Genomic DNA, 118,165 nt, shown 5'->3' with positions numbered 1-118,165 from the left:
CACAGTCCAAGCTCCCTTTGATGTGGAGCGCGAAGTTTGAAGCCGGGATTTTCGCTGGTATTGTAGTTATCATATGTGGGCACACTTTACAGCGTGGCTTGCAGCATGGACTACAACCTGCAGGTACGCGGACGCCTATTTTAGAAGAGGTTATCCAATCAAGAATGTTTTTTGAACGTCGGTACACTACTCGCCGTGCCTCTGGAAAAATTGTTGCAAGCCTTTCACTTTGGTCCAGAATATTTTAATGCCGTAGAACGGAGGAAACATTCAGAATTGACACTGAGTGCATCAACATAAGGTTTGTTGCAGGAGTAGTCGCCGTTAGCATTGACTTAACGAGAAAACCTTCACTTTTCAAGTTACTGGGTCATTTTATTGCGTCATCAATAATTTTCTTAGGGTATTGGCGGTGCACGAGTGTACACTTTAGTTTTGCGCCGTTACCATCGAACGCCTATACGCCTAAAAGAGGGTGTGCCTGGCTGCGGTTTTACAACGACGAACGTCGCTGCTTTGGAAATGGAGATATTGGCGCATGTCCATTGTCTTTTTGTAAAGGTTGGTTGACAGATTATTTCCGGTTATTGACTCTGTAACATCAAGGAAGTCAATCTCTGAAGTTGAGTAGCCATATGAAAACTAAATCCTCCGCTGTATCCTATTCGAGGCAGCAATAAAGCTAAGAAGTGTCTATTCACCATGGGGCCACGCCAGAAACACGTAGTCAATGAAACGCGTACAGTATAGAGGTTTTAGGGTGCAGTTTTCAAGAACTTAACTTTCCAGTATGCCCATAAAGATATTGGCATATTCGGCTCAATCTGTGTTCCCAATCTAGTACCACTGACCTGTACATAATGGCTACCATTAAATTTGATATTATTTATATCCAGTATGAGTCTTAATACGGTGCTAAGAATGAGAACGCTAATGGGCTTGTCAATTGCAGCTTGTCCATAGGAAAAGGACAAAGCCCGAATGGTGTCTGAATGCGGAATATTTGTATAAAGGGACATGACATCCAGCGTCACAAGCAGTGAATCGTAGGGAATGTGTAGTTCTGTCTTTTCGCTTAAGAAATGGTTAGTGTCATCTATATAAAAGGGAAAGGTTGGGAAAACTAGTTTGGTTAGATGGTATCATCATCATCATCATGATCATCATCAAGCCTCCTTACGCCCACTGCAGGGCAAAGGCCTCTCCCATACATCTCCAACAACCCCGGTCATGTACTAATTGTGGCCATGTCGTCCCTGCAAACTTTTTAATTTCATCCGCCGACCTAACGTTCTGCCGCTCCCTGCTACGCTTCCCTTCCCTTGGAATCCAGTCCGTAACTTTTAATGACCATCGGTTATCTTCCCTCCTCATTACATGTCCTGCCCATGCCCATTTCTTTTTCTTGATTTCAACTAATATGTCATTAACTCGCGTTTGTTCCCGCACCCAATCTGCTCTTTTCTTTATCCCTTAACGTTACCCCCATCATTGTTCTTTCCATACCTCATTGCGTCGTCCTCAAATTAAGTAGAACCCTTTTCGTAAGTCTCCAGGTTTCTGCCCCGTACGTGAGCACTGGTAAGACACAGCTATTAAACACTTTTCTCTTGAGGGATAATGGCAACCTGCTGTTCATGATCTGAGAATGCCTGCCAAACGCACCCCAGCCCCTTTTTATTCTGATTATTTCCGTCTCCTGATCCCGATCCGCACGCACTACCTGCCCTAAGTAGAAGTATTCCCTTACCACTTCCAGTGCCTCGCTACCTACTGTAAATTGCTGTTCTCTTCCGAGACTGTTAAACATTACTTTAGTTTTCTGCAGATTAATTTTAGACCCACTCTTCTGCTTTGCCTCTTCAGGTCAGTGAGCATGCATTGCAATTGGTCCCCTGAGTTACTAAGCAAGGCAATATCATCAGCGAATCGCAGGTTACTAAGGTATTCTCCATTACCTTTTATACCCGATTCTTCCCATTCCAGATCTCTGAATACCTCCTGTAAACACGCTGTGAATAGCATTGGAGATATCGCATCTCCCTGCCAGACGCCTTCCTTTATTGGGATTTTGTTGCTTTCTTTATGGAGGACTATGGTGGCTGTCGAGCCGCTATAGATATCTTTCAGTACTTTTACATACGGCTCGTCTACACCCTAATTATGTAATGCCTCCATGACTGCCGAGGTTTCGACAGAATCAAACGCTTTCTCGTAATCAATGAAAGCTATATATAAGGATTGGTTATATTCCGCACATTTCTCTATCACCTGATTGATAATGTGAATATGGTCTATTGCTGAGTAGCCTTTACCGAATCCTGCCTGGTCCTTTGCTTGACAGAAGTCTGAGGTGTTCCTGATTCTAGTTGCGATTACCTTAGTGAATAGTTTGTAGCCAGCTGACAGTAAGCTAATCGGTCTATAATTTTTCAAGTCTTTGGCGTCCCCTTTCTTATGGATTATGATTATGTTAGCGTTCTTCCAAGATTCTAGTACGCTCGAGGTCATGAGGCATTGTGTATACAGGGTGGCCAGTTTCTCTAGAACAATCTGCCCACCATCCTTCAACAAATGTGCTGTTACCTGGTGCTCCCCAGCTGCCTTCCCCCTTTGCACAGCTCCCAAGGCTTTCTTTACTTCTTCCGGCGTTACCTGTGGGATTTCGAATTCCTCTAGGCTATTCTCTCTTCCATTATCGTAGTGGGTGCCACTGGTACTGTATAAATCTCTAAGAATTTCTCAGCCACTTGAACTATATCATCCAGATTAGTAATGATATTGCCGGCTTGTCTCTTAACGCATAAATCTGATTCTTGCCAATTCCTAGTTTCTTCTTCACTGCTTTTAGGCTTCCTCTGTTCCTGAGAGCATGTTCAATTCTATCCCTATTATACTTCCTTATGTCAGCTGTCTTACGCTTGTTGATTAACTTTGAAAGTTCTGGCACTTCTATTCTAGCTGTAGGGTTAGAGGCTTTTATACATTGGCGTTTCTTGATCATATATTTCGTCTGCTGCGATAGCTTACTGGTATCCTGTCTAACAGAGTTACCACCGACTTCTTTTGCGCACTCTTTAATGATGCCCACAAGATTGTCGTTCATTGCTTCAACACTAAGCTTCTCTTCCTGAGTTAAAGCCGAATACCTGTTCTGTAGCTTGATCTGGAATTCCTCTATTATCTCTCTTACCGCTAACTCATTGATCGGCTTCTCATGTATCAGTTTCTTCCGTACCCTCCTCAGGTCTAGGCTAATTCGAGTTCTTACCATCCTATGGTCACTGCAGCGCACCTTGCTGAGCACGTCCACATCTTGTATGATGCCAGGGTTAGCGCAGAGTATGAAGTCTATTTCATTTCTAGTCTCGCCGTTCGGGCTCCTCCACGTGCACTTTCGGCTTTCCAGCGTGCGGAAGAAGGTATTCATTATCCACATAATATTCTGTTCCGCAAACTCTACTAATAACTCTCCCCTGCTATTCCTAGTGCCTATGCCATATTCCCCCACTGCCTTGTCTCCAGCCTGCTTCTTGCCTACCTTGGCATTGAATTAGATGGTCTACCTACTTAGAAAGATTCTCGGTCACATTCTGTACCCATGAAACGATCGCACGTCCTTGATTCTCTGGCTTATGAATTTTCGGTAACAGATAAAAGTGACCTGCTACTGGACTGAGTAGCATTAGAGACCGGAACGTGTTTTCGTCGACCCATTTTTGTTGATACAGCTCCGACAGCGTTTCTTTAACCTGACCTTGTAGTCACTGGTTAGATCATTGGGAAGAACTTGATAAAATACACTGTTAGATAGTGGTGTATTCGCTTCGATGACATAGTCTTGGCGGTTCATTGCTCTGGTCGCTCCTCCGTTATCTGCAGGTCTGATAACAACGTCTTGGGGTGAGCTAAACTGATTCAAGGCGCTGGCTTCATTTCGACATTATATATATATATATATATATATATATATATATATATATATATATATAATGGAAGCGCGCTTACGGGTGCAGGAATGGTGCAGAGGAGACTATGAGGAGAAACAGAAGACACATCTCAGAGAGAAGGGTGCGCAGTTTTGTTTCTTGATTATAATGACGCAGTCAGCGAGCCATCAGATTTCATGCTAACTAGCCTTAATCACGGAGCTTCGGAAGTGTATTCCTACTCCACCGCCAGGACTTCTGAAATCACCGCGATTGCACGAATTACTGCCCACTGCCCTGGCCATGGATTCCCAAACAGACGCTACTGCTCGGCTTGCGTACGTCGTCCATGGCTTCTCAGGCGGATTCCCAAGCCGATGAGTGCTACACTAGTCACAATCACCATCTCAGGAGCGCGCCACAGCCCTGGGGTATGGCATCCAGGCCTCCACGGCGGGCAACGCTGGTTGGTGGTAATGCTGGGGACATTACTTAAGCCATCTCGGACCTGGCACAACTGCTTCAGTATATGGTCAACTGTTTACTTCTCAACCGTCGGTTACCCGACTATCACAACGCGGAGAGAACGGTTCCTGATTGCCACAAATTTCCATACAATGCTATCTTCTGGATACAAACCGTTGACTTCTTAAGGAAGCCTTATGGTTGGTACGAGGAGGCCAAAGGAATGGTTGCCGCACGGAAGCTTCGGGATGCTGCCAAATCCTGGCATCTGCACGAAGCTACACCTACTGTTCGTGTGCCGAATGGAAAACAGCTCTCACAAGCTCCTTTGGCAGTTTTCTTGCCACCTATGACGATCGCTTCACACGCGTGCAATCTCGACATGTAGTTCCATAGGAAGACGTAGCAACGTCAGTTTACAACCCACTGGCACTCCTAGACGAATTCCACCTTACATAGCGCTCTTCAGCTGCTAGGCAACGCGTCGTGTAAAGACTGCTGGATTCAGCTCACGCTCCCATCTTGGCATCCCACGCTGTAAAATCAAAATATTGTGCTCTTGTCTTAAAAACGCAAGTCGCTGTCTGACTGCCACTGTGTCGGCAAGTGGTTCAGCGCAAGCACACCAACGAGGGCTCGCCAGCTCGTGTGGCGACAGTCACCGTCGCAGCTACATCGACGGCATCTATTCAACGGGAGGCAAGATCCTGCCAGTAGGCGCGTTACATTCAACAACACTTTGAGGTGCTGGTAGCAGGTTCGCCCCTGCGGCGCCTGTATCCGAGAACGCCCCTGCTGTCGTCACTTTGGGCAACGGCTATATGGTACATAACGATGTCGTGATGACATTTCACTTGTGTATATCCAACTCAGCCATACTGACTTCATCGCCACCTGAATAGTCTGAAGAGTGAGAACTTTTAACTGCCACCTCACTGAAGATATCGACATTTCTTCCCAAGCGAAGTAACAGGATTCCGTTGATCGCCAAATGTCACAAAACAGCGGCACCTGGAACTTATCATCTAAAGGGACGTGTCCAAGGCTCAACCAGCAGACACGGACTTGCTGTTATTTTGAAGACATTGAAGAAGCACGCAGGCAGTTGTAATTTGTTTAAGAAGGTCACCTTTTGTTCTGCTGGCACTGGAGCAAGCACAAACAAGAGGAAAGTGATCTCGTAGTTCCTCGCTCTTGGGGTGGCCGCGTTTTGAACAGCACCGACGCGGCTGAGGATGGGGGACACATCAATGTGCGAGCCACGCTCCGAAAGATACAGCAGTGATTTTGGTGACCGAAAATTCAAAGTGTCATGCGTTACTACGTCGCCCATTACCCGCCGTGGTTGCTCAGTGGCTATGGTGTTAGGGTGCTGAGCACGAGGTCGCGGGATCGAATCCCGGCCACGGCGGCCGCATTTCGATGGGGGTGAAATGCGAAAACACCCGTGTACTTAGATTTAGGTGCACGTTAAAGAACCCTAGGTGGTCGAAATTTCCGGAGCCCTCCACTACGGCGTGCCTCATAATCAGAAAGTGGTTTTGGCACGTAAAACCCCATAATTAAATTCACGTCGCCCATTGCGACATGTGTGGGCTGCGCAAGCCATTAAACAGGACAGAGCCAATACTGTGTGCAGCATTATAGTGAGAGCAATTAGAACTTCCATCAGACAACCTAAGCCACGTTTCGGATTGCAAGGTACGCTCTCGTCGCTTCAGGAACGCTGAAACATGGAAGAAAAAGAGAGGTCATGCAAGCAAGATAACCGTCACTTTCGACCTCTGAGGGTGTGCAAAGGAGCAGAATTAGACTGGCTCAATATCCTGAGCGAAAGCTTCGTGTTAGTTCCAGAGTGCTTTCGCCGTAACCGGTTGCCTCGTGGAGAACACGTGGTGGGTCGGCCCGCCACATACATTAAGCCTAGGTGACACGAGAATTAGCAGTTTCGCCGGGCACTTGTTGCGCATCAAAACAAGGGTGCATCTCGCAGAGTAACAATGTTGCGCTTTCTCCTAATGTAGTCGTAGTGTGTCCCAGTCTAAGAAAGAAGCGCGCTTGCGGTTGTAGGAACAGGGAAGGGGAAACAACGAGGTAGAAGGACAACTATTCGAGGTAAGGGTGCGCTGTCACATTTCTTCACTGCAATATATATATATATATATATATATATATATATATATATATATATATATATATATATATATATATATATATATATATATATATATATATATATATATATATATATATATATATATATATACACCAGGTGACCGGCTTTCCACACTTCACAAACACCGTTTTTTTCATTTTGACACTCCTGATGCGAAGGCATTAAAGAAGCGCTTCAGTGAGGGAGCAAGACTTTATTTGAAAACAACGTATTGACGGGTGAGAGACGGGTGAAACGTATTCTGGTTAGGCAGCCACAAGCCCCTGGGCCCGGGCGGCTTCTTCGGCTTTCTTGATGAACTTGCCCTGCACGCCAGGGTCGAAGCTGAGCAACACGGCCTCCCACTGCTCAGTATTACTTGCTTCATTATTCGTGAGTTCTGCATGTGTCACTATTGTTGAAGCATTTCAAGAATATTGACAGACGCAGAACTTCGCACATTCACTGCTATTACCTGAAGTTGTTCTGATCGAGAAAATGTATATTTTTCTGCAAGAAATATCTTGTGTTTATGTAGTTGAAAAAAATAATGTGGCTGTATATTTTTCGGGCTATATATGGCATGTAAAGTCAGGCATATGTTCAAAGCATAAAGTGCTACCTCTACTGTCATGCTAAAGAACAAGACGAGTTCTACAGTTTCATGACATAGGTAACTGGAATACTGTTGTGCTTTCCACACCACGAAGAGGCGAGTACTTTCGAACAGCAACAGCGCATGTTCACAAGCAACATGAAGCTGCTTCTTTTGTCCCCAGTGCACAAAAGATATCACAGAGAGCTGTTCAGCGTGGGGGGTTGAATGCCTCTTCACAGCTGCTGCCCTTCCTCCACCTTGGCAGAGCCAGCCGATGCCCGACAAGAATCCAGGTGGACGTGTGCCCCTGGCGGCAGCCTTACCTCTCTCCTTCTGCACTGTGGATGTGTCTGCACTGCAGTTGGTCAGTGTGCAGAGGGTCAGACAGACGGCATTTTACATTTAAGGGACAGGCTATTTCTCACATTCCGCCTAACGAATACATCTTTGAGGTCATACGTAGAACTCATTCAAACTAAGTGAATGTGCATCTTTAGAAAATGATAAAAAGACGACCTCATGTGCGCATATTCTGGATTACTGGTGAATTGTAAGCATAGTGCTTTTTTCTCGAGAAGGTGCAATTAATAATTTTAGTTGTCTCTAGCTAAACCTAGAAATTGCAAACGTTGCTTGGAAATGAGGTTTTCGAGCATTTGTTTAGAATATTTTTTGGCAATACGATACCTCAACCAAACATCTCGAAAGTCGCACACTCAAAGTCATAATGTCTTCGTCGCTTTCCGATATTTCCGCGACATAAAAACAAGCTGACGTGTCGAGTTGAACGAGGACACAAGGGGAATAGTGTGTAAAGCATGAAATTAGTAAGAAAACGAAGGTTCAGTGCATGTTCATATAGGTGCTAAATATGAGCGAAGCGTTCAAGCTTTATCACTAATTACAAATAATATGCCCTCCATTCTCAGAAAATCTCAACACAGTGTGGCATAGTCTTCTCTCTGAACACAGAAACATAACTTCTCTTTAAGGCTTTCTAGCGCTTCCTGCATAATTAAAAACAACGCTATGATTATTTGCACACGACACCCGTTTTACGGCCACCATACGTAAGTCTCCTTATTTTCCCAGAATGTAATTTTCGTGGCAGGTATAGTTCGTCATTGACATCAGGCTAAAATGTTCACCTCTCGTAAAACGCACTTATAATACTCTGAAGCACTTGCATTCGTTTTTACAGCAAAAGTTACAATCAAGGTACGCACATATGCATGCACGCATATGTATGCATGCAAATTGCTCGTGGCATGCCTCCTCTTTCTGCTCAATATGAACAAGCTAGGCGACTCACTTATTTCACGGAGGACACAGCGGATGCTTCGTATAACGTATGAAAAGAGGGCGAAAACAATAGTTGAGAAATTATTAACAAAGCTCAGAAACTATCCATAGATCTTCCCTAACATCACCTTTAGCATGGCCCCTACTTCGACCAAATCCGAACTCGATGACCCGTACTGTTCTGTTGGGACACTGAAGAATAGCGGTTAACAGCAATAGAATTAAGGAAATCAAGCCGCCCTGTGAATGATAAGTTACCAGTAAAAATATTCTACTCTTCTTCGCCCATCGGTCCCGATCATACAGTACTCGGGTATTCTATTTTTCAAACAATAAGGGGGCATCAAGACACATTTATTTTCAGTACATGTTTATATAGGAATTGCCTTCCACAGATTGCTCTCGCTCTTAATTACATCACTGTTTTTAAAAGAGCCGCTACGAACCTGGTTTGCAACTAACTACAGAACTGCTGCATTACGTTTGTTCTGGTATTTCTCTGTCATGAGAAATAGCTGCCCGCTTTCGCCTTGCTATAGTTTCTGATATGTTATAAATAACTGTTTTGGTGTTTGCACAAGTGCTTGTGTAACACCTTCTGAAAACCCTCCTGCATTGGCCCTAACTTGGGCCTGCAGTATTTTGTAAATAAGAAAATATCATATAGCTGTTTGCCGGTGAGCCGTAAACACGTGCTCTGGAGTTTTTTTGCTTATGCGATACTATGAACTGTATGTTGAGCATTGCAAATTTTATTGGCATAGAAAGGGGACTGCGATTTCACGGAAACCAAAAAATTACTTTTTCTATGTGCCCATGGGCTCTTTGCACTGTTTCACAGCAACGAGTAAATCGTATTGCCATTCCCTTTTTCGTTTTTCTTGCAAATAATGAATCTACTGCTATACTACGCGACAGAACCTAGGAATTGAAGCTTGGGAAATGCTTAGGGAAGCACCAAAAAGCTTCCACAAAATGTCATGGAAAGTACGTTTGACCAACACGACTGTTGAGGACAATGCTGGCGCGAAAGCTATATGCAATCTATTGTTTGGAGCGAGTCTATTGTACTCCTCCTGAGACGTAGACGGTAGTCCGCTTGCGTCAATTCAGCGCTCGTTTTTTCTTGCCACGAAGACTAGTTGCCAGAGAATGTGCACTCACTTTTCTTCTCGACGCGTGTGGCTGAGGGCTGCGTAATGCAAGCACTGTTGCTTTTGGAATGCGTCACTTTGGCTTTCCGTGAGTATTCGGTTGTCACTTTTTTGTTATGGGTAGACGCCTACAGCCTTATTAATGATTAAACAAACTATTCAGACGAGCATACGTTTTCTCCGCACGATGCATGCCCGATGATGTTTAGGAGAGAGGAGAGAGCGCAGAAAGTGCGGTCCAGCTCATTTCGGAATAGCAAAAAAATATACATTGGTAGTCTGAAAGACGCATTCACTCATGACATAAGCTTGTAACTTAAGTTGCCGAAGAAAAAAAGCATTTATTTTCACAAACAGGAGACAGTGCACTGATAAGCTCGGGAAGGCAACTTCCGGTGACGCCATTACGTGTACTCGAAACTTTCATATCCGAAATTCATATTACGAAGCAATCTTACTTTTCACAGGACATCCTTTACATGGGGGCGCTGTTACATCAGGCAAGCAGGCTATTGTAATAATAATCGTTTACCAGAGCCCGCGTGCTCACTTCAGGGATCAGTTGCAAGCCATTTGGCAGAACATTGCTAAGAATGTGGTTAGATTGCTGGGTGATTGCTGGGTTTTAATGGCGCAAGGGCATCTTTGGCCAAAGAGCGCCAATTCAGGAATGTGGTTAGAATAGAATATGTTTTTATTCAACATCAAAGTGTACATCATAGATACATTCAATCCGCGTAAGCCGTGTGGCTTGTGTGCGTAACTAGGCAGCGTTAAGAGAGGAGTTCACTGATCCAGCGAAATAAAACAGCGCTTGTATGCCTATACACTGAATCCACTTATACAATGAATAAAAAAGAAATGCATATAAATTGAATAATACGTGCAAAGAAGAGTAGGTGAATGCTGAGAACAATAGCAAGATTTAGCTCGGCTGACAATAAGTGTTTGTGTCTAGATATCTGCAGATTGCATCGAAGTTCTCAAGAACGTTTCCCTGTTACACGGTGGTCCATGGGCAGGTATAGTACGTAGCTTAATAAAATAAGAGGGAACATAAAGAGGGCGAATTCTGCCATAGCTTGTAAAAAATCCTGGAAAGAACGTAAAGTTATATTTCTATGGACATTATAAATTTTAAACGCGATATACATGTACTTTCTTTTAACAACATCGAGAATATATTGCTCGTCCACATCACGCGTGCTCAAAGAGCTCATAGTCACGTAATTTTCAACGTGGAATTGTTTGTCGTAAGATAAATGTGCTGCAATTTTATGAAGGATAGTGTTCAAGGTTGTTAATTTGTAGCGAGAATTTATTAGCTGTCCACCCATATCGCATAACCGATTCACCGACACCATTGTAAACCATGCATTTTACAGACACATATCACCTGCAGATCGCAATGCATATAGTTAGACACAGACAGGCCTTAGACGCTTCGATGTATAGTCAATGTGTGCACCCCAAAAAAAGCATCATCCAGATAAAAATCGAGGTATTTTACACTTGAGGATGGCCTTAGCATTGGCACGAACAAACATGGCAAGCACTATCGTCCAGAAAAAGAGTTCCAGATGCCATAATTGTCTTATATGGTCTGTGAAAGCGTAAAAAGTTTGGTATAAATTGATTTATATATATTCTGTTCCAGGCAAAGCAATCTAAAAGGCAATCAGTGTCTTGTTGTAGTAGGTGGATCCCTTAATTAAAGCTTCTACACGGTAATGCAACGGCGGTATCATCAGCATAAAGGAATGCATTCGATATGAAAAGGAGCCTGGCTATATGGGTGCAGGTTACATAATAATGGCGCCAATATTAACCTATTTACCTTTGGCGCATTCCGTAAATAATATGTATTGATTCGCTGTACTCATTGCTGATTCTTATACAATTTACACTGTCAGGAAAATATTTGTCAAACATGTTATGTAAAGGCATCTAACTCTACCACTTTCAAGTTTGTAAAATAATATCTTGTGATCAATTGTGTAAAATGATTTCTTTAGGTTGACAGAGAGGGTAAGTACTGAGTTATTCTTATCAATTTACCTGCATATCAGATTATCAAGTGTTTCCTTCTACTTATGGATGCGCGCCATAAATTGTAAACTGCACTTTCCTACCATGCTACAGAGAGCCCGCGACATAAGCGCAGTATTTCACGCACAACAACACGGTGATTCATGCGTAAGGTGTTCATGTATGTCTACTTTGCAGTGGAGTTAGGCTACCAATGGAGTCCATGATAGCCTGTCGACAGCTGGGACTTGTGATGAATTGTGGTTTTTATTATATGAACACTACAGGCGCATTTCTGTGGTCGGCGTGCGAGTGAAAGCGAGCGAGCGTGCGCCGGCGAACGCGGCTCAATCTCGCGTGCGCGAGCGAGGAAGGCGCGGTAGAAACGCGCCCTGTTCTATCCCGCGCGAGGCACGGGCGATAAGGCGAGGGATGGGTAGGAGCATGGAGGAAGGAAACTGAGGAGAGGCCCTACCCCCTCCGCACGCTAGGAGAAAAGCGTGGAGGAAATGACGTAGTAGGTTCTATTCTTTTTTGCTGATTTTTTATTTCTTTGGCGTAATAGCAACGCCTTTCGGGCCACAATGGTGGCTTTGTAATTCTTCAGTGCGTTCACACGTGTTACTCCGTAGGTTTCGTACCGTGGCAAAGGCGCCGTGCGCGCAGGTCTTGCGTTGGTCTCCGTGTTTTGTTGCACTGCGTTATTTGGACCGTGCTCTACCGGATGATGCTGTGGCCAGGTGAGACAGGAGGAACTAAAGTTCGTGAAATGAACGCGCATGCAACGCTGTACACAATGTACCACGCCACGGCAATGGCTGTGGACAACGGAATATCCGCGGGAAATTTTACCCTCTCTGGCGGAATCACGCTAACGTGCTAACGATTGTGTAGTATTGCTGCGGAGCGCGCGGGTCCGGGCAGCACGGTTACGCGCAGCGCGGCGTGGTTTCGGGAGAAATGTAAACAAGAGAGGAGAGCTGGCCCGATAGGCGGAGCAACGCCACGAGCAACGCCAACTTCCGGCTTCACTTTAGCTTCACAAAGAGTGACGTCAGGGCCTCTCCTGAGTTTCCTTCCTCCGCGGGTAGGAGACTGGGCGTTTCTCTCCGGCGGCTGTAAAGCCCCTTAATAATTTCAAAGTAGCGACACTCTTCTCCTCGCGGCACTTTCTTCCTCGATTCTCCTCGCCCGCCGGCTGCGCACGGCGCGCTTTTTCTCCTGGGCTCCTGTGGACGGGACGCAGCATTCTACGGAGGTGTGTTATTTTGGGCTAGTTGCGCGCCCCAGTGGTGTTGAATTTTTTTAGAAATGCTGATAACAGCCGTATGAATGGGCTATACTGATGCAAAAGGAGCTTTGAGTCGAGTTCTATACTCCAGACAATTTTTCTGAGACGTGAAGAGATGCTTTACTTTGTGCGTCTCATCTAGCTTGTGGCACATTCCTTTGTGTGTGGCTTATGAAGCGAGAGCATTAGATCTCTGTTTCAAGGTCGCGTTGTGAGCTACAGAAAATGTCCCGTGACCGAACTCGATGAAGGTGAATTAAGGCGCATTAAGAGTTATCGTGGACTAAGGTGAATGAGGGTGGATTAGGATAGAATAAAGTCCATGAAGGTGGATTATGGTGCATTAAGGATCATTATTGTGTATTAGGATGGAGGAAGTAGGATTAAGGAGCATTAAGGAGGATTACAGTGGATTAAGTTCGATGAAAGAGGAATTTGGATTATGGTGAATTAAAATGGATTAAGTTACGTTAAAGAGGATTAATACCGATTAAAATGGTTGAAAGATTAGTTGGGGTATGGTTTATTACAGTAGACTTTACTACCTTAATCCTCCTTCATCAAACTTAATCCGCCGTCATCATCACCATCATCAGCCTGGTTACGCCCACTGCAGGGCATAGGCCTCTCCCATACTTCTCCAACAAACCCGGTGAATCCACACTCCTCCTTAATCCTTGTTCATGCATCTTATTCATCCTTAATGCACTCTGATCGATCCTAATCGGTCTTAATACTCCTCCATCAAGGCTAATTACCTTAATCCACCCTAATCCTAATCCACCTTAATGCTCCTTCATCCGCCTTAATCATTATTCATGTGCACGTTATTCATGTGCATTCCTGCTTAATACACCCTAATCCACCTCCATAAACCATAATCAACCTTGATCAAGCATAACCTATCCTAATTGGCCTTAATTCTCCTTTATCAACGCAATTGTTTGCCTTAATCTTCCCTAATCGACCTTAATCCTCCTGCACCCTCCTTAATCCTTCCTAATCCTTGTTCATACACATTATTCATCATTCATGCGCAGGTTATCCTTCTTAATACACTCCAATGCACCTTAATTCAATCACTAATGAATCATTACTTAATTTGGCTAATCATTCTCTTATACAGGAGTGGACATGCTTTGATTTGGGTCGCCTCTAGCCTTCGTTAGCTCGCGTGATATTTTCTGTTCACAACGCCACCTTGAAGCATGGAGATCTAAAGGCGTTCGCCTTAAAACTTAAAAAAAACGCAATGTGGACTTGCTGGCGCTCATCACCTGGAATACCACAGGTATAATTGCCACTAATTGTTTCAGGGCTTGCATTTATTGTATCTGACTGACGCCAGGTAGACGTTGGCTAGAAATAATAGCTCCACTACAAGCCGATATAATAATTTTCAGTAAAACAAGCAGCGGATCCTAACAATCGCAAGCTCTATTTCGCACATAATTGTCCAGAGTGGAAAGCAGAATCTACAGTGCTGCGTTTCTGACTGAATAACACAGCTGACAACGTGCCAGGCGATGAAGCCGCCGGAGAATATTAAGCATACTGAGGACAACCGCATTTTTACGCAATGTACAAACTGCCGCAAAAGACACGCTGGTGAGCAGGCCGGAAGAATAAAAGAAATGCAGCATTACGGGATGCTTTGCTACGAGCAATAACAAAGACTCCTCCGCTCGCAAAAAAACGCTGTTCTTTGTCGGAACAAAGTTCTTTCGGCCAATGTTATGCAGCCACTGCTTCCTGCGCAAGCCGTCACGCTTTTCTTGTCGTATCATAAAAACGGCATAACCATCTTGAGGCTTCTCGCCGCAGTTATATGCGCAACAGCACGGGATAGCGCTAGCACATTGAGCATGAAACACAGCGTACAACGTTCGCTACGCCGAGCTAATGCGCCGAGCCAGCCGGGCTGAGCAAAAAATGGTGCGAACGAAAAAAGCAAAAGACAAGCAAAACGCAGGATCCGTGCGTTTCCAAGGGTCATGGCAGGGAGACCAATCATCGTGCACAAAAACGGGGGCAGAACTGGTTGCCGCGAGGAGGACGCGCAAGGGGCGAGGAGGTCGCGCGGCGGCGGCACAGTTCAAATAGTGGCGGCACTTTCAAATTATGAAGGAATTTTAGGCGGCTGCTGCTTAAGGCGCGGCCGTGCGGGCGACGTATCTTAAATGCGATCTGCGACGTGGCCAAAGTGCGCGCCCGCGCGGGCCACATCTTCAAAGCGATCTGCGATGTTTGCAGAGAGCGCGTAGAGCCGATAGCTTCGTATGTGCTGTGCTTTCGACGTTTCGTCCGCGTTGAAGGGAGAGATGCCCGAAGGTGAAATCGTTCGTTGCTGCTGCCGCAATTCCACACTCGGCGTTTCCGAGGCCATCGAGCGAGATGTTTTCATGTTTACCTGTGTGCGCGTGACAACGTGCTTCTTAATTTAGCTCGTAAGCGAATGTTTACAAGTTTATACGGCCGATAAAGCTACTATCCTTAGTAGTATATCTACCTACTAATTCGCTATCGCAATCGATGCATCACCTTGCGGGTGAAGCTGCGACTCTTTTTTATTGCGAAAGCAATACTGCTCGCACTTTCGGCCCATTGGTGGCCGTGGCGCCTCCTTACGCAGCTGCGCGTCACGTGAGCGTGTGACGTCACGCCAGACCGAGAGACGAGGCCCCAGATCGCGGCATCGATGGTGGAGGGGAAGCCTTCCGCGCCGCTACTGCGGCGCTACCGAGAGAAGGCGCTCGCTGGTGTGACGTCACGCCAGACCGAGGGATGGGGCCCCAGCTCGCGGCATCGATGGTGGAGGCCATAGAGTTACTATACTGACTCTAGAGGACAAGCTACCCATAGGGCCCATGCATTGAAATCGGGAACCGTAAGAGCGCCGCCATGTTGCTACGCGCCGAGGTTGCCAGCTCCTGAGACGCTTGCTAGACTTGGTGACAGTAGTCAGTTTTAATCCGGCAACCGTAGCAGCGTAGCAGCATGGCGCCTCGCTAGTAGTGTCGTGATGTGTGCGTGCAGCCGTGTGTTTGGGCTTTATAAGTTGGTTCTTTATTCTATGTTGCGGGACGGTGTGGGTGTGGTCCATGTTGGCCGTACAGGTGGCAGATATGCAACCGAGGGATGATCCTGTTGAAGTTTCCGGTGGTATGCGGTTTTCAGCGGTCATGCCTGTTGCAGGAGTGTCACGTACTCGACGAGGTTACGAGCTCGAAGCTGTGGTCAGGTTCTTCGTTAGCGTTCCGTAATTCTCTTCGCACGGGCGCGGTATGTTGCAAAAGCCGCTTTCGCGATCTATCGTAGCGACGATAGATCGGGTTTCTTTATTATTACAAGTACTGATCCAGCTGTAGGGCACATGTAGCCGACAAACGGAAGTCTCAGGAGAGCACCTGAGATTATAATAAAGCAGGCGGCACAGGAACTCCAGGGCACCCAAGGGACAGTGGGGGGATCAAAGCTCGAAGCAGAACGGTACGTAGGTTGGGGCCGCCGAGGCAGGTGTGTGCCAGGGAGTGTTCGCACGGACAGCTCCCCTGGCACGCGCAGCAGTGCCTCGCAAGGTCGAGATGCTTTAAAGGCACCTGCGCCCATGATCTTTCTTTTGCCTCGGTGCAGTTAGCACGATTAATGAGAATAATATGGAGGGCATCCGGTGCAGTCGCGAATGCGTCATGGCAAATGTAGCTCGCGTCGCCTGGCGTGTGTAGTAATATCAGAGTTGGTTGTATGAACTTCATCATATTAATGCGCTTTGTTACGGTACCTTAACGGAATGGGTCTAGAGGACGGTGTTGGTACATTTTTCTCGTACCGCCCTAATCCTGTTATACCCCCCACTACAAACACACACACATACCCCCCCCCCCTTTTTTTTTATGTATACATACAATTCCTTGCCATGATGGATCATAGCCTCCTTTATTTTTGAAAAATAGAGGAGGCTATGGACGGATTGACCAGTTCAAGTTGTCAACTTGTCAGTAACTGTCATAGGAATGACTGTAATAAACACAATTCCACGATCGGATTGTTTACTTTCATTTTTTGTTGTAACACTGAGGACTACATAGAACTTTATTTTGTATATGTGAGAGAAGTATGTGGATATCACGAGCTTAAGCCAATGTGCGATACACAGACAAAACAACTGCTACAACATGAACTGAATTGAGGGCCACACAACACATCGTAATTAAAGGTGCAAAATATAGGGGGAAGCTTCAAAATACGCTCTGTAGCACTGCAAAGTATAACATATATTGTATGTGTACAATAAATGTTCAAAAAAACAATGCATCAATGTCCCATTTGCCTTCAAGTTTATTATCAAGTTCAAGTTTACTGAAGTTTATTATGAGCATATGTACAACAGGAATCTACTAACACACCCGCAGTTAAGGTGGCTGTTCGAGGTGTGCTGGCTACCTCAGTGTAAGAAAAAGAAATTGGGCGAATGTCGACACCAGTGCCACTGCTTCTTGCCTCTGACCTGCACGTGCCTCCGCGGCATCTTTGTGCACAAGTGTGCTGGCGTGGCGAACGTAGGAGTCATCCGAGAGAAAGAGTATTGTTTACATGGAGAAGTGGCTGTTCACATTGCCTGTCGCTTTCCCTCAAATGTTTCCTTGGCGACTAGGGTGACACACCCGCAGTCAAGGTGGCTGTTCGAGGTGTGCTGGCTGTCTAAACGAAAGAAAAAGAAAGAAATTAGATGAATGTCGATACCAGTGCTATTGCTTCTTGCCTCTTACCTGCATTTGCCTCCACGGCCTCTTGGCTTGTGGAGTCTGTATGAGGGGGCTGCTGTGGCTAGGCGAAGGCATTGTCGAAGGAAAAAGAAACGGCCATTCAAATGGGGAATTATAGAAATAAATGCAGTTCTTATGTCTGTTTCTTGCACTGTTCTTGCCTAAAAGTTTTCAAAGACAGTGTCCAGAATACACCAGCACTTTGACTGCTTTTGCTGTTTACCTGCAAGTGTTGCTGTGAGATCCTTAGTATGGCTGCGTGCAGCATTGTAACACTTAGTGGAGGCATTTGAAGTGGTAGCCAAAATTATAAAGAATCATCCTTGTCTGCATGAATGCTTTAAATTTCTAGATGCAGTGGTAACTGTTACTATTGGTGCAAGGCCCCCCACATCTAAGCGACAAGTGCCATAGCTCGAAACTGAATTTTTCCTTTAGTGTTTCACAAGGTGTCTGATATGTCCACATTAGACGTGATCCGTTTCTTATTATTTATCCCAGTGTGGAGAGAGCATCATTAAATAGTATTTTTTTTATTTTTGCATGGCTTGCTTTTTGGTTTGTTTCTGAATTTATCAAACAGCAGTCTCATGATGCTAAAGTGACTCATGATATGGTCGACAGTCATCAGCTTTAGTTTTTCAGAAAAACAACGCATTTCATGACCCATTGTGTGCTATCCCATTATTCGCATAATTTCTCAGAGTATTCTACCTATACTGACTTGCTTGATTTCCACTAAAGAATCTTGCATCTTCAAATACCATTCTTTCCTTAAAATCATTCGACACTTCTCATAATTTCTGTACCTTGGGCTTCTGATACTCTGCATTCACCATTTTTGCTTGTTTCTGACTAGAAATGTCTTCTTTAATTTCGAGCTTAAATTTTACCTTTGGAACACACGGAAGGGCTTGCCATTGCATATCTGCATAAAAGGGAAACATGTTTCTTGCGAAATCCAATTGAAGATTGATGAATGCAGCTTGCAGTGTGATATGACTGAATGATCCATAAAAGTAACTCATCTCACTTGGTAAATTAAAGCACTTATTAGTGTGATGTACAAGATACGTTACACTAACGTGGTGGGTTCTCTTGCTTATACAGCAAAAGAATCGGTGCGCGAGAAAAAAATTATTTTTGCATACCCCTTGTACACACTGATTTAAGGAAAATGAGCTGGAGCTGTCCACATAATCTACTTATTTTACCTGCGACTATGGTCAACAAAAATGTGTCCCAGCTGCTTAGTGGTATTTGAGATTATGTCAGTATTGCATATGTGCCTGTTGTCTAAAATAACTGAATTTTGAAAATGCTCGCAGGGATCTGATGTGCATATCTGCAGTTTATGGATACATGTAAAAGACTCAGCATCAAGTGCAAGTGAACGGACCTACAGGCCCGAAGTCGATCATGCAAATAGATTCGCTGCACAAATTTGTGACCAAAAAAGATATTCCACATGAAATGGCATGCAAGGAAGTGTTGAAAATATTACACAGTTAATAAAACGCCTACGCTATTAATATGTGGGTTGATACACTCGTTATGCAAAACGGAGGTAAGGCGTGCAGACAGGACACAAGAATAGAGTATTTACAAGCAAACATGCAACACGAGCGCCGCCCACTTCTCTACTCTTGTGTCCTGTCTGCACGCCTCACCTCTGTTTTGCATAATGATTCCTTACCAACTAGCTCAGCTTTCTGTCGTTCTAAGTCTCGATGCACTCGATTTCGTCCGCATTAGGCACTCGCCTCTTGATTACTTCGTGGCACAGAAATACTCTGCATCAGGCTGTTTTTCTGCTGTGGCCTTTGTAGAAGCATGATTGTTCAAAGTGCAACAATTAAACAGTTTCTTTGAGTTGCTTGTGGCTTCGCCAGTACAATTCCGGTGCGCTGGTCCGCCTGTCCAGCAATTTCCTACTGAAGGGAAACCTGCAAATAAAAACGCCGCTCCGCATGTAGAAAAATGCTCTACTGTGACGCTTCTCAAACGATTGTGATGCCCCACAAGAGCTGCCTACTCGCGTGATATTCTCAACAACGAGATACATTCGTTTACTTACATGTGAAGGTATATGCCTGGGCACTTCGGGGCTTCGGTGGCGCAGAAGGCACGAGTGTGCCATAGCGTCCGATGTCGACGCGCGATCGCATGTCAAACCTAAACTGTTCGAAATTACTACGCGTCCAAAAAAAACAGATTCGAAACCGAAATTCGCGTCATCCTTTATTAAATGAATGCGTAGTTCGTGATTTACATAAGTCACGGACTTAGTGATCACTTTCTGTAAACTTAATATTAACCCACCACCTTCATAAAACCTCAGGTATGCGTTTTTAGATCACAAAGCATACGGTGACCTGTACTTGTTTTCAGCGCTTTCAACAGTAATTGCGCTGGCCACATTGACCAGTAGCAACAGGGCGGCGCCCTAGAGGTTCCCACTTTTCCGGCCCAGCTTTTCCTCTAGAGTTGTTCTACTAACTCTATGGTGGAGGCGAAGCCTTGCGCGCCGCTACGGCGGCGCTACCGAGAGAAGGCGCTCGCTGGTGTGACGTCATGCTAGGAGGATAAATGGAGCTACAGCTCGGCTCCTCGCAGTGGTCGGCGCGCTGCCTTGCGCTATGTTGGATGATGTATAGCCATAAGTTTAACAAAGGGCAACCATGTCCACACCATCAGCCGAACTAAGGCGCCGCCAAGGGTATTGCTTTCGCAATCTTCCAGGCTTAACCAAGCTAAGCCTTCAGCCAATTTTTGTTTTCAGCACACGTTGTTTACTATGCATTGTAGTTAATATACAATAAAGACTGGTGCTTTGTTTGTTCTCTGCTCTGTTAGATTACCAACCAACCTAGTGAAGCATGCTGCTTCACTTTAGTGGCTCATTCGTCTGTAGATGAAGGTTGCCTATTTTGTTCCTACAACGGCTTCCATGCACACGCGTACTTCCAAGGGCACGCTGCTTTGCGTAATGTCTGCTACCTAATAGCGGCATATCGAATGTTTTAATGTGTACCTCGAAACTTAGTTACCACAGATAACATATAATTACGGCGTCGTAGTTACTATAAAATAAAAATTTGACACTCAAGAACTTCCAGCATTCTTATGAGATGAATACATGTTTTGCGTCTCAAGACTTATTTTAGAGCGAGCAGCTTTCTTGACTCATTCAACCGTTTTCGTGGTCGGCCGCCGTAGTTTCTCTGTCTATGCAAAGGGCACATTGATGGGCACGTTGCTTGTCGAACTCCAAGAAGGATGTGCGCTTGTTCCAGAGCTTTGTGGCTTTCGAACGTTTAAATTTCTGGTCATCGGTTCTTCGCGTTTCATTGCCGCCTGCGATAAAGTTAGCGTTAAGGCTTTGTAGCTGAAGTCCACTGCACGTCTCTTGTCGGAATGTGCACTTTCGTCGTGCTGGCTCACCTCAACTCGGCTTACACCGACTTCCACAGTCCACAGAATCTACATGATTAAAGGGGAAGGGCCTAAGGTGTATCTGGCCTCCATACATTAGGCTAGATAAAAAGAAGGCGCTGCTCCACAGCTGCTGTTATGCCGTGGTCATCTTGCTGTCCTGATTCCGTTGTAGTGATGCCTCCCAAGTCACACTGTCATTCGTTGCCACGCTTTCATCAGCTCCATCATCATCATTCGATAATTATTACACTTATAGCGCCATGCCACTCATGCAGTCGTTGTCACGCTGTCATCTCGTCTACCAAAGTGCTGTCGGCGGTAATTTTTGCCAATATAAACAAACACGGATTGCAGCGTCAGAAATGTATTTATACAGTGTTGCTAGGGCATCTGTTTCATTTATATCGGCCACATAACCTGCTCGCTTACCGTAACAACCATCTTTTATAGCTTATATTAGTTATACAGTTAAAACTATACAGTTGTAGCAGTTATACTCTGCGCTTACGGTGTTACGCAATTGTGCACCAATGCGAGATCATTTATTTACCATTAGTCGACTCAAAACAACAGTTCTCTACAGCTTCGCTGAAGTGTTGTTTTTCTACTTCTGGCCATTTCTGTAGAATCTCCAGTGTACTTATCAGTCGTCGCGCCTTGTTCGGGGCCGACAGAAGAGGCCCATCCAAGGGCGAAACCGGTAGCGTCAGTGACGGCCGCCTCCAGAAAACGGATCGGGCTGCAGACTGACGGCGACAGCAAAGGCACCATATCTACTCACCCAGCAGCGACCACCCTTGCAATGACGATGACTTCGAACTTGCGCGGAGCCGGAAGGCGAAGCGAACGAAAATCAGGACCTATTCTTCCTTGAGTGCACGATTTGTTGTGCCGACGTCGAATACTGATGCCAACACCACGCTCCTTACAATGACTTTGATACCCAACGGTAGCATGAAACGGCTTAATAGGCAATCTGTGTCGATTCAGCTGGAGACCATGGTGCCAAATGAAATCACAGACATTAGAGGGAACACCCGCAAAAATGTAGGGGCGGTAAATGTTCTGCATGCGGGTGCACTTAGCGCGCCCTGCGAAAAGTTACAGATCTTTATGGCATGCACGTGTGCCCTTACATCCCGCTGGGCTCTGATGGTGGACTGTTCTCATAGAGCCCCTCGGTGGAAGCAGAAGAGACTGGACTGGGCGCCATGAGGCATATAAGCTCGACGATGCATTAACCTGATAAAAATGATTAACCTGATAAAAATCATTAACCTGACAAAAATGATTAGCCTGATAAAAAATGCATTAACCTGATAAAAAATGCATTAACCTGATAAAAAATGCATTAACCTGATAAAAAATGCATTAACCTGATAAAAAATGCATTAACCTGATAAACAAATGGCAATTCTTTGTGGGCCTTCTGTTCCTACGTAGTAGACTTTGCAGAACAGAATAATATGCGGATAATGAATACCTTCTTCCGCAAGCGGGATGGCCGAAAGTGGACGTGGAGGAGCCCCAGTGGCGAGACTAGAAATGAAATAGAATTTATGCTCTGCGCTAACCCTGGCATCATACAAGATGTTGACGTGCTCGGCAAGGTGCGCTGTAGTGACATAGGAGAGTAAGAACTCGAATTCACCGAGACTTGAGGAGGGAACGTAAGAAACTGGTACATAAGAAGCCAATCAATGAGTTAGTGGTAAGAGGGAAACGAGGAATTCAGGATCAAGTTGCAGAACAGGTATTCGGCTTTAGCTCAGGAAGAGAACCTTAGTGTTGAAGCAATGGACGACAATCTTGTGGGCATGATTAAAGAGTGTGCAATAGAATTGGGTGGTAACTCCGTTAGGCAGGATACCAGTAAGCTATCGCAGGAGACGAAAGATCTGATCAAGAAACGCCAGTGTATGAAAGCCTGTAACCTTACAGCTAGAATAGAACTGGCAGAACTTTCGAAGTTAATCAACAAGCTTAAGACAGCTGACATAAGGGAGTACAACATGGATAGTATTAAAAATGCCCTCAGGAACGGAGTAAGCCTAAAAGCAGTGAAGAAGAAACTAAGAATTGGCAAGAATCAGATGTATCCGTTAAGAGACAAAGCCGGCAATATCATGACTAATATGGGTGAGATAGTTCAAGTGGCTGAGGAGTTCTATAGAGATTTATACAGTACCAGTGGCACCCACGACGATAATGGAAGAGAGAATAGTCTAGAGAAATTTGAAATCCCACAAGTGACGCCGGAAGAAGTAAAGAAAGCATTGGGATCTATGCAAAGGGGGAAGGCAGCTGGGGAGGATCAAGTAAGAGCAGATTTGTTGGAATGGTGGGCAGATTGCTCTAGAAAAACTGGCCACCCTGTATACGCAATGCCTCATGACCTCGAGCTTACCGGAATCGTGGAAGAACGCTAACATAATCCTAATCCATAAGAAAGGGGATGCCAAAGACCCGAAAAATTATAGACCGATCAGCTTACTGTCCATTGCCTACAAACTGTTTGCTAAGGTAATCGCAAATAGAATCAGGAACACCTTAGAGTTCTGTCAAGTAAAGGACCAAACAGGATTCCGTAAAGGCTACTCAACAATAGACCATATTCGTACAATCAATCAGGTGACAGAGAAATGTGCGGAATATAACCAACCCTTATATATAGCTTTCATTGATTACGAGAAAGCGTTTGATTCAGTCGAAACCTCAGCAGTCATGGAGTCATGGAGCCGTATGCAAAAATATTGAAAGATATCTATAGCGGCTCCACAGCCACCGTAGTCCTCCATAAAGAAAGCAACGAAATTCCAATAAATAAAGGCGTCAGGCAGGGAGATACGGTCCATTCACAGCGTGTTTACAGGAGGTATTCAGAGACCTGGATTGGGAAGGATTCAGGATAAGAGTTAATGGAGAATACCTTAGTAACTTGCGATTCGCTGATGATATTACCTTGCTTAGTAACTCAGGGGACCACTTGCAATGCATGCTCACTGACATGGAGAGGCAAAGCAGAAGGGTAAGTCTAAAGATTTATCTGCAGAAAACTAAGGTAACGTTTAACAGTCTCGGAAGAGAACAGCAGTTTACGATAGGTAGCGAGGCACTGGAAATGGTAAGGGAATACATCTACTTAGAGCAGGTAGTGACCGCGGATCTGGATCATGAGACTGAAATAATCAGAAGTATAAGAATGGGCTGTGGTGCGTTTGGCAGGCATTCGCACATCATGAACAGCAGGTTGCCATTATCCCTCACGATAAAAGTGTATAACAGCTGTGTCTTACCAGTACTCACGTCCGGGGCAGAAACCTGGAGGCTTACGAAAAGGGTTCTACCTAAATTGAGGACGACGCAACGAGCTACGGAAAGAAGAATGGTGGGTGTAACGTTAAGGGATAAGAAAAGAGCAGATTGGGTGAGAAAACAAACGCGAGTTAATGACATCTTAGTTGAAATCAAGAAAAAGAAATGGGCATGGGCAGGACATGTAATGAGGAGGGAAGATAAGCAACGGCCATTAAGAGTTACGGACTGGATTCCAAGGGAAGGGACGCGTAGCAGGGGACGGCAGAAATTTAGGTGGGTGGATGAGATTAAGAAGCTTGCAGGGGCGACATGGCCACAATTATGAGTTGACCGAGGTAGTTAGAGAAGTATGGAAGAGGCCTTTGTCCTGCAGTGGGCGTAACCAGGCTGATGTTCATGATGATGATGATCATGATGATGATGATGGTGATGTTCCTACGAGCTCGCGACCTCGGACATGATACCTGATCACAACTGTATACGTCTACCAAGCTCCTTCTCGACGCCATGGTACCGGCCGCCAAACAACGACGTCCCAAAAAAAAACGGAACCTCTCCGGTCGCCACACTCGATGTTCTCGATTTCTGGCCCTCGGTCGGTGTACTCTGCTTCGTCCTCATCGAGGCGCCATTTCGCCGTCACCGAGTCACATCTCAAACGGCTGAGTACGGCTGCGTCGTGAGTGCGCTTAACCCGACCACTGCAGCTTTGGTCCGCGACATTTTACTACCTCCTCCGCCCAATGATCAGTTCGACACCCGTAAGAGAGAGTTACTACGGCGCACCACGGACTCTATGTCACGACGGATTCAACAACTCCTCTCATCGGAGGAACTTGGTGACAGAAAACAGACTGAGCTGCTTCGCCGCATGACTGAACTCCTTGGAATCAGTCCATCATCAGCAGGCTCGAAAATCCTTTAGGAGCCCTTTTTACAGTGTCTACCAAATCAGGTACGCATGAATTTATGTGCCTCCCCCACTACGGCTTCTGGGGAGGTCTTAGCGACGATGGCAGATCAGATTATGGATTCTTTACATCCTGTGGTATCCGTTGTTGACCATTGTAATACAATGGTTGCGATAAGACCCCACTTAGAGCAGCACTTTGACGAATTCGACAGTTCAAGCGTGCACCTTGCTGCGCAAGGAACTAACTAACCAGTAGGCTGCCTTTCGCTTTCGTGCGAATAACCATCAGCAGCGCCATCGCTTGCATGACCCATACGTGCCACGCCCTCCGTCTCCCTTAATTTGTTGCTATCACGGGAAATATGGCGCTGGCGCACATCAGTGCAGTGCGCCTTGCAACTTTATGGGAAACAGTCGGGCCAGTCACTGATGATGGCTAGTGCTACTGGCCCAATATCAAGCCGTCTTTTCTACTTCACCGACCGCGTTAGGAAAGTTCACTGTCTTGTAGACACTGGTGCAGAAATTTGTGCAATTCCCCCTACTTTTCAAGAGTTCTCGTTGCCATGAATGGTTCTAACATAAAAACGTATGGCCACAAATCTGTCACTCTTGACCTTCGTATGCGACGCCCTTTTCGATGGCCTATTCACCGTCGCCGGCGTCCACGAGCCGATCATCGGCGCTAACTTTCTGTGCAAGTTTGACCTTCTCGTCGACCTTCACCACTTCCGCCTTCTTGACTCCTCAACAAACCTGTTCGTACAAGGTATCACTACGTCTGCACCACCTTTGCGTCTCGTACAAGCACACACCTAGGTGCGGAAGCCGTCGTCCACCAACCTGCCGGAATTTCCAGCGCTGTTCGAACCACCCTGGCCAGATCGTCCAATAATGCACCTCGTCACGCAGAGCAAGGTCACTAAAGGACCACCACTATGTGCTTGACCTCGCCGCTTTGCACCAGACCATCTGAAAATTGCAAAGCAAGAATTTGAACACATGCTCGAGTTAGGCTTCATTCGTCCTTCCGCTTGCTCTTGGCCATCTGCTACACACATGGTGCCCAAGAAGACGGGTGATCGGTGGCCGTGTGGCGATTACCGCGCCCTAAACAAAGTGACGATTCCTGATAGGTAACCTATACCGCACACCCACGATTTCACCACATCGCTTCATGGTCGCTGCATATTTAGCAAAGTGGATCTAGTAAAGCCTACCACCAGATTCTTGTCGAGCCTTGCGATATTCCTAAAACCATAATTATTATTCCTTTTTACATGTATTAATACATGCGCATGCCATTCCGCCTACGTAATGCAACTAAAACATTTCAGCGATTCGTCGATCAAGTACTCCATGGCCTGACTTGTTGCTTCATCTATTTACCACTAATAATCAATGAGACATATGGAAACCGAATACAGCTCTATACCGATTTTTCGATCTCATCTACCAGCTCTTCAGATGCTGTTGTCATTATGGCTACAAAAATTACAATGAAATTCAAACTGTCACATATGACATCAAAGGCGGCAGAGCTTGCAGCCCCGCGTGCTGCCGTCCAATACCTTCTGCAAGAGACACCTCTGAAATGATTCATCTTTTGCGGCTCGAAGGCAGCACTTCAGAGTGTGCACTTTCCCCTATATCACAGGAATCGTGAGCCGCTGACATATAAAATAAGAGAAGACCACCATCAAGCTAACGCTCTAGGGCAGGCAATTATATTTCAGTGGCTACCTGGTCATATCGGCGTTGCTGGTAATGAACTCGCCGACGAAACCGCCCAGTCTGTCTATCTGGAAGCCCGACCACTTCCAGTTTCCTCATGCAGAACCGGCGCTGCAAGGAAGATTGATATCGAAGCGAAAGCAATCACACACAATTACTGGCCTCCTCCCAACCTCCCGATCTGTCATCTTCATAGGCTTGATCCAGGCCTAATGCGACAAGTGCCATCAATAGTTTCCCACTCTGAGGCGTCAGTATTGCGCCGTGGGTGGCTCGGGGTGGCATTTACGAAGGCGCACTGGTGGCGCACTGAAATAGAGGATACACCCATATGCGACTCTTTCGAAACTATAGGAACCATTAACAGATCCTATGCCTCTGTCTCCACGGCGATGTCAAGCATGAAGCTCTCCAGACATCGTTGAACCGGATGGATACTCAACCACTTTCGGAAATGATCCATGGACCGTGGCCGTGCGCGTCTATGGTACCGAAAGCCATGATTGCGTTATTGCACTACTTCAAGTCGACACTTCTTGGCGATGGTGTGTGGACTCGTTGGGTAACTTCAAAAGTGCGTGAAACTGTGCTCTTTCCCTATGTCGTCTCTCTCTTTTCAACCCTATACCTCTGCCACCAGTGCAGGGTAGCAAACCAGACGTGCGTCTGGGTAACTTCCCTGCCTTTCCTCACTTCTATTTCTCTATCTCGGTCTTAACCACTATAACTCACAGTTTTGCTGTTTCCTTTTACTAAACGTAAGGAGCATGTATGCAATTCCTCTCGCCCTGCCATTGTGGCTCCACGCGCCGAGGTGGCGTGGGGCTCTGGCATTGGACTGCTAAGCTTGAGGGTGCGGGGTTCAATTCCGGCCACGGCGCTCGCATTTCGATGGGGGTGAAATGCGAAAACGCCCATGTACTCTCCACTAGGTGCACGTCAAAGAACCCCAGGTCGTCAAAATATGTCCGCAGCCCCCCCTACGACGTGCCTCATGATCACATCTTGGTTATCTCACGTAAAACCCCAGGAGGATGAACAGTGTCACTTGTCCACGTTGCGATGTCGCTAAGACGAAGGTGATGAATGACGCCTGGCGAGGAAATATTTGCCGGGACATGTCTATGCAAATGGATATACGACTACTGCTCATCAATATTTGAGGACTAAGTGCCCTTTGTTTCACAACAGGACATAGGAATTCTCGAGGATTGGGCAAGAATAGGTATACATGCAGCAGCACATATACAATGGATCAATTAAGTTTTTTGACAAATGAAATAATCCGTTCAAAAGATAATGCCGTGCTCAAATAAGAGTTTGCTGCGGCCAGAGATATAGCTATAAACTTACATTAAATGTTCAGGTTCCATGCAGAAAACTATTTATTAAGCAAAAGCGTTGCTTACTGGCAGTAGTTTAACGGCTAGTATATAGGGGTTACATAAGCCGATTTGCTGCTACTTGTGCCCAGGGCAGATACATATATCCACAAGAGTATTCAGAAGCACTGCATACAAAAGCACCGCTATAATTACACTTCGGTGTTGGGAAAGAATACCAGGTGGGCAATTAATAATGAGTAGCCCTTACTACGTGCTTCATAATCAGGTCAAGGGGATTTTTTTCATCCTCCGAGATACGAACAAAACGACCAGTATATAGGGGCGCTGTAATGTAAAGTTATTCCAAATAATTTCATTCCCATTTTGCAATCGGCCCTACGCGATTGGCCCGAAAATTTTCGGACCGCCAGCACTTCGCCTGCTTGTCACGTGACGTCACGAAAACCGCGAAAACATCCCATTTGATATGATATGTGCACACTAATTATGCATGATTAGACCAAACGAAAAAACTATAATTATTTCTGATTCGACTACTTTTACGCCATTAGTCCCCTGCTATTGGTCAAGCATTTTCAGGCTTCGACCGCTTCTTCTGTCTGTCACGCAAAGTTATAAAGCTGCGAATGCTCATCGCGTCAAAGTACCTTGTTGCGCGTGAAAGCCGCATTAATATGCCGAAAAAAACCGAATGTATTTTTTTTAGTAGCCGTGCACTGCCCAGTTCCGAAAGGAACAGAAAAGAGCTGCGTGCCGATCGCTCTGGCAATGGAAACTCGAAGCTGCGGGCGAGCATGCATTTATTTCCGTATAATAAAAATTTTTTTTGCGGAACTGCAACCTTATCGCGCCTTTTCGACACATATACAACATTGCTGAGCCAACTCTTTCCTCACGGTCGGTTTTAACGTCAATTTTAACATTTTGTTTCAGGCCACCACAATTTTCTGACAGTCCCCGCGAGCTAAGTAAGGGGAAGCAGACCAATGACAGACGGTGGCATTACCCTCCTGATCCGGTTATCAACTTCCATCGTGCTGCCTCGGCCCCACCGAAACCATCTCTGCTTGAGCGTGCACCTCGCCTCGTGTCAGCCAGTTAGATGAAAACTGCTCAATGAAGGCAATGGTATTCGCTTTGAAAGCACAAAAAAACTACCTCGTATAAACGAGAAGAGGGTTTGATTGGCTTTTCAAAAAACGGTGTTGGTTACTGCCCGATGCTTGCGTCGGTGGTTACTTAAATTTGGCGTCACGTGATTGTAACATTTACAAATTGGAATAACGTCACTCATACGGCCCCGGCAGTATCTGCAGCGACTCCAAATTCGAGAAGCTTGGCAAATGAAAGCCTCGCGTTTGACCTTCTAAATCTAGCATAGACATTATTACAATTTGACTACAGACAAGCTAGCTATATTTGTTTCTTACTTTAGCACGAGGACGTAAAAGGCTTCAAGCTATTGTCGACACGGATCATTAAAACGAGTTGAGCTGCAGAAACAAGAGAATAACCAAGGAAATTACGCTAAAGATATTCTCACGTTGTAGTGACCGTGAAGAAAGGAGAAAAACTGTGAATCACGAAACGTCCGTTTTATTGCGCGAGCCTATGCCCTGAAAAACAGGCTACACTCAAAACACAATGGTAGCGGTGAACACAGTCTGATCTGATCTGTGGGGCAAGCGTGTCGCCTTTTGTACATGAGTCATCTAAGGTTACAGAATAACTGTTGGTGCCTGCGTGTCTCCAAGAAATACTACACCATTCGTGTAGCGCATGCTATCAGATTACACAAGGTTCGGTGACGACTGACAGCGGATAGAACCATCGAACCATCGATACCATACCCCACGCGCACACCACACAGGCTGTTTCGAATTTATTGAACTGAATGCTCAAACTTATATTCAATATAAATCTGAATTTTCGAACTTAACGGTATATTCAATTCATTTTTAGCAAACAATTTTGACAACTTTGCTTTCTTACGTACTAAACACACTAGCAGCTTGAGTTTCTCACCATTGTTTGCACCTGCAATGTTTGACTACCTTCTACAGAAACACAGCTTGTTGCGAAAAAGTCTAGCGAGTACATAATCTGAAATAGTGGGTCAACTGTATCATGAGTATTGAAACTACGGGTTAATTTTTCCAAACATATTCCCTGCAACTTACCACAGGGGATATCGTCACTATCACAACCGATATCAACGCCTCCGTAAAAGTGGTCATGTATGCTTTGCATGTTTTTGATGCGTACGATGCAAAAGTTTTTACATTCTTTGTTTTGGTTCATTTTGCAGTTTTCTTGACAAGCAAAAGTGTGTTTCCAGCTGGCAGCCTGGCTTCTCCGGTAAGTTCAGAAATATTGTGTTGTAGGATTTGTCAAAAAAAGAACAATTACTACGTACAGCACCGCAAGGACGTCGTCTTGCTTAGATTTACTACCACGTATGCGTTGTTCTCTCTCTCCTTCAGCTCGACTATGTAGCTGAAGTCCAAAGAAGTTTAAGAAGTCTAAAAACGTAATGTAGACGTAATCGTAACATTGGGGTAAACAAGTATTGGTAAAGCACTTACGAAGCTCTAAAAGCCAGCTTGAAATCGTGGGTACCTAGTGAAGACTGGAAAATTTCTTGTGCATAATGAAGAACGCTTGTGAGCAAAGTTTTAGAAACGATAGAATCAGCAAAAATTGATAATATTTTGTGCTATAAGCTTATAGACACGAATATTAAATTCAGAAACCACTAAAAAACAAAGGTGTCAAAACGTTCTAAACGCTACTCTATGGGTGCAGTAGTTGCATGCCAAATAAACAAAACTTTTACGAGAGTACACGTAATCTACGAGGGGTAGCATTGATGTAATCCGCCAATGTAGAGTTGCAGCCGTAAATAGCTTAGCTCTACTATGCGCAAGGAGCGTAGCTGTAGTAAAGCTTAATTCACTTTATTGCACCTTGAGGAACTGCTGTATAGTTTTTGAAGCTGCTTAAAGGAACTGCAGTGGTGCCCATCTTACTGTACTACAATTTTTTGAGGCAGGCCGTCCCATGGTTGTTTAATGAAACAAGAACTGCAATTCTGCTCCAGAAATTTGAAGAGGAGGAAGATCAAACTTTGAAGAATTGTAGTAATTTTTAGGTATGTAGATATGGTTACTCCGTGTTCATCACTAAAGGACACGTGTACGTCCAAAGCCTAAAAGACCACCATCCCCTGAGCAAAACTTTCACTTATATGGTGGTGCTTTTCATGCCTTTCACATGCGGGTATACATGCAATGACAGTCTGTGAGAAGCACTGCCACATAAGTATGCATCTTTAGCGCCATTTATGGCTGTAGATGCCTGCACTTGCTATACGAGAGCTTAGGGACCAAAGTTTTAAAAGTGCGACGCTCTATAAAGCTCATAAACCTGCAAACAGCATGGAGAAGCAAGAAAACTTATGTTATTATTATTATATCATATTATAATATATTATTATAAAATGTAACAAGACATCAAGGGTGCTATGCAGGATGCGCCGAGTTTGGCGAAACTCGGGATCTTCACGAGCTCTGGCGACACCCCAAGATGAAAGCACAAATGGTACCGAGACACAGTTTATCTTTCCACAAGCCTCCAGTTTCATTGGTTTATCTAGATTCACTCTGGGTGGCTATCATTCCTTGGGCGTTGCCTTCTGGGCGGTCGACAAACAGGGGCTCACGTGATCATACCGTCGGTGCATGGTCGTGCCTTCTTTCACTTGTTTGTCGTTCCACTGAGTGCATTACACGTACAAGCGAGTTATAAAACAAATGCATTTAGTACAATATTATTAGTTAGTTTAACGTGGTTTAAAAGCATTTTAAAGCTTACAAGATGTAGACTGAATGTGTATTCGACTAATTTGTTATTTAGTACGCTTCGCATTATACCACGAGGGAACGCTGTGGTGGCGTCATCACATACATTCATCGGGCGAGCATGGCGGCTAAACATTGAAGCCCAGTGTAAACAAACTCGTACAACGAGCTTGCAGTGCGCGTCGTAGTGATCAGGCTCGACGATGACCACTGTTTCTTGGATAGTTCTGTTCCTCCGTGAGCAATATTTCCGTGCACCCCGAAAGACAGCCAATAGCTTAGGCGATTTTACAGATCGCAACCTGCACCTACGGTTCCCGGCACAATCCTGAACAAACAACTTATCCGGTGCTGCTTCTGTGAGTGCGCTGAGTTCCTCCCCTCTGCGTGACTGCGAGCGTCACGAATATTGCATAGCGTGTGCTAAAGGAAGACAGCCGATATAGCTAAGATGCGACAAGGAGGTGGTGCCGATGATGGATCTCGCAACCAACACAGTGAAGGAGACATCGACAAACTGCAGATAAGTATATTTCTACTGTTTCATATTTAGCATAATAATAGTGCACGCATTAAGTCACTATCGTAGTAACGAACTGAATGTCCAGCAGTTTAAAAAAGGCATTGAGAACCAATGAGTGTTCGTGCTTTTACATGTACGTGGGCCCGCGAAAATATGGAAAAGATAAAGGTAACCTTCACTCACTTGGTGAGATACCAGAAATTCATCAGTGACATTCAGCCAGCAGAATCTATGGAAGAGTATCTTTATCCAGGTGAAATATCAATAGCAGGTACTGATGTAAAGCAGGAAACTTATACAAAAATTTCATGGTTTGAACAGCACATGGGAGGCATTCCCGAATCGTGATCGCCACATTACCGATATCCTTGAAAAATGTTTGGAATCATTGCATTCTACCGGTTATGCAATATGGCACATAAACCTGGAGGTTAACAAAGAAACTTGAGAAGTCGAGGACTGTGCAGAAAGCGAAGTAACAAAAATTGTTGGAGATAGCATTAAGGCAGGAAGACAGTGGCGTAGTAAACCGTGGCAACTGATATGCTAGCTGAGATTAAGAAAAAAAATGGAATCGGCGGGCAGGCCATGCACGTCTTCAATCACTCGCTGCCAATTTATAACAGGTGATTACATAAGCGTGACAGAATGGATGTCAAGAACTGCAGCCGAGGATGGTAGAAAATTGCGTAATGGGACAAAAATATGATGTTTGTAGGCATAGGATGCATCAGCTCGCATAAGACGGGATTGTAGGGAGCGGCATTGGTTTTGCAGTGATCAAAAATATGTTTGTGGTGCTGACAGTAGAGACTCGTGAGGGTGCGAGGAAACCTCAGCTGTTGCCACACTAGTAAACATTACAATTGGCTCTGAAAAAAAACAACCCGTTATGAAAAATAAAGCAACGTTGTCCCGACAAATTGTTTTATTATGCATACACTAAAGGCTTCCACAGTTAAGGGCATTTAGTACCAATAGTGCAATGAGCATTTTTATTTGTAAATAATGGTTTATATGCGGTTGATTCATTCCAACAATCCACTTTTTTTGCAGCAAAACATTCTGCTGCTGGAGGCACTCAACCACCTGGTGGCAGTAGGCGAGTGCCAGGCACGTGCTCTTGAGAGTGTGACAAGGTCCAGAGGGCTGCTCTGCAACAGTAGGATCAGTGCCCTCACTGCTCTCCAGTCGAGCCCCCAGAACACACCTTATGAAGGAGTTTTCAGTTTATTATTTTGTTTATTCTTCAAGAGCATGAATAAAATTATTGCAGTAAACATTGTGCTGTGCATATTGGGAAACTTGTAACATGCACTTGGTGTCTCTTCAAAATGGGCAAAAACGTAAGACAACCTGTGCCACTCTTGGACCATGTAAATGAAAAAGACACTAATGCAGCATATACGTCGTTGTGCTGTTTGTTCTTTCTATGTGCAAGAATAGAGTGGGTGTTGATTAGCCACAAGATGAATGGTGTGTGTATTTCACAATGAAAAGACAGGAAACGGCATGAGCTTAATAATGCTATCACCTATAGACTGTGCATATGAATGCAACACTCCCCGATTTAAACATGCCATTACATGCATGTTCGATACCACATATTCTTTAACAATGTCATATATTTGCGTGTACTAATTTTCACACAGCTTAAGCCCATGCATAGCTCACTTGTGATGTATCCATTTCATAGGCCAAATAATTGTACACTTTGTCCTTTTGTGTTGTATGAAAAGCGGCATCCTCTAGTCGGATACAACTTCACAAAACAGGAGAGGCCCCGCCCAGATGACCAAAGTGCAGCTGCCCATTGCCTCCACGTCTAAATAGTCCCTCTCCAATGAGCGGGTATTAGTGCGTCCAGCGGCACGACATCAGTGTAGAGTGTGCGCCCATTGGTGCAGGCTTGTGTTCACCTGCCACTGAAGTGCATATTCTGCGGCCTCCTAAAGTTGTATCCGACTATAGAATCACGTAATGCCTTGCACTGGTTGCATAGACTTTAGCAACTTCATAGCACACAATGATCAGGAACAGAAATCTATAAAGGCACCCAAGCAAAGCTGGCTGGCCACACTTGCATTATGAGGGGCTGTAGAAAGGTATCGCCAAATATTCCCATGAGATCCTTGAAAAAGAGGTGGTGTATGGAACTTCTTTAGAATCAAAAACAGATTACAGTGAATGTTGTGAACCACGTCAAAACAAACTGAGCTTGGTTGTCTGCACAGCATGTAATGGAAGCTTGTGCTTCACATAGGAAACAAACTGCTCTGTCCAGTACAATTGTCGAGTTCGGTGTGGCACCTATTATGTCATTAGTGTCAACATACAAATTTTCAAAGGCCATTCATTTCACCATTATTTTTGTATGACGATTCTTTCAATCAGTGCTTGTATTACATGAGCAGGTGGATGTGAAAGCAAAGCTTTGTTTGCAAACCTTCAGACTTCCATAATTGTGTGGCAAGGCACTGGCATGGTGTCGAATAGCTCACACTTCCTCGGTCCTTCACCAAAGAAGAAAGAAGCCCAATGCTCTATTTGAAGTTGGATCGCGCAACAATTTGACGGCACACAAAGAAGAGTAACACACACAGCACAGCGTTCTGCTGTGTGTATTTCTCTTCTTTGTGTCCCATCAAATTGTTGTGCAATTCAACTTCAAGCTTCTATACCAATAAAACCAGTCTTCAACCTCATCAATGCTCTAGTTATTAAGCCAGAATGGCGCACATCTTTGAAATGTCCCAACACGAATTGGCTCTCCAACAAATCACCACAAGCGTAAAATTTTGCTGCACGTGCCATATTCTGTACCACTAAACTCGCAGGAATCGAAGGGGCAAGCATTAACCAGCCTTACTGCTGCCGTTACCATCATCATCATGACAACAATAGAAAGACAGTGCTGCGTTTCAGTAAAGGAAGTGCCGGAGGGAAAGCCGTGACAGCAAGGCTTACAATAAAAATAGCAGTTACAAGACACGTTCAATGCCACAATACGCTACATATCGCTCATCTTACTTTGGCATTGCGGCAAGCTTTTACACGTTTGAGCATGTCACAGTTTGTGTAATCATTGCTCTAAAGCTGTACAAAAGTCTATTCCCTCTGCAATCTTTATTTTTATCATGGCGGGTTTAAGACCCACTTTTCATTGGCACCACATTTCTCCCGATATGTAATTTTGCCTTGGTGGTTCACGACATCTTCACGCACACCGAGTTCTGCAGAGCATTGGATCTGCATTGTTCCACTGCTGAAGAATTAGAGCCCCATTATGAGTCGAAAATATATGATTTGTCCATACATAATAACGCTGCCCCCCCCCCCCCCAAAAAAAAAGAAAATACACTGAACCACTGGCAGGTGCACAAACAGCGAACACAGCAAACACGCTTAAGTATTTTCTTCATGCAAGCTAGCACACTAAGGTTCTCAATGCATTTTCATTTCGCCATAAATGCATAGGCACAACTGGCTTGGTGCGACATCCACATCTCGCATTGCAACGAATTGTGCAATGCCTTGCTGTTTCATAGTGCGGCCGATATATGACGCATAACCATATTTCAGCGTTATGCATACTAACTTGTACTAAGTACTAAGTAATCTCGTAAGAAAAACCAAGTTCTTTATGAGATTAGCATTCACAGGGTACTTCATACAATTTGTGATATCCATTTATCTATTCATACTTCATTAACCTCTTTCCCCAAAAAGTGAGCCATTTGGAAGGCACCCTGATAGATAAGTAGAACAATATGTAAAAATTCGGCAACCAGCGAAAAAGTCATTATCATAGGCTGTCGCATGTGTGATGTCGGTAACACAAAATTTAAGTCGGCTACACAGAAGTGACAAATTTGGCAATATTGTGCGTCTAGACATTGCTTCAATGCTAATCACAGTAACGCTGACATTGAAGCCGCCTTAATTCCTACGTACGTTCCGTCGACATACCCGACTACGTTCGTAATGTTTCCGCGAAGTAAGTAGCGTTCTTTTATAAATGCCCGCTCAGCCGCAGTCTTCGTGAAAGCCAGCCACCGCTTCCGCACTGCCGCATCAATAAGCGCATCAGACATCTCTGACACAGAGGCTCACAGTAGTCTGATGACGTCCAATGTAACGCTCGGCGCCGACGTTTCCCTGAAAACTCCCAGTCCCGTAGAAACTGAGGGCGCAGAGGACTTGCTCTTCGACGGTGAGCGAATGAAGCCCGCCACGCTGTCTCCATATACGAGAGTCTTCGCCTAGCTCGTCACACAGCCACCGCACCGATGTCTTCGACAGGCGAAAATGACGCTGAAACTCCACGGCGGTCATGTACGTGAACGGGTCCAGACGGTCATACTGACGCTTGCTGCCGCTGGATGAAATAACACAGGCTGCTGCTGCCGCCGCCATGTTCCCGAGTTCAACTCGGAAGGGGTTTCGCGATGCACGAGTTTAGCACGAGTTCGCCTGTCAATCAAAGCCATAGGTCACGCCCCGCGCGAGGCATGTAACTCTTGTGCGCGCACCCACCACGGTTAGGCCACGCCCAACTTATCTTTCGGCAGCAGCGACGCGGTGCCGAGCTGACAGGCATCAACAATATTCACCACCGACATAAAACACGCACAACGCACTGTCATCGGTGATGTACTGCGCACTACTATCAAAAACAAAGCGTTGACTGTCGCTGGCTTATGCATATATCTTCTCGGGCTGAGATGGCCCCACAGCACGGTTTCATTGCCTGCATTGTGGCGACGTAGCGCACAGTAAATAATTATCGGCACGTCACTGTAGCTGCTTGCAAGGCGTCGATGCACCGAGGGTGACGACGATGCTGAGGAGTGCGTATCGCAGCAGTCGTTTGAGATGGCTGCTCTGTCATCGGTGATGTATCGGAGCCACAACGTCGTAAACACGATCAGCGTCCGAGAATCGCTCGCTCTTCTAGACCCAGTGAAATGGCATTTCTTCATCACAAGCACTGCGCACTCAACAGTTCCAACACCTTCCTCAGTTCGAAGTCTCATTTCATAACCGCACACAAGAGCCCTCACCTGCCAAAATGCAATTGCTGCGGTGTCGTTACGGTATCCTTCTGCGATCGCTGCTGGCTCCAGCATAAGTAATCCGCAAGCACCTTGGTGCGCACAAAACACTCAAATACTGCGTACATGCGCTCAGAGGCACTTTCACTGGGCAAGCGATGACAAGCGATGAATTGTGTCGCTGGGAAGCACGCACGTCTTCGCAATGCATCGCCGAGGCTTCGCGCACAAAGATAAACTGGTACATTTTCACTGAACTGCGTCACTACGGGCACTACGGACCACCATTTTGCAGCGATAGCCGTTGCTCCCGTGACTAGTGTATCGTTTTTAGTTGGTAAAGCGAAGGCCTTAAGGCGCCTGTGATGAACAGCCGTACAACGGCGCTGCGTTTCTATTCTCCTAAAAGAGAAAGAGTGGTGATCACTGACATTATTGAGAATAGTACTGTAGCGCCCCTAGGTGACTTCTCACCGTATGAAGTGCGTCGGGCGCGCGATCCGCTTCAATGTATCCGCTTCTAAGCTTTCGCCTCAATGTCGCCACTCGCGGCAAGAAGTGCAAAATTTAATAGTTTGCTCGATCTCCGTTTGTCATCAGAAATTTCTAGCATTCAAAACAAAAAACAGTCACTTAAAGAAATAAAAATGTTCGTTATTTTATTTGTTGTATTTTAACGTATTCGTTTCAGCGAAATCGTAAGTGCAAGAATACGCCGCATGTACCCTGTTCGCATTCGATGGAGGATAGGAAGATAGTCCCCGAAAGAGGAGGCACGCCCTTGACGCGCCCGCGAAAGGCGTGGCAAGCGGCTCACGGCAAGTGTGCAGACAGACAGCGGGACAGTCACGGTATTGCTAAGTGGCGATAATCCGTTGATAACAATACGCGGCGCTGGCGCGTTTCGTTGTGCAGCCGTCTGCGCTTGAAACGTGAAAGTAGCGTCCCGCGCAGGGTGCGCTCATGTTGTCATACGCGCCTTTTTGTCTACGTATTTTTTTTGCCTGCAGCCTTTGCGCGTCCCGCGCTATCTCCGTTCACTGACTGCCGTCGAGCAAACTCGGGTAAAACTCGGGTGAACGAGAAACTCGGCGCATCCTGCATAGCACCCCAATAAAGGCTGGGACATTTACATAAGAAAACACTTGCCCATATTATTTGATTTGGGCTAAATTGTCAATTGAATTCTAAACGCGTGCACGTACTGAATAACGAACACGAAAAAATCTAGCGACGAACGACTGAAAACACTCGCAGGTAGCCGAAAATTGCCTTGAATTTTTTGTGCTTCTCACAAGATAGCGGTTAGATAAGTACACTACATGCCAGGAACCTGCAAAAAAGTAAAAACCGAAAAATTATGCAGGGCAGAATGATTTAGAATTGTTCAAGCTAGAATTTGCTCATGCTAAAATGTTCACGCTCAAATGTTCATGCTAGAATTTAGAACGAAGAATTAGGAGAATACATCTTAGTAAAACTTAATTTTATGAGAAAAAAAAAGATACATGTCGGCGAATTGATACCTGAAATAATAACAGCCCTCTTCACCTTCTCCTTCTTCATCCAGCCTTCCTGTTTCTTGGCCGTAAATATATCTACGTGCCGAATAAACTCATTTTGTAGGCAGGTCAGCGCTCGACCGGTGTCGTCTTTCTGGTACTGGTATTATTTTACTATTTTACTATTTCTTTAGCTATGGATTACTAGCAACTAGCTTGAGGTAAGAACCTTTTAATCAATAAAATCGAATTTTCTGGAATAACAACAAGCGACCATAGTGAATGTATTAAATAAAGCGCCGAGAGTGCATAAAGCAATCCAACCCCCCTCCCCACTCTAAAAGAAATAATCGATTGCAGATAACGTACGCCAAAGTAGCAGCCTGTACTCGATGGAGACGTCGCTAAGACGGTATAAAATAATTCCGCGAACAGAAATCTTCAGCAATGCCATGTGAGGGCCCCCAAAATAATGCGGAATAAGTCATACAGTTAACTGATTAAGACTGTGTATCCATGCTAGCGGCAAACAGATTGTGGCGCCACAGTGACCCCCGGAGTCGTAAAGGGCCAAGCGCGTGCTAGGTTTCCAAACTCTTAAACTCCTAGGCGAGGAATGGCCATACAGCTGACCTTACTCAAGCCAGCTTGCATTACAGCCAAGCAAGTCACCGAAGGACAACTGCCTACTACCTGCAGACTAATGACAGAACAGAACGGCTGAACTAGTCGTTCGCCAACATTTTAGCGATGTAAGTCGACATCTAACACAAAACGTAGGACGCTATCCTTCCGTACCTAACATTTGCCTACAACGCCGCAGTGCACGAAACAACGCAAATGACGCCGTTAAAGCTGGTTTACAGAAGAAACCCTGTGACCAAGCTCGATGCCATTCCACTTCACGACATGGTCGAAGAGAATCTCGACTTCGACGCCTATCTCGCCACAACTTGCCAACCTGCACGTCAAGAACCAGCAAAGGACGGACAGACGACGCTACAATCTTTGACAACGCTACGCGAAACGCTAGCTCGGTAACCTTGCGGTGACTCTGTTGCTTGGCGGAGGGCGGTGGCTCAAACTCTATCTTAAAATAGCGATGAGAGGTCGGTACAGAGCTTAGTTGCACCGAGGAATGATCGAATTGTGTGCTATGTTCTCTCACCGCTTAGTCTGCGTGGAAGCCAGATGCAGCCCAAATAGTGATTCACTGGCTTCTGTGCCGCTCTTCCTACCACCAGCGTTTTAACAGCGACTGTCCTTGGTCATTAAATAAAATGTGTTATATTTGCCTGTGAGTGCGTTACATTATGCATGTTAATTTAGTTAAAAAGCGAATGTTTACAAAAGTGTATGGCCTATATCAGTACTACCCTTGCTTCGTATAAGAGCCTAATAATTTAATAACGCAATCGGTGTTTCGCCTTTAGAGCGAAACGGCCCCATTTCTTGTGAAACTGGTGGGCGAGTATGCATCGTCTCTTTTCGAATTTTCTGTTACAAGGAAGCTTTTGTTCCAGCCTCTTGTACTTTGAACAATGTTGAGCTGCTTGAACTGAAAGCGCACTATACAGAGTTGTAGTCTGATCTTTTGCAAGGGACCGTTGAGCTTGCCCACGTACGCTCAGCTTGCGCGTTCGTCACTGGGTTTAGGCAAGTGATGTGACACAGGAGATCAGTCTTTCAATGTTTGTTTGTATGGAGTGACTCTTGACGAGATACTGTTGCCTATATAAAGCTTCTGCATTTCAACTCACACAAATGTAGTCTCCTTGTCGAAGACCACCTTGAAAGCAGCCCAAACGTAGTAAATAATTACTGGACACGGCGGACAGTGCCGATAAGTACAGCCAATGTTGTTTTGTTCAGTCTCTCACCTCGCCCTTTGTGCACGCGTCTCCAACCACCAGGCATATAGACCCTCCAATAGGTCAAGCTTAATCAATACGCAGGTCGGGCTAAGGCGTGTCTGGTATTTCCCATTCAAGGGTAGGTGCTCTTGGCTGAGCGCTGCAGTTTCATACGCAAGACTTACAATTCATAACTGTTGTTTCTATGTTGTGGTCAATACCAAACCACCAAATGTAACAGCTGGCACACTTTTTTTGCAATAGCAATTATGTGGAAATTCCTGGCGAATTTCTGTCGTCGTCGTCACTGTTGATGTTCCGTATAAAGTGCAAGGGCCATAACAACGTCGCCGCGCGCCGTATCCCGTATGTGCGAGTGAAAACATGCAAGGAAGAGCCGACAATTGTGGCTCAATTTCGCGTGCGCAAGGGACGAAAGCGGGGAAGACCTGCGTCGTCTTCCGTCGCGCACAGGGCACCGAGGGGGGGGGGGGGGGGTGTTCTACTCCGGCGGCGGCTGCGTACGGTGTGCCGCCCGGGATCTATAGTCAAAGGGATGTGAGATGAGCACAGAGTTCAGGTGCACCAAGCGCTAATCGCTTCGTGTGCGCTCTGTTTTCGCCGCTTAGTCCGCGTTTCCGCAAGGGACAACACGAAGGTCAATTTGCTAGCTGCTGCTGCCCTGCTTTCTCACTGCCGCCTTTTGACACCTAGTGTGCGCAGCAATCCACTGAGGTGTGTTCGTGTTTTCTTGTGCGCGCATGACACTGTGTACGGTTAATTTATCTAGTAAGCGAATTTTGACAAGTTTATATTTACGATAAAACTACTATCCGTACTTCGTATAGCTGTCTGAATTTGCTATTGCAATAGATGCTTCGGCTTTCGGGAGAAACTGCGACTTTTTCATGAAAACACTTTTGCAATAAACAATGTTTATGGTGACCTGCGAAAACGAGGGATATGATTTGTCCAGGAAGTGCAACCGAATGATATATAGCAATGTAGCCGCAATTAGTACTTATCTCCGTAGCGCGCTTGCGTTCAGTGTTGAAGTGATCAACCATGAGGTTGTGCACGGTGCTTTCTTGAATGGTTCCATAGATTTCCTTTAATATCATGCATAAATTTGTTGATGATACTACTGTGTCGGTTATCATAGGCTTCTGCAGCGCTTCGAACATGAATACATTCCACGCATCCTGCTTCGCTGGCATAACAAGGGAGCTTAGTGCGTCGGCATTTTGATAATTCTTTGAATTGCGGAGTTTGCCTTCATATTCGTAGGCTGATATTTTGATGTAGAGACGTATCGTTCGCGGCGACATCCACGGCATCGGCCTTCTTAGGACACATAAGGCGCAATAAAGGCAGGTGATAAGTTATAGTTTTTCAGTCTGTAACGTACACTCTAAAACTAGGGAGGGTATCGCAGGAATGAAGGCGACGATTTACTCTTCAAAGCGTTGTTTTTCTCTCGCAAAATGTCGAGCGGAGTGAAATGCATTGTTCACTCCGTCAACAATGAGAGAGTGAAATGTGCTTTTCAGTCTGTCCTTCCGAGTGAGAGTACAATTCCAGTTCTACTCTTGCAGCAATGGGCGTCTTGCGCTCTAGCTTGAGGTATAGTAGCGGCGCCTGGTGGCGGCGAAAAATGTTATCTGGGTAGTACCAGCTTGTGTAGTATTGAGCCCTGGCTGTGGCGAAGCACGTTTCGAGCCCGAGTTCTGCGTCAATTTCCACTTTTTTCTGCCCTATTGCGACTGCGAAAAGGCTCGTCACTTCTCACAGACCACGCCGACCAGGCTGCGAGTTCGCCGCTGCCTATAGTTTAACGAAAACAGACTCTCCGTGTGCCGTGGGATGTAACGCTGGAAGTAGAAGGAATCGGCGACGCGGATCCGGAGAGACCTAGCTCAGTATCGAAAAAGCGTCACCATCGTTACTGGTGTGTCGTAGGCTGCCATGAACAAGAAGGCCTGAATCCCAACACCAGATTCTACTGTTTTCCTTCAAGGCCTCACGAAGCGGAGCGTTGGGAGCGCTGGATAGCTGCAGTTCGTCGCGCTGGGTAAGCGAAACTTCGCGCCATGCTGACTGCTTCGCCTGTCTTGAAGACTGCTTGATTATCTGCGTTGTAAAATTCGGTCTTTTCCACGTACAGTCCGGACGGCAAACAGTGGGAACCATCGCCGAACACGAAGATGTGCAGTCACAATTTTGTCTAATTTAGAGACCATGTCTAGGGAATGCACAACACAGCCAGCAGCAAAAAATAGAGATGCAGTATATAATTTAAAGGTCAAGTCCAACATCTCACTTCAGATAATCACTATGAAATGGCAGACCGACATAGAAGCATGCATGGCTGGCGATTCACGATTCGAGACCCGGCTACAGCGACAATTAACAATTCGACCGGTGCGAAGTGGTGAAGTGACCAGGTGTGTGCAAATGAGCACAAATGGTCGGGTCGATTCGGTGACAATTCACTACCCCACTACGAGCAGCACAGGTTAGCGAGTTAAATGTGCTCATCCTTGACCTCAAGCCAGCACGTTGAAGCATCCCAGCAAGGTAGTATTGATTACAGCACATCGATGTTCGAGCGCTGTCATTAAAAGCTACATCAAGCGAGCAGCGCACGAGCTCGCGCTGTAGCGCGATTCGCACGTATGTTACTGCGAGCTCATATGCATTGAATCAGTTATTGATCAGATGCTAAAGGGACAGATGGCCGCTACTACAGCGCAGGCCTAGCTACTAGTCTAGCGGCATGCAGTCAACAAAGATTTCAGAAGGCCCGCCGTTTTGCGGCATGTCAAAAGACCGCTGTCGTCGCGGCAGCGTACCGTGATGTGCTCGGGCAGTTTCGTACACATGATGTCTGCTCCTCGCTGCTGTGAATTCATTTATAGCAAGCATTTCTTCACGTGCGCCTGAATCTAGCAGCGTCCAAACCTTACCTGAAGTTCAACTTCGTACACGACTCGCTACACTTGCGATTGACACCGCGCTAAAGCTTCACCGCTTATTTTTTGAACGGCGTACACGTATTCGGCGTTGCATAATTTCTTGCCTTTACGCAGCGTGCCACCCCTGAAAAAACGTTCGGCGCCCGATATTCGCTGCAAGCCGTGGTACAACACAACCGAAAGTGGCGGGTCGATATTGTAAACGTGCTTTCCGAAGTAGACGGCCGAGCTTGGTACTACCCAGTTCAGGACAGAGGGCGCTTTTTATGGATGGATGGATGGATGGATGGATGTTATGAGCGTCCCCTTCGGAACGGGGCGGTGGGTTGCGCCACCAAGCTCTTGCTATTATACTGCCTAATGTCCTACTTAGGTTAAAAAGGAAGTAAAGAAAAAAAACAATATGAACTCCAAGAACCAAATTTTCTTACTACCTATTGCGAACTTTGCTTTATTACGTCTCCGTTTTCTGTCGTTTCCCTACTTTTCTTCCACCAATCTTCCAATCACGTTTTACTAATCTCTTTTGCGGACATGTTTACTTTTCCCCTGCTCTCGCTGAAACCGAGGACTTCAAGGAGGCCAGTGGTGCCTAAATCGACCACTGGGCAGATGTCTTCACGTTCTAATAAAACATGCTCCATCGTTTCTCTAGCTTTACCGCAGCAACACATGCTTCTTCTTCCTTCTTATATCTCGCTTTATAGGTGCGTGTTCTAAGGCATTCTGATCTCGCTTCGAAAAGTAACGAGCTTGCCTTTGAGTTATCATAAATTATTTGTTTCCTGATTTCGTTTACTCCTCTGAAGTTGTTACTCATGGCAGGTTTCTTTTCCGTTGCCGCCACCCATGAGATTATTTCAGCCTCTCTAACTTTCCGCTTGACGTTCATTTTAGCTGTGTTGCCCATCCTACACCATTATCGCAGCGCCCCCTGGGCTAAGCGGGAGTCCCATAGAGAACAAAAGGTAGCGTAAGCTTCTGCTTCAACTGTAGGAGGCTGGCCCCGAACGTGGCAACATATCACACACGCACGCTGAGCAAAGAACACAGCGTTTTGCTTCTAAGAGAACAGGCAGCCACAGTTCAAAGGAAAGCGAAGCGAGCGCTCTACGTTTTCACCCGGAGTTGCTCCACCGAGCGCGCGCTTAACATCGCGGAACAGCGCAGCACCGGAGAAAGGTGATCCGTCCAGCGAGCAGCAACGATGGCCATCCGATGAGATCATGTGTCAGCCATCTCGCGTGGCCGCGAAAACACGGCAGTCGTTCGTCATTTGCTGGATATAACAACAAATCCTCCACGGTAAGTGAATTTTAACTTAGGTGCACATTCTGCGTATAGATGACATGCTTTCGCCAGGAAGTCGTCGCGGCGCTTAGCCGACGCGATTCACAACGGACTAGGCAAGCGCGCTGTGTCTCTCGATGTCAATCGAAAAAACCAGTCATCGCTATAACTGCGTGTGATTGTATCAGTTCCCGCTATCCGTAAGAGCTTTTAAAATCGCAAACGCTGCCAGAATCATGGTATGTTCAATAAGACGTGAGGCGAGAGGACACTTAAAAAGCCCATGATTCCGAGCCTATGCGGAGCGTGCTTAGCGTGTGTTTTCTGTGAATTTATTTAGTTTGGCAGGCTACTGCGTACGGAACGCTGTTGAAGTAAGCAGTCACATACCAGAAGGCGTCATTTAGCTGGCTGCATGCTTTCGTTATATATAAGCCGCGCGCTTGAGGGTGTCTTTCGCCCATGGGTAATCTGCGACCACTGAAGTTATGTGCAGCGCCAGTGCTAGTTAGAAACTTTGCCGCAGGCATTCAGCTGCATGCTGCAATAGCTCAGTTGGGCGCGTTATCTTGAACTTGCTCAACACGCATAATGAATTCATGTTTTATGCTGAATAAAGTGTAAACCCCATATAAGCGATCTTGAGTACGACAGCGACAAGCGATGCGGTGGAGAAGGCTGTCGCGCTCACTCATCGCCTACAAGTCGTACTCCGTGCGAGCGACGGTTTTTGGTGACGTCTTCCCGGTGTTGCTGCTATAAGGGTTGGAAATATGCGTCAAAACTAGCGTTACACGTGCTTTAGTAACCTAAGTGGATGTAGTTTACTGTGAAAAAGCAGCATACAATATTTCTGCAGGTCTTGCAGTAGGTTCTTATCCTTGCACGTATAAAAATTCAATCGTTTGCTCGTTCCGTGCGACAATCGGTAGTATCTGAGTGATGTACTTACATCCAGCTCAGGCTTCGCGCTATTGTATAGTCACTCATAGCATTTCCGGGCGACGAGCGGCGAGCTCTAGATTTCCAGAACCGAGCGATCTGTTCAAGTGACGACCCGTTTTGTCGCTCGTCGCTGTCGCGCTCAAAATCGCTATAATGGGGTTTAGCCCTAAGACTGAACTGTTTTTGCGCATGAATTAAAGTGGTGTGTTCATATGTCTGATTTTGTCTCGTATTGCGGTTTTCGAGCACGGTGCCAATCTGAAAGGGTGCTTATGTGTACGAACTCGGTGAATTGTCAAGCAGCGAGTTAGGCAACGCCATCGAATATAACGGCTGATGTGTGGAATTACAATTGCAGGGGTGTTTTGCATACGCTTACTGTTTTGGACATGCCTCTGCATTTGCTAATATGAGTTGGCGCTTCAGAGTTATGTCATATGAACAGGTAAATCACCCTTCCTCTGGGGGTTACAAGCGTAATGTGTGCACTTTGCTACTGCATGGCAGATCAAAATGTGCTAAACCCTTCAATATTTTTGGTGGAGAAATAAAGTATCAAAATAAAATGTTGCTCTAATTTCGTTACCATTCGTCTGTCGTACACAAAACAAAGAGTTGGTCTAATAAATTAATCACTGTGCTCTAACTGCAACTTTTACAGGCTTTGAAGAATGTACAATGCTAGATTTCAAACTGCAGCAGTAGTCGAGTCTGTCGAAAATGATCTCCATTGCGCACCTCATAAATGAATATAATTTCATACATTTTAGCAAGCTTAGATGCAGGCTGCAGTGAACTGTTTCTGGTTAGTATTGAAATGGGGGTAAGCTTTCCATAACAATCCTGGTTGCCCATTCTTAAAGGCACATTCGGTCATATCCATAGAACTGGAGGACCATATTTTCATCCCTACTGAGCATCATGTTTGCAGATATGATCGTTAAATGATGGCTTGAGCAGTGGTACAACCAGAGATCATGCGGGGGCCACACTGGGCACGTGCTTAGGACGTGTCACAAGTGGTTCTTGCGACACACCAGACCAATGACACACGACATCTGACAATGACAATATTCTATTTTATTGTAGGAGTATTGTAACATTGCTGCTGAACGAGGATGATCTGTTGGTTATTCTTTTTTTCTTTAAATATAAAAATTGAAGTTAGCTTAGCACTTGACTGTTGGTGTCATTTAGATGTTTCGCATGCATTTCAGTAGGAAGACTAAGAGCTAACATCTTCTTTTAGTGCCGGGACCTTATTTCTTGACTGTCTTGATGTTGTTTTACGCCATGCCCTCGTGTTGACTTTTGCACTCGATATTTTTCAGGTACCCGCTTTATATAACGCAGGAAGGCAGCTGCATGGTCACAAGGATGCCAAAGAGCCAGCCCAGCGCGACTCCACGTAGTGCAGGGGAGCACATGCCAAAGATTCAAAATTCATTGTCATCAATTTGGACGAGAAAACTAAAATGTGGGTATTTTCGTGTTCCATTTTACTATATGTCAACAATCTTTCAAAGTAAATTATGTCAAATGAAGATAAAAATTCTCACGTGCTTAGGCAGTCATCTTAACGTGGTATGTTTATGTAATGGGTATGATGGTAAAGTCAAGATCAAGTATGCTCTCTGGAGGCAAACACATAGGAGGAAGTGTCACTGAAAAGTTAGAAATTTGTTTAAAAAAAGCTTATTAATATTGTGAGAACTGACACTTATTGTATTGCCTCTCAACAGATGTGTCCATGTGATAAAAAATAGTCGTACAATGAAATTGCATATTTGCTCAGGGACATATTATATACTTGTAACGTGCACGGTGCCTGTGTTCACTATAAAAAGCAACAGCTTATGCATGGTTAGGTGCTTACATAATTTAACAGCGTGTGAATGCAAGGGTGCAAATATAAACTACTCTCATTCTGTATTCTAATGCAGACATGATGAAGACCGATTTTCATGTCTTCCCTATTACCAATTTTTTTGCACCTTAAGTATCGCTTCCTCTTAGGTTCCAGAAAAGGGAAGCATTGGGGTCAGAATATCCCATCTTTAAGAAGTCATAATCGTTTACATGCGTGAGCATGAAACTAGTTCATTAAAGCCGCTTGTGCCTCCCGAAGTGAAGCAAGGAACAATATAAGGCCTTTAACTGCGTACACCATGGTGCGCACCTTAGAAGCCACGGAGTCAGTCGGAGTTAGAAGCCACGGATTCACTCGCAATTGGAAATTATTTTTAAAATGTAAAATTCTTTCTCTTTCTGTCAAATTTTCACATGATAGCTTCTGGCAGGTATTTGATATTTTGATTAGGATGAATCCATCTACTTGCCAACCAAGTGTGCTAGTGGAGGTAGAGATGTCTTCAATGCAAAGAACTGAGAGCGTCTAACGGGACCACTTGTTCATCAATTGGTGGATGTGAACATATAGGGCTCATCAAGCAAAAGCACATTAGTTTGATGGCTTCTGCAGGCATAATTTTTATAAAGCAAAATAAAATTTGCATTTTTGCACATGGTAAATTTCTGGACTAGAGTGCACAGTGAGGTAATGTATCAATCTTCTTAGACAAATATGTACGCGTTTTGAGATGGAAATAAGATTCCATGAAGCGCGATAATTTTTCTTTAGCGCATCTTATTCACTTCAATAGAAAAATAGCTTTGGTTTCAGCTAGTTGGTTCATTGAGCATTGCCGCATGCAAAATTCACGTGCATGGAAGGGATATGTGAAACAGAATGGTGCCTTTCCCAATTTATGATTTGCTTCTTTGTGTGTCTTTTTCATGCAGTTCCCTGCCTGCACTTATGCTTATGTCACCTTTGATGCAACATATTAATCACATCTGATTTTTGTGCACATCTGAAGCCATGCTATGCATTAAGATTGCATTTTCAGCTAGTCACAATAGTTCATCATGTACTTAGGCGAGCTGCTTGCTCCTCAAAACTATAGCATTCGTATCGTAATGGGAATGAAAAGCTACCATATATGACAAGAAATTCGATGCGCAAGATTTTAATGCCAATGCTCCTTGCAATGTATACTCATTTGCTACACACTAGATAATATTGTAAATTTTATTTTATTTGTTTGTCAGAAAGTGTAACGGAACAATCCTAACAGTACCCGGCAACTACATTCGGGAGGAGGCCAACCGAATATGAAATATGATACGCCTCTGTGCCGCTTTGAGACCGGGCGGAATATTGCTGCAGAACCACTACAAGACACTCTTAGAAACAATAGGGTGCAGCCAATACATGAATAACTTTATCGTGACATATAAGCACGGCTAGCTAGACCTGCGGCCTTACGTGAAAACATACACCACATTTCTAAATGCACTGTACTTTCAGTAAGGAACATCCATACGCCGCACAGGACATTATCAAATGAGCTGCTGTCTTAGAATGTGGCACATAAAAAAAGTTTCTTGCACAATTTATCTGCGTTACCAGCCCCATTTTTAGCAGCTGATCTGGTAATCTCTGCAGTATATGTGCATGCGTTTTGGCGCCAGAAATGCGTTTGCTGGCCAATAATGTGGCGCATATTTTTCTTTGATCATAGTGTCAACACTTTGTGAGTGTGCAAACGTTTGTTCTATGTTTAACTTTCCATTGTATACTTTATTGTTGAGAAGGTAGAGCCAATTGTAACAAAGGATATTTCTACACTGTAATACTGATGAAACTTTAGAGAATATACTTATGTTTTATAACAAGATATGTTGTAATGTTCATGCGCATCATTGTAATCTCATATTATGTGTTTGTCAGTATGTTTCTCAAATTATTATTTAGTTTGTCTTGTAAACGACCATTAAAGATTTTGACATTTTAAGAGAGAAAATGTTTCATTTTAGTAACTCGGCGACTACAGACTACATCCAATTCACCAAGCACAAGTGCAGGAGGTACCTATGAAGGAATCAATTCCCCACACGTAAGTATAGCGAGCCCCTTCTAACATGTCCATGGCTCTACATCGTCCTTTCACACTACTGGGAAGAGTACTAGTACTCTGTTCTGAAGGAGTACAAGCACTCTGTTTGGGGGAGTAGAAACACTCGGCTTGGAGGAGTAGAAGTACTCGGTTTGCAAGAGTAGAAGCACTCAGTATGGGGGAGTACTACTACCCTTCTGGGGAGAGTATTGGAACTCTGCAGAAGAGTACTAGCACTGCCTTGCGATGGAGTAATAAAAGTCTGTCAGGAGAAGTTATACTACTCTCTCTCAAAGAAGGTCGATCTACTCTCGAAAAGAGAGTGAAATATGGGACAAGTAGATACTCCCTCAAAGAGAGTACCCGGAACTCTCTTTGTTTTTAGAGTGTACTGGTGAAGTACTTGGCTGCCTAGACGTGACAAGCCCAAGTACCTAGCTGCGAGTGATTGCTGTCTACTTCCGATGTTGTACGTGACGCGAAAGTGATAGGGGCTTCCCGTTCTTGGTCGTAAGTTCCTGAGAGAAGTGCATGTACATCGCATGGGAATGCATCGTATAATAGCAGTCACGGTTTCCTGTCGTTGTAGTACCCTAAAATAGTACACATTCAGTGTGATTCTTTTCAACGTCAAACTACATTCGATGACATGGGTTCCAAGTCAATGAAGTTTTTTAGAGAGTTGGTATAAGCCGTTAACCACTGTATCCCGACATTTTAAGAACCGATCAGAAAACGCTAACAGCCATCGAAATGACTGAAGTTCCTGATTGTTGGTCCGGGCTAGTACCTCGGAAATTGCTGACACCTCATTTTCAGTAGAGTCGACACCATAGCCATCAAATGTGTGTCCGAGGAACTTCACTTTTAGCATCGCATAGAAAAAGGAAACACCTTGCTGATACGCCGGTGGCTGATTTCTAGATTCTTAAGAATGTCTATGCGCCTGGTGTGGTCTATAATTGAGGCGCCACTTACAAAAAACATCGTCAAGGTAGACGCAAACACGACAAATTCCGTTAGTGTTGACTTGCTTGATCAACTTTTAGAAGACCGCTTATGCTGCAGCTGTGTCAAACGGCAATCTGTTGACTTTGTAGAGACCCGTTGGTGTTGCTGATAGTTTGCAATTCAGCAGTTTGTTCGCTTACCTTCAACAGCTGGTTGGCTTGGGTCAAGTCCAAGGCCCTGAATATATTTAAACAGGGAATCGTGCTCAAGACCTTTTCAGGTGTCGGTAGTTGGAACGACGGCGTTCTCGTCGACAGATTCACGGTGTACCTGTAATCCCAGTTCCAATGTAGGACCCGGTTTTCTTTGTTTTCTTTCGAATGACAAATGCTCTAGCCTAATCAAATTGTTTGTCCAGCTGGATATCTTCTTGCTGCAATCTGTCAAGCATCTTCTTCAATTAAAGCTCGCAAGTCGAAATTTAAATGAATTCAATAAGCCTGGTATTTGATACGCATCAAGCATTTACACTTAACACATAGTTAAGTGACGCTAGTTGGTGCATTCTTGAACGCAGAACAGGGCAGCGCGAAAAATACAAGGACATAGAAATGTATGTACTGCACCCGCCCTGTATACGTACCTCTGTTCGCCCTTGTCTTGTGTTGTTTTTTGCACTGCTCTGTTAGGTGTTAACTCTATGCTAATATCTAGGAATCAAGCACAATTATTGTCAAACGTCAATTTGTGGTGAAAGCTACTGCGCGTAGTCACATCTTACGGCTTCCATCTCTGTCGCACGTGGCATAACCATTTCTCGAACGTGAACTTTAATGCAAACGAAGGCCCCATCCTCAATACTAACTTTGCAAGAAAACTTCGCAGCACACTAACAAACATAAGAGTAATTACTTGTGAATAATCTAATGATCCAAAACGCTGTAAATGCTCTAGCAATACAGAAACATGCATAAATGATACTGATTAGAAAAAAAGAAGAATGGGTCCACGCCCAGAGAGACTTCCCTTTTCATTTCAGTTCCCCGTAATTTTCGCTTCTGCAGAAATTGCTAGACCACATTATCGTTCACCCGCCCTGGTTGCTCAGTGGCTATGGTGTTAGGCTGCTGAGCACGAGGTCGCGGGATCGAATCCCGGCCACGGCGGCCACATTTCGATGGGGGCGAAATGCGAAAGCACCCGCGTACTTAGATTTAGGTGCCCGTTCAAGAGCCGCAGGTGGTCGAAATTTCCGGAGCCCTCCACTACGGCGTGCCTCATAATCAGAAAGTGGTTTTGGCACGTAAAATCCCATAATTTAATTTTTTTAACAATCTTTCGGTGCACTTTTTAATTTCTTTTTGAGGGAGTTGGGGGAGGGCGCTGCTTGATTGAAAAGCAACTCCTAGCATAATTCAGGTCACTGAAACATGCGTACTTTTAAACACGTTTACTGCTCCATTTTAGGAAAGGTATAGTGCGCTAACCCTGGCATCGTACAAGATGTGGACGTGCTCGGTAAGGTGCGCTGCAGTGACCACAGGATGGTAAGAACTCGAATTAGCCTAGACCTGAGGAGGGAACGGAGGAAACTGGTACATAAGAAGCCGATCAATGAGTTAGCGCTAAGAGGGAAAATAGAGGAATTCCAGATCAAGCTACAGAACAGGTATTCGGCTTTAAGTCACGAAGAGGACCTTAGTGTTGAAGCAATGAACGACAATCTTGTGGGCATCATTAAGGAGTGTGCAATAGAAGTCGGTGGTAACTCCGTTAGACAGGATACCAGTAAGCTATCGCAGGAGACGAAAGATCTGATCAAGAAACGCCAATGTATGAAAGCCTCTAACCCTACAGCTAGAATAGAACTGGCAGAACTTTCGAAGTTAATCAACAAGCGTAAGACAGCTGACATAAGGAAGTATAACATGGATAGAATTGAACAAGCTCTCAGGAACGGAGGAAGCCTAAAAGCAGTGAAGAAGAAACTAGGAATTGGCAAGAATCAGATGTATGCGCTAAGAGACAAAGCCGGCAATATCATTACTAATATGGATGAGATAGTTCAAGTGGCTGAGGAGTTCTATAGAGATTTATACAGTACGAGTGGCACCCACGATGATAATGGAAGAGATAATAATCTAGAGGAATTTGATATCCCAGAAGTAACGCCGGAAGAAGTAAAGAAAGCCTTGGGAGCTATACAAAGGGGGAAGGCAGCTGGGGAGGATCAGGTAACAGCAGATTTGCTGAAGGATGGTGGGCAGATTGTTCTAGAAAAACTGGCCACCCTGTATACACAATGCCTCAAGACCTCGAGCGTACCGGAATCTTGGAAGAACGCTAACATAATCCTAATTCATAAGAAAGGCGACGCCAAAGACTTGAAAAATTATAGACCGATCAGCTTACTGTCCGTTGCCTACAAAGTATTTACTAAGGTAATTACAAATAGAATCCGGAACACCTTAGAGTTCCGTCAACCAAAGGACCAGGCAGGATTCCGTAAAGGCTACTCAACAATAGATCATATTCACACTATCAATCAGGTGATAGAGAAATGTGCGGAATATAACCAACCATTATATATAGCTTTCATTGATTACGAGAAAGCGTTTGATTCAGTCGAAACCTCAGCAATCATGGAGGCATTGCGTAATCAGGGTGTAGACGAGCCGTATGTAAAAAAACTGAAAGATATCTATAGCGACTCCACAACCACCGTAGTCCTCCATAAAGAAAGCAACAAAATCCCAATAATGAAAGGCGTCAGGCAGGCATCTCTCCGATGCTATTCACAGCGTGTTTACAGGAGGTGTTCAGAGACCTGGATTGGCAAGAATTGGGGATAAGAGTTAATGGAGAATACCTTAGTAACTTGCGCTTCGCTGATGATATTGCCTTGCTTAGTAACTCAGGGGACCAACTGCAATGCATGCTCACTGATCTGGAGAGGCAGAGCAGAAGGGTGGGACTAAAAATGAATCTGCAGAAAACTAAAGTAATGTTTAACAGTCTCGGAAGGGAACAGCAGTTTACGATAGGTAGCGAGGCACTGGAAGTGGTAAGAGAATACATCTACTTAGGACAGGTAGTGACTGCTGATCCAGATCATGAGAGTGAAATAATCAGAAGAATAAGAATGGGCTGGGGTGCGTTTGGCAGGCATTCGCAGATCATGAACAGCAGGTTGCCATTATCCCTCAAGAGAAAAGTGTATAACAGCTGTGTCTTACCAGTACTCACGTACGGGGCAGAAACCTGGAGGCTTACGAAAAGGGTTCTACTTAAATTGAGGACGACGCAACGAGCTATGGAAAGAAGAATGATAGGTGTAACGTTAAGGGATAAGAAAAGAGCAGATTGGGTGAGGGAACAAACGCGCGTTAATGACATCTTAGTTGAAATCAAGAAAAAGAAATGGGCATGGGCAGGACATGTAATGAGGAGGGAAGATAACCGATGGTCATTAAGGGTTACGGACTGGATTCCGAGGGAAGGGAAGCGTAGCAGGGGGCGACAGAAAGTTAGGTGGGCAGATGAGATAAAGAAGTTTGGAGGGTCAACATGGCCACAATTAGTACATGACCGGGGTAGTTGGAGAAGTATGGGAGAGGCCTTTGCCCTGCAGTGGGCGTAATCAGGCTGATGATGATGATGATGATGATGATAGTGCGCATAAGTGAGTTACTAAAGAAGGCGGTGTGCTAACGGCACTACTGCTCCTTGAAACGCATTGCTACCATCGCTGAGACATTAATACACCTAATCACCCCATGCTGCGTGTGGTTATATCTATGTGAGCCTTGAAAATGAAAATGCGTAGAACGAAAGAAATTATGCAGACCCTACGCACTCTGGGAACAGAGGTTATGCGAAGCATTTCACAAGTAGCTGACTTTGCCTTTTAGTAATCCGTTACCAGATAGGCCAGCATGTTCATCTATAAGTCGAGCAGCTATGTGTCCGACGCTGGCATGCAGCGAGTACGTGTTTTACAATAGTATGTACGTCAATAGTATGTCATACAGTCTATGTTGAAATTTCAATGCTATATGAACTACGGCGGTCAATGAATAATCCATCACTCAGTCAATCAGTGTTTATTTGACGAATAAAACAAATACATCGATCAATTTGCAGGAGGAGGTCCCAGAGCTCAAGGCTGCATGGGGACCGCCTGTATGGAAGATGTATAAAGAATACATGTCGAGTACAACAGTAGCATGTTAGAAAATGCAGATAGACAAATATTTATTGAAACATGAAAACCTGTTTGAGCTAAGCTGCAGATGAAAGCGCTACAATGTCGCGCAGCTCCTGTCTAGCCTTATATCGTACGAGGAAAGCACTGGGGAATGCTAGCCGATGCCCATAGTAGTGAGTTCTAACAAAGGGTTTCAGAGCGCGACCTGCCACGCTGGAAGAATGCGAGAGACTGCCACGTGACGCATGCGCCGGGCGACTCAAAGGCCTAGTTGGAATTTTCACGAGAGAAGTATGCGCTCGATCGTCGCCTAACAGAACATCAGGTAATCGTGCTCAAAGTCAGGCATTTGATCCTGCCGCGGCCTCTACATTTTTATACGCTCAGGCTTTGCCTCGTTTAGGACCTCTTCAATAAAAAGAAATGTGTGGGCCACGATAGGATCAAACACCCGAATGGAAGCACGGCTACTCGATGTTCTGTTAGGCGACGACCATGCGCATATATCTCTCTTGAATATGCTAACTTGCCATTCCAGTCATCCGGTGCAGGCGTCACTTGCAAGTTTCTGCTTATATTATGCTTCAAGCGCAAACCGACATTTTGGTGCTGTCGGCAATAAAGGATTATTTTCGCGTCAAGAAAGCTTATAGCTAAATTTAGCTTTGAATTCCAGTCAACTCGACGCATTCAACACGAAAGCAAGAAACCCACGCAAATCCACTCATTACGAAGAGGAAAGGGCGTAACACGCCATGAAATTGTTCGATATAAAACCTTCGTTCGACAAACTTAATCTCCGAAATGCAATAAATTGATTTCGCCAAGTTCACGAATGGGATAAAAAAAAGAGATTTCATGGTTAGAACGCAAGATGCGATAGTACTAGCAGCGCGTCAAAGTACAAGCTCTTAAGAAAATGCGCGCATGAAATTTCAAGGAAAGGACACCTGGCTACGAAAGAAAAAAAAGATCGCCAGCAATAATGCAATTGGAGGGAACGGAAATGAAACTGCGCCTGAAGTTAAACTAGTTCTCACGCAAAAACTTCGAAGCGTGCGTCCACATTAGTACTACACGGTCAGATGTTTAAATCACAGAAATTCGTTATCCGCTGGTTCATAATAATGCAATATCAGAAATTAAGCATTTCGTAAGTTTACCCTCAAGGGAAGGACAATTCAACCTGCCGATTCCAGACTCTACTGTTTGACAAAGGTACGCCCTCTCAAACAAAATCACACCCTTTGGGTTGTGTCTTGCCACACAACAATAAACGTCATCTCTCATGTCCGCATTTCCTTTTTTTAACGCTGCAATGCCGGTACATCCTAGTTACGAACGGCATGCACGTTATCAGCATGACATAGCATTCCCGACAGGAATGTAGCGGGCGTGGCGTTTTCAATAAAGGAAACGCGAGCAATTAAGGCACATGATGATTATTGTAGTGTGACAAATATAGACTCCAAAGGGTGTACCTTTGTCTAAGAGTGCATCATTTGGGGTGTATATCTGCCACACAATAGTAATCGTCATCTACCTTGGTTGCGTTTCCTTTATTGAAAACACCGCGCCCGCTACTTTCCTGTCGGTAATGCTATGTCATGCTGATATCGCGCATGCGGTTCGTTACTGGGAAGTAACGGGCTCGCCGCGTTAAAGAAAGGAAATGCAGACAAGACAGATGACGATTATCGTTGTGTAGCAAAATAGCAAAAGGGTGTCTATTTGCTTAAGAGTGTGGTTCACAGCAGCTGTACAGCACGCACTCCTCAGGCCCGACGATCTAGCCCTCATGGCGGCCCGCCGCCGCTGAACCTGCTGAGCTGTCCGAGTTGTCCAAGTTGGACTGGCTTCTTGCAATTTCCGGTAACGTCTGTGGAATTATCATTCCTGAGATCACCGACAGCGTTCATCGACGCGGCCAGATGACTTCACAACACGAACATTGTCGTATAACATCGCCGGTACAAATATATGACGAAAACTGCCGCCGACAGCGATCACCTCGTCCACCGGCTCGCGCCATGTCTTTGCTCCTTCCCGGCAATTTTTCCTGGTCGGACAAGGCGGCGTAGCCCAAGACTAGACAAATTGTAGCTCAAATGTATCCAAACACAAAAATGAGCAAAAAATATTTGTTGCTATATATAGCCATTTTTATTTTCAGTGTTATTTGTATATACATTTTCACATTCGACTTCGATAGTTCGTGGGGCCGTGACAGACGCTCGACATTGACACATGTACTTGTTTTTCGAGTGACCACGTTTCATAGTCTAACAGATGTTGTCACTCAGCGCAGGACGCGCCTGCATGTATCGGGAGTTTATGGAATGTTTTCGATGGTTTTATTCGATGTATGTTGTCACCGAACGTTTTGTATTATGACTGCATGTATGCGTGACGCGAATGGCATAGAACTTTCCCCAAGACATGCGGGCAACATCAATTACTCCAGAACATTCGATGGCTCACGTATAAGAGCCGACGCACTTGACCTGTGGATCAGATGTTCGGCAATCGCTGACTCCGTTCGCCGCTATCGTTGTGCTTTGTGTAAGCCTGTGATTGTCGAGCCACACCAACGCAGTATCCGTTAGGAAAAACACGACGTTCAAAAGCTGTGAAGAGCTGTTTCACTTGTTAACGGCACTCACCCAGTGATAATGGACGAGTCATTCCTCGACGTCTTCGTGCGATCTTCCGGCGAAGGGACACGCATCTCTCAGTTCTTGAACGGAACCGGTTGGCGCAGCAGTTGGAATGGGCCGTTGTTCGTCTGCATCGTGGGACATATTCAACTCCGCTGGAGTCGGTGGGAGTCCAGCAAGGCGGCGGCTCTGTCGAAGAAATTGTAGTTCAGCCCCCATCTTCGGGTGTCCATTATCCCGCACCTTCCACCACAACTGTTACGAAGAGTGGTGATGAAATGGTTTTATTTACAGGAGATGGACGATGATTGTAGCGTTATCGTAGCGCAGACCTGCCTCCCTAACTCTTCGTTCTTGCCTACTCTTCTTTCATTTGTACCTGCCTTTCGTATCCGTTACAATATTGATACGGAACAGCCGCCACAGTGTGGTGCACTGAGGAGGAGGAAGACGACGTGTGTGCCCGTTGGATATAGCGTCGCCATTTTGGCCTCCGTTAGCTCCCCTGTAAATAAATTGTAAATAGCATTGGGTGTCAGCTACACGTAACATAAATTTGGCGGAGCCGCGCGGTATCGATCCCAGTACCCGTCATGGAGCTTCGCAGCGGTCGCAACGGCGACAGTGCAACTTCGGCTCCCGCTGGAGGCACTTCATCTACGCAAGCGTCTCCACCTGCATCCCCGACTTACGTCGCCGTTTCCCCCCTCGGGATGCTGGTGTTCTCGCTGGAGTCAGCAGTCCTGATCGACTGGCTTCGCTTATACGAACGTGTCAGAACCAGTAACAGTACCAGTAACAGGCTAGTATGCTAGCCAAAGTTCTTTTCGACCTCGACGGAGCTCCACTAGCATGGTTCTAGACTCGCGAAGAGAAGATGTCGAGCTGGGATCTCTTTGAGGAGAAGCTCCACGAACTTATTGGCAATCTGTTCGGTCACCAAGCCAATACGAAGAAAGCCCTTGCCACACGTGTACAGACGTCGATCGAGTCCTACGTGTCGTGAATTCTCGACGTCTTGGCCCTTTGTGCCAAGGCTGATCCGAACATGTTTGAGGACGATAAGGTTGACCACGTCCTCAAAGGCATTGTTCACGATGCCTTCAGTTTACTGGTTTATACGAACGTCGCCAGCATCGATACGATCCTCAAGGAGTGCCGCCGTCTCGAACATGCTAAAAGCCGCCAGGTATCCCAGCACATCACGCGACTTCCCAACACAGCTGCTACGTCATCCTGTGACGACCTCCTCCACCAGCCGTCGCGATGCGACAACTTGACCCACGTCATTCGTCGTGAGACCGAAGCAGCACAACCGGCTGCCCCTTGATTCCCGTCACCTGATCATTTTTCGGTGACAATCTCTTTGATCCAGGCCGTCGTCCGTCAAGAGTTGTCCAACGTCGGCCTGTAATCTATTTGTTCCCTATATATGCTCGGAACCTCTTTCTCCACGCACGTACTCACCCCGCTCTTCTTACTTCTCTTATGGACAGCGAAACCCCTACGAATGGCGAACCGTGGACGACAAACCGATCTTTTTTAACTGCCGACACATTGGACATGTCACTCGCCACTGCCGGAACCGCTGGACTTCTCCGACGCGCTATTCTCCTGATTACCACCCACGTCCCTCTAGCGCGTCCTTTTGCTTCGCGCCTTCTATGCCAACCCCATCATCTGACCCTGCGACACCTTTGACACGAGCCCCTACTCCCGCTGGCCTTCTGCCTCCCGCCGTCAATCTCGTTCGTCCCCGTCACACCGTGCTCCTTCTCCGACCTATTCGCCGCCCCCCTGACCGGTAAATTAGACACTGCAGCATCTGGAGGTGACGGTGCAATGACGACATTGGCACGAAATCCTCGCTTCGCCTTATTCACGAAAAAGAATCTTTTGGACGTTCTCGTCGACAATGTTGCTGTGTGCGCGTTGATTGACACCGTGGCGCATGTGTCCATTATGAATGCTGCTCTTCGCCCTCGGCTCAAGAAAGTCCTGACGCCTGCCCCGAACCGAGTTGTACAAGTCGAGTAAGGAGGGACTGTCGCTATTTTTGGCTTGTGCTCTGCCCGACTCACCAATGCTGATAGACACACCGTCGTTCTGTTCACCGTAATCGAGCATCGCCCTCAAGAACTTATTCTCGGTCTGGATTTCCTTGCCAATCATTGTGCCCTCATTGACTGTTCGGCCGGCTCACTTCGCCTTGACTTGTCTCTTCTTGCCGACCCTGTGGACCCGCTTCCAACCCATTTGAGCTGCATGGATTTTATTCGCCTACCGCCTCACTCTGTGACACACATCGATTTGTCATCACCAGCTGTACCTGACGGCAATTACTTGGTCGCACCAACTCCGGCTGTTATAATTACACACGGTGTTGCCGTGCCACACACTGTGCGGACGATTACTGGCAACCTCACCTGCCTTCCCCTTGTCAATTTCGCGCTAACCGCGCAAGTTCTGCTTTGAAGGTTGATGAGGTCGAGCCATTCATAGTGGAATATGATTACAGCTCAGCCCATACTGTCACGTCATTGCACGGTACTGACGTCGATATTGATAAGATGGTTTCCTCTGACCTTACAACTGCTCAATCTGAAGCCCTTTGCCGCGTTCTTGAAAGCTATCGCGAAATGTTTGACTTTGACAATCTACCCTTAGGTCAAACGTCCGTCGTGACCCATGGCATAAATACTGGCGATGCGAACCCTATTCACTGACGTCCGTGTCGTGTTTCTGCGTCGGAACGAGCTGTTATCCAACAGGAAGTAAAAAAGGTGCTTGAAAAGGACATTATCGAGCCTTGCTGTACTCCCTAGGCTTCTCCTGTCGTACTTGTGAAAAAGAAGAATGGAACATGGCACTTTTGTGTAGATTATCGCCACCTGAAGAAAATCACAAAAAAGGACGTGTACCCTTTGCAACGTTTTGATGACGCTCTAGACTGCCTGTACGGTGCCACCTACTTTTCTTCTATCGACTTACGGTCCGGCTACTGGATGATATTCATCGACGACATGGACCGAGAGAAGACTGCATTTGTTAGAACTGACGGTCTTTATCAGTTGAATGTGAAGCCTTTCCGTCTCTGTAACGCGCCCGCTACCTTGGAACGAATGGAGTCTTTGCTTCAGGGGTTCAAGTGGTCCATCTGTTCGTGCTATCTGGACGAAGTCATCCTTTATTCGCCCACATTCCACACATCTCTAGACCGTCTTACAGCTATTCTTGACGTGTTTCGCCGCGCCGTGCTCCAGTTGAACTCGTCAAAACATGACTTCGCTCGCCGCCTAATCACCGTCCTTGGACACCTCGTGGATTCCAAAGACGTGCCACCTGATCCGGAGAAAGTTCGCGCCGTTACCAAACTTCTTGTTCCGAAGTCTACCAAGGACGTTCGTAGCTTTGTAGGGCTGTGCTCTTATTTTCGGCGCTTTGTGAAGGATTTTTCGACCATAGCACGTCCCCTTACTTACCTCTTGAAGAAAGACGCCCCATTTTGTTGGGGTCCTGACCATGCCGCATCTTTTTCGCAGCTCACTACTCTCCTCACCATGCCTCCAATTGTGGCCCACTTTGACCCGTCTGCCTCAACGGAAGTTCGAACTGATGCCAGTGGTCACGGCATAGGAGCAGTGTTAGTACAACGCCAGTGTGGACATGATCGCGTTATAGTATATGGCAGTCGGCCGAACGCGATCATTCAATCACAGAGCGCGAGTGCCTCGCTCTTGTGTGGGCTGTTGCGAAGTTTCGTCCATATTTGTACGGACGCCCATTCTGTGTCATCACTGATCACCACGCTCTCTGCTGGCTATCCTCGCTCAAGGACCCCACGGGACGACTCGCTCCCTGGGCGTTACGTCTTCAAGAATATACCTTCTCCGCGGTATATAAGACGGGACGCTTGCACCACGATGCCGATTGTTTGTCCCGCTACCCTGTCGACGAACCGGCTGATGCGGATGTCATCGCTTGCGTTTTCTCTGTGTCCCAGTTGCTTCGAGTTGGCAGCAAGCAACGCCGCGATCCTTCATTACGAGCCCTCATCGACCGTCTGGAATCAACGACTGGCGACGCCTCTCTCCCGATGTTTCTCCTCAAGGAGAGGACATTATACCGCCGCAATTTCGATCCACATGGCCCTGACCTCCTACTCGTCATTCCATCACACCTAACGTTCGACTGTCCTCCACCAACTTCACCATGCTCCCTTGGCTGGACACTTGGGCGTCTCGCGCACATACGACCGTGTACGCCGTCGATTCTTTTGGCCGGGTCTCGCCGGCTCCGTGCGGCGCTATGTTGCCGTTTCTGAACCCTGTCAGCGTCGGAAGACGCCCTCCACAATTCCAGCTGGATGCCTCCAGCCGATCGACATTCCCCTCAACCATTTTTCCGTGTTGGTCTAGACCTTCTTGGACCATTTCCTCTCTCGGGCTCCGGAAATAAATGGGTCGCCGTCGCTACTGATTATGCTACGCGGTACGCAATTACCAGATCCCTTCTCACACGTTCTGCTACTGAAGTTGTTGACTTTCTTCTCTATGATACCATTTTATTGCACGGTGCTCCGCGCCAATTACTCACTGACCATGGCCGCAGCTTTCTCTCGGCAGTCGTTGAGGACATCCTCCGCTCCTGCTCCACAAAGCACAAGTTCAGCACGTCCTACTACCCGCAGACCAAATGCCTCACGGAGCGCCTCAACCGCGCCATCACCGACATGCTTTCGAGGTACGTTGCGACCGACCACCACGACTGAGATCTTCACTTACCATATGTGACGTTCGCGTATAATTCATCGAGTTGGGAGACCACTGGCTATTCATCAATTCCATCTTCTATATGGCCGAGAAACCGCCTTGCCCTTGGACATTTTGCTGCCCTCGCCCGCACGTTCAGCCATGCACTGAATACGCCCGCGACGCGATCGCACACGCCGACCACGTGCGCCAGCTAGCCCGCACCCGTCTCGAGACCTCACAAGAGCATCAAAGACGACTCTATGACTGCCACCATCGCGACGTGCACTTTTCTCCGCGTTCTCTGGCCACCCATTCGACGTGTAGGCCTTTTCAAAAAGCTGCTGTCGCGCTACATTGGTCCATACCGTGTGGTGCGACAAGTGACCGATGTCACGTATGAAATAATCCCCCCCAACCTTTCAGCGTCATCGTCAGCCGCAAGTGACATCGTTCACGTGGCGAGACTAAAGCCATACCACGCACCTTTCACCGCGGATGTGTAGATTAAGCAAGGGAACGGTGCTTCCACTGCCGGGAGAAATGATACGGAACACCCGCCAGTGTGGCTGCACTGAGGAGGAAGAAGACGACGTGTGTGCTCGTTTGATATAGCGTCGCCATTTCGGCCTCCGTTAGCTCCCTTGTAAATAAATTGTAACTGGGCATCGGCTACACGTAACAGTATGTCATCTCGTATATTCAAATAACAGATCGATGCTATCATGTCTATCACTTATGTGTAAGTCGTACTTTATGAATTTTCTGACGCATTGTAGTTTTAGAAATTCAATTAGTTCCGTAGCTCCTATGCCACAGGCGGCGGGCCTGCGTGGTTCGGTATCATCTTTCTCATACGGACCACGGTGCGACACCGTGCGCCGATGCCGGATATACTGCGACACGGGGCCCTTAACGCTGTCGTGCTAAGATTCATCTCGCCCATAAGGGAAAATGTCGGTAAAGCTTACTGTGAGAAACATGGAGTAGGTCGAAAGCTACGCCCGGCGCGATACTACACCAAGAAGCCATGGCCATGAACACACTGGAGCGTGTCAACCGCCTGTGGTTCTATTCTTTCGTACCGGCACAATGATCGCCCGACCCTATTGCTCCTCCTTTCTGAGCATGGCCATGTTAGAACAGTGTGAATATTGTCAAAAACCCTCTACTGCCTTGGCTCATCCCGTTGCTCGGTGGTTGGGTGCCTGATGACAGAAAGCGATGAGATGAAGATGAGACGATGTTGCTGGCGCAAATGTTAGCAGGGTGTCGCCGGGTGCGGTGTAACTGCATCAAAGTGCATCAAAGATCAAAGCCATCGGCTGAGGGGAGGGGGTGTATTTCGCATACACACGCACAGCTGCTGTGCCTGTTCAGCAAGCTAAAATATAGCCTTCGAAATTGGTTTCTTCTCGATGAGAGCCACCTCCGGAGCGGTGGATTAGGGCGCCACTTATATCACAAACATGTCGTATATTCTCAGTAGCCCAAATATAGGCACATAACTAAGTCGCACAAGTCGACGCGAAAAACTTTTTCCTGTATCCCATTTTGCCTATATATAGCCAAATCTGGCAATAGTGTTTCCCGGCCAGATCAGTTTTTCCCCCTCCTCCGCCATCAAAGCTACGCACAGAGGGGACGACTTCGATTCGTTCCCTCATTGCGCCTATCGCTTTGCTTTCACCCTCACAGCATCTCCCTCACTGCTCCTTGCAGCTTTTGTTTCGTACCACTCTCTCAACGCGTCAGCGCGCTTTTTGGGCGCTAAATGTCCAGGTAGCATGAACACGTTTCATTTGCTCATTGGCAGCATACAGCCGTCAGCAGCTGGTTGGCCGCGTTTTGTCAGGCATGCTTTCGCTTGAATGTACGCTTATATGCGGTTGTCTGGGATGAAGCGAGAACATATCGCTTATACGGAGAACGTTATGCCGGACTTGAGTAAGAGTGTATCTACTTGACTGCCCCAATGTGCCAGGAATGAGGGAAAGAAAGATTCGCAATAAATGTTTAAAACGTTCCTACAAAAAAATACCCGGCTAAAGCGCAGCAAATCTCGATTCTTAAATATCCGCTGCTGCAACAGCATCAATGAAGGGTCATGTGGATCACATCCCGCGGTTTTGAACATGAAAGCTCAGAAAATCAGACATTTATAAACAACACAATATACGTCAACTTTTGTCGTTCTTTATCATGAAATGCCTTGTATTGGTCCAACCACCGAAAGAGATTTCAATGATTTGAATCAGCTTGGAATTATTGTATCCACGATGTTTCTCGCAATAATGTATACAATAGGTTTTTGAAGAACGCATCTCGTCCATTGACGATTCAATAAATTTCAATTGAAATGAAATACGCTTAGCGGATTATCCCCTTGTGCATTTGTTCGAGCAATATGCGCCCTCTCCAGTAGTTATGCATATTTCCACCAGCTTCGTTACTGGTTTCCTTATGCAAGTTGAGAATACTTTTCATAGAAAGCGGTTCTGCACAGAATAAGACATTGGTATTGTCATGTTAGCGATTATTTCATACTTAGCTCGGTTTGCGTTTCGGATACATGTCTTGCGCATTGCATTGGTCAGTACGAACTGTTTTCTGTACTTAAGCTCATTTCTACCAGCATTAATCCTGGTGTAGGAACACAAATTGATAAGGGAATTTTTTTTCTAGGCAGTGGTTGCAAGCAAAATAAGATATACTTGAAGTATTATAAAAATACAGATTCGCACTGCACTGAAGTATTTGATAGAACACTGCATCTTAGATATCTTCTGCTAGATTTGTGCTGTGCCACAAAGCACCAGACCAATATGTAAGAAAGGTAATGGTACACTCCGAATAATTTTGTCTATAGTCTATGTCAAAAAACATTCTTGAGGTTGTCGAAGGGACTCCGGTTCATCGCAGGCCTGATCACTAGCCTGAATAAGATCATGTAATAGGTGTGATAGATCGCATTCATTGAGTAATAAAACACAGTGTCCCCCTCTTCTGCTCCTTGATGCAGGTCTATCAGAATGAAAGAGGCCTTGATCTTGGAGGAACTCTGCCTGGGATTCTTCCAAGAAGGCGGCAAACACAGATCGAACGTTGGCTAAACGACGCTTTAAGGAGGGCAAATAGGTTTCTTACAAGAATGGGCTTCTCTCCTTTACGGATTGAGGACGGAAGTGCAGCCGCGAACATGAGACTTACCTGGGGAGTAAACGGTTTTCGCACTGTGTCGGAGTAACGTACTCTGGCATTGGTAAACACGTAATAAATACCCGACACAACCTCGCCTTATTGTTTCGTTTGCTTTACTTAGACATACGCGTGTCTTCGCCCCTAAATTTACGCCATAAATACACGGACTTTAACCGTCCTTCCGAAAGTCCCAAAGATAGCATTGTTTTTTTAATCTTCCTGTTTCGGGATGCTTTAAGGTAAAGTGAACATATGCCTTGACGGTGGCCGTTCCAGAGTATGCAGGCACTGCATTCTTGTGCAGGATGGCTTTAGTACATATTTAAGACTCTCCAGCTATGACCCATTGAAACGTTGAGGTATTGTGTCACATTTTCTGATCATGCATATTAATTGTAGACTTGCATGCTAAGCAAGTCATGAGGAAATCCTCTCCTCTTGTAATTAAAGAGCTCTTGTCAAGGACACACTACAGTTAGGTAAGCAACTCAATCAAGCACTGGAGGTGTGTAAGACATGTGAGCTAGTTCACTGTGAATTCGAGAGCTTCCTTTAATCTTTGCACTAGCAAGCGCTGATATTGTGGCAAAACTGTTTTTTCTTTTTTTGCAAGAAACACAGGGGAAAGAATTAGCGACGTAAGAATATACTGGACACAATCAGGGCCATTTTCATTGCCGCAAAATTGAGCAACGAGTGTTTCTTTAGACAGAAGATAGTCAATATAATTCTGAAAAGCTTTTACGCAGAGATACTCGAACCACTATGATATAAATCTTATGAATTAGTTAGCGCTGTAATAGTATAACCGGATTCGGGCCTAGTAACGCTCAAGAAAGGATTTGGCACAACACTTGAGAAGCAAAGCACTGCACAATACGACAAACCATGAAAATTTGTTAGCGCCAGTAAGCTGGAAAAAGATGTGCATAACGTATAATCAATAATAACAATACCTTCCGGTTGTTTAACATTGCCAAGTAACACCGTGGCTATAAGAGATACGGCTACAGAGGGCTACATATTACTTTTGAGCATCTTGATTTCTCTACCGTGCACCTAATCTAAGTTACAAGAGCGCGTTTTTTTATCAAGCAGTCAAAATGCAGCAGCCGCGGCCGGAAATTGAGGCTGTAACATCCTTCTTGTCAGGTGAAATACATAGTTTCATAGCCAGCAAAAAAACAAAGGACACGGATCGGCACATGACGTTTGCGGCACGCCTCGAAAACAGTAGTCACTTTCACGTCGGTCCAAAGAAACATAATAAAAGTTAATATTAAGACTACTAATTGGCCTAGCTAGAATTTTGAATGCATGGTTATAAAAAAATACTGCGCCACACAAGCGACGAAGAAAGAAAAGCGCGACACGGGCGCTGTCTCACAATTGAATATTTATTCGGATCTACCCTGAATAAATACACATACAAAAGAAAGCAAAGAAAACCAGACCAAATACAACAGCAAACCAGAATCAAACCACTACGTGGCATGTAAGGAAGAAGTTTGCTTTTGTATGTGTAAGTGTTTCGATCCTTTATCTAAGGGAACAGGGTAGGCAAAGTTTCCGAAAAAAATCAATTTTTTGTTTTTGTGTAATTTAAAATCTCTATTCTTTCCTTAACATGGCCCAGTGTTTCATTTGCGCGCACGCGAAATATTTACCTCAAAATCAAGGTTTTTCGAAACCTAGGCAGCATCCAGCCACGCCGCCTTTGACACATGCTCGGGATCTGTGCCTCTCCTAAACTGAGAAATTTTCACCGCCTATTTTTGTCACGTTTAGCGGAATGGCTGCCACTCAGCTGGCAACAGTGAAAACCTAGCTAGCATATTTCACTTAGCAAAACGAATCCTAAGACGCAGCTGGATTACTTGCAACGCGCGGCGTTTTGCTCGTGCTTCAGCGTGTTTTCGCGGACAATCGAATTTGTTTATACTTTGGTGCTGGTTATTTAGCGGTAATGCAATGACGAAGCCAAAAAAGTGCTTTAAAAAGCGTCTCTTCCACAGAAACCGGCATCAGTCGATTTTCAATGACGCCAATTCTCCGCAACGCAATCCAAGAGTGGGCGCCGCGGCCACCACGTGCGCGTCTGCATCGAAGCTTTCGCACTCGGTGGAACGCTTGAAGCGGAACGCCGGTGTTTCAGCAGCTCCCAAAGCCTGAGCTTCTCCAGAAATGTCTCCATGGAAAAACTCAGAACGTGAATGAGGCGTTCAACAACGTTTTATGGGAGCGGGCTCCGAAGAATGTCTTTCTTGGCCTCAAGACGCTGAACATAGAGACAATGGATGCTGTGCTAACTTTTAATGACCGCAGCATTGTTCGAGCCGACATTTTGAGGTCATTCGGAGTTTCTCCAGGACAGTTCACAGTCCAGTGGTTGCGCGAAGCTGATCGGCGACGACTGTACTTTGCTGAGAGGGCTACACGACTGGTCACTAAGGAGGCCCGGAAAACAAGGCAGCTAGCACAGAAAAGAAGTGTTGACGATGGAGTGGACTACCAGGCTGGTGGCTATACAAAAAATGAGCCAGAATTTGTTTCTAGAGTCCAATATTGCAATAAAGCTCTTTCTTCCACTTCAAAGCCAATTATCTCAAAACACAAAATTTTGCTGCATTTGACCCTTTTTTTCAGAAACTACAAGCGCTAGGGAGATTATATTTTCCAGATATTGAGCAAACATTACAGACAGTCTACTGAACCAGGATTATAAATATTCTTGCAGGGAATTTTTGTTTACGGGCTATTTACTGCAGATTTTGGCTCTAAAATTTGGTGGGTCCAGTAAAAAAAGAAAACAAAAACAAACTAATATTTACAAAACAATAATCCTGGTTCAGTAACACTACCTGACGTTGCTGATTGCAATGCCACCAAGGTTAATGTTCTAACCTCAGCAGATCATGAGAAAAAGGGTCACGAACATAGCCTAAAATGCATGGCAAGAATAGGACCTACCCTGTCCCCATAAATCGCACAGCCACGGAAATGGGGCAAAGCAGGATTAATTTGAAATCATAATAAATGCAGAGAAGGGCAGCAGCGCTTATACTCGGACTTACAGAAATTAACAAGAAAATACAGTCACGTTTCCCACCGAACGCGGGTTACGCGCAAGTGTATGGGTGCTATTCCCTTTTTGTTCATCGTGCTTAGAATGATTGCATTGTGGCAAGCCGTCTGGCCCGTTCCGCGGGAGTCTCCTGGGCACGGTAAGCCCGTGCCTTTTGTCGGACTTGTTTTGCTCGTTCACTCATCAATTTTTGACTCTCGCACCGCCATGGTCGTCACAGAATTGTCGTCACAACTTTGTCGTCATACTCTCGTCTTACCATCGTCATCAAGTTAGAAATGTCATTCCATTGTCATCATGCCATCTTCGTTATGCTGCCTTCATGGGTCCGTCGTCATTATTGCTTCTTCGTCATGCCTTCGTATTCATACTGTCGTCATTCAATTGCTATTACGCCGCCATTGCGCCGTGATTTTGTCGCTGTGGTGCATTCTTTGTCAAAACGTCGTCGTCATGTCATTACTGTCGTTGTCAAGCTACTCTTGTAGTGCTTTCTCCCTGATACAGTTGTCGTCATGCAATTTTCTTCATACACTCATCGTCAGCCCCATGTACTATGTATTCGGTGCCACGCTGTTGTCGGTGTATTATCGTCATCATTTCGGAATCGTCATTTAATGGGCGCCATGCCTTTGTCGTAATACCGCCATCTTTGCTCCATTGGCGCCATTCCTCCTTCGTCACTGGGTGGTCGTCATACAGTAGGCGTCATGCAGTCATGCTCAAGCCCAACCTGGGCATGAGAGTGTCATAGCGAAGTGGGCCAATACCGGATACAGTGCATGTCGCACGTAGCTGAAGCCGCGGGAGTCTCAGAATAATCCCTACACATTTTGAATATATGTATCTTGAGAAATACGGTTTTTCGGTACATTGCGTGGATGCTAATCGCATAACCATCGCTAGTCATCGTGAGGTGGGTTCTGCCGAATTTTTCCGCGCACAACTACACCAAGGCCTACCAGGTGTGCTACGAACAATTCACTTACCATGTCCCCGGTGAAAACATAGAACCCAAGTACTAGCAGATCTTAAGTATATCGCTCTGTGGACGCGCCACTAAAATATGGAAAATGCCTAGTGCCAAAATGCAAAACCTAAATCGCTGGGCTCTACTAAGTTCTACGATTAGTCGCCAAGCCGCTAACCCAGTGATGAGAACTTGCTATCTAAAAATACAAATCATGGCATGTTGACTTCTTTCATAAGCACCTATCCCAATTACGTTTGGGACGTAACTAAAACCATTGAAACATGTCGTGGTTTACTACAGGCAAACGATAAAGATTCACAGCTAAAAGTTATACAAGGAGAAAGATGGGCAAGTTCGTAAGCGTTCATACTAGTAAGAGCGCGGTGGTGTGTGCATCAGTAAACTTTTGAGTCTACGCTCCTTTTGTGTTCCTTTCGCCCCATCCGTCGTTTCTTTTGCGATGTCACCATTGTGATAATTATGCTGCGGTGAAATTATTAAATTATTTTTGTTATTTATGCTGCGGTTAAATTTTCAAAGAAGACGGATGTGCTACGTATTTTGCAGAAGCCAAAAATAGATATTGTCAGGTGGTGGTGACGTTGAAGAACACAGTAGCAATACTGTGAAAGACAAAACTAACTTTTATTGGGCGAACCTGTGCCCACAAAAACAGGCTTCACTTATAGCACAACGATAGCGGCGAACACGGTCGGCAATCGTCGAAAATCTGATCAGCGGGTCAAGCTCGTCGGCTTTTATCCAGCAGTCATCGAATGTTCCAGACTAATCGTTGGGACCCGCATGCCTTCCACAAAGTTTTACACCATTCGAGTCACGCGATGAAATCAGATAACACAAGGTTCGGCGACAACAGACAGCGGATAGAAGCATCGATAACTTTCCAGAAACTTCGGATACATGCAGACGCGTCCCGCGCTGTGCGATAAAATTTGTTAGGCGGCGAAACGTGGTCGACCGATAAATGTAAGTACGCGTGTCAATATGATGAATCCGGGCAAAAAACGTCTACAGTCATGGCGCCTGCCATAAGGCACTGAAGCATTCCGAGGTAAGCCAAGTTTACAACCACTATTGCTGCGCAGCACATTGTTTGTTTATGCCTGTATTGATTGACTGTACTGTATTGTTTATGCCTGGTGTTGTGCACTTCTCTACTCTTATGTCCTGTCTGCACGCCTCACCTCTTTTTTGCATAATGACTGTGCTGATTTTGTTTCACTAAGCAAATTATTTCTGATCACTTGTTTTTCTTGATAAACGCGAAGCCTGATATACGTATTTTCGAAAAATATTCTATAATTGGGACAACCATTATTCGACATTGCAAGCGCGCTTTCGGCTTCGGCGTCGCCCTGAGCTTTCGTATAAAGTCCAAGGGCGATAACAGCGACGCCACGCGTCCTACGCTCTATGTGCGAGTGATGGCGTGCGACGGGATCGTGGCTCAATCTCAGCCGCGTGAAGGAGAAGAAAGCGGGCAGAAAGCGCGCCGTCTCCCGTCGTACGCGAAGCACCCAACGTTGCAGTTCAACGAGGGCAGGACAAAGAGAGAGCGGGGGGCTGCGTTCTACTGCGGCTGCAACTGCGCGTGTGGCGGCTGCGCGCGGCCCCGCTGAATATTGAGAGTACTGATAGTGAATTCCTGTGGCAGATTCTGAGTGGCCGGTAAACTCCACGCCGGAGCACTCCGCTATGGCGTAGGGCAGCAGTATGAAATCTGCGATTTAAACACAGGCAAGCCCGCCAGAGAAAGTGCCAGGGGGTGCTAGCGCACATCCGCTTTCCGAAGTTAACAGCATTTCTCGCGTTTCGCCCAGTTTTCGGCATTTTCGGCTTGCACTCGCGCGTGCTGTGTTCGAAGGTTCGCGATTCATTTTCGCCTCCTAATGGAAGTCGCACCGCCTGTAAGCCTGCTTGTCTCGTCGATGGTGGATCCGGGAAGTGCGGACACTGAAGGTGGATGGATTTGGCTCTCGCAAAAAGCACGCGTGTTCGTGCGATATTTCCCATTGGGTTCCGCTGCAGCGTGTGAAGTTCACGTAATGGTGACACGGATACTTTATCTCACTTTTATGTCCCTATTCCGTAATGTGCTGAATAATAGTTTGCCACACAGCACGGCCAGGTGATACAGCCCCATTGCAATAACGATGTTGTCGGAGGACTTTAGCTCCCTGTGGGGCCTTCGTAGATCGGCCAATGACGCTGAGGTAGCTCGAGTTACTGGCAAACTTCATAAGTCACAATCACAGCTTCTACTCGCTCGTTGACTTGCAGGTCGAGTTCAATGACAGCCACTGGGTGATTTGAAGCTATCAAACAGTCTTGGCGACAGTCACATTCGACAGGTCGCGACATCGAATCCCGATGGAGGCCAAATGCAAGACCGCCTTGTTATTGAGGTTAAAAAAAAAGAACTCCTGGTGGTCAAAGTTATTCCGGAGCCCTGCACTATGGTTGTGCCGTACATTCAGATCGAGGCCTTGGCAAGTAAAACCCCATAATTAATTTGTTTCTTTTCGTTCGATGTGGGCATTAAAATTTGTTGGTAGTAACAAAGCTATTGACGAATCTATTTCACCTTTATATTATTTGCAAATTCATTCAGGAGGAAACCGGGCTATTAGCCAATGTTCATGACTGCGGTGCTTTGCTTAATATCTAGTGAAAATATTCTGAGGTAAAATGGAGTTCCTGTATTACTTGCACATGCTCTTAACGTTTAACATTATTAAGCAAGTGAAGATTGGTACGGGCACGGATACAGTACTGTGGGGAGATTTTTTTTCGCCTTTCCCATGATTGTGTATTTCAGATCTTGCAAGCAGTACAGGCGTTCTCCAACACCTTGAAGCCAGGACTCTAAGCCGGGGGACCAGCTATCGCAGTAAGCCCATTTGTCGGTAATGTTCACATGACATATCTAATTGTGGCTTGCTCTTTTTCAGGTCTAGCGTGTGAATGGACAGCGGGCGAAACAAAGTTATTGCTAGATTATGAGCAGTATTTTCCCCATCTTGGTCCCATCAAGAAATTCAAACATAAAAACATATATTTGCCCACATAGCTGCAAATCTTCATCAAACAATGGAGATAACAAGGACCAGAGAGCAATGCTGCAGTCGTTACAAAATTATAATTAGGCGCAAGACGTCTGTCACAAGCCAAAATAAGAAATCAGGAAATTCTCCCTGTGAGGTGCCATATGAGGAGGAGCTGGCAAAGATGAGCGCTCAGGATGACAGAATCAAGCAAGAAGACGCAAGAGATGGCTACGGCATCGTTTCAAGAAAACAGATTAGCACTGTGTCCAACAGAAAAGGAAGTTGGTCAGGGGAGACAGATGAGAGACAGGAGAGATGCTAGATTGACGACAATTCGCAAAGCTAGCAGAGCACAGACTACATCGACAGGGCACACGACTGACGCTGATGAACAAAAGACAAAATCCTCTCGTCTTTCCACTTCCAGAATGCAAGAAATTAAATGTTTTTTAAGGAAATGACGCAGCATCAAGCGCAGAAAGATGCACACAGAGCAGCACGGCATGAGGAGAGAAAAAAACTAGTAAGAGGAAAGCCGACAGAGGTCGGTGCAGCGCAAGGAGAAAATGGCACTGCTAAGTCATGCGCCTGGCTTTGCTTTGGATGAAGAGCGCTAAGTGAAAAAGAATCTGGATAAATAACCCGTTTGTACACATAAAAAAACTGCTTAGGTTAGTCAATCACATTTTATTTCAGAGTCTGTGGCTGGGGTTCCCAAGAGAAAGGTTGCTGCAGACACATAACAGTGCCTTTACAAATTACGAGCTTTGTTTCATGGTGTTGGATGTTTGAAAAATATTTGTGTTACATGAAACCGAGTAAGCAAACATTCTTTGCAGTTCGTTTATTGTCCTCCAAACCTTCTTGCAAGCACTTTGTCTGGTTTCAACTTACCGAGCCTACGCAGTGCTCCCTTTTCTGAAGTCTCTTTATGACATTCACTGCTGTCTGCGCACGTTGACCATTCCACATCACTGCCACCCTCATCATCAGTACCAAAGAGCAATATGTTACCTGTGTTAATGCGCATATTGTGCAGGATACAGCAGGCAACCATTAACTGATTCAACCGAGGGACAGTGCGCAGCTCAAGGTACATCGACTGACGAAAGCGCTTTTGAAGGATTACAAAAGAGTTTTCGATAAGCACACGTGATGCTGAGAATTTCGCGTTGAAATCTCTCTCGGCCTTTGACAACCCTCCAAAATCTCTGTAAGGGGTCAGCAGGTATGGTTTTGCAGGGTATGCTGCGTCACCTAAATGGTGATATTTGTCTCCGTGGCATACGCCCGGGAGTCTTTTAGCTAGTGAGGACATGCGAAACACGCGAAAGTTACGTGTCTGGCTCGAGATTCCAACGAAAACAGCAGTAAAGCGTCTTCTGATATCACATATAGCCTGCAATGTAATGGAGAGAAAGTGATGTCTCTTGCTGTAGGTGGAAGCGATCTTACTTGCGGGGCTCTGAACATGGATGTAACACCCATCAATGCATCCAACGACACCTGGCACTCGTGGCACCTGCAGAAAATAGGACCATCTATACCAGTTCGTCATTCAATTCGCTAGCGTTCAAACAAATCAGGTGTGCATACTTACTCAAAATATGTAGACAGCTTCTCTAGGTCATCACGAAATTTCAGGACAGTTGGCACTAAGGTGAGCAGGTATTCTGCCACTTTGTGAAGTATCCTCTACACGGCAGTCTCAGCCATGTTAAACGTGTCGGCTACATCCCACATACATGTGTTTTTGGCTGCGTAGATGCGCAGTAAGGCAATCGGGCGGCTTATTCTGCAGTACAACTGGGCAAAGACTGGAGAATACAGAACTGTTTCATTGGTATCTTGGCTGTACAAACGAACGATCACCGCTAGAAACAAAGGCCACACGTTAGTGATTTCGTCTTCTACAGAGGCAGCTAGAGACATGACTCTATATAGCGCAGCGCAAACGAAGGACAAGCCACAGATGCACTGCGCAAAAAACTGCAGCTTTTTGGTCCACTCGCTTGTCCTGCGAACGCTTGCTTTTTCAGGCATACACAAGCGCACATACGATAATGAACAGATATATCCACACTTTCGCAGCACGAATTCAAAGAGCGGGACCAAAGACAGTTCGCATACCTAATGACACACAAAATGCGCGTCTCCACAGATTTAGCGGGCGTGCCGCCGTGATTTCGTGTCGCGCACATCGAAGAATCAGCCAAGCCCGCTATCAGTTCGGTGCCAACACTTCGAGACAGCCTGAAGTCTCCGGAACTGCATTTCATCAACAAAACTGAATGCTGTTAAAACGCGAACTCTAGAAAATGTGCAGTTCCCTTCCTCCGAGTACTGGCGAACGACGTCGTCGAAGAAACGCGCAACTTTTGGTGTCTTGGCCGGCGGCTGAATCATGATGTCGAAAAGTTCCTTGAATACATTAGCTTCCGAAGCTTCTTCGTCCTTTGAGTCCCCGCTGATCGAGTTGGAACTTGAGATAGACGAATCATGACTGTCCGCAAGCTGTAAAAACACATAATGACGATGCGAAGCACCACTCACTGCTTCCGAGAGGCCGCGATTCGCATTCACGGTAGCGCGCGCCTTAGGGGCACGTTGGCTACATAGGTTGTCTGACATCACGCGACTTCCGGTCCACTCCGTCAATTTTTGCGGAATAGAGAGCGCTGCTCCGTGGAGTGGAACTAGCAGCGGAGCTGCTCCGAATTCGCCAATGAAAGCTACGGGAAGCACTCAATCTCCCAATAAAATAAACCTGCGTCGCCAGGAGCAGAAAAACTGCTACCGGAAGTGCACGGAATCTGCCATTGGAATTCACCATGAGTTGGGGGCAGAGTCGAGATGCGTCGGAGGCTCGTAGCTTTGTGCGTGTTCCCGGCGCTCAGTTTTCTTTGAAGCGATAGACTGCATAAACGTCATTTCGCTTGCTGCTATTGCCGCGTTTCCTCACGCCAGCGTCTTCACAGCAAGGTTCCGCGGTCATCGAGCCAGATGTGTTCATGATTCAGAAGGGAATGAATATGTTTGGCCATATTGGTTATTGATCGTAATGCAAGTAACACAGCGCACTAAGAACGAGGACAAGCAGGGTAAAAGCGAGGCAGAACAAGTGCTAACTTTCAGCAAAGATTTTGTTGCGGAGCTTGAGCATATATATCTATACATCCGTCCCAATCCGCAGAGAAAAGGAAAGTACACTACCACGTGCAGACTATGCGAACAATTTAAGCTCTTTTTTTATAAAGTCACTAACGGCCAATTGACGCAATAATCTGCGGCCCGTGTGACTTCGACAGCTTCTAATACTTCCCTGGTTAAGCTATTGCGATGGCAATACACGGCGACAGTCTGATCAAAAAGAGGACAGCAAGGTGGCTGCACGTCAATTTTTTTTCTTTACAATTGGCTGCCAATTCACCGCCTGTAGCAATATCGCTGACCTTTATGTTGTGTCCTTGCATACGCACATTCAGACACCTACATCATCTGCATTTATATCACCTACATTTACATTTAGACATCTACATTTAGACATCTTTGTCCTTGATCGTACAGTCTGGTTTGCGCATTTTCCTAGGACAGTCGAACTTGCACAAACACAAATGCTTATTTGGCGCCATGAAGAACACTTAGACGCCTGAACGTTACCCTACATTAGGATTGTGAGAAATTTTATGCAGGTAGGAAATCACTGCTGCCTTATATTTGTATATTTCTTCTTTTTCCTTTCTCCTGTTTTCCGCTCTCCGTTCGTCGCTCATGCATCTTTGAGCCTTCCCTCTGCTATACAGGCCTTCAGCAACTGTGTAGTGTTGATGGGAGATGCTTTCTAGATATGGGGGATAGCTTAACGTTCAAGGGCTGGAACCCACACTCTCCAATGGGGTGCACATAAGGAATACCAAAGTATTTTGGCGATACCACCAACCATTTTTCGCTAGCGAACCGGGCCTGTTTTTGTCATCATGAACCGAATCATGTGTCTTAACTGTTAAAGCAAAGCTTTAGTGGTCTCACTTCACTTATATTTTTTGAAGCGATTGCACAAACGTATTCTACAAGAACTTCAATGGAAACTCTCGAAACAACGCGTAAAAGAAGTGATTTGTGAGTGCAAAAAATTCTTCGTCACCTACAAGTGACGAACTGACCTTGAATTTTGCCCGATGTTCTTAGTAAACTTTGGAATTTTCACTTAAGTAGGAAAATACTGCACAGCATCCTGAAAAACATACCAGTTCAATGCCACAAAAGAGACTATGGCAAAAGAGCGCTGAAGAAACGTGCATGAGAACTTCCTTCAGTGAGAGCGTACGAACAAGTACTCTTGCCAGAGCCTCGAATTACGATCAGTTTTTCGTTTTCAGTATTACGAGAGAGTACTTCACCGCGCCATTCCCATTAAGTGCTGGGACCTGCTTCATCATTTGTGCCTTTCGAATGCAGTTAATGTCTCCCGTAAGCACAGGGAATCCGTGACAGTCCAACAATTGAGTCATACATTGAAAGAAAATAATTAGTTTGGTCGAGGCGTAGAAAACGTAAACGTTTAGAAAAATACATTCATAAAAATTGGAATAGAAAGCTCTTAGATAACAAAAGCATGCAGCAGATATGTGACATAGCAATATTGAAGAGCCTTCTTCGCTCTTTAGTTCCTCAACAGCGAAAATTTCAAATCGGCTCTGGAGGCCCTCCAAGTGTCGAATATTTCTTCTTCGACCGCACTCGTAATTTCAAGCTCGTACAGATAAGTTGCTTGGGTGCCATGGCGACTACACGGCCTTTTGTACCATTAATTCATGCTATCCGGTATACAGGTTGATGGAGAAGCAACCCTTGCACAAGTACCAGACCTACTGGTTCTCGAACGTCCTAGAACTTTGCTGTGCACTGCGATAGCTGAGGATGAAATGAATGTTCAGAAGTGCTTGCTATATAACTTTCTCCAGAGGACACACACGTGTAGGAGCAACGGTGGTTATTAAAAGTTTCGGCCAGGCAGGCCGCCCACCAGCGACAACGGGTGCAGCACGCGTGGGCTAGAACTCCTCAGATACGCTGGTCTCCGTAATGTGCTTAGCTTGCTTTAGGTCAACTGACGATTCGCTCGCAAGCGTTGAGAACTGCTCCCGCCACTACGTACTTTCTGTGATCTTTGATACTACTAGGCATAAGTCCATTTTTCGTCTGTTGATGAGTGGCAAAGTGAATAAGCTCCTGAACATTGATCATTGCAATGTTGCCTATCCCATCTAGGACCACTCTGACGTCAATTATGTTGTAACCACTTCAAACGATTCCAGATGAACCCATCTCACGATGACTGGCGAATAAATGCGGCTGGCGTTTATGGAATGCTGCGACCCATCATACTGCTGAATACGTGGCTATCTAAAATCCGTAGTGATCATTCACATAGTTCCGGTGCTTCGGCTATATGCGCGTGCACACTTCTCCGGTATCGGACCACGTTGCACTGACACTCGTTCGCCAAGGTGTGCCATGAACATGACGACATCATGACGTCGCAGTGACAACAATAGAACGACGAGGAACTAATGATGCTCATGGAACGAACAAGGTGGTATAACGACGACGGCATGAATAGGAGGTAACAACCACCGAATGCATCAGCTCGACGGCATGACAATGAATGCAAGACGATGACTCTATGACAATGATGCAGTGACGACTATGGAAAGACAATGGTATACGAGAAACAGGATAGCGACGATGGCGTAACGACAGTCGGATAACGAACCTGGAATAACAACGAGGGAATTAGCTCGACGGCATCACGACGAAGGCCTGGCGATGAAAAAATGAGGACTTATGACGACGACGGCGATACAGCGACGGCATGACGAGGGTCGGATGACCAATTTGGAGTGATGGCGATGCAACGACTACGATGGTATCACAAAAACGAGTACATTATTAGTGGTCCGAGGAATTAGACAACCGTAATCACTCGGTCGGCGTGAAAGGTGGCACAACGACAACACAGCGAGTCATATTACGAGCAGGTATGACAACAGATTGGGTGAGGGAACAAACGCGAGTTAATGACATCTTAGTTGAAATCAAGGAAAAGAAATGGGCATGGGCAGGACATGTAATGAGGAGGGAAGATAACCGCTGGTCATGAAGGGTTACGAACTGGATTCCAAGGGAAGGGAGGCGTAGCAGGGGGCGGCAGAAAGTTAGGTGGGCGGATGACATTAAGAAGTTTGCAGGGACGACATGGCCACAATTAGTATATAACCAGTGTAGTTGGAGAAGTATGAGAGAGGCCTTTGCCCTGCAGTGGGCGTAACGAGGCTGATGATGATGATGATGACAACAAATACGGGCCCTTTACAAGCATTCACCTACTGACCCAAGCTGGCACAGAACACATAAGTTGGCCACGGCATAACAGGACGGATAGATAGATAGATAGATAGATAAATAGACAGATAGATAGATAGATAGATAGATAGATAGATAGATAGATAGATAGATAGATAGATAGATAGATAGATAGATAGATAGATAGATAGATAGATAGATAGATAAGCTAAAATACATAAAGGAGATAAATATTGCGAATCGCATTTAAACGCGACTCTCTATACCACGGATACTCAGGTGTAAAAGTTCATCTAGCCGGAAGCCTCAACAATTCAAAACACAGCCTCACGATCAAGCGTCTTCTTAATCGCCATATTCTAGACCACCAAGCATTTTCCGCATTATTATACCACTTTACCAAACACTTGGATTGCTTCACGCATAGAGGTGTCCTCGAATCGATCTATAATCAAGGAAAGTTTGACTTTTATCTCTGCTAGCTCCTGGTCTATGACAATGCTGCGACGGTATCAATCAGAGCTTGCGTTCATGCAACGCGTTAGTTTCCGCTAACGTTTCAGTTATTGTCTAGACATGTGACACCTGCCCCCGTCCTATTAAACTTATTTTTTTATGCTTTATAGCGTTTCACTGGGCATCACGGAAGCCATAGCTTGCATACGTGTGCCGAACGACGAAGACCTAACGATACCCAAGCACTGTGCGAATCAATATTATGCAGAACTACTTTACGTAGCTAGTTAACTAGCATCGCTTGGTGTTAGGCATAGCGCTGGCAAATAGTGCAAGGTGTCCGTTCAAGGCGAGTCGTGGTGTTTGTAGTGCTAATGTATATGTGAATAAAATGTCAAGGCGACGGCATGACTACAGCGGAGAGTGCTTGGCGGTGACGGCGTTCGCATGACGACTTGTTTATTGTACTCCAGCGACGAAATGTTACCACCTGTTTCGTTCCGACGTTGGCCGATCACGAAGGCAGTATAGTGTTACGTGTCGTCTCCAATAACTAGCAGCCATGAGAGAACGGTGTGTGTTTATGGCAGACTGTGCCATTTATAACGTTTGCTGTCGAATGCCACGCACTTGCTAATCATCCCAATCTAAAGTACAGGCGCGAAATACTGCCAAGGTTGCTATTTGGTCGCTGCAAACGTCCGTCTGTAGCATAAGGGCATAGGGCTTGGATCACCGCGCTTTACAACACACCATCGATCGCGTATGTATTCTTTTTTTTTTTCGAGAGGCTCCGAGCGTTCAGCTAGACGAACATACTTACCTAAAGAATGATCGGAACGTGTATTTACAAGTGCAGGTAATGCTTCTCTTATAATGCCCAACGCAGAAATACTGGTATGCCGAATTTGATATCTCAATACTTTGATTTAACTGCTAAAACTAAATCTTCACCGATGATTACGATACTCTCTAATACAAAATTTGTGCACAGCTCTACACGTGTTTTCATTTCAAGATATACTGCCTGACGCAGATAATCAGTCTTGTGCGATGCGTTGGAAAGAGAACGAATTGTGGAGAGACAGCCTCGCTTAGCGAGAGATCACACCAGGAAGTGCGTGGGTGACGTGTCGGAGCGATTCACAGCAGCCGCCAAAGACAAACCTGCAGCGCTTTGTTTCCATGTACCGTATCGGTGGGCGCGCTTGCCGCATGTCTTATCGATGGCGTCATCGGTGAACAGATGGCGGCACGCTAATCTTGCGCCATCTCGTAACCACCGTCGCCGCAGGGCCCGTTTAGCGCAGCACTACGCTTCACTCCTCACGCGTGCGCCATTCCCTCCCCCTTTGTTTTTCTTCTTGAACTCTCTTCGGTATTAAACTATTGATACCGACGCAACCGATGCTATCGCAACTGACGCGTTGCCAACGCAATAATGAAGCAACTGATACCATAGATGGAAACGAAGCCCTGAAAAAGCGTGGGTCTGTCTGCAGCGGCTGCTGTGAATCGAGCCCACGCGTCACCAACGCGCTGCCACTCGTAATCTACCGATAGCGAGGCTGTCGCGCTACACTTCGCTCCGTTCGCAACGTGCTGCACGAGAAAGATTGTCTGCGACAGTCAGTACATCGCGAAGTTAGAACACGTACAGAGCTGCGCTCGAATTTCGCATTAGGGGGAATAGTAATCGTTTGCGATGCTTTTTTTTTCATCGTTATCCCCAATTCTGAGCTCATTGCTTGAGAAGAAGTGCGATGAATGACGAGTGGGAGAGTCAAATACCTCCGATTTTACAGGCATTTGAAACAGTACAACACGGCAAAGGCTGGCGAGGAGAGCTACAGGGAATTACTAAATGTCTAAAGTTAACCTGAGTCAAATACGCAATGTTTAAGTGCGATGGCTTACTTGACCAGTTGTTTAACATTGACAATGCAATGTAATGTTCCAAAGTAACAAATTAATCGAACGTGCTAACAAATGCATCCGTATACCATTATTGGATATTCGAAGCGAATATTCGTATTCGACTCGTATTCTAAAAAGTTTTGTATTCGAAGACCCCTACATCTAAGCTTCTGTAGACCTCGTTGTGAGTGCATGGTTTCTTATTTAGTAAGAACATTAAAAACTCTGGACGCTTCTTCGAGCTGCTAATTACTGAAGAAATACAGTTTTTTTTTCAATAGCATAGAAACCTTCGCATTCATAAAGCTTACTTGAACATCGCCGAAACGTCTATTGCACTTGTACATGCTGTGGGCAATAAGGCTCACAGTGCTCATAGGCAGCACCATTTATCTTAGGCAATGTAAACACACGCCTTTCTTCATTACGTTAGAAAGAACAGCATGTAGCCAGCCATCTCAGCGCACGAGACGACAAATTATACAAAAAGTCTTTGTGCCGGACATTGGCATGAACAATGAAGACAACGTAGCCTAAAGCATTAAGCGCGCGGCCTAAATTTAGAGAAAATAGTTACTGGTAAATGCATTATACGCCATTATAGTGCTTATAGTATTTACGCCTAGTGTTTACAAATTCATTTCCCGTGGCAAACCGTGGTAACGTAGTCGGAGCCACGAGGCAAATCAGCCATGAGTCAATAGTACAGAACCTAGTTTAACAAGTTTTTTGCCAGCTGTTTGATGTGCGAAGCAAATTTGTTTAAGTGAGATATATGTGCTATATGCCCTTACCCTCTATTTCCTTTTTTTTTTCGTTCTACTTCTTTCCTTTCCTTTTCTTTTTTTTCTCGTTCCTTGCTGTCTGCTGCCTTTTTAACCTTCTGGTTATTAGGACCAGTCAAGTTGCTTTTTAGCAACTTTTTTCGTAATGCCTTGGCACATTGTACCACTTGTTTTCATGAACAAAGGTATTAGATATTATATTACATTATAAGTCCTCAGTTTACAAAGCCTCTTCTCAGATGAGTTACCTCGCTAGGTGCAAGCTTAGCTTCTCAACTTTCCCAGTAGTTGGAGCACTTTCTAAATGGAAAGCATTTCAGCATGAAGGAAGCGGACAAAATAAACTTAACTAATGCACAACTCACGTGCCTATTGCAAGGCTATGCCTTTGTCCATCCTGTCTGTAAAGCATAGAATAATTTCTCCTTGAACAAAGTGCATTCTTTGTTTTCCTTAGTGGCTTTCATCTTTGAATCTGAGGAAAAGATACACACAGTCACGTGACGAAACGACAAAGGGCCACAGAGACAGACTCTAGTGTCGCCAATTTATGGTGCAGCGCAATACCAGCCTTCATATGTTGGGAAGACGCCGACACGGCATTATGCAGGGTATTGTGCCATTGTCTGGGAGCTTGGACTTACTGATCGCAATTTCTTCAGTCAGTCAAACTATTGATAGCCTTAAATTATTCAAGGTGGGAGTGCATAAAATTTCATTGATCTGCGACGAAGCCAACTACGTTTGGAAACATCCTGCAAACGATTTATAATAGCAGTAACTTTATATGGCCAGTGTGTGAATTCAAAATGGTCAGACCACACGATGAAAAGCAATGCTTTGCCCTTGTCAGTATTTTCTTCAAGGTGGTAAACTGTACACATATCAAAAATTCTCGTTCAACCTCCTCTCTCTCGTTCTCTCTACCTCTCTCTCTTTCTCTCGATAGAAAATGAATACATGGACTAATGTAAATTCGTGTCGTCGACGGCATGACATCTCCACGAATTAAATGCATATTTCTCTAGCGACAGCGAACACGGGGAGAGCTTGGAGCGGGCGTAAGCAGCATGTTGTCGAAGAAACTGTCGGCTGCACCATAATGCATCTGCGAGCCCAGCATCACAAAGGCTTCAAAGCCCTGCTGCCCGACTTGATTGACATTCCCCAGAAATAGAGTGTATTGTCTTTTTGGAAACATCTGCGTGTAATTCAAAGTAAGCCTTCGAGGTTATACAGAAAGCTGTGTGTCGACTGCAGAGCGATCTTCTGCAGGATGCGGCATACCTGGCTCCCTTATAGTTTGCTTTTCACTCAAGGTACGTCAGTTCTTCCGTATTATGCTGCAAGCCTTTCCAAAGTTACGTTCATGTTGAGCAGCCCAAGTCTAAAGAAAAGACATGATGTTGTTTTATTGAAAACGCCGTAGTTGAGGGTAATAGTGAACCTCCAATTGACACTCGAGAAAAACACGCCTCCACACGCATATGAAGAACAACGCATGTTTTAAAGCTTTCAGTCCACGCATGGGCACCAAAGCCAGTATCTTACTGAACATTATAGATTCGGTGTTTGTATTACAGATACTGTAAAAACTAATCGTGATAGTGGACATTTGCGAAAATCAAGGTCACGATAATACAAGAGCGCTTGCAGTCGACTCGTGAATTTAGCATATGGCAGCGCAAAATGAAACAATAATATCCAATTTGACGCTGATCTTTTGCTAAAATTTACAATTGCGAAAAAAACGCTATAACATTGTTCCTTGCGCCTTTGGCATACTATGCTAGCAAATATGATAGTGTGTGGATTACCACATTTGCCTCATTTCTTTTTGCCCCACACATTAGGCAAAATGAGACAGGCAACTTGGGCAAAATGACACAATCCTAAAGAATTACAAACAATTTCTTGCAATTGAGGCCCTTGTCGTAGTACACGTAAGCACTAAGGCAGGCGTCGTGAGCTCATTTGCTGCAGCTATGGCACTGAATTCCTGCAGAGACATTGAAACTTGCACACGAAGCAAGGCAAGTGGCACATGGTGCAGGTCGTGTGGCAGGCACAAGAATTTTTCTTCACCTGCTTGTGCATCTAATTAGTGTGTTTGCTTTCGCAATATAACGCTTTCATCAATTTCCACTTTCCCAAGCTTTCTGACAGCATTTGTCAACAAACTACTTTCGAGAGAGATTAGGTGAGAATTGTACTCCCTCCATCAGCCCTTGTTTTATATTTTCTTGTTCTTCACATTACATAAATGTCATGGCAGAGCGTATGACTTTCCGTACTCTCAGTGCCCTTTCCCGAACGCCCCTACGGCGTAAGAAGAAATCTTATCGCCATTCCAATAAACTGGTCTGCTCATGGACGGCTGCAGGTGGTCGTGGCACGTCATTTTCGACGAAGACAGCACTGGATAGCTTTTGCTAGTGTGCCCGTGCAGTCCTCGACAAGGATACTGAACTCGTATTCAGCAACCACCAGCAGCGAGCTCCATCGGAATATTTACTGGGCTCAAGATGTTCTCTCAGGCGCGTCTTGACCCTGTCCAAAAATAATTTAGCACACTACATATCAGCACTTACCGAGCAAATATTTCAGGAAACTGCAGCCAGTGAAGGAAAGAAATAACAGAACAAACTTGCGCCTTTCTATAATTGAGAACACTACTCAGGCACTATGTCGTTGTGGCTCAGAAATTTAGGTGCACTGATGTGCCGCCCATTGTGAGGATCTACGACTCACAGGGACCCAGCCCGCATTTTTTTTTTTCATTTTAATGCCCATCGCCCAATCACGACTGTTCTCTAGAGAAGCAAAGTGGGTATGCAGCGTCAGTTGCAGGCAAAATATCGCGAAACCTAGAAGCCGCTGTTAGCCGATAGGGAGCGGTAAGTTGAAAATTGTGCGATTTTCCAGCGTGTCACTATCCCTTGCCTTATTTAACTGACGTGAAGCACGCCTTCACTACATATGAAAGTTATAGAAGCGTGATAGTGATCAAGGTTGATTATGAAAATACTGAACATCTATTTACTGCCTTAACACGGTAAGGCAAACCTGCGTTAAATGGTACCTAGAGTTAAGCCTTTACGAGAAATATATGGTAACGACAAAACATATGCATATACTCGCGTGCAAGAGAGATAGAGAGAGACACAGGAAAGGGGAGAGGCAGAGAGGTTAAACAGAGGGGAAGATTCTGTTTGCTACCCTACGCTGGGGAGAAAGGGTAGGGGGAGGTAAAGTGATAGTGCCTCGAGTATACTTTAGGCGTTGCAATCTGCGCGTGCAAGAAAAGCATCCTTTACAACTGTCCTGGTGCGCGCGCACGGCATCAAAATATCGCCAACACAATGCTGATAAATTGCTACTAAGTGTTTTTGATATCGCTTTTGAGATGCGCGAAAGAAGTATTTACGTGATAGTAAACTTCTTTGTTAAACAGTATATGCTTCACTAGAAAATGTTATCCAGATACAATTTCTGAAATGACGTAAATCAAATTGTTTGCATATAAATGATACCTTGAAGTGCGGTGATGTTATGGGCAGAAGTTGGCGTATACGACCTAAGTTTTATGAACTACCTGGTTAAATTTAGATAAAAAATATCCTGATTGACTCACACTAAATAACTGCAATAGTTATCGCACTTCTGTAAGCAACAATTATCAAACGCTGAAAACTTGCTGTTCAGAAGACGGCGTGCAATCTTTCCACTTGATCGGTCGGCGTCGCATGTGGCTTGCGCTGCAACCATCCCTACGCATCCTCTGCGAAGCCGTCTGCCTGCTCCAACTACACCGGGTTTGCGAATTATTCACCCTCCTTCAAACTTATTCATCTGACGGAAGACGTGGACGATATTCATTGAATCCTAGACCGACTCGCCAGTCAGGGTCTAATGCGCGTTGGCCACATATATCCGGTCCTTGAGGTTCTTTCAGGTTACTGTGTGCGAAGCTGGAGCGCCTCTTTGAGGCCACACTTTACGTCAGTGAGCTCAAAGAGCCCTGGTAAAATTCTTCCCTGAAGCAGAGAGTGATGAGTTGAGAAAGACGCCGCGGATAGCCGGAGGAAAAACGTGTAGCATGTATCACAAAGGGAATGCCCTACAAACCAAACGCATGACATCGTTCCGCAGTCAAGAACCACGAGCACAATCTCCCTAAGCCTTTGGTCCGCCCGATCATTAGCGATGAGGTATATTTAAACTAATTTGAGAAACACTTGAAACAACTACGACGCCTTAAAGCCACTGCTCGGGCTAGGCAGCTTTTCAGGATGCCTCGCGACGGTAAGAGTGGTGTCGCACGACGGCTATGCCAAATGTGACGTAGCCACACACTGTTTTTTGCCTACCAAAGGCGTGCCATAAACCATGAACTTTTGTCCTATGTCCGATTTTACTTCTTATCATTGAATCCGTTTGCTCCGAAATGTGATTCCAGTGGTTTGCAGTCACATTCACTTCTTCCAATAGAGCTAATATTGGACAGGCCTCCACTGGTTGTAATCATCCAAAGCATTTCGCTTCCTACTCCATGTCAAGCTGGCGCTCCCTTCTCCTAGCGCCCTCGTCAGATGTCGCAGCTATACCGTGTGCGGCGTGCAACCCGCCGCGCCCATCTTGCTGCTATCTTTAAACTATTTGCGTAACCGTTGCTCAAGGGTGTCGCCATGTCTCGTCACACGAGTTATAATTTAATAAAGATAAATTTTGATATAATGAAATTAATGATACTCCTGAAGTTAATTCGCTAAATTGAATGGTTATTGCATTGAAAACACGTAAAGTGAAGTTAAGAGCTGACTTCAAGAAAAGACATCGCCAACGCTTAGAAGCAGTACATCCGCATTTGTGTGTGTACCTCTGACAATGAAAAGTCAACGCTCAAGCACTCCGGAAAGGTGGTTAATCAGCGAGACTTAAACGTGCGGCCCCGGTGTTTATCACTGGATGAATCCCGACTGTTCATTAAGCGACGGCTTGGTAGGCTGCACCACGCTCGGTACAGAGTTGCTGCTTATGGTCGGCTACATGAGCCTGTTCTTGTGCCCGGGCTGCAGCATTGCTGATCGATGGAGTTGCTAATCGAAAGCTGCCTGCTCCTCAGGAGTACGTATGTCGTGTGACCGACCAATTTCGTAGCCGGCGAGAAACTACTGTGCGCGCGCTCGGGTACGACGGAGAAAAACAACGTCACTTCTGGCGCAGTCAATCGCGCGCACCTTTCTCTTCCTTTTTCGCTCATGATGATCGGGTCGCACCGGAAAAGTCTTCGGCATGCAGGCGACGGATGGACGGACGAATCGATTAGGCGTAAGCAGCTTCGCTGTAAAACATTTACTCCACACGATAGGAGACAAAATGCGCGTTTATGCCTAGTGCGCTCGCACCTCCTACAGGGCTCAAATTTGGTTACCCTGCGTGAGTGTGTGCGCGCTCGTACCTCTACTCACTGTAGGGCAGTCTCCGAGAGTGAGTCTATGCAGCCACATTTCACAAGATGTTCTATCTCCTGTACACTCAGAGACAATTTTTTTTTTTTTGGCTATGAGCCCAAAGCTGAAAAAGCACTTGCGCACATACATAAGTTCGCAAAATGCCCGTGTTCAAAGAGGAGGCTCGTTTTTACGCCAGAATATTTACAGTTGTGCAGTTCCACACGCATGGCCTTGCAACCGCTGCTCTTCCTCGTATAGGCCAGTTACGTGAGAAAGCAGCCACAAGGCTTCGTTTCTTTTATTATCAATTGCAAAGCATAAAATATAGCATACGAATTCTTCAGTATTGTTCTTCAGGTTTGCGTCTTACGTAATGTAGACTTACCTAAAGCCAAAGAAATATTCTCGGCGAGCCGAAGTTCCATGAGTGGTTAGAGTGCTTTCTAAGTTTTTTCTCGTTAAGAACGCGTCCAGAGACTCGTTCTATGTTTTTATTATTCTTCTCATTCCTGTGTGTAGTGTTCAGGGATGTGTAATCCCGATAATCTGTTGTTCTTCAAGAAAATGCATTCATTGCTGCATACGTGATGTTTCTCTGTGGTAGCAACTTATTTTATCTACCGTCGCGAAGATCCAAACAGCCGCTCCCACCACCGACACTTGCCAGCCGCTGCAACAGGACACACATTTTGTTTTTGTTTGCCAAGCGGCATGTGTAGACAACCCCTCTCCCTTTATTGTTCTTATCAAGTAACGCTTAGAGCATCTACTCATGTTACAATTGACGCTGTTTAGGTGCTGTGCTACTCTGGGAGCATATAATAAATTGCTGCGGGATGTAAGAAATAGGCATTAGCACGTACCTGTAATATATGGCAAGAGCAAATGTCGGCATATTCTCAAGCAAACGCAGAATATTTTAGGGTAGGATGCTGAAAAACAGCGTATTTCTTTTTCTAAATAGATATATACTCGTACCTGGAGGCTATACACTGCCCATAAGCTATTGCTACGACGCATAACTAAGACAGCCAATATACCGCTGCCCAAACATGTACAGGTGCTGGTGCCGGTCGCTTTCAAGCATAAAAAGTGTGCTGACCGTTTATACCTCGGTCATTCTGGCATGATTCTGAGGTACATCCGACGCCATGTCATGAGATCTTCTCCTTTGGGAAGAAATACTCCAGATTTACTTTTGTTTGAAGTGAGACCTGAGTGTCTTTCATATATCACTGAGTAGTGTAGACACTGGCATTCGCCATTTTGTGCCCAGCTCTCCGATGACGTTGTTGCGGAACGTTTCATATCTCGCTAGCTCACTGTGCACAAAAAAGCCACGTCCTTTACATCGCAGTGCAGCTGTTGTGAACGTGTCGCAGCGCTGCAACGTCGTTCTTCCAGTATTCTGGTAGTCATCTTGACCCGCGACCTTCCGACTTTTTCACTTTGGAGGTGTCAGAGCTCCGCACCGAGCTTAGGTATTTATTCAAGTGACAGTAAGATCGCTCACACCGGTTAGCTCAATGGCGGCATGATAAAGGGCAACTGTAGAGAAAGCAGATTGGCTGTGTCGGTTTGCGCAAAAGCTGCTTCGTCTGCTTAGACAACCACTGCTTGCCGAGGAGAAGGAATAGATTTTAATGAAGAAGAAGGAGGAGACTTCGGCCTAGAGAGCGTGCCTCTAGCCTGCTACTCCTCGCTGTGGTAAGGGGAAGTACGAGATACACAGAAAGGTAGAAGGTTGGCTATTATGTTATGGTACAATGAGCTACTATAAACACGTTGTTCAATACGCGGATGCGCTTTAAACACAATACACGCAGGCGTAATCTTGTCCACAAAAAAAGTCATCGCGCTAACCCATTTCACATTGTCTATACGTGTCACAGGTTCTTGAGGCGATTGTCTGAACCAGTCTCCAGTAGAAAGTTCAAGACTGACTTTATGGCACGCTGGGCGTGGTCAACTCTTCTCCACGCGCCTAAAACCTTTTCTTCTGAAAAGGGTTGGGAGTCCAAGCAGTCAACACTAGACTTAGTTGTTCTTCGTTCGGCCGCACATTGAGGACACACACAGAGTACGTGAGCTATTGTTTCGGCAGTGTGACAGGCGCTACAGTGAGGGTCCTGTTCTTATCCAATCTTGGGAATATATTGGTGAGTGTACGCTACACCGGTCGTAATCGGTGAGTGAGTGTTTCCTGGCCTCCCCGAAACCGAAGTGGAAGCCTGAATCACAATCAAGCATCAAGTAAATGGAGACGCTCTTGCTCATGTTCGGGGTTGCCCCATTATTGCACCATACAGGCTTTATGGAGTTATGGAGCAAGGCGTTGATGTCATACCGAGGAAAATTTAGTTTTATAATCCTCCCGTCAGTGTCTGCCTTTCTTGCTTCCGCGTCAGCCGGTTCATTTCCAAGCTATTCCACAATGGCTAGGAATCCTCCGCAGCGCGATGTTATGCCCGGATTGAGACGCCCCAGCCAGCAAAGACGTGATATCATAAACCAGAGGACTATATGCCGTTCTGTGATTCATATAATTGCTCATGAGTTGCAGTGCAGGTTTTGAGTCACAGAACAATGTACATTTCTCGAGGCTTTGCTGCAGAATGCAACGGACTGCTTCTCGAACTCCGGTCAACTCAGATGCTGTAGACGACTGCTTGCCGAGTTTTGCGTAACTCCTCCCCGGCGAACGAAACTGCAATACCACGACCACAGACGCGCCGTCGATTAAACTGGAATCTATGTTTAATACAAAGAGCAATCGCCAGCAAAGCGTGGTGGGGGTCAAAAAAAATTGCGCGAACAATACAGGCATTCGAATTTCATTTATGCTTTGCCGCGAGGGTTGTTCCAAAATAACTAAATTAACTACTATTTACGTTCTGCTAAGGAGGCAATAAAATTATGAGCGAAACTCTTGTACGTTACTCTTATACCCTTGTAAGTTACAAGCCGATGCGTTCAGTTTCGCAGCGTTGGTCTAATTGCCAAAGAAGTTTCCAAGATTTGAGCGAGCTCAGTCATACAAAATGAGTGCGGTGTCCTTTAGTAGCCACTTGCGAAGATTGCCCCGCGGTAGAAATGCGCTATAGCGATGCAGGTGCAGGTTCAGCAGTTTAGGTGTAGTTGATTGGTGCATGCTTTTTAGATGGCGCCCAGGCGTGTCAGTGTTTCTGACGTCACAAGGACTTTGCAATCACAGCAGTCACTATTGACCTGAGAATCTTCATGTTCATAAGTCCTGCAGCCTATTTCAAATAATTAGAGCTCGAAACCTCTTGTGGCTTCTCATTAGGTGATTCAATATTTGCACTGCTAGTAGCAAATAAAAATTATTCCAATATATTAGTGGATGATGTCGTCTTCTTTTTACATACTATGTGATACTATGAGAGCGATAAATATTAAAAGTACCTTCATAATATTATGAACCTTCATAATGTTTGTGAAGTAATATTTTTATTTAAAGGTTGAGCTGCGTACCCAGACTAAAAAAAAACATTTTTCCTTCATGCAGTGCTCTTGGCTTGTACTAATGAATTTCTTGCCAGCCAGGTCCAGGATGAGGTAAGTCCTTACGTTCCAATTATGATAGTCAGATTTATTCGCCCCCTATAGTTTTGAAGAGCGCCCAATATAAAGGAAAACCAATTGCCCTTCCACTCTGTGAAGAAGGATCACCAGCGAATCTGTGTGTGTGGGCCCCTCACTGGTGAACTGCACTTCCGCCGTGGGTCAGCCTGGCATTGCAGTATCTTCAGGATCGGCCCACGCATGGGAAGTGCTTAACGCCGGCTTCACCTCCGCCGCGGGTCCGACCAGTATTGCACTATCTTAGGACTAGCCCACGTGTGGGGGTTACTTAACGCCTGCTTCACCGCCACCGCGGGTCGGCCCAGCATTGCACTATCTTCAGTATCAGCGCACGTATGAGGTGTACATAACGCCTGCTTCACTTCCGCCGCAGGTCAGCCCGGCATTGCACTATTTTCGGGATCGGTCCACGTATGCGAAGTGCGTACTGCCTGCTTCACCTCCGCCGCGGGTGGCCCGGCATTTCACTATCTTCGGGATCGGCCCACGTATCGGGAGTGCTTAACGCCTGCTCACCTCCGCCGCGGGTCCGGCCGGTATTGCACTATCTTCGGGATCGGCGCACGTATGCGGAGTGTGTAATGCCTGCTTCACCTCCGCCGACGGTCGGGCCTTTATTGCACTATGTTCGGGATCGGCCCACGTATGGGGAGCGCTTAACGCTTACTTCTCCTCTGCCGTGGGTCGGCCCGGCATTGCACTATTTTCGGGAACGGCCCACGTATGGGGAGCCCTTAACGCCTGTTCACCCCTGGGGAGTTTTTTGCTTTAACGCCAACGACACGAAAATTTCCTTGGGTGGTAGAGGTATACAATTTCGCTATAAAATATTAGGAGTACACAACAATACAAAGTCTATCATGGAAGGCAACATATTTATAGAAATTGCCTCTAATTTTTCTCAGTATATGTGGTGCTCATGTGCCCGTGCACACTTTACAAGATCTATACCTAAATTTTAGGATAAGGGAGCGCGAGACTTCCTAAGGGAGTTCGACCTAAGAAGGTTCTGGTCGTGTCACATCACCAATTAATGCTCCTTCCATAGGAATATTATTCATTGTATTTGATGCGGAAGAAATAAACCTTATTAAGAATCAAAGTGCGCTCTCTAAACATACCATTGCTGAGAGCGCCATTAGACCCCCTGTGCTTATATGTGGTTTCCTTTGCGGCGCGGATAGCCAACCTAGCGTGGCGAGTAGGCGCTTTGTTGTGCTGCCCGAACGGCTGCAAATTATGCTCAAAACGCAGCATTTCGTGCAAGGTGACCTCGTGGGCTTTCCTTTTATTTTGTCTACTTTGCCGCGGTGTAATTCACGACTGACCACACCGACCACTGCCCGACTAGCCCGACAAAGGCCACGCTTACACGAACCCGACGCGAGCGCGTCATGTCAGTAATCGAGCTGTCCGGGCCCAACGTGACCGCGTTTACACGAACTCGCATCTGACGAGTCTGGACAAGAAAGGCGAACAGCGTCGAGGCCGAGACATCAGCGCGTTCGAACTGGGCTTGCGGTTCCACGCTGCCGTCTGTAACAGCTCTATTTCTTGGGTCGTATCGCTATGATGTGGTTGCATTGCCTAATGCCTTGTCTTGGCCTTTAACCTGATACTATTCCTGCTGCAGACGCATAAATAGCCATGTCCCAGCATTCCCGAGCAAGTCTTGCTGAGTAGCCCAGAGTTGGTCGTCGAGGTGGCAGCTGCGCAGGGCGGCGTGTCATCTCGACGAGAAGATCACAGAATTATTTGTTGGATATTGGTTTTTACATTCCCATAGCTTGTAGGGAAGCGATACTGTCCGAGTTTTACTGATCTTGCAAGTGTTACTAGGGTAGATGTCTGGGTAGATCCTGCGATAATGTGTTAGTGAGGGGCCCGTGTCTGTCTGTAACAGCTGAAGGGTTGTCGCCTGTGCTCTGTTTAGCTTGTGATGAAGGATGGGAAGATTCTTCTTTCGAGATAGAATGATTTCGTGAGGTCGTTGTAGCTAGTGAAGCGATCGCGTTCCGCCAGTGACCTTCGCTGTCTCCGGCATGGTTGACAAGGCCTCGTGCGACGGAGTGAGTGACCTCGTTGAGGTTAGTGAGGTGCGGATGTACGTCACCGGCGGGCGCTGGGAATCAAACGAGAGATTTCTTTTTCGGGTAAGTGAGGGGCTTGGTGTAGGATGGCGTAGTGCTTGTTGTGAAATACGACCTTCGATGTAATTGCTGAGTGCCGTGCGGGAATCGCTCACGATGGTGTGGCTGACCGGAACGAAGGTGGCTAGGGCGACGGCCCCTTCCTCGGCCGTCTCGGCGTTTTGGGTTACGATGCTGGCGGCAGGTTTGAGCGAGCCGCCGAGATGCAGTGCCCGTCTTGATATTCAACTGCGTCGATGAAGGTGACGCCCGTGGTGTCACTATAGGCTTTAAAGAGGGAGGCAGCCCCTGCCTTTCGACGTTGCTTATAGTAGTCAGGGTGCATGTCTTTGGGGATAGGGTCGCCATGCAGACAAGTCTGTACGGCGGGTGGAATTAGGTATTTGTCTCCCTGTTGACGGTGGTAGATGATGCCGAGTTTAGTTAGAATGTGCTGGCCCGTTTCTGTGAGGGTGAGACGCTCCAGGTGAGACCGACGCTGTGCTTCCAATAATTTGTCGAGGGTGTTATGCAGCCCTAATTGGAGTAGAGGTTCCGTGCTCGTGTTGTTTGGCAGTCCTAAGGCTTGTTTATAGGCGCCGCGTATAATTATGTCCAATTTGGTCTTTTCTGCTTTGTACCTAATATGAAAAGCGGCAGAGTCCATGATGTGACAAATGACGAACGAGTGAACAAGGCGGATTAGGCTTTTTTCCTTCATGCCCTGTCGCCTGTTGGTCACACGTTTCAGCAGCCGCGACGTATTGGCCGTCTGTTGGAGGATCTTGGATATAGCCGTTCAGTTGGCGTTGTTGGCTTCGATGGCCATGCCGAGGCCCCGGATGGTAGAGACCACGGATGTGGTTCCAGCATCCCTAATGTGGAGTTGGATTTCCTCGTAGTGGCGTTTGTGCGTACATCCAGTTGGTGGGCGTCCACGCAGCGTGGGGCGGTGTAGGAGGAGCTCTGACTTGTCGGGGGAACATGGAAGTCCGATCCCTTGGAGATAATTTTCGACAGCATCGATGGCGTCTTGCAGAGCGGTTTTAATGTGCCCGTCGCTGCCCGCTGTGGTCCAGATGATGATGTCGTCGGCATAGATGGTATATTCTATGCCGTGTAACTTCTGTAGTTCCTGTGCTAATCCGAGCATGACCAAATTGAACAGCATTGATGGAATGACAGAGCCTTGCGGGGTTCTCGCGCATCCGAGAGTGAATTTTTCCGATTGAATATCTCCAACCGAGAGGAAGGCCCGTCGGTTGGATAGAAAGTCCCGTACGTAGTTGTAGGAGTGCTCACCTAGGTTGAGCAGGGAGATGCGTTCTAGGATGGTAGAGTGCCAGGCATTATCTGAAGCGCGCTCGATATCGAGGATCAAGATCGCCTTTGTGTGTCAGGATGTGTTATCGAGTATTTGATGCTTGAGTTGATGAAGGGTTGATATCCGGGAAGGGTGGTCAGAGTGTCGTGCGTTTCCTGGAGTATGAGTGAAGATGTGCGAAGGCGTTGACGAAGAACGGGCTGTCTGTGGAAGTAGCCTCGACAGTTCTACGGCCATATCACTGTATCGGTGTTAGTATGTGCCATGATGAGGGAGGGATCTAAGAGGCCGCCTGTGGCGAGGCGGGAGTGTCGTGGGTGATTCCACTCGTGTCCATGATTATAGCCGGGGTGACGGGGGTGGATGTGGGGAAAAGGGTCTAGATGTTGTTTTCTATGCCGGTGACTCTTTGCATTACGGCAAGCAGAGTGCTGTGGCGAGTTTTGACGGTGCTCTGTAGCGACACGAGCATGTCTTTGACTTCAGGGCGCGCCTGCCCCGTACCAGCTCCTTGGAGGGCTCTCTTTTGGGGCCGGTCTCGGGGATTCCTCTAAAGGTGTGACGCTAGGGGGTTCTGAGGCTTTGCGTGTGGGTTGTGTTTTGGGTTGCTTTCGGCTCTGAACCTCCTGTGCAAGTTCTTGAATTAAGTCACACATAACTGCATTTTCTTTCTTAAGTTGATCAATGACCACATTGCCTGTGCTTTGTTTAGGTGTAGGGGAACACCTGATCGGACCAGCTCGCGAGACGCGTGTCATAGCCTCTGCGAAGCTCACCTTTTCTGAAATATGTCGGCCTCATGGGGTCGACCTGGATCTCGACCAGGAACGGCATGCTCCGGGTCGGGAGTGGGAGCGGCAGCGGTATTTCGTGTCCATGGGCGGGATATGACCTGGTCGAGGGGTTGACTGCTGTGCCGTACGTTGTTCCCAGAGGCGTTTCCAGATGATGTATGCCGTTTTATATTTGGCCGTGCACGGTTTGCCCGCCGTGGGATGGGGTCTACCGCACAGCGAGCATTTGGGGGTGCACTGAGGGATTTGGTAGGGATTGCGGGCGCCGCAGCCCCTGCAGATCTTGTTGTGAGGGATTGGACAAACATCCATGTGGTGCCCGAGACGGTCACAGTGGAACATATGCCGATTTGCTTGCGGTACAAGGAGCAGGGGATCAGTGTTGCGCCGTATCGGACCAAGTACGGCACAGTGGGTTCGTCGAAGGCGATGACTACGTTCGTGGTGGAACCGATGCGCTTGGCGGCCAGGGCTAGCGGATTGCGGGCGTTTATGATTTTAGCGTCGATTTTCTGGGCGCTGTCGGGGAGGGGAATACCTCGGATAACTCCTTTGGTAGTGTTGTCTGGGGCTGCCTTGTATGCGTTGATTTTGTGGGTGACACCACTGACGTGGATAGATTTCATGCGCACGCACCTGTCCGCATTGTACGGCCGAGGCGTGCTGATCACAACGATGTTTTGTTGAGCGTTCGTACAGATTGTGTCGTCTTGGCTTTCTTCCCGGTCACTGTGGGGCTGCCGACTTTGGGGATATTTAGTGTCCATTTAAGTCTGCCGATGAGCTTAACTTCGTTCTTGGGTAATTGGGGCATACGTCCGGCCTCGGGGACTTGAGATTTAACGTTCTTCCTGGTTTTAGAGCGAAAGCGGGAGTCTTGCGATAATGGTGGGTCGCCGTGAGATGAGTTTTTACCACGTTTCTCGTCGGGACGGCGGGAAAGGGCGGTGCGCCAGCCCATTTCGGCGGCCAGCTCTTCTGGAGGGATGTCGTCACCGATAACTTGAACCTGCATTCTGCGCTGCATCCTCGGCGTGCCGCCGGCGCACGCTTAGGCTTAGCGCGGTGACGGTATGGTCGTGGTAACATAACGTTCGTAACACCGGGCAAAGAAGCGTCAAACCTCAAAACTAGATGTCCACTGAAACTTGGGGACTTCACAGATCAAATGATGTAAAACTCACGCCTAGAGTCGCCATAAATCGTTGCGAAATCACTAGGTGAAGCCGGAGCCCAGCTGCTCTCAGACTGTTACGCGTCATTAAATTGTAACTTATACAACAAAAAGTTTGGACACGACACTACTCCCTTCAGCAGCCGAGGAAGATCGGCGATCTACCTTGACCAAAAGTTCCTTTAAACTCCCTTAGCGGAAGGGCGACCATGTGACACGGAGTCCATCTCCCTCGAGATAAAGACTACGGAGTAAGAAGGAGTTTGTAGGTGCCCGTGTGACAGGGGTATTACTTTACTTCGCAATATTGTTCGCATAGAATTCAGCGCAAGCGTCTAATACTGTACGAAGTCCAATTTTAACCAATAAATATCTTCCACCTCAGAATAGTCAACTTTAGTAAAGGAGTCTCATACAATGCACCCGAAGTACGAAGGTTTCACCACCAGGCCACGCCACACACTGGGTTTTCAGACTTTCTTTGCCAATGTATAATTATAATTCATACCTAAATCATTAACAGCGCGCTGGAATGTATCACTATAGTTCATTGTAATTTCAATTCCATCAGCCTCTCACATCACATTCTGGCCAGCTGTTAGTACCATTAATAAAGTATGGGCACGAGAGATGACATATTTGCAATGCTAATCAATAAACTGCTGCGCCACGGACAAGTTGTTTGTTAATAGCCATTCTTCAAGTGATGTCAATATCACGAGACTAAACGTAATTTAATACAGAAATGTGCGAGCGGAAAAGCTTTATAGTAGCATTACAACTAGTCTGCTACTTGGCGTTATATTCAAGGTATTTCAATTGGTCAATACTGGTTCCAATATGCTGCATGGCGTCTACGTGAAGATATATTGGCTTGAGTAATGCGACTGGAAACGTGATATTTTCAATAAATACCATACTCATTTTATAGTGCGTTCAGAATAAACAAGCAAAGTATAGGTGCATGAACGCTCGTAACCGACTAAGGATGTGTAGGTTTGCTTAGAGTACGAATTCACTCGATGAGCGACCAGAGTCATGACTAAAGGAGAAGTTCTGCCCACGCGTTCTCATTGCTTGCCAAAGGAAGTTAAATAATGCATGAATCATGGTAAAATGGTCGTCCTTTTTATTGTGCAGGATGGACTAAGTAGCGGTTTGGTGAAAACGCTGGTTAAGCGGTCACCTACTGCTGGCGCGAACAAACGCGTCCGACGAGGCATACTTGAAGCAGCTATGAAGGCCAAAGCTTTGACAACAGCGGCTATCCACGGGATCATTAGTATGAAGAACAAGATGCGTGAGTTGAAAGGAAACGAAGACGAGGACGAGCCATTTCGCCCCATCGACGTTGACGCGATACTTAGGGAAGAAAGCGGCAATTACGACGACGAATCACCAGAAGATAACACAGATAATTCACCCGCTCAAACAGTGTACCAAGCGGGAATGCATACACAAAACTATCCTTATATCGCCGGACATGCGAACGGCATACCAAAGCAAGAATTTCGCAAGGGATGGTAAAGCTTCATTGGAACATTTCAGTGTCTGGTAGGACGAAAGGCGTAAAAAATTTCCTTCGAGCTTCTGTGAGCCATATTGACGTCCATCTCACAAACTAGATCTTTTACTGTAACAACGCACCGACAAACTAAAGGAATATCTGTAACTGAAGGCAATGGTAAAGCCAACAATCAACTCCTATTGAGGTCTGTAGAATGACATGAGCCCACACGCACGAACACACAAGGAGACGCAGTCAAAAAGTAACGATAAGCATTCGCACACTTATCTATTTGCCTGTTTGTGTTATATAATCTAATTTGCAAGGATTCCGGCTAGACAATGGTAACTTAGCCGTTGCATATATGGTATATGTTAGCTGTTATCATTTCCCTGAATCAATGGGAAAGCCATGGATTTAATGACATAAATACTTGCGAGATTTATAGATCTGACGCCTGAAACCCCATTGGTTGACATGCCAATTAATGAACTGCGATTATTCCAATTTAGCCTAATAATAGAAAATGATGTTTTCCTTAGCTGGGGTGGGATCGTCGCAAACTCCATTTATCATTGTTGCTGGTTACGATGTAGACTTACGATGATTGACGTACAGGTCTCTACGATGGGTACCTTGGATTGCTTATGCTTCCTTAGCCTGTTTTGTTGTTTGCTGTTGTGCCGTGGGGTTGTTTCCGGCAGTGCCCTTTTTTTATTTTTGGTTATGTTGTCATGTGTTAAAATTTTTGTGCAGACTTACGAGATCTTCCTCAATAAAAAGATTTGCGTGCGTGAGCGTCGTCTTTTGTCTCTTACCTATATCGTGCGTCTCATGCCGCCAGACTATATTGACAGAAGCTTATACGCACTAGCCTAACTGTTCAACTTGTCATAAAAAAACACTTCTTACACGCATGTTTCTGGATATTTGGCTGCGTCCTCGCTATTACCGCCGTGTACACAATGTTTTATATGTTTCCAAAAGCAGGAGTACATCATGTCACACACAGACCAAAGTTTGGAAGCTTTCCGAGGAAGACTGTAATTTTAGAGCTGCATTCATCTCTAATTACGCAAGTTCAACTCCTCGTGACGCCTGCGATAGCTTAGTTATTCCCCGCCCGAGGTTGACGTTTTTGATGTTAAAATGTTGCTGTAAGGTATCAAATTAGCCTGTGCATAAATGCACTAATTCCGCACAAGTTGCATATTATTAGTTTACAATATGTGCTTTCCCTTTCTTAGTCCGAAAACACGTGTGGTTCATGCGATAATTTGACTTCTTTGGCTATCGTTCGTGAGGTAGGAAAATAAAATTTTTTGCCACCTTCAGAGATGCTTTTGGCACTGAACACATTCACTGCGACGGCAGAATGCTGCCACAGTGGGCACTGCCACCTTCTAAAGCACTTCAGTGCGACACGCACAATGTATCCGTCCACTAAGTATTGCTTCTCGCTACTTCTAAAACGTATATTGCGCAGATGCTGCTCATTGTAGAATTTGTGCAGTGTGCAAAATGTAGCACATATTACCAAGCTAGAAGCATGCATGCTAGTCCTATCGCTTAGCGGGCGCGCCAATCCCGTCTTTTTTGCAGCAGGACATGACTTCGATATCCCGCCGGCAGGGGCATTTTGTTCGAAGCGCTTATATGGTTACCAAGGGCGAGCGTTACCGGCGTTCGCATTTACACCTAACGTGATTGAGAACTTATGTGTGATATCAGTTCATTGAAACGTTTTAGTATTAGAGGCTCCTGCCTTGGCTCGACCTGCGTGCCTTAAAACTACCTATAAGACAACATACACAGCAAATACCTCTGCCACTCGGCACGCGTAATGTCATTCACAGTAAATGACATTCATACCGAATGTCATTGCGGCCTCGCGTTTCCTGTCTACACTTGCACAGAAAATAGCATTTGCAATTGATGGCGGTGTTTATCGGCACCTTGTGCACGCAGGCGCTCGGCGATCGACATGTGGGCGTTCAAGTTGCGCTCTGCCCTGCGCAAATCGGTGAAGTGGGTCTTCCTACACTTTCAGCAGCGCGCGCGTCTTGACGAAGCTGCACAGTTGGCTTCCGTGGTTGGTAGATAGGCTTTAGCACGGCACCACTTTAAAAACAATATGCACAAATTGAAAAAAAAAGAACGGATGAGCATTCCTAAGTATTTTCGACAACAGGTGCTAGCGTGCAGTAACAGACACGGAACAAGAATACAGCTCAACAAACAACTTGAACTATCGTGCTGTACGTCATAAAGTTAATAAAAAGTTCACAACTGCAATTATGACACACTTTGCTCTGATTACTAATTGATTTCGTAATTTTCTGCCAAGGCCCTGTCGTCGAGATTACACAAGTCATGCTTGCATGAGTTCGGGAACCTCATTCAATGGGCGAATATCACTAGCTGTGAATGTCATTCACTATATCCGTGTGGAAGCAAGAAAAATGGCATTAAGACGTAATCTAATTCGCTGCGAATGACAGAGGTATAATACGCTGCGATTTGTTGTTTGATTAACCTGAAATGAAATGCGGTTTCTAACACTACTTCTTCTTTTACTCCTATGGGTAGCCACATACTACAGCCTAAAACTGGCACAGCGCAACGTAGAAAGGAAGACTCAAGCCAAGCCAGCCAGATGAAAGAAAAGAGCACTGACTTCCAACTGGTTTATTGGCAGGTTGACGAAATATATAGCTATATACAAGAAATCATCAAGCAATGTCGTCACTACACTTCGCAAAACGTCACACCGATAGAAGACTACACCATGATGACTCACAGAACGCGCAATTTTGCCATGCACAGTTAACCTGATCAAGAAATCTTGCTTCCTCTGAAGATAGGCACAAAGATGACGAGCTAACATAAGTGCTGCCATCCCTTGCTATGCGATCGGCTTCAATAATCTTCCGCGTAAGTTGTGATAGGTGCTTTTTTTCAGCACTTCACACCGGTGAAAATTCGGCTTACAACCACAGTTGCGACAGTGAATTCTTAAGTGTGCCTGTATAACCCGGTACACATTCTAAACATGTTCTTTTAGCCTTTCATTAAGGGAGCGACCAGCTTGGCCTATATATGTCTCCCCACATTATAGTGGAACTTAATAAACAAGCCCAACAACGCAAGACCCAAAACGCTTCTTGTGCATGGTCGAACAGACAGTGGTGGGCGGATGGAGCAGATTTACGGCCGTACAGAGCCTGCGTAGCGTATCCGGCGCGGAAAGCACTACTTCCACGCTACCATTGCGGCCAGTCTTTTTTAATCTGTGAGAGACGCTATGCAAATATGGTATGACTACCGGCCTGCTTCGTTCATTATTGCTTTGTTGGGCTTCTGTGTTACTGCCCTTCTCTATCTGATGTACTAGCTTTTCAGCTATTGCTGAAAGATGACAGGAAGTAAGATTTCTTGATCAGTTTAAGCGTGCACGACAGAATCACGCGTTCTTTGACTCATGATGGTGTAGTCTTCAATCGGTGTGCAGTTTTGTGAAGTGTTGTGACGACATTGCTTGGTGCTGTCTTGTAGCTGTATATTTCGTCCAACTTGCTATTAAACCAGTTGGAAGTCAGCGCTCTTTTCTTTCATCTCGCCGGCTCGGCTTCATTCTTCCTTTCTATGTGGCGCTGTACCAGTTTTAGAATGCAATACCAACTCGCCCAATCCTCAACCCTAGTGAAGCACATACAACAGATTAAGAAGTCACCAGACGACAACACGGTAGTGACCTTCACTTAAGAGAAAGGACTCAACCGCAAAGTAAACCAAGTTGTAGGTAAACGAGACAAAAATAAAGCTTGAACGCGAATAAAGTCCACGTTGAAGTCCATGAAAGATAATGTTTTCCTGAATGAGTTGTAAGTGAGAGAATTTGGTATATTAACAACATAATTATTATGGACGACGACATTTGATCGACGTCAACTGGAAGGTCAATCACCTTCCCGCAATTTTAGCGTGCATAGATCGAAACGTCTGGCGCCCTCTGCACATTCCTCTTTTGCGTTCTTGAAAGTCCGCTTTCGTCAAAAATTTCTTCGTGCGTGCAATGGCAATGCGAAGTCGAGTAGCGAGCGAGCGAACGCCAGTCGCTTTCCATGCCGCTGCCTCCATGAGCTGAAATTGCCCAGCGCGAGCGCAATATAGCTCTCCTACATGTGTTAAAAGCGCAACTCTCTCTATCGTGCCAACCCTCATGTGAAGGTGTAGCGACAGCGTCGGACTTATGAACACACTACCTTCGGAATCAGCACATATTTTTTAGGCTGCACTATCCGGGATCGACCTATGATCGAGGCAAGATGTTAGAAATAGACGTATCCTATACATGATGTGACCAGTTTCCTCGCACATCACAGCATGTATACAGATGGGCAGGGAGGAAAGAGATGGACGAATCAGATAGAGAAACAAAATTTATTCCAATCATTTATTCCAATCTTTATTTATGTGAGGAAGAAATTTGCACCTGCGTTTCCACATTAATCCACGGCCTTCCAATGCCCCATGTGTTACAAACAAAGCGGCGTGTTCAGTGCCATATTGATTCGGTGTACTGCTTCTTAACCAACGCATTGTGATATCCATTGCAGCTGGATCGAGAAAATATAGGAGCCGAAAATAGTCATGTGCTTTAGGAGAGCTGCGATCTCATAACATTTCCGAATAATATCACCGTTCGCTTGCTCTCAAGTGATATTGAACAATCTATTTTGAACAATCAGACGTAGGCATGCGAATGGTTCGCTTTCCAAACCGTTATAAGATTGCACCACAGGTTCTACTGCCATGCTTTCTGCAGTGTTTCACTTTGCCGCCTGCTGCTGAAGTCCTTTTTTCATGTGGCGTCCTCACATCCAAGTGTGTGAACAGGCGATTCAGCACTACAGGGCAGCCATTTCGGTATAACTCGCAGTCCCAAAAGCCAAAGGAGAGCAATAAGAAACACCATGCCACAGGTTAGCCGTGGTATAACGGCACAACGGCGAAATAGTAGGATGTGTCCTTGGTAAGTCGGGAAGTATGGTATCTTTACTCACAGTGAAAAATAGACGCTAACTCGCCAAGGAAAATTCTGCCTTCAAAATTATATTTAGTCTATTTGCTCTCGTTTCATGCAATTTACTACTGTGGCAGTTACTCCTTCGACTACTACCAAAGCCTACAAATTCACCAAGCAACTCTATAATTATGAAGCCACATTAGGCATTAACATTTGCGGTGCATTGTATGTTACTGCAAGCCTTTGCTATCCAACATTGAATCACCGTATCTGCGCATACTAGACAGCCTTCTAGCACAAGCACTGAGCATGTTAGTCTACCGGCCGCATAAGTTTACAACCATCTACTGAGGGTCCCCGTATTGATTGACCCAGCTGGTGTAGAGAGCACACTAAACGGAATTAAACTTCAATCATTACCGAGCTGCGATTTCATAGGCCGAACGTTTTGTGAAAAGCACTGCTGCCTACTGCTCAACATTATTAACAAAGATTTTTTGAACATTCGCTTGACACATGTTCTCTACCGGCTGAGTGGAAAGTCGCCAAAGTGATTCAAAAGAGAAACTGAATAATATTTCGGGAAACATACTGACAGACGAATAAAATCATATTACAATGACCTCCATGAACTTTACAAAACATATTGTAATAAAACATAAGGATATTTTTTAAAGTTTCATCCGTATTGCAGCGTACAAATATCCCTTAATTCCAGCTGGATTAATTTTTTCAAAAATAACATATACAATGGAAAGTTATTCTCTGAAAACTCAGAAAGTATTGACACTACGGTCGAAGAGAAATAGGTATCACAATACTGGCCAGCAAACGCATTTCTGGCACAAAACGCATGCACTTATACGGCAGAGGTTACTAGATGAGCTGCTAAGTATGAGGCTGGTAGCCTAAATAAACTGTGCAATAAAGTTTTTTCGTGCCAAATTATAAAACAGCCACTCATTTGATAATAACCTGTACGACGTATGGATGTTTCTCACTGAGAGTATAGTGCTTTAAGAAATGTGTCATATATTCTCATGCGAGACGGAGGTCTAGTTCTAGTTGTAAATATTTCACATGAAGTTATTCATATTTGGGCTTCACCCCATTGTTTCTAAGCGTGTGCCTTGTCGCGGTTCTGCAGCAATATCCCACGCCGTCTCAAAGCGGTACAGAGGCGTATCATATTTCCTATATGGTTGGTGTTCTCACAAAAGTAGTTTCCTGGAGCTGCTGGGATTGATGTGGTGCACTTCCTCGCAAATAAACAAAATAAAATTTACGATATATCTAGTGTGTAGCAAAATGAGCATAATACTGCCAGGAGCATTGGTATTAAAATCTCGCGCATCAAATTTTTGTCATATATATTAGCTTTTCTTTCCGCATTATGGCACGAACGCTATACTTCTGAGGAGAAGCTTGCATAACTACATGATCAAATATTGGGACTAGCCGAAAATGCAATTTAACTGAAGTATAGCATGGCTTCAGATGTGAACAAAAAAATGGGAAGTGATGAATATGATGCATCAAACACGACATAGGTACAGGTAGCGCAGGGCACTAAAAAGAAAAACAAAGAAGAAAATAATAAAGCGGGAAAGGCACCATCCTGTTTTACATATCCCTTCTATGCCCGTAGATCTTGCATGCGGCTTTGCATACACCTGCACAATGAACCAACTATCTGAAACCAAAGCTTTTGTTTTCTACTGAAGTGGTTAAGGTATGCTGAAGTAAGAAAATTATCGCGCTTCACAGAATCTTGTCTTCATCCTAAAACAAGTATATATGTGTTTGTGGGTTTGGGACGACTAATACAGTGCCTCACTTTAGAGTCACCAAAGACTGCAATGGTCAACTGCTAAACTTGCTTCAATTTTTAGATTTAAAGAAAAAAGAAGTAACCGACAGTTCATCCTCGTTCAGCACCAATGTTACATTACTCCTACTAATAAAGAGAATATTGGTCATTGTCACATGTCACAAGTCTGTCATTAGTCTGGTGTGTTACAAACACCATTAGTGGCACATCCTGCGGACGTGTCCAGTGTGTCCTGCGCACCATCTCTGGATGTACCACTGCTCAAGCCATAATGTGAGGATCGTATCTGCAAACATGACGCTCAGTGGGGATGAAAATATGGTACTCCAGTTCAATGTATATTACTGGGTGCGAAAATAAGAATTGGGAACAAGGCTTGTTATGGGAAGCTTGCCCACGCTTCAAGGCTAACAAGAAACAGCTCCCTACGGCCTGCATCTAAGCTTACTAAAGGGCACGAACTTATTTTCATTTATGAAATACGCATGCGTGTTCATTTTTGACAGACTCGACTGTTGCTGCAGTTCCAAATCTAGCATTTTACACTCTGGAAGGCATGCAAAAGTTGCAGTTAGACCAAGGTTATTAGTTTATTAGACCTACTGTTTGTTTTATGTATGACAGACGACTGATAACACAGAATTAATGCAACGTTTTATTTTGATACTTTATTTCTCCACTAAAAGTATTAAAGTGATAAACACAATTTTGCGTTGGGCTGCAATAGCGAAATTCACAGATTACACTTGTAACCTCCAAAGGAAGGGTGATGTAGCTGTTCATATGACATAACTGAAGCGCCAACTCATATTAACAAATGCACAGGCATGTGCAAAACACTAAGCGTGTGCAGAACGCCCCTGAAAGTGTAATTCCACACAGTGGCTGTCATATTCGATTCCGATGCTCAACCCATCGCTTGACAAGCCACCGAGTTCGAACACATAAGCATCCTTTCACATTCGCACCATGCTCGAAATCCTGCAAAACGAGACATAAAATGAGACATATAATCACGTAATTTCAAGGCATGAACAAAAACATGTCAGTTTTATTCAGCGTAAAATATGAATTCCTCATGCGTTTTCAGTAAGTTCAAGATTACGCGCCCATCGGACCTCACGCAGCATGCAGCTGAATGCCTGCGGCAATGTTTCTAACTAGCACTGGCGTTGCACGTAACTTCAGTGGTCGCAGATTACCCATAGGCGAAAGACACCGTCAAGCGCGCGGCTTATTACAACGAAAGCATGCCGCCAGCAAAATGACGCCTTCTGTTATGTGACTCCTTATTTTAACAGCATTCCGTACTCAGTAGACAGCCAAACTGAATAAATTCAAACACAAAACGCACGTTGGTTCCTGCCCGAACTTGGTTCCTGCCCGCTGAATAGAGTAACATAGTAAACGACAAGAGTGGACACTCGAGCCGCTTCGCGGCCAAGCCGCCGAGCTATGGAGCTTCGCCGATTCCGCTAGGTGGCAGAGCGCATCAAGAAAAATGTGGCTACGGATGCGGCCGTGGCTAGCAGCTTGACAGGCGGCATGATCCAACACGTGCGAAGCCCAGTAAAGCCCAGTGGCCCCGGCACCAGGCTCGTGGCGTCTTTGCTCTGGTAAATATGCCTGAGGATCGTTGCTGGGTTCTTCTGCCAGCGTCTGACGCCGCATGAAGTTGTTTTGCCCGTTGTTAAATAATTATTTTTTTATTTTGTTATGTAACTGCCCCAAGCATGAACGATTCAGAGAACGAGTCATGGTGCCTTGAAGCTATTAACAGCTGTTGCCTATTTACAGCGTAGAATTTCATTTGGCATTCTTTCTTTTTTATGATGAGCAGCAATGAGTGCGACGCGGCAGCCTCCGAGCTGAGAGGCACGTCCGAAACAGTGACGAAGTTAGAAAATGGTTCGCTCAGAAATGTGGCCTACGAACACATGCCGTTCGTTGCAAAGGACTATATTACGCGCAGCGGCTTCTGAAGAAGTATGGTGCACCAGTTTTGCAAAAGAAACGCGGCTAATTCTAAAGCGGTACACTTGCAATATTTGCAGTATGGCAACAATGCGCACTCTCTCTCTCAACCTCTGTAGCAGGCTATGTGCGCTCAAGCGTTGTTATCTGTTTTGTATTGGACTGGAGATAGGTGTTTTCATGTTTTAATTGTGTATGAAGTCCTTACGTAGAAAATTTATTCTTTATTTGCATTATAACAGTGCTTCCTTCACGTTAGATCAGAAAAATATGCATTACACGAAGGAACGTAGCAACTCTATTCAACAACTTTGAAGGCTCCAGTATTGCTTACCTTCTTGCCTGTCATTCTACGTATTGCAGGAATTTCCACCATTCCTTCCTCAAAATATACTTTACAGCCAAAGGGCATCATGCATATTCACGGGCAAATTGCCAAGTATCAGAAGACGATTGTAAGGCTTCGTAGACAGCAGGTGAAGACCGCTAACACAGCCTAAGTGCTTAATTGACTGAGATGCCGGCATCTTGCAGTAGCTTAATGAGGAACGCATTGGAGAACACATTCGAGATGAGAATGTTGATGCATGCCCAATTATTTTTGTAGCCACTTTATATTGGCACGCAACCATCCACATAAATTTACTACCATAATTCGGCCTATTTCATAGATGTAGAGAAAAAAAACGCGATATTTAGTCCTTCTAGAACAATCCTATCTTGAGTAAAATAATTGCTGGCGTGTCTCTGTAGTTTTTTTTTCATTCTCTGGATAGCTGCAGCACGTGTGTGTTATTATTCTTGTGTAAAATTGTTGCCATTACACCACTAATTTCCGATTAATCTCTATTACTTCCATTCCGCAGTATCTTCCCGTTTTCATGTGTCAGCCACTTTTCTCACAATCTACCTGCAACAAATTGTTGTGTGCTATTTTCGTGTTCTTGACTGTGCAGCAAGCTGATTGGTATTGAAGGAAGATGGCACACTTCTGATACACCTTTTGATGTGAGTTATTAGGAGCACAATATCACAAACCATGAAGTTCTACTTCCCCAGTAACACTTGGCCTGATTGTTGCGCTAAGCTATAGCTTGAAGCATAACGAATATGAATTTAAATAAAACTAACATAAAGGTTCAACACCGTTGGGCGTTCGTCGTAGCAACATATAAACAGCGGCACAAGCGCCTGCAAGAACTCACTCGATTTATGAAACGTTATTGGTGACACACACAAAAACAAGAAACGAAAATGAAATGATGGCCTCTCAGATTTAACCGCGTGCGGCGGCCATCTTGGAAGCTCGTGCGTTTTGCTGATTCCGCTAGGTGGGCGCTAGGGGCCTATGGGAGTGTCCCCTCTATACGTTTACCATGTAACTCTATGCCCGCTGTACGGATCACCTTTCTCCGGTGCTCTGCTGTGCCGTGATGTTGTACGCGCGTGCGGTGGGGTAATTCCGAGTGAAAAAGTAGAGCACTTGCAACGCTTCTCTTTAAACTGTGGCTGCCTGTTCCATTCAAAGCAAAAGGGCGTGCTCTTTGCTCAGCGTGCGTCAGTGACACTTTGCCATGTTCGGGCCAGCCTCCTACAGTTGCAGCAGGAGCTTACGCCAGGCTTTATTGTCTACTGCCTCGAAGAGTTGAACGGGCACTCTACTCTCTCTCAGGGGGCAGAGTTAAACGAATATTTCACTCTCTTTTTGCTGACGGAATGAAGAATGCATTTCACTCCACTCGACGTTTTGTGACACTAAAACAATACTTTGAAAATTAAATCGGCCCCTTTACTCCTGCGATGCTCTCCGTCGTGTTTAGAGTGTACTTATTGGGAGATAAAATGCAGGGTGGAGAGTCGGAGCACAGGCCAACCGTATAAATCGTGTAGTTGCTGAAACTGTTGTCCTCTCTCCACGAAGGCTAGCGGGGGCAATACAGCGGTAAGGAAGTATCATTAAGTTATGCACGATATTTTCGCTTTGCTGGTATCTGCCTACAGGGGGAAGGTATGAAATGATTGGAACCCCAAGTGAAACAGTGGGAGGAGGGACGTGCTTACTGTGCGATGTAGAAAGAGTTTCTTCAAGGGATCCTGAAACACATTTTATCGACGTCGAGAAATGCAGTGGAAGTTAAACTATACCATTTATGAAATATCTTGCAGCGACATTTATTTCAATGCATTCAGCAGAAGCGGAGTTTTGGCAATCAAAGATCCTTTGATCCCCTTAGCGGTGCTCCCGCTGTTTCTGCAATGCCTTCCGGCACTGTACTGTGAGGGCCAGTGGGAGCGGGTCGTTCCGTCAACGCTCCGCCTACTGAACATCACCGTGGCGCGCAGTTCAAGTTTAATTTCGCACGTTCGCGTCAACGCCACTATTTCCGATTTTCGCGCCTATGGCACACCCAATGTGGTTTAAGGGGTTTTATCCAAATGTTATTGTCCACAGCGATCAGCACTGCTTTCAGCGAGAAGGCTATTCGCAGCAACAGCAACCCGCGGCGGCCGCGTTACGTACGCTGCGGGGAAGATATACATGCAACTGTAGTGCGTATGTGCGGCGTTTGCTTTGTGCACGGCAGGGCTGGAGTGCGCGCACACGCCCATGTTCTCCTGTCTCGCCATGCTACGTGGTGCAGACCGGATTTAGCCTACATCAGCCTCCCCCCCCCCCCCTACCGCACCCACCGAAGGATAGTAGCCACATCAAACTTCTATACTTAGAAGCGCTGTGAATAGCTCAACACGAAGCGATGTCTGCCAAGGTATCTAGCCAGGAGCGGCCAGAAGCGAGCGAGCACTGGCAAGCGTACATGTGGTCTGATCTTCAGCTCTAGCATAATAGGAGGCAAGTTAACGTTCAAAACTAATCGAATTTAGCCAGACCCAACGGCTACGACACCAATAAGAAGGGCTCCATAAGTGTAATTCCTATGGACCCGGGCGCGGCCGAGCATGAGCAGACGATAGCAGCTTCATCCGAAAGGACGTAATGCTTATCAAAATTCGAAAGCCGATTTGTGCTTATTTCAGCCTCTTTATTAAATAAACTGACTGACTGTTAAAAAAATATTCATGCGTGGCTCTGCTATCGCAAACGCCAGAGACCAGCGGAGCTGGGGAACACCCAGCAAAAGTTAGACAAAATGTGTTGTTTGGCACTACTTTGCTGGCACACGCTACCCAGGATTTTCCAACCACTTACGTTTACGAGCGATACGAATTTCTTCACGATGTCCTGACTAGTATCTCGCAGAATCCAATCGGCCGTTTTCGCAAGTTTCGGAATCTCCCTTCTTGCGACATCTTGCTTCAACTTTCCCAGCTCTCGCTTCAGGATCGGATCTCAGTCGAGGCTTCCGTTCACGATCAGCTTCTCGACGACGTTCCAGTCATGTGGCTTCTTCGTCGGGAGTCCTAACGGTAGTCTTCGCCATTGCTATGCAAACGCCCCGCCACGTCCTTTTTTAACTGCTAGAAAGAAGACCGCCGAAGCGAGCGCGCGGGTTTTGATCGGAGAGCAATGAAGTCCAACCGCCTGCGTCCCCGCCGCGTCGCTTCTTCTCCCCCGCTAGGCTCCACCCACCCTCGCCGTGTCGCTATTCTGCGCGACGCTATTTTTAAACTCTGCGTTCACTCCATCTCAGCTCTCTCTCCCCCTGCTTGACAAAGCTGCGAACGCCAAGAAAAACTCAGCGAGGTTCTAACAGCTCCACTCACTAACACAATGAATAAGTGGACTGATCCAAACACCCTAATGATTGATGTCAGCTATCAGTCAATAATAGCCGTATAGAAGATTCTTGCAAATGACGGCACATGCAAGCCGCATGCAGCTTCGAAGAGGGTGAGGAGAGGGGCTGTGAAGGGCTGAGAAGGGAGAAATATGTCAATTCACGCTCCACTTGTGAGAACCACGCGCCGCGCGCAACCGCAAGACTTGGCTGAGATGTTGAGAACATCGAATGCTATCCACGGTCTGCATTTTTCCACGAAGCCCGAGGTGTGACTCAGGGCCCATTTATTGACATTTGTTAGGTAATCTGAAGCTACTGGGAGCAGGCAGGCATAAGCCAGCGGCTTGCACGCCGCTTACTCTGAGACCGAAGAGTCAAACTGCTTACGCAATGAACAAGACAACGACTTTGTACAGTTGCACTTAACCTCGAGCTCGAGAGAATAAAAGCTACAGGAGTTGTGAGAATTGGCTACTAATGCCTAAGCACTGTTTGGCTCAGCTGTGACTGCTTTTGCTTACTTGATTTTCCTAGCTTGTGCGCATCTACAAATGACCCTTATGGTGAGAAGAATGCTTACGCTTTAGTAGACAATTGTCAGACGTTCTCGCCGCATCCGGCCCCTTCAAAGCTATCGTGCCAATTGAGCCGGAACACGGGGCACAAGCGCGCCTCGACAAAGCAAAGCGGGAGAAAGGGAACACCAGATGCCGCAGCAGCGCCTGAGGTGTTCCGTGAGGGGAGAGCGTATCGCCGCGAAACCATGTTGCCATCGCTCTCGCAAGGCTATTGGCACCTTCGACTGGCCGTTTCGGTGCGTTCTGGACTGATCTCGGGGAAGGCGTCGCCTTCGGATGGTTGAAAGAGACTGTGCGTCCTGGCGTTCGGCTTGTTCCTTTCGATCGCTCTCCCCCATCTTCGAGCGCTCTGAGGCTCTCCGGGCCTTCTCGTTGGAGCAGTCCTCAAGATTGAGGCCGTCTCCCCGTTTCGCGTAACGTTATGCATAACCACAGAGAGTCGCCGCACTCGGCGACGGTCCACCTTAACCTAAGCAACCTAGGCCACTGAATGCTGGCATCTCAACGAACGCTCGTCCCACCGGCGCGTCCGCCAGTTTTACCGGCAGTGCTGGGAGCTTTAGATTGGCGAAACATGGGACGTTGGTAACAGTCACGTGGTTTCGCATCACCCATTTTCTCCTCTGGCGTCAGTCACACGTTCAGCTTGCGCGCTTGTCCTCTACCTGTTAGAACGGGGAACGCCGGATATGCGCGACTCTGTTTCGAGGAATGGAGACGACCAATAAAAGATACGATACGTTATGTGCACGTTCCTTGTTCACGTCTGCGATCTCTCGCCTGCGTTCTAAATGCACCTCGGTAAGGCCGAATGAAAATTTTGAGGAAATCTTAAGCTTCGCCTTTTAAGAGTGGAACGCGACAGCATTCAAAGTTGCCTGACTGTTTCTCACGCATCCCGGCAACTGCCGCTTATATAACCGTAATGTCTTCCTGGAAATGCTGGAACCGAACGCTCTGAACAAAGACGAGCTTTGCGGTTCTTTTTTTTTTGGTATTGCAAGAAATCTAGGGAGCCTACATGCACACAGAGCTTGCATGTAGGCTCCCTAAAGGGACCGAGCGGGCCGTACCGCTCCTAGTAACGCAGACCTCAAACGGCAGTTAGAAAACGATATTGCGTTAAAAGGGGTTGGTAATTGAGTTTCCACGTAACCGAATTGTGTTCCCTCTCATATTTAAATTACAAACCAACGATATTATGATTGTAGGTTGCGTATAAGTCGCACTTTACGAATTTTCTGATGTATTTCACTTTGATAAATTCAATTAGTCCAGTAACGCCTCTACGCACCGTGGGCGGTGTGCATGCATGGGGATACGCGATGCGAGGTGACTTTCTCGGCCGCAAACGCTGGAGCCACACCTATTTTTCTTCGACATGGGACCTCTAACGTTGTCGTGCTCCAACGCGCCAAGCGTCTAAACGCGCTCGCTTGAGCGTGTAGTTCATAACTCGAAGGACGCTCAACCGCGTTCGATTTGACATTGCGCCACCTCACATCTGTAGTTGGCCCACACTCAAATTTAGGTTGGTGGGCATCGAACCTTCTAATTGGCCCGACCTCACATTTCAGTTGCGCTAACGCCAAATTTCGAATTGGCCCCCCATTTCGGCCGCCCTACACCACCAAACTTCAAGTCGACCCAACCCTAAATTTAGGTTGTCTTAAATGCAAACTTTGTGTTGGCACACCATCGAATTTCACGTTGGCCCAATGCCAAATTTATGTCGGCCCACCAAAAATTGTAAGTTGGCCAAGCCACAAATTGCAGTTTTCCATGCGCCACACCCAGAAATTCAAGTTGGGCCATTGCCACATTTAGCATTGCCCTCACCCAAATTTCAGTTGGCCCATCCACAGAATTCAAATTCATCCTACCCCAAATTTCAAGTTTGCCAATCACTAATTTTCAAGCTGGCTTAACCTAAAATTTTTGTAAGCTCACTTTCAAATTTCAAGTTGACCTACCTCCGAACTTAAAGTTGGCCCTTGCACAAATTTCAGTCCGTCCACCTCATCTATTCATTAGCTTCCCCACTCATTTTCTATGTAGCCCTACGTACCTCTGCGGGTATATGATTCCTAATTTCCTCTACAACGAATCTGTTAAGGGCTACTTTCCGCACAGTTGTGTCCACGTGTAGCAAAAAATCGCGAAGATTGTGTAATGCCGGGCCGACCCACTGTGGAGGTGACGCTGTCATTAAGCACTACCCATACGTGGGCCGATTCCGAAGATAGTACAATACCGGACTGACCGGCGATAGAAGTAAAGGAGGCGTTAAACACTCCCCATACCTTAACCGATCCGAAAGATAGTGCAATACCGGGCCGATTCACCGCGGCGGTAAAGCATGCGTTGAACACTCCATACACGTGGCCCGATCCCGAAGATTCCGCAATGCCGGGCCGACCCGCGGCGGAGGTGCAGGTCGCCATTGAGGGGCCCACATACACAGCTTCGTTGGCCATCCTCCATCACAGATTGGAAGGCCACTGATAATTTTTCGTTTATATTGTTCCGTATCACTCATAAAGCCACCAGTGATCTATATTTATACTATTATAATGATTAAATCTCTTTACAAATTACGCATTTTCCTGCACCACCCCCCCATAAGGCGCATTACACTTCTCGCGTGACACGCTTGGGGAGCTCGCCAAGTAATGTTTACGCATTGAAAAAGCAAGTGTAACCACTCATTAACGAACATGTAGCGAAACTAAAGCTTTAGGCAAAAAAAAACAACTTTCATACTTTCGAGTTCTCAAACGAAAACCTAAAGAAATCTCAGAACTTGCTAATGAAAGATGAAAGACCCTATTCTAAATTCGCGAGAATTCTCAAATAGTCAAAAAGAAACAATATAAAGCGTTTGTTGCTGCAAAACCTTTTCTTTACTGTCACGTTCCGATTACATTACGACGGACTCATACTCCTGAACCGCACTTGAGGGGGTCCCATCCTAAAAACTATTCTGGTTTCCCGCAACAACAAAAGGCCTGACATTACATCAGCTCTTTCGAGACAGTACAGTCCCCTGCCAGCTTGCGTCCTGGCGACACGTTCTCACATTGACCTCGTGGAAACACGTCGTGTGTGTATACCACCGTACGTTGCAGCACACTGCGAAAAGAACGACGGTAAAAAAGAGAACATAATTGTAACATGCCCTTTGTGCGCGTTCACACTGAACGTGTTTCTTTGTCTCTTTTTCTCTGGTCCTTCAGACGGGCTTTAAATTAACTCTTCGCAAGCGACAACGGTCCCTTTTCTTTTTTGTGCCCTGCCTTTTTGCGTTTGTCGCCCTCTTTGGCTGCACTACGATTTTCGCCGCATGCCGACCTCAACAACGCTTCTTTCCTGGGCACTTCCTCCTACCGCTCGCTTTTGAACCATCAGCTCGTGCCTCGTGCTCACCGTTACATTCCTCGTCGGTCCGTGTCACTGTCTTACCCGCAGAGCCTGAGTGATTTTCATTTTAATCATCTTTTTCATTGCCTCGACGGCCGGGCAGCCTAACCAACCCTGGATCAATGGAGCAATATTTACACGAACTACGCAACTCGCACTCCTGCGAACTCTCTACTGCATTGTCCAGCTCACGAAGTACATCGGCACACAGGTGGTCAGTCTAGATCGCCATGTCACCCATACAGTCCGAATGAAGCTTACCTAAGTCATCCCTCTTTCGGCTACCTAGGCTGGCGGACAGCTTCACCTACCGCTGCAGAATGCAGCTTTCTGCTTTCGAACTATGCAGCTCGCACTCCTGTGAACTGCCCTCAACTACATCGTACAGCCTCCAATGTGCTTCGGCACACAGATCTGACTCGGTATTGATTTCGACATGGGAACTGGTATCTGTCGCATCAGCACTACTCTGTACGTTGTAGACAGCCTCGTTAAAAATACCTACGAGGCATACACGCGCTGACTGTGCCAATTCATTCACAGCTGGCCTAGCTGTCTCTACAGTGCCCTGTTGGCACAGCACCTCGCCGTTCTCACAGCACCTCGCCGTTTCACGGCCTATGTTGCCACGAAGGCCTGGTTACCAGCTAACACTTCCTGTTTACCTATATAACGTGCTGCTGACTTCACAGGTACTATCCTTCTCTTCGGCTCTCGAGAAAAATCTGCTAGCAATTTCTTCCCAGTTTTGCTGCGTTCTACCTATAGCTTTTTCAACCTGCCGTTGACTTAGTTTGATTGACTGCTCCAAACTTTCAGTCTTTTCGACCAATCCTGCAATTACCAGCCCGCTACTACCCTTTATTCTGGTCATTCATACTCCCGCAAAATTCTTTCAGAGTCTGCTTCCTTTCTTCTTGTTCTTTGCTAATTCCATCCTGTTGCTGCCTAATTGATTCCTGCTCATGCCTTTTGCTTACAAATCTGTAACCGAGATGATCGACGATATTGAAAATAATTGTCATTTTGAACAATGGTTTTTCGACTATTTTACTCTTTTAAGTCCTCCTCTGCTGCTCCCTCGACCTCGTCGAACAAGGGCAACAGGTTAGCTCTCGTCAAACTGAATAGTCCATGGTCCCTAGTTCAAGCTTTGGCTCTGTTGTCACTGTACAAAGCATGTGACGCCCCCTCGGGCATAATCTTCGTTGGCCCGCCAGGCTCGGTAGGCAACATTTGGCACCGCACACAATAAACACCGACGAGCACAGCTTCTCGGCGGTAAGTCATGAAGCGGTATGAGCCTTCGAATAGAAGATGAAGGAGCGCAGGAACCTGGGTTCAGGAGAAGAGAAGAAGGAAGTTAAGATAAAATGGCAGACAAGATGGACGCCAGTTCGATAGCAATACTTTCCGTCTATTGTGTCCTTTAACTAGGAACGCTACATTATTTTGGCGCAGCCGACAGCGGACTCCAACATGTGGGTGACATTTTTCCTTGAGGAGACCTCCACAGAGAAGATCATCTTTTCGAGATACCAAGCTGAAGATGAACCAGTGGTGGAACTACCTCGCGAACTCAACTCGGCAGAACTCGTGAACCTGGTTTTAGAGAAGGCTTTCATGGACACTGCTGAACTACGTCGGAAGGGGGCTGTGAAAGTGAACTTGCGTCTGGCGATCTTCGGCGAATTAGTTCTTCAACCGATGCGTCGAAAGGACTCTGGATCACAGTCGTCGACGGAAGAGGTGAGCCTCATTTTGAAAGTTCTTCGGCTACAACAAGAACAGATTTCGCAAGAAAACCAACTGGTGACATCGCTTATAAGCTCTTTAAACGCTGAGAAGCCAGTGACTAAATTTGTAGAACCCGATGCGTTCGACGGCATGTCTTCAAGTCCAGAAGGTTGGCTTGAAATCTATGAGTATGCCGCTGGGAAGAACAACTGGCACTCTAATGAGGACAAGATTACTAACATGCGTAGTTACTTAAGCGGTGTTGCACGGAAGTGGTATGATTTGCATATCATTGAAGAGGCTGGCAACTCTTGGAATCACTGGAAAAAAAAATTCTTGACGACATTCCGAAGCAACCCAGTGCAAAGATGGGACGCCGCGCTTAATTTAAAATTCAAGCAAGGCTCTCTCGTCGAGTATTTCTTTGACAAACGCGGCCTTTTAAAGCTGGCCGAGCCTATGCTTCCTCCTTCTGCCGTAGTAGCACTAATAATGCACGGACTGCACACGCAAGTCCTGAAGCAAGTGCAAATACGGTCACCTAAAACTATGGATGGGCTCCTGGAGTGCCCTCACGACATACCATCGACTTCAGAAGAAAATATAAGCACTAGCTCAAGCAGTCACTTCACACGGTCCGGCGCGGATTGGTCAAGCCGTAATCAGCGAGAACCGCGCCGCCTTGCAGGCGGCTCAGAGAACTGGCGTTGGCGCGCTCCCAGAGGTCGGGTGAATAACGTCGACCGCAACCCTGTCCCCCTACTTTCGGGCGCTGAAGAGGCTCCGACGACAAAAAACAGATAAACCAGGGTGATCAGTCCGGCCCGATAACCACAACTGAGACTGTTTATTTAAGTTGCTCTAGCCAACTTCACATTTCTGTCAGTGGGAAACAGACATATGATGGCTTTGGTTGACAGCGGTGCTTCTGTGTCCATAATAAATGCCAAGCTGCTAGATGCAAGTCACCTGCATAGTGGAAGAGTACTACGGGTGCAAGGCTACGATGGAAAAGTGACAATGCATAATCAATGGACCTCAGTAAACATCG

At 45.9% G+C, this 118,165-nt stretch overlaps 1 protein-coding gene and 1 long non-coding RNA gene across 4 annotated transcripts; one reads left to right on the top strand and one right to left on the bottom strand.

The window, feature by feature from the left end:
• The first annotated feature begins 9,553 nt into the window (after positions 1-9,553).
• Positions 9,554-99,602, top strand: LOC126525137 (uncharacterized). 3 transcript variants are annotated; one of them, XM_072287316.1, is made up of 4 exons: positions 9,561-9,691; positions 30,746-30,795; positions 91,801-91,850; positions 98,439-99,602. In XM_072287316.1, the coding sequence occupies exons 1-4, from the start codon at positions 9,672-9,674 to the stop codon at positions 98,823-98,825; spliced, it is 507 nt and encodes a 168-aa protein (XP_072143417.1). In that variant the 5' UTR covers positions 9,561-9,671; the 3' UTR covers positions 98,826-99,602. The 3 variants fall into 3 exon arrangements, 1 of the variants encoding a protein (XP_072143417.1); XR_011893469.1 differs by lacking the exons at positions 91,801-91,850; positions 98,439-99,602 and adding an exon at positions 65,987-66,259 and having other exon boundaries at positions 9,554-9,691; XR_011893470.1 differs by lacking the exons at positions 9,561-9,691; positions 30,746-30,795 and adding an exon at positions 84,026-84,134.
• LOC140216434 (uncharacterized) lies at positions 17,243-19,857 on the bottom strand. The gene is made up of 3 exons (XR_011893102.1): positions 19,766-19,857; positions 17,692-19,634; positions 17,243-17,623 (listed from the first exon to the last, which is right to left on the bottom strand). It is a non-coding gene; the product is annotated as an uncharacterized lncRNA (long non-coding RNA).
• Positions 99,603-118,165: the final 18,563 nt, after the last annotated feature.

The sequence above is a fragment of the Dermacentor andersoni genome, chromosome 3 (genome assembly GCF_023375885.2).
Source record: "Dermacentor andersoni chromosome 3, qqDerAnde1_hic_scaffold, whole genome shotgun sequence".
NCBI lineage: Eukaryota > Metazoa > Arthropoda > Arachnida > Ixodida > Ixodidae > Dermacentor > Dermacentor andersoni.
The sequence above is the reverse complement of the archived record's forward strand: the minus strand, read 5'-3'. Positions and strand labels throughout refer to the sequence as shown.

What these genes read in the sequence shown, in the direction of transcription:
- LOC126525137 (XM_072287316.1), top strand. Translation starts at nt 9,672, where the DNA reads ATGCGTCACTTTGGCTTTCC. An exon ending in CTGGCAGCCTGGCTTCTCCG is followed by an intron (nt 30,796 to 91,800) that starts GTAAGTTCAGAA and finishes TCCTTCATGCAG; the next exon opens with TGCTCTTGGCTTGTACTAAT. An exon ending in CCAGCCAGGTCCAGGATGAG is followed by an intron (nt 91,851 to 98,438) that starts GTAAGTCCTTAC and finishes TTTATTGTGCAG; the next exon opens with GATGGACTAAGTAGCGGTTT.